General features: G+C 41.5%; 7 protein-coding genes, 1 long non-coding RNA gene and 1 pseudogene across 9 annotated transcripts in view; 5 read left to right on the top strand and 4 right to left on the bottom strand.

The window, feature by feature from the left end:
• The window catches only part of LOC119910998 (homeobox protein six1b), a 2,399-nt gene extending 1,337 nt beyond the window's left edge, over positions 1-1,062 (bottom strand). The window contains exon 1 of the mRNA XM_038729880.1: positions 198-1,062. Coding sequence (XP_038585808.1) covers positions 198-757 — 560 coding nt within the window. The 5' untranslated portion in view covers positions 758-1,062. The remainder of the gene's footprint in view (positions 1-197) is intronic.
• Positions 1,063-7,070: 6,008 nt separating this feature from the next.
• six4a (SIX homeobox 4a) lies at positions 7,071-13,785 on the bottom strand. Its single transcript, XM_038729686.1, has 3 exons — positions 12,908-13,785; positions 10,548-11,251; positions 7,071-9,385 (listed from the first exon to the last, which is right to left on the bottom strand). The coding sequence occupies exons 1-3, from the start codon at positions 13,645-13,647 to the stop codon at positions 8,778-8,780; spliced, it is 2,052 nt and encodes a 683-aa protein (XP_038585614.1). The 5' UTR covers positions 13,648-13,785; the 3' UTR covers positions 7,071-8,777.
• A 1,575-nt stretch (positions 13,786-15,360) lies between these two features.
• On the top strand, positions 15,361-47,631 carry mnat1 (MNAT1 component of CDK activating kinase). The gene is made up of 8 exons (XM_038728479.1): positions 15,361-15,544; positions 21,820-21,972; positions 22,360-22,433; positions 23,660-23,763; positions 24,437-24,577; positions 25,657-25,788; positions 35,605-35,726; positions 47,378-47,631. The coding sequence occupies exons 1-8, from the start codon at positions 15,456-15,458 to the stop codon at positions 47,496-47,498; spliced, it is 936 nt and encodes a 311-aa protein (XP_038584407.1). The 5' UTR covers positions 15,361-15,455; the 3' UTR covers positions 47,499-47,631.
• Positions 47,632-47,633: 2 nt separating this feature from the next.
• trmt5 (tRNA methyltransferase 5) lies at positions 47,634-51,208 on the bottom strand. 2 transcript variants are annotated; one of them, XM_038728476.1, is made up of 5 exons: positions 51,133-51,207; positions 50,386-50,972; positions 49,392-49,516; positions 48,626-49,265; positions 47,634-47,921 (listed from the first exon to the last, which is right to left on the bottom strand). In XM_038728476.1, the coding sequence occupies exons 1-5, from the start codon at positions 51,171-51,173 to the stop codon at positions 47,860-47,862; spliced, it is 1,455 nt and encodes a 484-aa protein (XP_038584404.1). In that variant the 5' UTR covers positions 51,174-51,207; the 3' UTR covers positions 47,634-47,859. The 2 variants fall into 2 exon arrangements, with proteins under 2 accessions (XP_038584404.1, XP_038584405.1); XM_038728477.1 differs by lacking the exon at positions 47,634-47,921 and adding an exon at positions 48,013-48,526 and having other exon boundaries at positions 51,133-51,208.
• Positions 51,209-51,289: 81 nt separating this feature from the next.
• On the top strand, positions 51,290-62,982 carry slc38a6 (solute carrier family 38 member 6). Its single transcript, XM_038728478.1, has 16 exons — positions 51,290-51,557; positions 53,351-53,481; positions 53,591-53,664; positions 54,305-54,357; positions 54,475-54,514; positions 56,512-56,590; positions 58,572-58,657; positions 58,741-58,799; positions 58,879-58,950; positions 59,400-59,456; positions 60,579-60,658; positions 60,803-60,903; positions 61,000-61,124; positions 61,462-61,606; positions 61,926-62,020; positions 62,111-62,982. The coding sequence occupies exons 1-16, from the start codon at positions 51,465-51,467 to the stop codon at positions 62,192-62,194; spliced, it is 1,374 nt and encodes a 457-aa protein (XP_038584406.1). The 5' UTR covers positions 51,290-51,464; the 3' UTR covers positions 62,195-62,982.
• A 9,204-nt stretch (positions 62,983-72,186) lies between these two features.
• On the top strand, positions 72,187-95,458 carry prkcha (protein kinase C, eta, a). Its single transcript, XM_038729573.1, has 14 exons — positions 72,187-72,824; positions 76,903-76,966; positions 80,847-81,000; positions 81,097-81,131; positions 81,224-81,306; positions 81,911-82,040; positions 82,142-82,275; positions 82,382-82,510; positions 82,806-82,979; positions 86,686-86,840; positions 90,365-90,503; positions 91,078-91,266; positions 94,393-94,539; positions 94,669-95,458. The coding sequence occupies exons 1-14, from the start codon at positions 72,474-72,476 to the stop codon at positions 94,816-94,818; spliced, it is 2,034 nt and encodes a 677-aa protein (XP_038585501.1). The 5' UTR covers positions 72,187-72,473; the 3' UTR covers positions 94,819-95,458.
• Positions 95,459-101,186: 5,728 nt separating this feature from the next.
• hif1aa (hypoxia inducible factor 1 subunit alpha a) lies at positions 101,187-119,153 on the top strand. Its single transcript, XM_038729572.1, has 15 exons — positions 101,187-101,495; positions 111,639-111,829; positions 112,247-112,398; positions 112,659-112,743; positions 113,505-113,614; positions 114,645-114,847; positions 115,088-115,194; positions 115,938-116,085; positions 116,254-116,561; positions 116,669-116,874; positions 116,980-117,102; positions 117,221-117,477; positions 117,559-117,652; positions 117,744-117,834; positions 117,932-119,153. The coding sequence occupies exons 1-15, from the start codon at positions 101,464-101,466 to the stop codon at positions 118,093-118,095; spliced, it is 2,271 nt and encodes a 756-aa protein (XP_038585500.1). The 5' UTR covers positions 101,187-101,463; the 3' UTR covers positions 118,096-119,153.
• A 104-nt stretch (positions 119,154-119,257) lies between these two features.
• On the bottom strand, positions 119,258-123,684 carry LOC119910763 (annotated as a pseudogene).
• Positions 123,685-135,312: 11,628 nt separating this feature from the next.
• LOC119909898 lies at positions 135,313-139,545 on the top strand. The gene is made up of 3 exons (XR_005445567.1): positions 135,313-135,426; positions 135,806-135,857; positions 139,514-139,545. It is a non-coding gene; the product is annotated as an uncharacterized LOC119909898 (long non-coding RNA).
• Positions 139,546-143,513: the final 3,968 nt, after the last annotated feature.

Genomic DNA, 143,513 nt, shown 5'->3' with positions numbered 1-143,513 from the left:
CATGTCAGTGGTACTCGTTGGAGCTCTGTGCCTCCTGTGTTTCTGGACTTTAGTTGCTTGTATCCACATTTTTGACTTAGGCTAGGCCTTTTATGTCAAACCTTTATTTGCTCTGGAAACGTGCAAAAAATTATAATAATAATGTAAATGTCTTTAAAAATATCAAGCAGCACCGTGGCTGCGTGAATGAAACGTACCTCTCTTTAGCCTCTGCGGCTCTGTCTCTCTGCCGTCTGTTTTTGAACCAGTTGCTGACCTGCGTGGTGGTCAGTCCTGTGGCCTCGGCCAGCTCTCTCTTTTCCCGCGGGGACGGGTAAGGGTTGTGTGTGTACCACTCTCTCAGGACGCCCCTGGATTTCTCCTTAAAGCAGTAGCTGGTCTCCTCGCCGTCCCATATCGTGCGGGGCAGCGGGAATTTCCTCCGCACCCGGTACTTCCCTACAGCTCCGAGCGGCCGGCCGCGCAGCTTCTCCGCCTCCACGTAGTGCGCCTTCAGCCAGAGCTGCTGCAGCTTCGGGTGGTTGTGCGGAGAAAACTGGTGGCTTTCCAGAATCTTGTAGAGCTCCCTGAAATTCCCCCGATGAAAGGCCACCACCGCTTTAGCTTTGAGGACGCTTTCGTTCTTGTGGAGGTGGTCACAGGCGGGTAGAGACCACAGGAAGCGGCCGAGCCTCTCTAGGTTCCCTCCCTGCTGCAACACCTCGCAAACGCACGCCACTTGCTCCTGCGTAAACCCGAAGGACGGTAAAATAGACATGATGTCCGAGCTCGCTCCTCCGTCCGTCAGAACGTTGGTATCCAACACGATAGCTGTCGTTAAATTGTTTTTGTGTTTCTTTTAGTTTATTGTCGCGATGCAATCCAGCGCAATCCGTCCGCGCGGCACAGGCCTATAGGCTATCCACTCTACTCCAGCCCCTGATGCGCGCAGCAGATTGGGTTGTTGATTGTTGGGACAATTTGTTCCTGTTGGAGATATGTCAGGCTTAAAGGGAGCCTGTGCGTTTCGGTGATTGGCTCTCCCTCTGCCCTGCACCGTGTACAGCAGAGCAGGACTGAGTTTGCAGCTCCGTTTCCTCCCCAGAGGCAGTGCGTCAGGGGCTGAAATAGGAGCGCTCCCACCTCCCGCCCCCACAGTCCCTCTCCAGATTCAGCTGAGGGAGCAGAGCAGCACCTAAACACTAATCAATTATTACAGACCTCTTAAAAAGCCGTATTAACATGTTCTGAATATACATCTTCTGTAATGGTGGTGACTATATGGGCTTCAAGAGTTCCCATGTGGGCCAAAACCACACACTGCATCCCCCCCATACGATATCAGTAATCACAGTCAGTGGAGGGTAAACCCACAAAAACACAAAGCGTTTCATTTGTGAAGGAACGTTTAGCCTATCTGCTTTTAAAGGCTGAAACATCTTTGGGACATGTTTAAAATAGGCCACGTGATAAACTGACTGCAGTGGGCAACAGAGCATTTTGACAATTAAAAAACGACTGCATAAAATTTTAAATCTTAATTCATTTTTGTTTTGTTTGTTTGTTTTTTGTGTGCTTATTCGCCAGCTGGATGTGTATGTATCATCACAGCTAATCACGTTTGACGCCCGCCACCTTAATTACATGCAGATTGAACATTTTGTTGTGCTCCCATCTTTCATAGTCTATTAATTACTGAAGAATTTTACAAGGTGATGTAATTTAAGAAGTTCCTATGATAGTTGGGTCCATGCGCGCTCTTACGCACGCCTTTTATATGAGAAACCTCTTCTACCTGCCGCAGGTGTTATGGGACATAGACCACCAGTAGGAACACCGCCAGTTAAGAGAGAGAGAGAGTGAGAGTGTGTGTGTGTGTGTGTGTGTGTGTGTGTGTGTGTGTGAGACAGTGAGTGAGTGAGTGAGAGAGAGAGAGAGGGGCTGATATGAAATACCACATGGCCTAAGCTTACTGGACAATCTGACAAACATCTTCAGGATTGGAAATAACAGACAGACACATCGTACAATTTCAGCAGCCTTCACACTTTCACACTTAGTATAACTTGGCAAAATTAATGGCTAAAATAACGCATGCACAGAAAGGCCTCTGTGCTTTCCCATCACGTGTTTTTGAAGAGGTCCTTCCAGCCTCCATCCAACATTTATATTTCAAGGATTAGACGGGCACCGCACTGGCTCCAGTGTTTTCTGAGGGGTGAAACACTAAACCAATCCATTAGTAAATGAGTTCTCTGCGACACTGGTTCTTGGTGGTGCAGTTGTTGGTTTGAGCCATATAGATCAAATTTCTTTATCTGCACCAGAGTCTGAAACTAAACTCCCGCTTCAATATGTTAAGGAACAAGAGTTGACCTGGAAAATAATATCTAACTTAAACAAATTCACACAAAACGTTTTGAGAAGATGATCCCTCTCCAAAAGGATTTTTTTTTTACCATAAAGATAAAATGCTTTCAATGTTTGTTTTTGTGGCGACAGACAGCTGAAAAAACAGATCTGTTCTGAACAGCTCCACTCTATGTGAAATTTACATTTAACATGCAAGATGTTGTGGACAGGGTTTAGATGTTTTAAAAAAGTTAAAATACAAAAAAGAAATGCATCTTATATATACAATATTGGGAATATGGGTAGGCGATTTGTTTAGACGATAAAAAAAATTAAAGATGCAATTCAAGCAGAATAGGAGGTTAATGACGTCCGGTCTGACCATGGGATTATTATTTTAGGTTGAAAATGCTTGTTATGTACAGTGTAAAATTAAAAAAAACTGCAGTGAAAGCTGTATCATATGTTCAATTTTTGGTCTGATTTTGTTGTACTATTTATTCGAGCTAAAGAGCCCATTTCCTCACGAATTGTATCTCTGTGGTTAACTCATGTATTAATGTGCTGAAATTAAAGTGTGACTACAGGAAATATGACATAATTGGCTGAAACACACCTGGAGCCACAGTTATCTGACAATACCTGAGAGGTCTCTGAGTTAATTTCAACAGTTTTATTAACATTTTTAGCCTGCAGGAACACCAGACACAGATCATTTTATAATAATGAATAAAAAAGTAAATTCTTGGACCTTTGCAACGATATGTTACAATTATGTTATAAATGTATAGTTGATTATTAAAAACAGCTGGATTTTCTTGTTTATTCAGGCAGCACTGGCTCAACAAGGTATGCCACATTGCTGGAGATTAAAACGGCACATCTTCTAATGTGAACGTTGAACTGCATTATCTCCAGTGGACACAGAGGCTCTCAGGCCACTTTAGCTCGGGGTCTATAGGGCTGCACTCGGGCTGTGTGTAAAACCTCAGTGCTTCAGTAAATGAGCTGTCTGATGAGCGGCTCTCGGGTTTCTCTAATATCTCTACCACATTGCGCCGCGCCTCCTCCTTTAACCCGAGCAGCCCGGGGGGCGAGATTATTTCAAGATGTGGACTCTCCGCCTCCGCCTCTGCCGCGGCCAGCGCTGGGCTCCTCATACCCCGACAAGTAATGCAATACTTTGGTAGGCTATCACTCGTTACTCCTTTCTAAGTGGGACTTACAGGCAGCAGGGATTCCTTACTCTCGTTACAACCCTTTTCTCTGTGTGTTGCCTGCATGAACCACAACAACTCAGCCAGGGCTCTCCTGGAAGCTCAGGGCTGCTAAATATAGTGGATGTTCCAAGTTTTAGTCATTGCTTTACCGGAAAAACTCAAATGAGTCAGACTGTTTTCACCCCGAGAAAAACAACCTTTTCTTGACATTTCTCATTAATCTGGTTTAATGAGAGCTATAAGTGAAATCGGGAGGTGTGTGGGCCCTTGCTCATGATCCCACCTCGTGATTGCAATTTGGAGGTGAAAACGACAAATTAATTAGAGCAATAGTTGCATCCCAACTTGCGTTGCAACAACCGTGCATTATGGGAAAAGAAATGAAACGTAAAGGCTGCCCTCCAGTCCCGTGGGAGAAAACGCAAGAAATAAAAAGGTCTCAACTCGAAGCACTTCATAAAAATGTCATCATCAAAAAAACCCCAAAAACGTGTTTTCTATTGGAGGCTTTATTTTTTAGAAAATACGGAGGAAAACTGAAACGATCATTGGCTCACTGAACAGATGGTTTTTACTCCATCTAAATCCAAAGTGCTATTTCAGCTGTATCGACTGGGAACAAAGCCGATACTGTTTAAATTAAGTGAAAAATTTCAGATTTAGTAGCCTACCCAGGGTTTTTGGTAACATCCAACGGTGCCGTCTTAGTGAAAAAACAAACAAACAAAAAATATTTTATTTATTTATTAAGGACATCAACAATAACAAAAACAACGGATCGTCTCAACCTCTTAAAGTCAAGCCTGTTTTTCAAAAACACCCGAGGAAAGTCATTTTATTGTGTTTTTTTATTTTCTTACAGACTTAATACAACACAAATATAACAAAAATATTGCAATTGGCTATTCACATTTGACTAAATTCACATTTATGGGCAACTTAATTAATCTAATCAGTAGCTTTTCATTGGCTTTCGAGTTTCCGGTTAATTTCAGATGTCCTAAATGTGTCTTTAATTAACAGTTAAAGCCGTTTATTCCATGAGGTGGGAAAAAAAGCAGTGAACAAAAAAAGGCAGCTCCTTCCCTCAAAACAAAACACAACTGTTGACATGAGTGAGTTAAATGAAATTGGAGCTGCAATTATCAGCTTAACAGAGTTTCCTGTCATGTTGGAAAATTAGACCTGGTACAAGTGCGCTGGGGTTAGCCCCCATCAAAATCATTACGCATTTCCTCAGAGGACCACCTCCACAAATATGCAATTACTGCCAGGCTTTTACAGTGCTCTGCTCTGTAAACACGCCCCGGGCTTATAGATGAAGACATTTGTTTTAGGGAAATTCTTTTTTTTGTGCTGCAGTAAGTTAACAAACACAATGCGAGCAGACAAACACATAAACAAACAAAGGGAGCGAGTTTTGTAATCGTGGATGTGCTGCTACCATGTGTGCCTGCTGGCAGGGAGGGGGCGCCATGACAATGCTCTCATGCAAGTCACAGTGTGGCTCCTTAGAGGATGAGTCGGTGCGTGTGTTTTGGCAAATGATGAAGTTTGAGAAGGCAGACAGTTGAGCAGCAGCAGGTGTGTGTGTGTGTGTGTTCAGTGATCTTCGCTCTGCCCCTGTTGCTGGTTTCTCTATTTGGGAAATACCGTTATGGCCACTGTGGTATGGACATGATGCTGCCTCCCAGCTGCCTGTGTGTGTGTGTGAGAGGGGCACACACACAGGCAGCTGGGAGGCAGCACACACGTACACTTCAAACCATCCTTATGACTTTCTGTCTTTGTAGTCCTGAACAAACCAGTGAATCATGCTGGTTGCATCTTCCCTTTCCCACACTGGATGATGAAGTGGACATGTGCACATACCATCTACCCTGCCAAGCAACAACTCAATTATTTTAAGTGGTAAGAGAAAAATCTACAAGGGGGTTGAAGATGTTTATTTCCCTTCTAGTTCATAAACACCACCTACTTTCCACAAGCATGGGAGAGCCAGTAGTAGATTTAGTTTCTGCCAGGAGGCAGAACTCCTTGGCCAGTAGTGGTGGGTCTGTGTGAGCAGACTGGTACCCGCTGACCCCTGCCCTCTCATTAGTGGGACGTGGAGCTGTGGAGTACCGTGCTCCCCAGGTCATGTTACATATGGCTTGCAGTCTGCTGCGCCGCATTAAATGTCAGCTTTGAAACCATCTGAAAGATCAGAGGTCAGTGTTTTTAATAAGGCCACAGTTCTCGGGGAGTTCCCTCGTTTTTACTGCACACCCAAGTATGTTTTACGTTGCAAGTTTGAAATCGTGGACAAAAATGATCACCTACTATTTAGATATGGGGATGTCCGGATTTTCACACCTAAAGGAAGCAGTGAACTTTTAAAATCCAGCAACTACCCATCCCCATTCCCCATGAATACACATCTTCTCTGAGGGAACAATTGTGCTCCTTTCTTTTCTAATTTATAGGCACAATACAAAGGTGGAATTTGGAGTTTTCTGTGGCCCCCTCTCCGTGAGACCCACAGACCACGGGTCTCCTACTGCGAATGGGATATTGTTCTGGGCTCCAACAAAGCTGTTTTCACCCTCTTCAATATTACAGGAGGAGTTACCTGATACCTAACAATCAGCTAATCCACTGCCCATGGCGACGAGGTCACCTGTGCACAGGTAACTTTAGCCTGGTTGCCTGCCTCTCCCTCCCTTTCTCGCTAGTCCCTCACATTTTTTTCTTCTCTCTCTCTGTGCCTCAACAGTGAGCACAGACAAACAGCCTCTGTTTATTTAGGTCATCAGTTAGATCATATATAACTCCTCCAGCTAGGATCCACCTAGAGGACAACTCCTAAAATCCACCACGGACACGCTGTGAATAAAATAAAATCCCTGCTGTTCATACATTTGTCAAATTCTTAATTCAAATCTTATCTCTCCTTGCTGGTTTGGTCGGGTGCCCCCTGAGTGAACAAGTAATGGGTGGAAAGTCATAAATTTAAGGAAAATCCCCTCAAGCCAGGAGAGGAGTTCAGGCTCTTTGCTGGATAGAGACTCAGTGTCTGTGAGTGACAGCCCCTCAGATTCATTCTTCCACATGTTGAAGTTTGGGGGGGTTTGTTCGGCCTTCGCTCGGGGGAAAAGGCCGTTGGATTGGACTGAGCTGTGGGGAGCTGCAGACCCCCCACCCAAAAGGAGCTTTACCTCTGGAAATCTCATTGCTGTTTATTTGAATTACAGGGGCTGAGATGAGAAAAGGAGGGCTAATGAACTCCAGGTTGTCAGGCATGTGCAAACGATCACTGCAGGTTTGCACAGAGCAGCACCATGCTTGCCTCCCCCCCATCCTCACAGTTTGGCTGCTTGGGACTCTTAAATGTTGGGAAGACATATGCTTTTTGTCTGGCATAAACTTACATTCATAACAGACATGCTGTGTCCCTAAAAAGTTTAAAAACCTCAGAGATCATTCCTCAATTTTATCAGTCATCTTGAGGCTAAATTAGTTAGAAAAAGTTAAAAAATCTGTTTTATGTTTTTATAAATATAAACTTTTATTGCAGTATGGAGATTTAGAAAAATACATTCACATAATTTCAGATAACAAACATATAATTCAAACTAAGATTAAAAAAACCCAAAACAATTGACCATCTGTTTTACTATTTGCCCACGACTCATTTTTGGTATATGACATTAAAGCACTGACAAAACTTCTACTGAAATGTCCATTCAAATTAATGGGATTATGTCATAAATCCTGACAAAGAAAAGTACAACTAGTCCACTTGTATGAAGACGTGTGATGCACTGAATGATGTGCATGGTGTGAGTTGGCTGCAAGGCTGAAATGTGCTATTATGGTCATGTATGACAGCGAGGAATTAGGCTCCTGTTTTGAAAAGCACCCGGACACACTTGACAAATGGGCTCCACATTCCCTGGTCTTTCCCTCAACTGACACCCAGCAAATGTGCCAGTACAAGCGGCGGCGGTAATTCTCTGAAGCAGCAATGTCACTGCCTGCACACCAACGCAAGCGCTATCACTGCGCTTCAGTGTTATTAACAAAACAAAAGCAAAAGGCACTAGTGTCCAAAACATTATGACGCCATGCAAAGAGAAATTATTACAATCCCTTTATAGAAAAATATCATTCATGATTACTGACATTTGGAGAGACACGTCAAAATGAAACAGGATATAGTATAGCATCGTCACATCTAGTTAACATACTATGACTTGCAGTATTATAAACAACACATGATGAACAAACACGTGAACCCGACAGCGTGATCTTTTGAACATCATTCAGGTCTTGGACTCGTAGATCGATGATGAGGCTTGAAATATGAGTCATTGCTGAAATCGTGTGCATTTGTTCAGGTGTTGTCACACATGACAAACCCTGCAACATGAAGGCTGTTTGAAAAGTGTGCATTGTAATGTCATTATGGTAGTGCAAATGCCAAAACAGACCAATGCCAATTGTTTGTAAGTAGCAGAAAGGCACATTCGTCTTAACTCTAGTCCCTGTCCCCAACACTCCTAGTTTGTTTGGTATGTAATAAAGCACAAAAGCAGTGACTTGAGAGGCATTCAGAGGATTTAAGGTGATAACTGAAGGACACTTTTTCCTATATCAGCAGCTTTGTGTGTTTAATCGCCTATTCTTTGTTTGTATGCACAGTCCTTTTGTAAAGCTGTCGCTCTTTCACTGACCATTTTCACAGAGGCTCTCTCCCCTCTTCCCCCTTCTGAATGACCTTTTTGGTTTGACCCAGATGACGCATTTAGTTTGGAGGAACATCCCGGTCACATGACTCGAGGCATTCCAGCACCTGCTTCTGCGGATCAAATCCACTCAACAGGAAGTAGCAGGTGTTGTCTATAAAAATGCACATTTAAACACGGCTCAAGCGCATACAGCAACTTCTTCTGTGAGCATGTAACAGTCCTCCATGTTCCTTCTTACGAACGGGGCTTTTAAAACATGTCAGACTTTTTTTTTTACTTTCATGATAAACTTATCATGCCCACCCACAGGGCACCTCTCTGACTAGAGTGCATTGTAAAAGTCAAATGAACACAAATAATTTAACATTTAAAGGAAATTAATGGTAGAAAAACAAAAAAGAAAAACACACACACACGCGCACACAAAAGTAAAAAGATTCACCATATGACTGCTTGGGGTGGACATGAGTGCTTCTGCGAGGAGAGAGGTTTGAGGTTAAAGGTCAGCCATGTCCTCCTCCATCTGCACTGTCTGTAGTTTGGCTAGCTCCTTCCCCTCCACGGCCTCCATCTCCCCACACATCACCCGCACCATCTCGTTCACGCCTCTTGAGGCTGAGCCGTCCACTTTGTTCTCTGAAAGGTTCATGTAGTTGGTGTTCATACCGGAGCCCATCAGGTGTGAGGACCCCCGGACCTCGTGGCCCCCGAGATACTCTGTGGGCTGGAGGTGGTGGCTACTGGGGTCCGTTTGGGCCATCAGGGGCGTGCTGACAGTGAGGGTTGTGTAGACCTCTGGTTCGGGGCTGGACGAGCTGATGACGGGGACCTCGGTAGTGGAGGCGGGACCTTGGCTGGAAGGAACCTCTTCTGAGTTGGGGGTGGTGTAGCTGAGCTGGCCACTGGAGTCCAGGTGGAGCCCGTGGTGGAACGAGGAGTAGACGCCTCCCTCCAGAGGCTCCTTCTTGATGGATGGCTGGCTGGCATTGCTCATGTTGTAGAGGATTGTGCTGTGGTGCAGGGACGTCATGGTCAGCTTGTCCTGCTGCTGGAACGATTCGTCACTGGAGGAACTCACTGCTACATTGTTCAAAGGCATGGTACCTGTGGTAATATAACAATGCATCAATACAGTATCTCCACCTCTATCAATTTGACTACAGTAGATTCCATTCCCACTGCTGGATCCCCTTCTCATTCCCCACAGTTTCTCTTACAGCAGGCCTTGGCCCCAAAATTGCTGTTGCGTGTCTCACACACTCTGTGCTCTTTAAGCCCGACCCTGCAGTGCCCCAGAGGACCAGTGCAAAAGCCTACCAGGACTCAACAGCAAGCTGCAATTTTCTGTTTTTCGTTATTATTCACCCTGCTGGAGATTCTCTGCTTTATGTCTAAGTAAGTGCTGTAAAGGCTTACTCCCTGTTAGTGTGTTTCATGGCCTCGGATTGTCTGAAACATATTTCTCTTCCTCCCTGCTCTGCAGATAAAGAGTGCAGTGATGATGAGTGATGGTGACTTCAGAACTTGTTTTTATTCATCTCTGGGGTTTTCAAAGGACCACCTCTTCTGTGTGTGTGTGCGTGTGTGTGTGTGTGTGTGTGGCCCTTCCCTGTTTCTCCTGCTCTGTGTTATGTGTAGTATCAGCCCTTTGGGCTATGGCCCAAACACAGACAAGCCAAGAATAAAGCAGCTCCGATATAGTGGGTGGAAGTAGTAGAGAGACCTGTTGACAAACCACCACGGACGTGTAGAACATTTAAGGAGGGCAGAGAGCACCAGTGATTGGTTACCAGTATAGAAGATATAAGTAGCCTAAATAACATCTTTATTTTTTATATAAGAGTTGAGTAGATGATGCCTGGATTTTGATTATTCTAATACAGTGATGGACCTTACATTTGTCTGTTCCTGGTCTCTATGCTTCATTACATAACAGAATTATAGCAAAGTGATTAACTTTAATGAATTTACTTGACTGCTTAAAAAGGGTAGAATGAACAGTGAATGCCTCTAAATCCTTAACTATTATATCCCCATTACTAGCCAATATCCCCTAAGCCTAATTAAGGTGAAATTCTGTAAGTTCAATTAGTCATAATCAAATTGTCACATTATTAATAAATACTAAATATTAATATTTTGTCCTTGTTGCCCGTTTCTGCCTCAGTATCTAAATATAACTGCCAAGTATACATACATTACAAGGTTATTACAACCAAACAAGTACAAATTAAGTTTAAATAATTGTATAGTTTCCTAAACCCACCTTGTTGTGTGATTGTTGAGGAAGATGAGGCAGAAGAGAGCTGCAGTGGAGGAAGACCAACGTCGCTGTTGAGTAATGAGCTGCCATCGCTGTCAGAGACTCCGCTTGGTACCTGGATCAGACTGTAGCCACCCAGCTGCAGCGCACCTGATGAGGAGCTGAACGTGAGCACAGAGGAGCCTCCATTCTGGGCAGCCATGGTGTGAACCCCCTCCAGCTTCACCTCTGCTCCGTTCGCACAGCCTGAGTAGGAGGCGTACTGCAGGGTCGAGTCCTCAGTGGAACTGCCCAGTCCCTTCTCCTGGCCTGTCTGCATCTGCATGTCCACTCCAGAGCCCCCGAGCAGCACTCCTCCAGACGACCTCAGAGGGTTAAAGGCCAAGGGCTGGATTCCCAAATTGAGCCCGTTGAAGAGGATGTTCCCAGGTGTGTGGAGGTAAGACGAGCCACCATTGTGAAACACTGTGGAGGAGTGGTTACTGGCCACTAGACCTCCATTGTAGAGACCGCCAGTGCTGGATCCAGGGGGCAGTTTGATGTCCCCGATCTGTTGGATGACCACCCCACTGTCCAGAGGCCCTGTTTGAATGGGAAGGGTCCCATGGGTGATCACTCCATCTGAGGAGTTAGAGAGGGGACGGGGAGACAACTCCTCCTGGCCTTTGCTGGACTCATCCTCTGTGCTGTGGTTTCCATCAGATTCACTGTGGAAGAAAAGAAAATATGACAAATGTAAACAAAAAAAGGAATTATTTGTGGTAAGTTACTGTTATAAGCTGAATTTAAGCGACTTTTTGAATTCATAAAAATAAGATTGGAAAATGTGTATGATCCTGATACATATGAAGTATTTTTCTCCCATGTGTAGCCTACTACACAAATAGGACACACTCTAAAGCCCTATTACAATATCAATTAAATAATATACAATGTTATATATTGGCATTTATTTCCTTTCCACCCACATTTGCCTTCACTAAAGAAAGAGCAGGCAGAGTCACGTTTGTTGCTGTGTTATTACACAGCTTTCAAGCGCAGGCTGTGTCTGTGAATGTATAGCCCTCTCCTACCTCATGGAGAGCTGCAATGGCAACAACAAACCAAAGTCAACAACCATGCAACCATTTGGCGCAATAAATTCTGGTGTGACAAAATGCCAGTACTGGTGGTGTGACAAAACAAATGGCTGAGAGTATTTAAGCATTTCTCCCTTCCTTAAATAGTGTCACTTAAATTCCCAATTTTTCTGTTTCCACTATGTCTTAAAAAACAATATAGACGAAGTCAAAACAGCTTATTAATAAACTACTCTTTTTAAAGACTGATTCAAACAGCTGCACCTCCTCCAGCACACACACACACAGTAAAATGTCTCACCCCCACTTCCAGGAAAAGATAGAGACCAGTTGCTTCAAATAGGCCTATATTACGATTTGTTCAAAATATCCACATAAAACGTTGTTTCTGAATAATTTAGGTAGCAACTTAAAGGTAATATATATGCCTAATTGTGTTGTGTGTGTGTGTGTGTGTGTGTGTGTGTGTGTGTGTGTGTGTGAGAGAGAGAGAGAGAGAGTGGTCACCTCCACCAGGTGTGTGTCAGCTTTGTTCACAGAGACAGAAACATGAAAGAAGGTGTATTTCTGTCTGTTTGTGTGGGGGATTATGAAATGAAACGCGGTAGCTGTTGGAGGCTCTGAGATCCTTTTTGGTCTGAGAGGTCTGTGTGCGTGTGCGTGTGTGTGTGAGGGGGGGGGGGAGTTAACGAAAATGATGTATGTGCTGGGCTGGGAACACGTGCGCGCGCTAGTGTGTTTGCGCGTGTTCACCCCTGAGCTCGTGCGCACACAAACACGCACGCACACCACAAAGTGAGAGGAAGAAATTAAAAAAATAATAACTTTTCAAGTTACCTTGTTGATTGTTTCATCAAAGTGGAGCGTGCGTTACTATGTTGTTTTGTGGCTTATAGTTTCCATGCCCCTTAGCACCAACACACTTGAAACCGGATCTGAATGGCGACCGCTTCATATTTCAAAACATTAAAAGCGTGCTCCAAACCCTTTTACGCACAATTTCCCCCCTTAATTATCAACAGTTAATGGTTCACATTGTCAAATCTAATAAACGAGGCCGACGGTAGATTATGAAATACACTGAGCAGTGTCAGTCAGTGACTTGAGTGTTAATGGTGGCAAACTACAGGCGCCCTTCCTCGGAATAAGCTTTCAAATACTTTGTTAAAATTAGCCTGCGTCTATTTTGATGCGCCTTTTACGCACAGAACATTTAAGAAACATTTGAATAATTTGGCAGAAAGACTTATGTGATTATGTGGCTTGTTCCTTTTGTTGCCTCACCTTTTTGATTGTGCCTCGGACGGGTTTCTATCTCTCTGTCTCCTGTTTTTGAACCAGTTGCTGACCTGGGTCAAGGAGAGTCCTGTAATCTTGGCGAGATTTCGCTTCTCGGTAGGAGAGGGGTACCTATTCTGATTATACAGATCCTTCAGCGCGTTTCGGGACCTCTCCTTGAAACAATACACAGTCTCCTCGCCGTCCCAGATAGTCCTGGGGAGAGGGTACTTTCTCCGGATCCGGTACTTGTCCACGGCGCCTAGGGGTCTCCCCCGCGCCTTCTCCGCCTCGGTGTACCGGGCCTTGTACCAGAGCTCTTGCAGAAAGGTGTGGTTGGACGGGCTGAAGCTGTGGTTCTCCAGAATACTGTACAGCTCCTGATACCGAGCCTGGTGGAAAGCAACGAGAGCTTGGGCTTTCAGGATGCTTTCGTTGCCGCGTAGCAGGTCACTCTGTGGCAGGGACCACAGGAACCTGGCCAGCCGGTCCACATTGCCTCCCTGCTGCAAAGCCTCGCAGACACACGCCACTTGCTCCGGGGAGAAAGCCAGAGAGGAAGCGGCGCTCACCAACAGCTCCGTGCGCACCGCGTCCGTGTTGGGAGTCGTGCGCTCCATGGACAACTCCGCCGCGTCCAGCGCCACAAGCTTGATGCACTCCCGCGTATCCACCTCCTTCACATTTTCCCTCTTGATGTCGATGATGTTTGCTGTTGTGACTTCTCCGGCAGAAGAAGAAGACATTTTTTTGTTCAAGCCTTCCCTGGCAAAGTCACTCCTCCCAGTTCGATCAGGTTACCTCCTCGCCATGCGAATGCGATCGGATATCTGACAGCAGCTGTAAGTAGATATCTCTCTCCCCTTTTCCTCCCAACGTGACTTTTACTCTGTGGGGACTGGAGCTGGAAGGAGACACACTGGGGTCTATCGGCAGGAGAGCCACGCTATTGGCCGCCGAGGGCCCCATAAGGGAGGAGCAAGCGGGACTCGAGGCACGAATGTTTGGTTTCCAGCTGTCAGTCAAATAACTTGTAGGCTATATTCCCGCAGCTCACCTGTGCAAGGTGAGTGCTTTTGGGATCGTGGGAACGGGATATCCGTATTGTCAGGAGCTGACTTAGCTTTATGTGGAAACATAAAAGCATTTTTATTCCCAGAGGTTTGGACACATCCAAGGGGAAAACAGGCTACTCATGGGACTACTGGCTACTAATCATTGTTATAGAATGATACTGAGAATCTTTAATGAACTCACAAAACGCTGAATAACATGAGACCGGATTTGTCGGATATGCTCCACTCCAAAAGGCACGTTGCACTCCCCTCTTTAGTTTATATTATATTTTACAAATATTCCATTTTCAGTTTTCGTCGATATTTCACTGTCAAATCCCACATCTGTTAGATCCAACCCCTTAAAGCAATATTTGTACAAATTGGAATTTGTGCTAATTTGTCTGTCACAAGCCACATTGGATGAAGTCACAACACATAAAGATCACAATAAGCAATGTCAGCTCAAGTCCATACATATAAACATAGGCTATTACTTAATGACTGCATGAATGCGAATTCAAACCATTTACTCAATGCCAGTAAGTATGTATGCTGTGATATTTCTGTACAGTTCTGCACATAAGTCTGTAAAAGGATATATTTGTATTATTTGCATTATATTAATCCTGTCAAAACTTAACTTGAAAACTTAGCTAAGCTAACTTTACTAAGTTTGTATATTGTTTGAGTTATGCAAATTATAATTGTCTAATGTGGCAATGCAGTCTAACTTTGTGGACCACCTTTGTCTGCAATAGCTGACATATAGGCCTACATAGTCAATAAATATCATTAGCCTATATGAATAGATATATAATAAATCCATACAACATTGTGTGCTTTTCATAATTGTGATACATGTTTTCAGAGCTATAGCCCTTGAAAAGACTGGATTTAAATGTAAACCAACCTGTCCTGAAGGTAGTGCTACTGTTATAATACACATTTTTTTTCTTTTTTCATTACACATTGTTCATTTAAGATAATTGGCTAAATCACACGATATGCCCTTGGTGAACCATTTCCCCCAAACAGTTACACATTCATCTAGAAACTGTATGATATCAGAAGCCCTGCGAACAACATCTGGGGATATTTTTTGGTTTTAAGTTCAGGCTTACATTAGATCATGGAATATATGGGAGTAATCTGTAGGGTGCTGCACAGAGGAGACAGTGGAAACCTATAATCAAAACAGCCATTTTAAACATTCTATCTAAATGCAACTTTTGTGTGAGTGAGTGAAAATCAACCACTCAGCTTTTTTCACCTCAGACCCCCTGAGACTCCCCAGGGACCCCTGGATGTGCCAGCACCACAATGTGACCACCACTGCTGTAGAGGTGATCATTAAATAGGAACAGCTCTTATTAGTGGCGTTTCCCGTCGGACCGCACTCTGTGTAACACAGCAGTTTGCCGCTGGGAAAGTGACAGGAGAGCTGCTAGTTGTTGACGTTTTTCTCAAGCTTCTTACTTTGTGCCGCACAGACAGAAATGGACGACCAGGGGTGTCCGAGATGCAAAACAACCAAATACAGGAACCCGTCGCTGAAACTGATGGTGAACGTCTGCGGCCACACGCTGTGAGTATTTACATCTCACAGCTAAAAAAAAATGAGCAGAGTGAAGCTTATCAACACAAGAAACCCCTATCTTACTATTTTCAAACTATTTACAGCTGTGTTGAGCTTCATATCGTCTTTTAAACCTTAATTTTGTGACGTTAAAACTGACAACTGACGTTGGAAAGTATTTGAGCTTCACGAGCTTTTAGCTAACGGTTCGCTGTAACGTTACTCTCTGATGTTGTGATAACGGAATATGAAATAATTTGACTTCCTGTCGTTTTAAACTCCACACACTTATTGCTATAATATAATATTAATACTGTTAACTATGACCACCTCTTAGGAAGATTAAAAATAGCCCCAACAGGCGAGTTGACTCAGTTTATAGGTGGGTTTTTGCTGAATTACTGTCAATGCTGGACATTGTTAATAATAAACGTGGCGGGCAGTTATCTCCTAATGACACTTTTTGCACCTGACCTGCACTGACTATTTGTACTCCTCTTTAAGAAGGTCTTCAAAGAGATGCTAGCTCCTCAATCACGCAGAGCTTGTTACACTACACTGGTGAAGGAGCGTTAATCATTTTAAATACGACATTATATTGGAAGTACAAAAGGTTCAGGATGGCAGAGAGAAGAGTGATTGATGGTGAGGTGTATAAACATTGTGTGCAAGACGTTTGAACCATATAATAAGTACAAGGTGCAAGAAATGGCTGGTTTATAGGAACAAATACAGTCTTATCTACACTAGGGCTGCAGTGCGTAATAACAGTATGACTAATATATGTTTTAGTGCTAAACAGATGACTCTTCTTTCTAAAACTGTTTTTTATGTTTTCTACTATAGCTACAAGCAGAGACAGAAATCACTCACAGACTGGAAAATGCAACATAACCATTTCCACATTCATACATAAACATAATCATTCCTTCATATAAACTTCCCTTCATATACTGGTTTTTACTTACTTAACTACTTGCACTGTCATCTGCCTGGTTTGGTAGATCAGTTCCAGCAGGTCCTGGTGGGATTTTTAATTTTGCATAAAACAGAAAACATAAATGCCCATCACAAGTTACCAGAACCTAATGTATTATTATGTAATATAAAAAATAAAAAAATTGAATTTGAGGTAAATTTAATTTACAGTAACATAAATGTAAGCAAGTCTTTGCTTTTGTCAAACTGTAACTGTATTTCTAGTAAACAATCACTTATCTGAAGTGGAATCAGTTTGTTTTGAATGACTTGACTGATTAATAAACTAATTGTCCTTGCACTAGTCTACGCTATTTATAATTCCACTAGGGTTTTGATTTTGCGTTACCCTTATATCAGTAAACCTGTTTGCTGTGCATTTTCCAATATTTAACCTTGTCATCTGCTTAAAAATGCTGGGCATTTAAATGAAGGGGACATGTTCTCCTTCGTTCAACATCAAGCAGTGATGGTGGTAGTCTGATGAGAGCGTCTTTTTCCGACCCTGTCTGTTTATTGACCGTACCATCAGGAAGTGGCCGTGCTTTGTCATCAGGTCAGCAAGCTCATAACTCACCGCCACTGTCTAGATGCAGGGCTACACACAGAAAATTAAAATGATTCTGCAATGAAGCAATTTGGAGGGATGTCCTAGCCCAGGTCACCTTGGAGTTGTTCCTCAGAGCCGGTGCGACGGTGAATTAATGCACCACTGTACTCTCAAACTGTATTAGTATTTTCATCACTGATGTCATTCGGCTTTTTGTTTACAGCTAGGCTTCCTCGAGAGCTGATAGGAGGTCTGTACTGTAGCGTGAACAGTGTTTCAATTTCACAGTTACTGATTTTGCATTTGGCATAATCAACAACTCAATGCAGTAAAAGTGAATAAAAAAACAAAGGGAATTGTGAAAAGTATGAAAAAAGGCAAATGTGTGCATTGTAGTATGTCTGTGTTTTCTTAAATCCACCAACTAACACAGAAACAATTATAAAGATGCATGATAAACCAAGTGCAGTTGTTGGTTTCTGCCTAACTCTGCAGAGTGAAATATTCATGGAGGCAGAAAAGTCGCAGACTAGAATCTCTCCCTTTAGTGCCGTAGAATATGTTATTACCATTTCTTAAGTAAAATCTGACATAATGACTTTTACCATCTGGGAGGTCAATGCTAGCCATCCTATCAATTTACAGTATTTGTGTTTGGGGCTTGTTTAATTGATGTTGAACTTGAGCTGAAGCAATTAGTTGAATAAAAAAAAAATGAATCGACAAAATTTTTGATAATCAAGCAAAGATGCAAAACATTCCTTGGATTCAGCCCAAATGTGAGAGTTTGCTACTTTTCCTGGTTTTAAAATAACCAAAAAATACATAGATTTGAGGGTTTATTTTTGGCTAGGTTGGACAAAACAAGCAATTTGAAGAGGTTACCTCAGGCTCTGGAAAACTGCTTTGGGTATTTCTTCCCTATTTTGTGAATATGGGCTAAATGACTGCTACACATCATCCTTGAAAACCAAAGCCATGTTGCTCTACACTACACGTCATTCATTTAAATAACTTTTAGCCTCTCTCGACTGTGGCCCTGAGTGGACATTCCAGACTGCAATACAATGCAGTATTGAGCTTCTCCACCTCCTAGCATACATCTAAATTTAAACCCCGCCACAGCACATTTTGTATCCCTGTCACTGGGGGCATTTGATGTGTGTTATTTATTACCTTTGCACAATGACACCGGGGCTATGTCCTTTGGCATTTGGCGCTGGGCACAGGCGAGCACAAACGACAGGAGCTTAGGCATACAGTGGGGATTAGAGGGCTCCACCCTCTAAAGTAAGGTTGACAGGATAGACACACCTCATTAAGTAGAGCCTGATTTCTGATTTGTGTGGCATCCAGTGTTGCAGAAGTAAAAGCTTTGTTCAGTTTCTCCAAAGATGCAAGGAAAAGTATGAAATACACATGTTAGTTTAGCATAAAGACCGAAAGCTGAAGGAAGCAGCTTGGTTGAAATGTTTAAAAAGGTTATAAAAATCTCCCTACCAGCACCTCTAACCTGCTTTGGAACCACAACTTGTATAATTTTTTTAAGAACATCAATTAATGAGCTTTAGAGGAGCTAGTAGGCAGATTTTTGTAACCTTTTGACAGGGTCAGGCTAGCTGTTTTCCCTTGTCTTCAGTCTTCATGCCAAGCTAAGCTAAACACCCTCTGGCTGTAGCTTTATAGTTAACTGACAGTCTTCAGTGATATCGATCTTCTCTTCTAGTCTTGGCACGAATGCTTATATTTACCAAAATGTCGAACTATTTATTCAAGCGAAAAGTCAACTCCGGGTTTCATGGGACATTGCTGTTAAAGAAAGCCAATTAGCAAGCTTAAAATGTTGTTGCCTTTCCTGCTAAAAGCGAACCTAACATCAGCATCAGGGTTAGCTTTAGCTCCACTTGCTTTTGGTTCTCACTGTACGGCATTTCTACATAATATAGTTGGATTTTCTCCTGTTTTTATTTTTAGGAATATTGAAATGATTATTTTAAAAACTTTGAAATTATAATTTTACTGTGGGAAAAATACTTTTGGAACCTCTGTCTCTGCCCTTTGTGCTTCTCTACAAAGTACACTAAATCCAAGATTTATTTTATTAAGATCACACACGCCCAAGCTAGCTTCCTGTGTAAGCAATCATGCTCCTGGGCCTCAGCAGTTTTTGCCCATGCTGCTGCAGGTATTGTAGGGCACAGGGCAGGACAGAGCGTCATAGCAGGTTTAAGTTAGGCACAAAGCCCGCTCTGCTCTGTCTGGACTCAGCCATTGCTCTTTGAAGATCATGAGCTTTGTGGAAAAAACAAATGAATTCAGCTGCGGTCTCTTTATTGTGTTGTTTTGTTTTTGCTCTTTCTTGCATAAGGAGGAAGCAAAGATGCAGGCAGTGTCACCATGGGGCGGTGGGGGGGTGGTGGTAGTGGTAAGGAGGCGTCTTTGCTGAGCCAGGACCCTGTTTACCCTCCTCTTACCACCCACTTGCTGACAGCTGCAGATGGGAAAGATAGGAGCCTGGAGCTCTGAGCAGGACAGGTGAGAGTGGGAGGAGTCAGGAGCACTCAGTCAGTGAACAGCCCTGGGACACAGAGATGGCAAGCTGCTAGAGATCTGTCGGCTCACTTAAACGTCTGTTCAGTGTGTCAAGCGGTATAGCGTAGCCTTGACAAGGGATTTCTAAGTCCCCCCTTTACAAATTGCAACAGGCACAATGTCTGAAAGCTGTCACTTAGAAGAGGGCACATTTAAGAAGAAATATGTTCAAATTGACTCTAAAAGTCTCCTCCCTCCCTTTTAGAAGTTCATCTCTTTTCTCTAGAGTTACACAGGATTTCCCCTTTGGAGAGCTCTGTTGTGTGGTCCATTTATGGAGCAGGGGGCAAGCTACACCCCACTCCTCGCCCCGTGTTGATGAATGGGCTCTTTGTGGGCCTGTGGAAACAAGCTGAGTCCCTTCCATCTACCTCCATATGGCCAGGCCTATACATCTCCTGTAGCCTGGGGCCACAGTGAACATCTGCCTCTTCCAGGGTGCACTTGAGCAGGGGCTCCTCATGCTCTGAAGCACCAACTGGACAACGCAGATGTTTCTGTCTGTCGTTCAGCTTTCATTTTTATTTTACTGGCTTCATCTAAGCCAAGCTGAACTGATATGCTCCATCAAAGTTATATCTGTTTGCTGTTTGGCTGTGAAAGCTTGATGGTATACTTGGCAGGTTGAGCTTGTTTGACCCATATCTGAGACGCTATGCATAAACAGCCAAACTCCATGGCTCTGCAGTTTCTCCTTTAACTGCTTTTTTTGTTGTGAGGCCTGCTGATGAGGCGAAATGTCTTGCATGATGACTCCGTCGTGATTGTTCTAATAGGCTCCATCCCCGGGGAGCTTTTGACAAGGCACCAGAATCTCAAGCCCTGTACTTGACTTTGGAAAGAAATGACTCAACCATCCATCAATGCCGTATGGTGAAGAAAGTGGATTTTTCCCATCAACTTTGCTAAATTTTATTATAAGAACGGTCAGTGCTCAAAATCGGATACTGTCATTTGGAAAGCAGATGTTGTACATTTTTGTTAAGGTGGTCACAAGCAGGAAGGTGAGTTCCTGTGGAAATAAAGATCTGCAGAAACTTAATTAAGAGAGTGGATTGGGCAAACGTTTGTCCATGCCCTCCACCCATCAGGGGGGATTTAGGAACGTTCCCATTGTCTTCAGTGTCCACTCCTCACTTGAGTGTGACTGATGGGTAAACGACTACCTGCATAAAGGTGTGATTGATGGTTAAACTCAGGGTTGCCATGGAGTCATGTCATGATGGTGCATAAAGTAAACTTCCCGTTGGAACCTGGCCTTTGCCTCAAATTCCCCGACATTGTCTGGAGAGTGTTTCTGCCTTTGAAGAGGCGTGCTCTTCACTAAAGAGACCTGTGATTCATAGGCACTTGTATGAGGAACTAAAGGCTGCCTGAAAAACTCATCATGACTCTACTGTACTGCTACATATTTTGTCTTGTAAAGTAATCATATCCATTAAACAGATTTGCAGTAGATGCTTTGATCAATAACTGCCTAGATTTCCACAGTCTTTTAAAATGTGGGTTAAGCTTCTCCATAATACAGCTTCCTTTCATTTTTACATGTTAATTTATTAATGTATTTTTTTGAATGTTAAAGTTAAATTTTCACATAAATGAAAGCCTTAAAGCACGAATGAATTAATCGTAAAATACTTACTTTAATACACAAAACACTGCAATTGCTCATCTATATTTCTTTTCTTTTCCCAAATTACATAAGACAAAGTCCATTCCTATAATTATATTCTACACTGTGAATTACTGAGCTGGATTTTTTTCGTATTATGCAATGTGGCAGAGTAACTGAGGTCTGTTGAAATAACAATAAAGCAAATGTTTTTCCAGTGCAGACAGACACTCTGCTGATGGGGTGTCAGACTAATTTCCTCTTGTCTGAGAGTCGAAGGCAGCCTAATCGACATTCCAATCATAATTCCAGCCATCTTTGAGCACTTAGAGGAAATATCCAAATACCCCATTATCACCCACTGCGTCTCATGATAACTTACAGACAGAAAAAAACACAAATTTGCTTTACTGTGAGGAAAATTGTATTTCCGCAGCCTCATATGCCCACACACTTGCTCACAGCTGACTCTCAGGCCTGCCTGGGAGGGTCACCTCTGGAAACATTCAACTCAGCTTGATGGTATTTTCTGTTTTGTCGCCCCCCCAACAGATGCGAGAACTGTGTGGAGATGCTGTTTGTGCGTGGCTCTGGTAACTGCGTGCAGTGCGACACGCCCCTCAGGAAGAGCAACTTCCGCGTGCAGCTCTTCGAAGACCCGACCATAGATAAGGAGGTGGAGATTCGCAAGAAAGTGCTGAAGATGTAAGTGTGGGGAACTGGGAAGGTGAGGGGTGCAGCTCTGCGTGTTTATGTGTCATCTCATGCCTCCGCCCACTTCTTAAGCCACCTTTGTCTTTCTCATTACACTGTTTGTTTTGTAGACAATGAATCTCCCCAGGGGGAAGGGGTGCTCAAAGGCTCTTTCCCTGCCAGGTTTTTACTTCTCAGCCCCTCCCTGCCTTCTCTCTCTCTCTCCCTCTCATCTGTTCTTTAATAGCCCCCTAATTGACATCTAATGTGTGTCTGTTAGACAGTATGTAGACATGGTTTTATAAAATTGTTGATTTAATGGAGGCTATTAATGTCTGTGCATATTTGCTTTCATCAGGATTTACTATTTGTATCATCAGTTCTGTTCTTCCTCGGCAGATACAACAAGAGAGATGTTGACTTCTCCAGCCTGAGAGAATATAACGACTACCTGGAGCAAGTGGAGGACATAGGTAGGAGCACTGACTTGAGGGCTTCATGCTGAAACGGAGGGCAAAAGGGATCCTTACTAGTGGGATGATTTCTCCTTGACTAGCTCTGCCAGTGTTAACATGTCTTGACTGGCAACCCACCATGCACTTTTTGCATGGACGTATTAATAGAGCTGGATTTGGTGTGGCCAATCAGCTTCACAGCTACTTTGTCCCAGAAGCCAACTGTGTTGCTGCAACAAAAAGCATTTTCCCCATAGACCACCATTAGAAACATTGACAGGACACTTCGTCAGTTATTACTCTTTATATTATATATATTTTTAAACGTGAGTGACGTCATCCCAGTGTAAAGTCTGACAGGGCAAGCGGCATAGGGAGGGCGGGGCCAGGAAGAGACACATTAATATTAATGTCAAGTATCCAGTTTCTATAATACACTGATGGCTTTTAGCCCTTAACAGAAGACAAAACAGCTCCTGTTGTCTAGGTCAGATTTGGCTGTTGGAATTACCAGTGATAAAATGTGTACACTTTAAGTTGTTTACCTCCTCTGTTTTTAAACCTATATTTTGCTTTAAGCAGCCTTGAAGTTAGACCTTTTTTCCCCCGCAGTTTGACTACAGCATATAAGTATAGATTCTGTATGCCAGTGTGTCAGTGAAAATCTACAGTATCTACTTAAGTTGAGAGGAATATTGAATCACCAGATGCTATTTTTTTAGGGCCGCACCATTCCACCAAATGGAAAATTCTACATGACTTGAACATAATTTTATACACTTTTTCCGTATATTTCAGCCGACATATTTGTTATCTCTGGAACTCTTTGGATCTTGACTATAATTGAAAATAGTTTTGTGGATTTTAACAGTTCTTGTCTTCACAGCATGACGTTTTGATGATGGACCCACAAAAGTGTCTCTTGAATTGAAGAGCTCAAGGGTCAGGGTACACAGGGTGAGAAGTAGGTTGTACAATGTTTTATACAATAGTAAAGGATGAAAAAGTTCAAACCCTGGCTCCATTCTCACCTCCGCACAGCTAGCCAGTCACAGTGTGAAGCCGGTGTGAATGTTGAATAGTTTATTACAGAAACTTACAGAAATGGTCAGACACAGCCCCACCTAATCCAAAGTCGGAAAAATGTGGGGAGAGAAGGTTTCTGAAGCTATTCAACAACCTGACGAGCACCTCTGATGGAGTATACTGGCCCCTTAATGCTGGTTTGTGTCTCCTCCCTGTAGTGTATAACCTGACAAACAACATTGATGTGGAGAACACCAAGTTGAAGATGGAGCAGTACCAGAGGGAGAACAGAGATATCATCCAGAAGAATAAGGCTAAACTTGTACGTACCAAGTGTATTTACCTAGACATGCATAACGCCTTTATTACTAACTATTTTCTTGATCCCCTTCTTGGAGACGTACAATATGGCATCGCTGGGGCTGGTGGGGTTTCAGCCTTGTGGTTAAAGATCAGAATCCAAATCAGAATCAGTTTTGTTGACCAAGTATGTGTACACATACAAGGAATTTGATTCTCAGTGTACTCGCACAGAAATAGATATACAGCTAAAAGCAAGGACAACAAAGATTCTAAAAAAAACAACAGAACTATTACAAGTAGGTGAAATAAATAGATGATACATATTAATATGTATAAAAAGCAAGAATGATATGAATATCTTACAATGTCAATTCACAAGTCACACTTTCCGTAAATTTTATATAGCATAAATAGTGCAAAGGTGCAGAGTGCTGCACTGAATTATTAATGTAATAGGTTACTTTAATATACATGAAGTAGGTGGATATGTACAGTATATGCATGTACTTTATATGTGTCTATATACATCATGCTTAGATTTATATTTCACAATGCTGATGATATGTACATGTTTTAAAAAAAACTATTTAAATTTACAAAAAATATAATCTATAATTTCTAGGTACAGGATGGATGTTTTCGTGTGTATATTTGATGAGTTTTTGAAACATCCCCTTTCCTGCGCTCCTCAGACGCGAGAGCAAGAGGAGCTGGAGGAGCTGCTGTTGCTGGAGCAGCAGGGCAATGAGCAGCGGAGACTGGAGGTGCTGCAGGAGGAGCAGAGGCAGCTTCATGCCAAGAGGAAGAACAAGCAGGCTCTGCTGGATGAACTGGTGAGATGTACTTATGTCCACAGTCTAGTAAAGCAAAAAGCAGTCACATTATGACCGATGCTCCACGTCTGACACACACACACACGCACTTAAACGCACACTCAAACACACACACCCTCAGCCTGAGTGTGAGATCATTAAGAGCTTAATACCAGTCATTGTGCTGTGGCCTGCATTGTTCTTATTCTGTTATTCCAAAGCCTCTTGGCTCCATTGTGTTGATCTGCGGGCTTTGGAAGTGATTGTTCCTGTGGAGCGGGCTGGTAGAGGACCATCACAGATAGCAGGCTAAGCTGTGTGTTTGTTTGTTTAAGGCACAGGGCCTGTTGACTGTAGGCAGATGAGATCAGCTCCCACCCCCCTAAGGGAGCTTTGACATCTGTACGTACCTGTGGCCAGAAAGCTCACTGTTTTCTTTTTTTCTTGAATTTATGAACTTTTTTTCTCAAGACCTTTGTGAAACAAGAAGCATGTTAATCATGTAATGTCATCACGATAAAGCCCACAAGTAGCTATGCAAAAAAAGCATATCTCGCATAAGTGAAGTGAATTTGGGTAGTCAGACCAGGACTTATTAGTGTTGGAAGCCATTAAATCGCTTTTAGTTTATTGTTAAATGCTAAGAAATCTCTAGTCTGTTCTACCATTGCGCTCCACACCATCAAAAATGTCCTACCTCTTCAGTACAAACGTGTCCAAGCTTGTGTTCTTAGACCTCTGTGCTTGGCAACACTCCACTGTAGAAATTGAAATGTCCGACCTTGCATTTAATGGAGGTGAAGGCGGCGCAGTGCACTTGAAGCAGCGTCCCCTGCAGAGCCACAGTTTTGTTAATATGGCTTGCATCAGTAATGTGGCAGCTAGCCTGAAAGCACCCTATGCGGATGGTTGTCTAGTTAGACAAGAGATGTCTTGGGGGTGGGTGACTGCTTGTGTTCTCATCTCTTTTCAACATAAAACAGTTAAAAAAGCGGAAGTCCTCAACATGTGCAAGTGTGAGCTGTTTTTGATGAAGCGCTTTGGTGCTTGTATCGCACACCTTGATTCTCATGAAATCCCAAATCCGTGTGTTTCTCCAGGAGCAGTCTCAACTTCCTGCCACCATCTTGCTTGCTCAACACAAGGTCCGTGCTGCCCAGCTGGAGACCCAGATAGAGCAGCAGAAACAGGCGGTCAAACCTACCAATCTATTTTCAACTGGAATACATATGGTGAGTGCAACACTTATTAGCTCTTTAACCCCACTGTTCAAAGTGACTCTCTTGCCTCTGACGAGCCTGAATCTTGTGGGTGTGTTTAGCGCCAAGCCGTTAATTTTCATACTCAGTTCAAATTGGACCCTTATTTTTTAACTACACATCAAGTAGTGCATTTCCTAAGCGATGTGCTTCCATGCACCATGTTTGCCATTTTCCCAAGTCCCAGTGGCTTCTGAAAGATTTATCATAGAGAACTTGGAAGTTGTTGACCGAGTCGATTAACTTTTCCTCCATATTTTTTCAAGTACAGTACTTTAGTAATTGAGTGACAACTGTTTACTGTTTTCTGGGGGAATCAAAATGACCCTGATTGGTTGTCGCCAGGTTGTCAATCCTGTACATCAGAGCACTTTTGAATGAGTTCAACGTTTTTCAACATCCCAAGGTTTGCACCACTGGGCAACAAGTCTTGAGTAGTTGTGGATGGTGCTAGCATGTTATTTTTTTCCAGAGGTTTACAATGTCATTCACAGTGAATGACATCCTGTCACGTTAAGTATTTGAGTCTGTATGTGTGACCTAGGACTGCTTCCTGTTTTCCTGTGTCTGTTCATACTGAAAACAACCCTGTATTTAAAAAAACAAAACAAGGGGCAGCTTTGGTGGGTGTCTAGTGGACGTCAGTAGTGGCTTGCCGTTTCAGGTACTGGTGAGACAATGAATTATCATCCAGGAAGTCAAGTTGGAGTAAAGGATCCACAAGTTTGAAGTCTTATCAGATGCCACACTGCACAGAGGTTTATAATAATAAGCCAAGTTCAAACCAAAGATTCACAATGAGATGAAACCGTTTTAGAACATGGCAGGGGAAAGTTCGCCTCATTTATTTGTTTGAGGAACTTCCTTGACTGTATGACACAAATTCACTCAAATAAGATCAACAGGCAAACTACCCTTTGTCCCATTACAAAACAACAATGTATTTGGGCCTTTTTTAGGCTATGCTTTTGCCGTTTAATCGATACTAGAAATGCAACTGCAGCAAGTAACTCTGTGCTTAACTCTTGCTTTTGAGATGAGACATTGTCTCATCTAGTTGCATTGTTGTAAAGTGGCAGGTTTCAGAACTTTGCAGCCCCGCGCATTGCCAGAACTTGCAAGTTTCAACTCCTCTCGTCGTAAATTTTAAGTCTGAACTGGGCTTTATGGGGAAAGATTATACAACTCACAAAAGTTATCGCGGCTCAGCAGCAATAATTTTAGTTATACATTCATGTTGTGCAGGATTCAACTTTTTTGCAAGATGACCCTATGATTATTTTGCCGGATCCCTCCGCATTGCTAGAGCTGCCTCCGTAGCATGAATTTGTCAGACTGGGCTTTGCTGTTTCGGGGGAAAGCAGGGTAAGTACAGTGTAACGAGAGCTTGAAGAAGCTATATGTACCATAAATAACATATGGCTACTATATTTACAATGAGCCCATTCAAGATAACGTCACATGGTTGTATACCTCTATCCACCGGTGGGTCTGAACAGTTAAGGTCTTGGTGTGATTTTAGTTCAGAGCTAATTTAAACTTTATGTGGAATGCTTATTGACAACAGAGCGGTTATAACAGTCCAGACCATCAAAGGGAGGATATTCCTCAGTTTCTGGCGATTCTTCAGTGTGGGAAAAGACCTTCAGCGCTTCAGTCATGTCATCACATTCTTCTGAGCGAACAGTGGGACACACAGAGAGAGCATGTGGGCTCAGGGTCCTGGCCGCTCTGAGCTCGCAGCTTTTTGTGCACACCGTGTCAGGAGAGACCTTCCTTTTGGCTGTCGTTCAGGTTTTCAGTAGTTTATTTTCATTTTACTGTGATGAGATAGGCTGCGTCATCACCCCCACCCCTCCTCAGCAACCCTCATGAGACATGGTTGTCTTCCCACAGTTCAGTGGTGTGTGGGAGAGATTTGTGCTTAGTACTCACCTAGGCTCAAGGTGGAGCTAGGTTTTGACATACTCTCGTATTTGCCTATCCTGTCTATTTAAATGTGTTTTCCATTGGCTGAGCTCTTTTAAAAGTCTTGGTTAAACTGTCAGATACAGTGACAATCAGAGTATTTACAAAAACATTGATTTACTCATTAAACCCCAAAGAGACAACTGGCTCATCCACCCACAAGTGGAAAAGCATTGATTTGATCCAAATGGAGGATGTGGTACTCTGACTCTCACCCCCTTGATATACAGCATGAAGTTAAACTTGCTGATGGAGAAAGAAACAGCATGATTGTGTTGCTCTTGGCTTCTCATGTGGCTGTTTTTCCTCGTTTCTTTCTTCCCATTTCTCTTCATCCTCCCGTCCCTGAGCTCCTGTTGGTGGAGCAGAGCTCTCACCATGCATCTGCTGTGTTGGACTTGAGAGACTTGGGTCAGGGGAACGTGTGGGTTTGGATTTCCCTCCTTCTCGGAGTCCATAAGAATGACTTCTGTTTGACTTGGTTGGGTTTCAGCACTGAGCGGTGGATTCCTGCAGATTGCTGGAATTCATTTATCTGCTAGGTTGTGGTCCCTTGTTCCAAGCAGGGTTTCAGTTTTTCTTCAGCAGAAGTTAGCGGAGGCAAATGTAAAAACACGTTTCCAAAGCTGGGCCATATTTCTACGATACACGCTTATTCACATTAAAGCTGCTTTGTGCTCCTCTCTTCAGTGACAGGAATATCAATTAGTGCTGAAGTGTTTAGTTATTAACTGATTAGACATTTGACAGAAAATTAATAGACCATTGTTTTTATCATCACTCATTTAAGTAATTTATCAAACACACATGCCAAACATTCACTTGTTTCAGCGTCTCCGATGTGAGGCTTTGGTCTTTTTCAGTTTTTTTATGTACAGCTTATTATTAGATTTTTGTCCAGCCAAAACAAGCAATTTGACAATGTTGCTTTGGGAAATTCTGATGGACAGTTTTGATTTATGAATTTATAGTTATATCTAAAAAAAATCAAAACATTAATGGACAGTCAAAATAACTATTAGCAGATGCCCCAGTATCAATATGTTTTCGTGAAGAACGTATACAAAGGACAAAAGAAACGGATAGATTGTGACAGTGATGAATGGACAAGGGGCTGGTTCATGACCCCTTGTTGTTTCATCTGGATGTTGTTGATGTGCAAGTTCACAAGTCACCAAATCAGAAATTCATAGGCCCCCCCCCCTCCACAACCCCCACCACCACCTCAGCCAGCTACTTCCCCCCCGGGCCAAGGTAAGCCATCACTGGCGGAATGACATATCTGCCTGTCTTTGAGCCGTCCGATCCATGGAACACGAGGATGCCAATTCTTCCTCAGCTTCCCAATGACTCTAGACTTTATTTAAAGAGTGATCTAATTTTGCATCTAGTTGTGTCATGTTGTTCACTGGGAACATGCAAGGGGACGTCTCTGCTATTCTGGTACATCTCTTTGCCTTGGTGATTTTCCAGGTGTTGCTAAAAGGGGACTCCAATCCTTATCCTGAATATTCTGGTTTGCATGTTAACGTGTTGTCGAATGGATGCCTGAGGAAGTTAGCCGATCCTAAGGGAAAGTAGTCTCGGTCCATGTGTGATGTGTGGTGGGATGGGCCTGGTCTTGCCTCAGGAATGGTCTGAAATCACTCACTAATTCCTCACTTTGTAGATATTCTATTGAACCAAAGCACACATACCCGTGTGCGGGCGCACACACACGCACACACACACACACACACACACACACACACACACACACAAAAACAAAAACGCACACTCCCCTTACCCAGTCTGAGCAAACATCCTTTGAAGAATAAAGTGTCTTTTTGAAATAGACGTCTGCTGATATCAAAAGAGACTCTGTGTGTGTGTGTGTGTGTGGGAGGGAGACAACTTTTCCCTGTTTAAACAGGTTGCTTGTTGTTATCTGACACATAAGACCAGCCCCAGTGCCAAGCGGGTCTTGATGACAAGAGTCATCAGGCTTGGCACCTGCTCGGTGCAAAATATGGACATGAGTTGAAGGTTATTAGCATATAAATTACATTTGATTTAAGCATCACTTGAGTAATTGTATCATATTAGTGTTTGATAGTATGAAAGCAGGTTGGCTTTGTTTGTTTGTGTAAAGTTATTATTATGTGTGAGGTCGGGGATTGTCCTGAGCTGCTACAGTGTCCCATTCCGGAAAGTGTTTGACCGATGGGGAATCTCTCCACCTTAGAGCAGCTTTCAGCGCCATCTTAAATGAAAGGTCCAAGGTTCCAGCACTGCTGCGGCGCAATCCACTCCTCACAGGCGGCAGAGCAGCTGACATACCTGATGAGGTCAGCATGGGCACCTAATGAAAGCAGGAGGCACACACACATAAACAAAGTGCAACTCACACACAGAAATGTGGGTGGAAAGTTTATCCCTAAACATAGATGTGTAGCTGGCTGAAATAACCTCGGGTTCTCTCTGGCTTTATTCCATTCTACACTTAGGCAGCGGAATTTGACTACCACAGAAAACACAAACACAAGTACACACACTCACACACACTCTCACGCTCATGCTGTGTGCTTGTTTGTTCAGGGCTGATTTACTTGGTTAAGTTGTCCTCTACAGTGACCTCTGCTCTGTAGACTTTACTCTGGCATACTGGTCTAACCTGTTTTACCTGGAAGGTTGTTGCTACGTACTCCCCAAACCCCCACTCACTCTTTCTTTCACTATCTTCAGTGTTATTTTTATTTCCCTTATTCACACTCTTGAGACAAATTGCAAAAGACACCAATATTTGTGTTGCTTTTTATATAAATGTGTTATTGTTTATACAGTTTGATCTACAAAGCATTCACAAACCAGTGATGGTGGGTTTTATGTGGGAGAGGGCATAACCTCCTGCCCTTTGGCCTTGTCCTTTTTATTGGATTGGTGGCATATAGGTTGATAGCTCTATGGGCTATGGGGAGAGGGGGTCAGCTCAGGGGGTAAAGAGAACCGTCAGCCCTGATTGGCACCAGCACATGTGGGCATTCACACGTCTGCCCCTGCCCCTAGCTTGGCCCTGTTTAGGTTGGTCTCAGCAACCCACCTTGCAGGCCAGCCTAGCCCAGCCCAGCGGAAAAGGGAGTTGTCAGCTTTAGGGGCTTTGCACTGGGGCAGCTGCCACTGGTCAGGCAGTTATATTTAAACTTGTAAGGCAAGGGGAGGCACGGTGTGGGCATCAGCTTTTACACTTGCTACTTGCTGCTCAATGGGCCAGTGGGCAGCCCAAAGCTCTTTATCCATACAGAAGCGCTGGCAGTGCCAGAGCAGAAGGTGGAAGTGAGGGCTGAGGATGGGATGGCACTACGCTGGGCCCTAACTAGGTTCATTCATTCTATCCCTAATACAATGCTGGCCACTGTTTCCCTTTTCACTTTCTCATTATCACTTTGTGCATTAGTGACAAGGGCTCACCGCCTCTGGAGCTAGCTGTGGCTCCCCAAACCCTTGGGAATCAAGCGAGTGGATGTGGTTTGTGTGTGTATGTCTGTGGATGTGGTGTAGAGGTGCTGATGGAGAGGTTAGTCTCTAAGCGACCTTGATGTGTGTGCTGAGCTGCAAAGTCAGTAGAGATGGGGGCCTGGAGAGAGTGTGTGTGTGTGTGTGTGTGTGTGTGTGTGTGTGTGTGTGTGTCACATGTTTCTGGTGGCATTCTCAGTGGTGACCCATGAATTGAGCTGTTGACCAATGAGCTTGTGAACATCGGATAAGACCTCCTCCTCCTTGACTGAGTTGAACTTTCTATATTTAACTAAATTTAAAAGTACAAAAGTACATTAAAGAAGAACTTATAGTAGTAATGGTAGTAATAATAAACTTTATTTGTTACTTTTCTAAACAAAGTGTTGTAGGTGCTTTAGACATAAGACACATTAAAGTAATGATTTAAAGCAATAACAATGACGGTAAAAGTTTTAAGAAGTGATAAAAAAAAATCAGGCTTTCAGGTACACCGTTTAAAAAATCTAGGAGCACCTCTGACAAAGGCCCCGTGCATCTCTTGTTTTTAAAGTAGACTTTGGGACAGTCTATGCCTTGAGGGCAGACTTGTCAAACTTTAAATGTAATGCGACTTTTATGAGACCCCTGTCCCGTAAAAGTCACACAAATATCTGCCATATCACTCTCTCTGATGGGCCAACCCTGTTGCTTTCCCAGATGGTACTGTTGAGATGGACAGCAACATTAAAGAAGAGTAACGTGACGGCGCATCACGAGCCGAATTCACCCCCCCTCCAGATGCATAGAGTGCTTAACAGTTTTCCAACCCAGCACACCTGTTACCTCCACCACATGAGGACTGTCACCAGTAATGGCCTTATTTGACCTTTTAAAATAGTTTCACTCCTAAGAACTGAGGCCAATATGGAGGATCACAAGACCAGGAGAAGGAGGACTACTCCCTCCGGCGCGATGGTGATTTCCCCAAATCATCCTCCCCTGCGGTTTTATTAAGATTGATGGCCCTCAGAGTTTCATTTTAGTGCCACAGGGGTATTTTACGAGGCTTTAATACCAGTTATACACAAACTTAAAAGCATCACGAGGGCACACATAATGTTGTGTAGGTAGTAAGATGGGCCTCCGTGATGTTAAAAGCAGATGTTTGTGTTGGCTCTTTCGGTGGTGTTGTTCCGGTGGCTCCTAGTCCCTTAGCCATTTCTGCTCTGTTGGGCCTGCAGCTGGGCGTCCTCCCTCTCTCCCGTACTATTACTTTCTTTCGCCGGAGCATTTGGAAAGCAACATTCATATGGCGTAATTCACACGAGCTTTTAATAGGACGTGATGAGTCCATGACTGAATGTTTCAGCAGTATTATTAGGTGGAGTGGAGGACAGAGCAAGTCTGAGAGGGCACGGCTCTGCGCTAGATGGACAGTCAGACAGCTTGTCTTGTATCAAGACACACTTTCTTTAAATACATTCAGAAGAACAAAGGCTGTTATTGTGTATGCATGTCTGATGTCGTGTTTGTTCGTGATGATGTGTCTGCCAGTTTTCAAGGTGCCCTTGCAAAGGAATGCAACAGAAATGTCTCTAGAACGGGGGTTGGCTGGGTTCCGTCTGTCATTTAAAAATCAGATTTACTGCCCTTTAGGTCTCTGCAACTTCCAATTTGCCAGCCTCTTTCTCTACCACTCAACCACTGTAGACTTTTCTGCTTCTCCCTCCTTTGTCCCAGTGCGTCTCTTTGATTGGCGCAGTAGGGGAGTTAAAAAGTGCTGAAAGTCTGAAAGAAGATGGATGGAGAGTGTGAAGGAGTGTGAAAGTGAGGGAGAGTGAGTGGGTTTGGGTTGGTTGATCTGGGTTTCATTAGCCTGTGGTGGGGCTCCACTGTGTTAGATGAATGGATGGGACAGGATAGGGGATCACTGGCACCTTGGGGTTAAAGGTTGAGTGAAAACCATAGAGAAGCGGGTGTGTAGTGTTCGAACAATCTATATCCATAACTTGAAAAAGTGTTTTAAATTAAATAAAATAAATTGGTTATGCAGATTTGGGCAATGGCCTAAAATACCATCTGTTCGTGTGTCCTTTATTAATTGAGTGTTGTTGTTGTTGTGCCTTATTATTATTATTATTATTATTATATTATTATTATTATTTTGGATACAGTAAGTGACCAAATATAAATGTCCAGCTTTGGTATCCCTAACAGTCAAGAGTTTGATGTGGCTGATGTGATTTGATTTATTATAAAAGGAAATCAATCAATCATTGAAAAGAAATAATGCTTATTATTTCAGCAACAGTAGTTTCACAAGCATGAGGTAAGGCTGCCAAAAGACATGTTGTGTTTTGATTAGACGTTCAGCTCTTCCTATTTATTCGCTGGAAAAACCCACGTTCTTTATATACTGCCACTGTCGCTATCCCTACTGCTTCCCCCCACCTGCCTGTATAAACCACCGCTGAATGCAACAGGTTCAGACTTGTTCTGTTAAGGTCATTGAAAGTCATTCTGGGAAATAGGATTGGATGATATGGATAAAATCTTGTATCATAGAAATGTAATTTTAGATTGCGATAGTTATATTTACTGTGATATAGTACATTTTTTGAAAAATGAAGTGAAGAACTGTTTATGGATCAAACATGCAGGGCTGTCTTTTTTCTTTTTTTTTTTAGCTAATAAGGTGAATAAAATACTTGACATATCAATGCACTTTGGTACATTTATGCTAAGATCCTAAAAAAATCCACTACTGCCATAAGTCCTGCTCATTGACTTGCAACATTACCTACAATGGGCTGATATAACCAGAGATATTAAATGGTAGGTAATTCTGTAGAAAAAAGTAAATCACAAAATAAATCATAGAATGCATTAAACACTACATATTGATGATATATAACATGATAAGAGTATAGTGCAGGTTTTCTTTGTATGTGTGGTTGTTTTGTCTGTCCAACTGTCCTGCACCCTGGCCTGGTTTGGACAATTACCACCATGTTGTGTTTGGCAAAGAGTCTCTGCATCCATTGCTGTTTCAGTGTGCATCATTTGGTGCTTTTGTAACTTCCAGCTCAGCTTTGGTTGCTTTATTTCCCCGTGGGTGCGCTTGCATGGGCCAAAGCATGTGTGAGGGCGGGCGATCTGAGCCCGCGGGGCACATGTTACTCGTTTAGTTTGGTTTTCATCAGCTCCCCTCTGTGTTCTGTTGTTTATACTCCCCCCACCACTCTTTTTTTTTGCTTTCACTCTTATCTTTTTTTATCTATCCTTTGTCTCGAGTTCCTTTGCTACTCTCTAAAATAGTGTTTGTTTAGACTTCTTTTTAATTCCAGGTTTGTTTCATGACTCTGACTCATTTTCTCATTACTTTAATGCAGGAGAAAACAGAGTGGTGGTCTAACACGGTGTGGAAATTCCCCTTTGATGGCAGAGCCCCAAATCGAACAATTCTACAGTGTCCTTGAGAAGTATCATGTTTCTCACTCGATCACCATGGTCAGGAGCATTAGAAACAGGAGTAGCCCGACTGAAATCTCAACTTTGAGTAATTATGGATAAAAGAGACAGACAGGTTTCAGTGCTTTGCACCGCAGGACTTATGACTGTAAGAGACACAGCAGTGCTCCACTTTGTAAGTGGAACAATCCTGAGTCTTGCCTAATTTCAGTGACTTTAAGATTGACCCAGGATGGATCGTCATTGTTTAAGGTGAATACGTGGAAAGACGATGCAAATAGAAATGAATAAACACAGCTAAACCCACAAATAAAGAACTTTCTTCACACTTACATTAAACCATATACAAGATCAATTAATCATTTACTTTTTCTTTTGCATGTAAACATTATCAGTTGATTTGTCTTTTTGTGGTTTTATTAAAATAGTAGATAGCCATTTTAGATCCACTGTACACTTGCTCTGTGTTATCAGGAATTACATTTCCTCATCAACCCCACCACCGTTCTGTTGTATTATGTTATTTTCATTTCATTAGAAATAGTTATTGAGTTGCCAACAGTGTGTTAACCACTAAAACATGCTCAGTCATTGTTCCAGTTTGGTTTCTCCAGCAAAGTGTCAGCGTCTGGGTAAACTGAAAATGTTGTCAGACAAAACTCATATTTCCAAACCAGTCCCTCAAGAACTGGTGGTTGTTAATGCTGCAGTTTGATTGACATTGACCCTTTTCCAAATTGCTTTTTCCGTTTGTATCATGCTGATTGTGCCATAGCCATAGTTTCCAGTGTTGCACTGTATACTATACTGACACAATGAAGGTTATTGTCCTGTATTCAATGTTGTCTCTATTGTGTTTTTTGTTTTGTTTTTCAGCGTCAGACGGTATCTCTCCAGCCTGTGCCCAAGATAGAGGAAGTTCTGTACCACTACAAGCCCCTTAAAGTTGAAACCTATGGACCCCCAGTGCCTGAACTGGAGCAGCTGGGCAGACTTGGGTACAAACTTATATGCACACATATTCTGGGACGGTGGGCATTTTCAGTTCCTTCAAGCCATACTTAACATACTTAACTATGAGTTTAATTTCACCTTGAGATGAGCACAGTTGTCAAATTGAATGATAGAAGAATAACCAGCAGTGGGCACATAATGTCCTTATAAGTTCTCTGGAAGTTTCCTGAAGGAACTAGTAATTTGGTGCAATGTAGGCTGCAGGGAAATAGAGACAAAGCTCTGAGACTGCACAGTTGTGTCAAATTTATAAGCAGCTCTTGATTCTAGTTAAATCTTGAAGGAACTGCTTCATTTAAACCCAAATATTAAGTAAAGGTTCATCTGGCCTGCTGACCTATAATAGCAGTTGATTTGAATTCATCATGTAAAACTATACCAACTGAATACTGTCTCAGTTTTCCTTATAATTGGTACCAAATTAAAAAGTTCTTTCCAGGGACTTTACTATCAATTTACAGTTCTTTTCCAGAAAATTATAGGAAACTATGTGATAGGTAAAATAGAGTGTTAGTGATTCAATTTTATGTAATTCTCCACATTAGTGTATTATAAAGGTTTTGGTATAGTGTAGGATAGCTGCTAGAAAGTTGCTGTGCTTGGGAAGCCTGGCTTGTCTCACTTGACTCTCCTCTGATTAACTGGGAGAGTGAGAGCAAATGAGGAGGAGGGAAAGAGGGAGGGAGTAACAGCCATCACCCTGCCACAAGTCGCCACAGTGCCTCTGCAGGAGCGTCCATTAACACACACAGGAAGTGCTTTCCCCTACAACCCCTTTGGGCCAATCAATCCAAGACGCCATTGGTCCAGTCCTCACCGAATGTAAGCGATCCATCAGACAGCCCAGCGCCCAGCCATCAGCACTGCAACTGGCTGGCACTAAAGCCTGCCCACACACTGAGTGCGGCCTCGTTTTATTGGGTGACAAGAGCAAAACGGGGTCATACTCTTTTTGGGCGAGCTCATTGACTCTCTGCACTTCTCACTGACAGTAACCTTCATTTGGTTGAGATGTGCGGATTTGAACATAATGTCAGCATGTTTATGATAAAGGTTTTCTATTTTTTTTCTTCAAGTATTCTTCAGATGAAAGTTGCTATTGGCTTTTGTTGCACAATCACGTTTACCTAATTACCTGGAAAATCACCTACTTAAGGTTAAATATTTTCCTTAAAGGATTGTGGGAGAGTTAAAGCAGAATAACTGGTACTTATTTACATTATGTATTCAGTGAAGTGCTGAGGTCCTACTTCTTTTAGCCAGGCTGATCAATATGCAGATGAAACACATCTCACAATTTTTGCCGCATGCTTGAGCTCAGAGGGAGGAAGAGGAGGAGGAGGGGGGCAGTGTCAGCAGTTCAGGGGTCCAGGAGGACCGATGCTGGAGAGGGAAGGCTCTGCCACAGAGATAAATGAGGTTCAGTTCAGTGAGGAACACCAGTCCCACTAGTATAGGCCGCAGGCAGCGACACAGACGGATCCGTTCAGAGAAACCACAACTCCCAAGATGCAATGTGCTGTTAAGTACAAGCAAGGAATAGTGCTGACACCTCTGCACAGTTGGCAGTTTGTGATTCAGCTAAGTTTGAGGTTATACATAGAGGATCAAGCATGCACATATACACATGGACACATACGTTGTCCCTTGAACCTGCTATACGTTTTGTGTCAAACACACTCACACTCACCCCCGTTATTGCAGTCCCAGCATTTTGGCCACAGTTGAACTTGTGTGATGTGGTCAATATTCACAAGTGTGTGTGTGTGCAGAGGAGAGAGAAGGCAGACAGCGTCAAGAGGGTAAAAAGTGAGTCCCCTGTGTAGAGCGTTGGACTACAGCTCCTGTCCTATGACCTGTGAAGGGAGTATACTTGAACGTGTGAGGATATGGATGTGCCTGAGTGAGGATGAGGTGAAAGGGGCTGCGAGGGGGTAGGAACTTATTTTAAAACACGGCTGTTTGTCTTGGTCAAGGCCCACTTCGACAGCAGCACCACTGGTGATTTGTCTTGGACACAGCACTCAAGTGAGACTGGAGAGTCGAGCTCACACACCCCCCTCTCCCTGGTGGCCCTGGGGCCTCCGGGGCCGGACTCTTGCACAGGATGTCCAGTCAACACAGGACTGACTGGAGCCGTGCTTTTTATTTCAACTGACTCTTTTATTCAGTGCTGCTCTCCTTCTCCCTCTGCCTTAGTGTCTGTGTCTTTTTCGCCTTGTCCCTTTGCCCCCCAAAAAACCGCATGAGTGCTGCACGGCTGCCAGGAAAAAGAACGGCCACGCCTCTTTCACTGTCTCTCCCTCTCTGTCAGCTGTACCTGAATAAATATGGGCTGAGCTGAGCTCTTATATTAAAGACAGCTGCCTCAATACTGGAGCAGAGTAAAGGCTGCATGTTCAGGCAGCAGGGGCCTCCAAAAGTGCCCATTCAGCTTCCACCTCAACATCTACCCCTTTTCACACACACATACATAACCAAATACCCCCCACCCCCCACCCCCCAATGTGCAGAGGTGTGTATGATGTGCCACAGAGGATAGGACCCCGGCTGTGTGAGGTTTCTATAACGGCAGTATAGTGCGGTCTCATCTCATCTCATTGACTGGCACATACCCAGAACCATGCGTGAGCCGTAAGAATTATGAGTAGACTATGAATGCTACATTACAGCTTGCACTGCAAATGTCCTGCCATGGCTCCTTGCTTTTATGTTGAACAGTAAAAGCCTTTAATAAACAAAATCAAAGTAGAAGTAAATACTGCTTTGGAGACACAAACAGAAACATATGATGTTTACGTTGGCTGTGATATGAATCCCAGCACACAGCGACCAAAGCGGTAGCCGTTTTAACTCTCGCCTCCTCACGCCGATCCTGCGCCTGCTGATGGACATAACCCTAATGGAGACACTTGCATACATCAAAATACATGGCACCACTGAAATCATGCTTGCATTATAGTTAAAACAGGTCTGCGTTTAGGTACATGAGCTCATGTAGACACATGCTGGCGACCTGAAAGAAAAATGTACGTTCTATTTTTGTTTGTCTGTGTAGATCATAAGCATCTGGGTCTGAGTTTGTTCACTACCAGAATACTTTTTAAGCTCTGCCTGCGTAGGCGATGAAAGACTGACTGGGATCTTGGACAAGGAAAAATCATATGGGGGGAAAAATAGGGGAAAGAGAAATTGGCTGCGGAGCATTGAAAAATTCGACACAAACCTCAAGTGCTGACAATGAAAGCTAGCCAGAACAGTTGTTTGTGTTGGCACAGGTCGCCCTGAAATTAGCCCATCTCTCTCTGACAGAGGTTGCTCAAATACGCTTCGCCAAATGCCAGTGTGTGTAGAATATTATGAAGTTTTGCCTCCTCCCCCACTCCGCATTGCTTTCTATAATTGGTGGAAAAAGTGAGGTTTTCTGTTGGGAGCGCTTGTCAAGCATCCGTCTCTTGTTGGTGGGGTAAAGGGGAGCAGCTGAATGAGCAGAGTGTTTAGTCTGGAGCTCCTCTCCTGGGGATGCTCTTCTCTGCACAAGGAAGTAGTCCTCAGAACACTTTCTCTCACCAAAACAGACAGCTAGAGACTAGCTGAAGGGTTAAATTACAATAGTTGTTCTCTGTGACCTTCATTCCAAAACACATAGGACCACCACATCGTTTTCATCCCCTGGAAACTTTGCCCTAGTCTTTTTCTGAACATACGTACAGACACATAGATACAGAGAAGTAACATAACATAAATCACTAGCTATGTTTAATGTAGACCTTAAAGACGCCTGCTCACTGTTCTGGTTGGGAGCCAGGGGTTAATGGGTCTCTGATTGATGCTCTCCTCCTGCCTGTGTTCTTAAGCTTTCCAAGCATCCTTTGGCATCTGCGTGTTTATGTGAATGCTGTGTGTATCTGTTAGTTAGTTTGTTTTTGTGTTGGCTTATACTGCATGTTAAGTGCTTTGGTGGGAGGGAGATATCAGAATGGTCAGTGGTGCCATCACAGCCCTCCGTTCCTGGCAGACGGCTTTGCTAGCCTCTCCCTGCCTGGCTGGCTTGACTCCAGGTCTGAGCTCTCCATCTTTGCAGCTCTGGCCTAGCTGGACAAGAGCACTACCAGTGACCCTGGATTTGGCTCTGGGATTTAGCAGGACCACTAAACATGGTCCATAGAGTACTCTTGAATGCATTTCTGCCATCACTAAATTAGAGTATATGAGGTTTAAATTGCATACAATTCATTCTTTCCTTTCCCTGCTTTCCCCTCTCACTCTGTGATGAAAGTGCAAGTCAGCCATGATATTCTTCTTTTTCACTCAATATGTATAGAATAGCTGCTTCAGAGGAATCCTAGAAACGGCCATGAATAGCTTTTCCATGTATCCCAGGTTCTCTGATCCCTGCAGGGCACATATCCATCTGATGGGCCTGACGGACCCAGAGGGGAGGGATCAGAGGTCGCTGACCACGGGGGACCTGAGGTGCAGCACCGGGACGTCAGAGTGCTGAGAATGACGGGAGCAGAGTGATGGCACCTTGGAGAGACGGGTCTCTCTGCTTGGCCTCAAATTGTCATGCACTCGCGCACTTTCTCTCACACGAACACCGCTTTGAAGCTTAAGTTATGAGCCGGAGACTGAGGCGCCGGTTAGCATGACCTTAGATGAACTCCCTCAAGAGCACTGGTCTTTGATCTAATTTTACTACTATTAGATAATGTCCCAAGGTACGTATTTTGCTCTCATTCAGCCAATTAATATATCCTGTGATGTTGCCAAATAGTTCCATTGACAGGAAAATTGTTTATTTGCCTCTTACATAACAGTAGGACTTTCCCTCAAATACCTTGGGGTTGCCACCATAACAATAATAATCAGATATCTTCCATTCTTTCACACTCATTGCACGTGCCAGTGTCTTGTATTGCTAGATCCAGCATAGCCAGTAGCTATTGATTCAGTGCAGTGCTTCTCTGACCATTTAAGTGTTTCCACAGCTTGCGTCTAAAAGCTTCAGCCGTGGGGCTCACAGATTCAAATTTGCATAGCCAAAAGAGAGTGCAGGCACTACAAAAGTATGGAGGATCAAGTCTAGATATTTGACTTGCAAACATATGTGTCAACAGAATGCCCCATCTTCATTCGCAGCATACAGCCACCACCTTGCTTTGAGACTCAGCGTCTTGTGCTGTACGTGCTTACTCTCTTCGTTACTAACTAGATCAGAGTTAGAGTGGAGAGTGGCCGCCGTCCGATTCTGCACCAGCCCCCACCCAGGCCATTATCCCGTCTGTCTCAGTAAACAGACCATTAACAGACAGGCTTGGTGGAGGCTAGATCACTATTGTATTCCCTCCCATAGATCTGTGCAAATATTGATCTTCTCTTGAAGTATGAGTCAAAATAAGCACGCGCTGTAGTTGACTGGAGGCTTTTTACTTGTGTGTGTGTGTGTCATTTCTGACCCAAAGAGCGGGCAGAAACAGAGGGAGCTTTACAGAATGACAGAGCGAGAGAAACATTTGTCTTGTGTGTATTCTGGTCATGTGAAAGAGGTCTGCTTTTAGTGTTATTGTTTTCCCTCTGTGGGCTGTGAGCCACAGCCAGGCCACCAGTCTCCTCCCCGAGATGAACCCAGGCCAGGCTAAACCAGGCCATTGCCAGTGAAGGAGACACCAGTGGGCAGGGAACTCCGAGGGTAACGGTGTCCCTTGCCCCCAGGTTTATGCCTCACAGCCTAGAGGCGACAGGGTCAACACCCAGCGGAGGGTGAGGTGATGTCTCCTGACTATTTTAACACACACACTGATCTGATGCAGGGATTTGCAAAGCAACCGTAAGCTGCATGCTTTGATTCTGAGTCTGATGTGTGGTGCTCAAAACTATGTATGCACACTCAGTTTGTGTGTGTGCTTTTCACACACAAACACCAACAGACCTGAACTTTGTGCCCCTCTCCTGCTCCTCACCCCTGGGGCAAAGGGCCCGCAATGTACATGGGGATTAGCTGGCTCATTTTCCCCACTTAAGAGCTGGAGAAAGAAAACAAACTCCCATCATGTGGGGCTTTGCTCTGGGGACTTGCCATGCACACCTCATGGTAGTAGGTAGGTACACTACAATGTATGAATTATCACCCTCCCCCTGCTGTACTTTTCTCTGCCTTTTTGTTTTCCTTAACCCCCCCCCCCACCTTTGCTCTTTTCCCATCTTTCTCCCTAATTGAAATCCTCTTTGCCTCTCCCCAGTGCTTGAGGTGCTTCAGTAAACTGATACCTGTGGAGACAAACCCTTCTCCCCCCTGGGAAAACTCTATTCTTCCTCTCTGTATCGGTGCTGTATGTTACATCTACCTGTCAAGGCTCCCTTGCTGTGTGTATGTATGGGTGTGCCTCGTGCTGGCAGCCGTTCACTGAACAGCGTATGTCCTTCCATTGTTTACGGCCCCATTTGGTTAACGATGACACCGATGTCATGTCATTATCCTCCCTCTCCAGTCTGGTTTGCCCCCCCCCACCCCTTCCTGTAAGCTCTCCAGGGGGCAGAGTTATCAAGTGGCAGCTCAGGAGACGAAAGAAAGATGCTCTCTGTATCAAGTGGCTAGCAGGGTGTGTGATGCCTCTCCAAGATCCTATGGCTGCTGCGGTTAGGTGTGAAGTCAGTGGCCCAGCCAGCCAGCCAGCCGGCCAGCCAGCCTCTACTGCCCCCATCAGGTTAGACAGAGGAGTCGCAGGGCCAAGACGGAAGAGATCCCTGGATGAGTAGTGACAGGTGACGCTTGGACCAGGAAGTGAAGTTTGGGTACAAGTTGCATAAAAGTCTTTCATAGACACTAAACTGTACCTCTTACTTATTATCACTGATACTAACAAGCTGCTTTCTTGAGAACAGCTTACAGATTGTCAGACACTCAACATGAGAATGTATTTCTATAAGCGTTAATGTCAAGTGTCACTCAAAGCTTCTGTTAACACTCTAAACATGTTCTCCCCTTTGCTAAGTGTTAGTGATACCCACCTCCCTTCTCTTCCTTTCTTTTGGGATGCAGACTCGGCCTGTCAGTGGGGATGATAAGACACAAGATAATGGATAAGGGGTCTGTATGCTTGTGAGGATATGATGTAACCGCACTGAGCAGGGGGGCTCAGTCAGTGTCTGCACTCAGAGTGCAGACACACTCACAGAGTACAACTTGAGATAATATGGTGGACAGTGGGTAGGCTAATGGCTGAGGATCTGTCTCACACACTCGCATGTCCCTGAGGAAGCTGTATTGAATGGAAAAGAGTGTGACCTGTGACCCTTGGTGATGAAAGACCGCTGTTGACAGATATAGTATACCTGTGAGAGCCCTCTGTGTTTGGCTTGTCTGCGGGGGTTTGGGTTCTGGACTGCAGCCTGGACCAATTCACACGTTCTCCACTGGTAAAATTCTCAGTCGGTTCGCAGTCGGTATCGATACAAACAGCTCTGCCCTTAGATAAACATGTATTCACGAACATGAATTGTGTAGACACACAAATGGGGGCATAAGCACACATCGCCCATCCACACAATGCACTCAGTGTGCTGTGTCTCTCACAGGGGTACATTTTCTTTCAGCGTAGAGTGTAGGAAGGAGGGGCAGATGGGGTAGCAGTGCTGTGAGTGAAACCGGAGCTGGCTGAGGAATGCAGGGGGTGTTTTTGGAGGACTGGAGTGGAGTTTGGGGGGTGAAGGGGGGTTGACTTAAGGGGTAGGATGGGTGATTAGGGGGTGACAGCTGAGTGCTGACCCCTCTATAATGACAAATCATCTGGCAGGTGTGTGGCTCTGCACCCCTCCTCTTCCAACCCCCATCATTTCCAGGCCAGGAATCCTCAACCGCTGGAGTAGAGCGCTAAAGGAAGACTTCCGGACATTCACACTCCTGTCCAGCAGCCTCATGACTGGCCTCTCAGAAGTATGGGGCAGCCTCTGCCCAGATATTGCCTGCCCTGTGCTTGTCAGCTGCCCTCTTTGTGCACTTGACGCACCAGTCTAAGCTCTTTCGCTTTAATAAACATAGCTAATGAGTCTTCAGTCCTTGGGGCTGACTCAGGTAGGGTAGGTTTTATTGATTTATCTTTGTAGATGTCATTTTCCCTTCCAGCGTGCTTTCAGGCAGGCTGCTTGGGTCATGAATCATGCTGATGACGGGCTGAATCCAAAAAGTCTCTCATCCTTGAAATAAAAACAAATGCTGACCCTGGATCAGTCAGGATGCTGTGAAAGTGGATCGGTGCCAAGCTGTGGCCCAGTATCAGGTCAGAGCAGCCGGTCTCTCTCAGAAAATCCTATTCATTCCGATATTAGCTCATGATTTCTGTTCCATTAAAGGAGCCAGTTCAGCTTCTTTGAACTTGCTGCATGATATACAGAAATGTTAAGTCTTGATGTGTAAAAAGAAGAAAAACCACATACCGTAATTAAAAAACTACAGTGAGTGTTGTTTAAGACTGATTCAGATTGTCCTGTGCGTCCGCTCTGTGGTTTGTTTGTTGATTAAGTGGCACTTGCTGAAATAGTCGTTGTAGCATTACAGGCCTCGTTGTAGCATTACAGGCCTCTTTTCTTTTCTATCAAGCCCAGGCTTCCACAGCTCTTCTTAATCCAATTCCAGCCAACACATGGAGTCTAGACAAGAAGCCCAACGCAGCCTGCAGCTCTGTCTGATATCTGCAGTTTTCCCTCCAGAGTCCCAACCTCGCAGCTATTTCCCTGAAGAACCCAAAAAGCCCGCCGTACCAGCAACAGCATCGCAGATCCAAACACAAATAGGAGCCACACATTCTCAGCTGGAAATCGTGTAGAACCCGCCGGAACATTTCGGCACTTATCTTTTCACTTTGAATTAGAGATTGGGCTGTGCGGTGTTTTCCAGGCAGGCGGAGTGGGGAATACTTTCGGGGTCCTGACAGGAAAATCTCTGACCGTTATTAGCATTAGTGGGAGACATTGCCCAGGTATTTAGAGTTCCAGACCCAAGTGGAAAAATGCTGTTAGCTCTGAACAGTTTTGATCCAACTCCACGTGGCTTTTTTGAAAGAAAGGGGTAATAACAGATGGTATGAGTGGAGGCTGAAAAATAATGCAAGCACTTTATCTATTATGTTGTTGATAATCCAAAAAATGATTGGATTGATTTCACATGAATATTACAGTAATTCATGCCCATTGTTGTGGTGAAGGAAGAGAAAAAAATCTGGAAGAACATAAGACTCTTTTGAGTGTGTATACTAATGGAAAACCCCTGTCATATTCCCTTGTGGCAATTGCAGTGTCATACAGTGTCATTCAGTTGTCTTCATCACCTGCACTCGTCTTTTCCCCACTCCCCCCAAGCGACAAAATGGGCCAGTCCAAAGTGACCCATATTTACCCAATAATACGAGGCTTTGAAAAGACCCATATCGAGTTGCAGCTAATGCTCCAGTGGGGCCCGGAGAGTGAAAGATGTTACCGGCCGAAACGGCTTGGGTTTCAGGGCCCTGCGAACAAAAGGCAGTCCAGTCCTCAGAGAGAAAGAGTGGAGGGGGGGGAGGCTTGGAGAGTGTGAGTGCACACGGTAGCGTGAGAGGGGCTCCAAGCGTCTGTTTCAAAGGGGTATAATGTGTGTGTTGTATCTTGTGGTAGGATAGAAGGGGGTGTTAAAGAAGCCTGCCTGTTTTCGTAAGCAAGGGTGCTTCACATTTTTTAATGCATTTCATGTTGTTGCACGTCTTCTGCATTTTCAGGCCACTCTTAATATTTCAGCATTGTCGAGTATGGTCATGTGAAAAGAATCCAGTTCATCTTTCAGCTTCACAAACATCCATTTGCCGGTCATGTGTACGTACATGTATGCGGCTGGCCTTTACAAGGAGATCGGATACAGCAGTTGAGTTAATGGAGCAGAACTGAACTAACCTCTGGTGTTAGGGGTGAGCAAAGGGCAGACAGGGTTGGTTTAAGAGAAGAGGGTTTGTGATGATGATACCCAAAGGTGATTTCACCTCATATCCTCCCTCCTCTTCCTACTTCCCACCCACCCCCACCCCCATCCACATATTCCACTCGCCCTCTTCCTTCATGTTCTCCTTTTGCTCTCTCTCTTTCTCTCTCTCCTCAGGGGCAGGCAGGTATAAAGTTACACAGAGCTCTCAGCTTTCTTGGAAGGAATGACCACATGAGTAGCTTGGGGATTAGATTAGCAGGAAGAGCAGACTTAGCTGGGCTGTAAATAGCCCACTTTTTTCACCATTAAAAAGGCTCAGTACAATATAATCAATAGATAGCACTCATCTGATGCAGGAAGCCATATGAGAAGACCTCCCTCAAGTGCTCTGAAGGACAGGCTACAGCAACTTGGGTCTAATGAAGTTATTATTAATCACTGGGCCCCCTGTTTTGAACTTGTGTGTTGTTTCTCTAGTGGGTGATGAGTGGTCTTTGTGTGCAAGACCTGATTGACATCTCTTGCTGCTCTTCTTCTCACTTTTACTATTTGTTGTAAAGACAAGCCAAGGTCATCTCACACGATATTCATGAATGTTTGACTTTATGCGTTTATGTGACATGTCATGCTAGCGAATATGTTTCAACTTTTATTTTCTGCGAAGGTTTTATTGCATTACGAACAAAGCATCTCGTAGAATCCTCAAACACCGAAGCAAAATACGATCTATTCAGCGTGTAGTCTCACCAACACCTTTTTTCTCCCTGTCCATCTCTCATTCGCGCACACACATACACCTCAACCCTGTCAGTCTCTCTGAGCCTCCCCACAGGTGTTAGGTTACTCAGTAAAGCAGCTTGAATGGGTACAGAAATCACAGAAAGCCGTCTGTGCTCTTGATTCCCGTTTCACTTTGAAGTTTCCCTCAGCTCACAGGAACAGGGGCCACAAAGCCAGACTCGTGTGAGGGCTTTAGCCCTCTCTGCCAGGACTATGGTTTCTGCAGGGTTGGGGGGTGCAGGGGGGAGACGGTATTGACAGGCAAGGCTACGCGTTGTCTCAGTTGCTGGAGGACTTTGCTTTTTTAGCTTTGTAGTCAGATGTTACAAGAAAGCAGTCCAGAACATGTGTGCAGGTTTCTCCACCAATTACCACTTTTTGACAGCACAAAACAGTGAAGGAAGGATTAGAGTAGGTAGGGACACAGGTAAACCCCGCCCAATATACACAACAACAATAAGAAGGGGGGCATCTTTCACTGTGGGGACAAGATGTGGAGAGTAAATTAACAGCTCGACTGTTTTTCTGTCTGTGCACGAATGTGAAAATAAACAGTGCCTTTTGGCTTTGCTTCAGAACCTGAAAAGGGGCTTTGGCAGGATACATCTGTAAGCACTTAAAAAATAAAAGACACCCATAATACTTTAATAGAGCCATGTTAGAGAGGCTTTTAGGCACAAGGTGTTCCAGTGTTAGTGTATGGGTACGTCTGTCTTCGCTGATCTCATCAAAGGGCCGTGGAGAGCCAGAAAAAATAACTTCAAGTGTGGATTTAATGAAGAATAAACTTACACTCAAGTTACACTCACAGGCACTACTTTTGTAACCAGCTCGGGCTGCCAGTCAGTCGCATTATTTACAAAATACCTCACTGCTGTTACTGACCATGTCTCTCTGTGTTCTCAGGTATCTCAACCACGTGCGGGCTCCCTTGCCTCAGGACACAGCTGGAGGATACTCCTCAGCTTTGGCGTGTCACCGAGCCATTCAGGATGCTCTCAGTGGGCTGTTCCCCCCGAAAGACTAAACAGCCACTGGTTAGAAATGTGAGCGAAAGGACTATAAAACTTACACTGCTGCCACCATGGTCATGATGTTTTTTGTCTTTATATTTCGTGTAAATTTATTTTTTAAATAAATCACAAAGAACATTGAGAATCTGTCCATTGTTTTCTCGATTTATTTAAAAGTGAAACATAGGATGTATGATGCCAAGCTCTGAATAATATTAGTTCAAATACATTCTGATTTCTTATAACAAGATGCAACAACATCTGTAATAATAAAAAAAAAATCATCAGTAAAACTCTGTTGTTAAAAAAAAAAAAAAAAAAAAATTCTCAATTGAAGATTCCTTCATTCCTTATGGTGCCGGGTCAACATGATGATTATGTCGAATCTGTAGCTTCTTCACACTTCTGTCGCTTTGGCGCTGGTTCTGCTGAAGGCTCTGTGAATGAACAGTATCTGTTTAGAATTTAATAGTGTACAACTTTATTGTCCACCAAAATGGAAAATAGTCTTTGGCCCATCTGGCAGTAAATTAAAACACTGACTGTGTGAATACTCTAAGTTAGGGCTGCGACAAAAGATCATTTTCATTATCTAATGAGACTAATCTGCTGATAATCGTAAATCATTACAGTAAAATGTCAAAACAGCATTCCCAGAGCTGAAGGTAAAATATTCAAATTACTTGTTTTCAATGACTAATGCAAGGATCTTCAATTTACCTTCATACAAGATGAAAAAAGCAGAAATTGCTCAAATTTGAGAGACAGAATTTTACTTGACAAATGACTAACAATAAATGCCTTTTTTGTGAAATTCTCTACTCTTTTACTCTAGTAAAATATAATACGCAAACATTAGCGGGGCAAGAAAAAAAGAAAGAACTGAACAATGCATTTACCTGTAGGATTAACTTCATAAATGTTTATTGTTGCCAAAGGCAATGGTCAACTTTCTCAGTCCTCTAATGCATAGAGAACAGGGATATGAAGATTTCTCTTTAATTCTGTTTCCAGAGCTTCCAACTGGCTCTGTGGCCTTTTACTAGAATTGACATTCATGTTAACATTTGTTTGTTTCTCCCCCCAAAGTCATTATGAATTTATTACAAAAATCCTCACTGTTTTATGAATTAATTCTCACCTGTCTGTTCGTGATCACTGCTGAAGAGGACCTCTTTAGGGATTGTGAATCTCACACACATCATATCTTTGTTGGGTGCTACATTACGCACAAACTGCACTGAACAGCGGCTCTTAAGAGGGAATCCAAGGCTGCGGGAAACCCTCTTCACCACATCCATGTCAGGGTTGTCATCTTTAGAGAAACTATAGCAGTGCACTGTGGGTAGGTTCTCATCACAGCAAGGCTCGTGGTGCAACAGGCCTCTGAATGCATCCAGGAACTCCAGTGCCAAGGCTGGCAGGTTCATCACTACATGAACGCTGGCCTTCCCACTCAGCAGCGCAGGCAGCTCCTGCTTCACAGGCCCCTGGATGAACGCTCTGCCGTCCAGGTTGAAGGTTCGGACTTTGCTCTCCACCTTGTTGAGTTTGCAGTTGTGCTGCAGCCATCGGTAGGACTCGGGGTTGAGATCGTTGGCCAACACGTTGGCACCGGAGCGGGCAGCTGGTACGGCGAAGGGTCCGACGCCAGCGAACACATCAAACACCGTGTCACCACGTTTGATGAGCTGCACCACACGCTGATGCTCTGTGCTCAGCCGGGGATTCCAGTACACACGAGAAAAATCAAACTCGTATGTCACTCCGTTTTCTTTCACCTGCAGCACAGACGAAGAACAATCAAAGGTCTGACTTTACTTGAGTTACAAATATATAGATATATGCTTTGTAAATGTGTCTATAATTAACATGAAATAAATGAATACATTTGTGATTTAACCTACTTTGGCAACCATGTTCTCCTCTCCAGCTATCACCTCCATTTTGAAGTTGCGGTAAGTGGAGTCGATCATGTTTGTCTTATTGACCACACAGGTAACACCAGGGTTTTTGTCAATGATGACTTGACCTGCAATGGAAGCAACCACAAAGTTAGCAGTGAATATGACTTCTTAACTCTCTGACAAAGAAATCTTTAAACTGGTGTCCTTTAAGTTAGGCACCAAACCTCATAATTTACATGTAATATGTGTTTATACAAAAATATAATTTATAATAAAACAAATTTGTAATACAGATGCAGCTCTCTATATGTCAGCTAGCTCATACAATTTATGTGCAATTGGACATCAAATGTTTTCTGAGAGAGCTGATAAAGTGTTTCAACCCAAAACCGAACTGGAGGCATCAGTAAAAAGTCAAAGTTTTGTCCTTTTAAGTCAGTTGATGTTATTTGCCTATGTAAGAAGGAAAAGAGCCTGCACACTGTAATACATTAATGCAACCAAGTCATTGTGCATTAAAGTTACAGAAGTGTGCAAACTCTCTTCAATGTTTCAGAAAAACTTTGAATGCAGTCACTTATTGCAGACACAGTCACAAACATAAGGCCCAAACTCATACAGACAGGTGAAAACGTAAAGGAAAAACGTAAATGAATTAGGAGAAACATGACAAATACAAATGCTACAAGGCGCGAGGTGCTCACTGAATGGCTTCATCAGTATGATGATGTGAATTATAAGCTTAGTTCTTCACGGTCACCACATCTCAACCTTATTCTGGAGCAACATGTTAGACGGCGCTCTCCATCATCAAAACATCAAATGAGGGACTATCTTTTTGAAAGCATGATGCTCATCCCTCCACTGAACTTCCAGAGACTTGTAGAATCTGACGATGAAAACTGAAGGCAACCTTGTGTTGGGGTTTCCTTTAATTTCCCATCAATCTATTACTTTATACTCAGATCCTTCTGTTGCAACGTCTGCCTCTCACCTATGAGGTGCTTGTATGGGAGCTGGTGGTCCCTCAGGTTCATGTGTGCGATGTGTCCCACCCGGCTGAACCCAGAGGTCACATCCTGACCCTGAGGGAGCACAGCCTCCAGCACTTCTTCGCTCTTCAGGTTGTGATAGGTGAGCCGCAGGTCGTAGTACTGCAGCTCCTCGGTGACACCAAATGACCTCAGAGCCTCGGCTTCAGCTTCACTGAAGGAGCTTGGCGAGGACACATTGTGGGGGTCCAACAGGACTAAACGAAAGTCACTACTCTCCTCTTTATCTTGTACCACTCTGGGCACCCCTGGGCGCTGGATGGTCGACTTTCTCAGGCTCTTCACTACTTTATTTAAGACCCCAGTAGGCACCCGTAGCGCTGGGACAGTGACGGTCTGTGTGAAAGCGTCTTTGTCCAGAGTGGTCATACCCCGGACCTCTGGTGGGGGTCGGTACAGTTTAGGCTCCATTGTGGGCTTCACAGCAAAGCCAGAGCACGCTGAGGCTGCAGAGCAGAGGCTCCGGTGCACAGCGGCAGCTTTTGGGCTTCTTTGAGTTTGCGTAGATACAAAGACTCTGGAGAGGAGCCTGAAATTACAAAATAAATCTGCTATTATAAAACAGAGGAGTAAAAAATGCACATCGTAACTGTGAACCGAGAGTTACATTTAACAAAACGGGGCGACTTAAGGCTAAATAATTAGTAATTATGTTGTTATTTTCAAAAAACTTATCCATCAGAGCTCACCTCAACATCCTCCGCTCACCGACATGCTTGAATCGCGTCATCGGCAGGCGACCACAGCCGACTGGTGATTGGTCAAACGAGCAGAAAGCCAATTCCTGATTTGGCAGCCTCCTTCTGACGTGTCAAATGCGACGGAAAAGAAAGTCATGTGACGTGAGTGATCAACAACAACAGTCAGCAGCAACAGCTGATATGTTGATAACAGGAGAGTTTAAAAGGATTACAGAGAGGATGGTATCATAGCTGCAGCTGTAACGTTACGTCGTCTGTGGGAAGTTTGGCACCGAGCAGAGTTAGTTTGTGTCCTGTCGTTTGTGTCCTGAGTTTAGAAAATGAGCATAAGTGATAATAGAAACACTCATTTATATAGTGAATGCGCCGCCGGGGACACTGAAAGCAACGAAACTACGCCTTTATTAACAAATGTAAGTACTAAAACTGCACCTTGTACTTCACAGCTACAGTGCTTTGGCCTAAATATACATGTGCACTTCAGGAATAAACAGCAGTAGCCTTTAAAGTAGGTATAGTATCGGTAAATGAGATTGATTGACTTGTCTCAGTGTTATGACAGACATCACGTGCATGTTCTGAAAAACTTGGCATTTTCAGTTTCCTTTTTGCCTCTGTCAGCACTTACAGGGAAAGTCCACCCTAAAACCGAAAATACACTTCAATCGAGTGGTTATTTTCCACTCAGGATATATCTGTATTTATATGTATTTCTTATGCATTCATACACTTACAGAGGAAGTCATCTGATTTTAGACATTCATTTGTTCTTCAAGATTACCACTCAGCCTATGAAAACAGTAATACAAGATGTTCTTTGGCTGTGGGAGGTTAAAGTTTACATACTAAATCCTTTCATTTTATCTGAATGTTTTACCTAAAAAAAACAATCACATTTAAAGATGCTGAGTCTAAAGACCACCAGAACTAGCCTTAAAGCACACTGTGACATTTTTTTCTTTACTTCTACAATGTAAACTCCTCCTCAGGTTGTTGAAATGTCTCAATTCTCCGCAGCAATACCGATGACATAACACTGGTGTCCCCAGTGGTACCTACAGACCTATCAAGACTTGGCACGTTGTCTGTCTGTCTGATATTGAACAAAGGAGTAAATGGTTCAGATTTACAAATTAGGCTGTTTTTAAGTATAGAAAAAATTCTATTTTTGTGTGGATTTCCTCTTGAATATCCTGAACATGAAGTTCTGATGCAGATAAATGCAGATCCATGTAGTGCTCATCACTAGTAACAATAGTAACTTGACAAAATGGATGCCATCCTCCCCAACTATTTTAGTTATATCAATCTGTGTCATTCATCTCCTGTTTTTATTTGGTCGGAAGCACAGGCTCAGAAGACGTGGTCACAGCAGAACCAGCCATGCCCTTAATTTAATCACACTTTGTCATGACAAGTTACTTAATTAAACAAATCATGGTAAAACATGTCCCAAATGACGTTACAGTGAACATGTTATCAAGATAAAACCACCAGTCTGAAAGCAAGCACAAGACATAAAATAGAAACCAGGTCAGATGAGCAGTGATTTGTCTGTATTTAATGGTAGGCTTGTTATTTCACTCAGCACCCTGCTGGACTGGCGTGCTGGGATATGCTTTGCCCTATTGTGACCCGGAACATGAATAAGCTGGTGATAAATTTTTATTTTGCCTGTGCATATTCATTTCAAAAGTTGCTTTAACAGGATTTTCAAATCAGTTTAATTGCTGCATTATAATTTTACACTGCAGCCAGTCTATGTTCCTGTCTGGTGTCCTAGTTTAGTTCTTGTCTTTCAGTACTGTAACTCGTGGTGATTCAGATTCAGCGGCCCGCAGGTCAATCCAAGCTTGTTGTGACACTGACACCAGAGTTGCCACTCGTTCTCTCCAGGATATCCCCTATTAGAGGGGTCAAGCAGTTTGGGCAGCTCCCCTTATCCTAAGCTCAGGCAGCTGTCCCACAGCCAGCAGCTCAAATCCCACCCCATCCATTCCCATTCCCTGATCCTACATGCCACTGCAGTGCTGTTTCATGACATCCATCATCAGGGCCAGCCAGTTGTTCTTAGTACTGTCAGGAGCAATTCTCTTAAAGCTCCTAGAAAAATAAACAGATTTCTACTGCTCCTTTTTTTGTTTTCACACCCATTGTTTACACCTTTTAATCTTTTTTCTAAATGTTATCTCTGCTGTGTGTACAGGGATTGGCTCAGACCAGAGCCAAAGGAGCCTCCATGGCCTCCTCTGTGTTTAACCTGATGAATGCAATCATGGGCAGCGGTATTCTGGGTCTAGCTTATGCTATGGCTAGCACTGGAATAGTTGGTTTTTGGTAAGACTGCTCTACCACAGTGGTGTTTAAACATCTGACAGCTTTTAAAAGTAAATCAAACAGAAATATGTGTGCACACATTTCTGCTGTATGTACCTTTCCTCTTCAGTATCCTGTTGGTAGTAGTGTCCAGCCTGGCAGCGTACTCTATACATCTCCTTCTGAAGCTATGTGACCAAACAGGTGAGAGACTAACAATGGATACACAGTCTAACTTTAGATAAGCACATTCCCGTGCATTTATCCAGGTTCTCTTTACTCTTTAAGCTAGGTGATTTGCTGTCTACAACAGTGCTATTGTGTCTTTTGTCTTATTTACTTAATAGTTGTTTGAATCAGGTGATGATGAGGTTTTAATCATCTTTTAAAGGGTCAATCTAGCAAAGAGATGAGATAAAAAGAGATAACAGTGGGTTCTCCGTTATAAATTACCACCCAAATACTTCAGATAAGTACTGTTTTGTGGGGGTAGGGGCACCCCATTCTGATTTTTGATCATCTTTGAAAGGGTACTCCACAGATTTTACGCATTAAAAGTGTGTCTTCAGGTCTTGGGGAGAACCACTGCGTATGTGTATAATGCTTTTTGTGGCTCCAGAGAGAACTGCACTAAGTCTGATGAAGTTAGTGTGGCATTGTGGGAAATGTAGGCACCAAAAGTTAATCTCTTCTCTCGTTCTTCTGCATCAAATTTTGATCCTTTTTTGTTTTAAACTGCTCATTGTGAGTCCCACAATGTTATAAGAGCACAATGCTAAATCAGTGGAGCACTCTTCGTAAGTAGTTGAATGTGTCTGATTGTTCTTTGATTTGACTCTCACAGGCATCAATTCGTATGAAGAGCTTGGAGAGAGAGCCTTGCAAAAACCAGGAAAGGTAAGTGTTGTCTTTTGGATTAGTGTGAGGTTGTCAAAAAAGGAATTCACTCACTTATGTTTTCAACACGACAAGGAGACATATTGACACTAACCGTCTTGTCAAAATTCTTTTTAGGTTCTGGTTGGAATTGCTATTATTATCCAAAACATTGGCGGTAAGTCAGCTCCCGTGTCAATGTACAGTTACATAATTATTTTCGACACATAAAAGGTTTTTGTAGTTTTTTTAGAAGCAGAATGTTGAAGAGGGTGCAGAATGCTGCAGGGTCAGACTATGGCCAGTTTCATTTTGGAGGCAGACAGTGCCTCCTACTGGTGGTCAGACACCTCTGTGCTCAGGTTTACTCCCTCCTTCCTGTAAAGGCTATTATCCTGATTCCCTGATAACCTTTGACCCTGTAGCTGCTGTCCTCTTGGCCCCCTCCCCTGAGCCTGAAACCTGACTTCTCGTCTAATTGATCACTGATGGTAAACCCACCCAGTGTTGAGTAACCTAATGGGACCCCTCCCTTTATTTCCCCCCCACTTCTCTCTCTCTCCTACCATCTCCATCCGTCCCTCACCCACAAACTGAGCTCCGCAGACAGTGGAGAGCTGAGGTGATAGCTCTTCTACAGTCATTAGTGGCACGCCTGAGTGGATTATTGCCGTGCCCTCTGGTATGTTTGTGGTTTTCCCAGCATGGGGCAGTATGTGTGAGAGTGTGAGAGCCAGCACTCCAGCATGCATCTGTCTACACCCCGGGCCCCTTTTATAAGAGTGCAATTAGCCTCACTCTGGGTAAACATTCATCTGCACTGCCAAAGCCTGATGGGCCAATTGACCTTAATTACTGACCAGCCCAGGGCTCTCACAGCCTGCCTCTCCCCTTGGTCTTAATGAAATGAAAGTGGCTCTGTCTTATGTTGAACACACTCTCCCACTGTTTGCTGACCACACACAGAAGGTTTACATCAAATTTCCAATGAATTTTTATGTGCATGCTTATTATTAGAATATGTTTTCCTACCACTTGGCCAATAACAATCCTTTTTCTTCACTCAAGGACCTTTTTTTGTTTAGAGATGTAAGTATTATCCCACTAGGAATTTCCCATTAAAGTGTTGTTGTGCTTACAGTAACCCAACTGCATGAAACTAAACCATTGCATCAAGCCTGCTGTGTGATCCCTGTCAGTGTGTCAGTGTGGGGTTTGTGTGGTTTTAAAGATTTTTTGTTTTATGGTTTGTTTTACATTTTTGGATAAACTTTTGTAGGGAAATGTTTTTTGGCTAAAACACTAAAGCAACTGCTGCCTCAGAATAACCTCTTATTGACAGACTTTAGTGCTTATAGATGGTAGTAGTTATTCACAGACTGAGTGTCTGTGTGGGCTGGAGGGTTATTGGAGGATTTCTCTTTTATAAACAAAGACAGGATCTGAGGGATTATGGTCTAGGCTTATTTAACGGCGAGTGCAAGACCTGCCCTGGGGCAGTAAGGTCCCAGCTAACTCTGGCTCTGCCCAGCTTCACAAATTTAAATCACTTAACATTCTCTCCCTTCATGACTGACCACACACTGCATCTGATTCAACTAGAAAACGTCCTCTGCACCTGGTGCAAACTCTCTCTCCTCTCTCCCATATTCCTCCTGGTGTTTTTGGGGCTGGTATGACCCTCGGGAAGTGACCCCAATCCCCCTCTCTGATTGGCTGTCCGTGGAAGGATGTTGGAATCTGTTGGAGGCTGATAATATCCTGTTTCCTAGTGAGGTGGAGCAGGGGGAGAAATACCTGGATTAGCATCAGAGATCATTATTGTTAGTATTCCTCCCCTTCTTCATCCCGGCTGCTGCCCCCGGTTTCCATCAGTTGGAGGATCTGCATAATGTCTGCTCCTCTGCACCGAGGGCTTTGCTGGTGATCCCCTTGAGCCGCCTGCCCCACCCACCCGCATTACCTCAGAGCCGTGGTACCCTCCTCCACTCTGCCTTCCATTTCCTTGCACTGGAAAACACACACCACGCTCACACAGTAATTTAGGATTGCTTGTGGCAACATACTGTGTGCTTTATGATTTAGTAGTTTTGTATGATTGTGTGCTTGTTTTTTGCTTATTTTATTTAGAAAACAGACATTTTCTAAACCTTTCTTTCCCCATCTTCTCCTCAGCCATGTCATCCTATTTGTTCATCTTGAAGTCGGAGCTTCCTGCAGCCATCAACAGCCTCTTGAGTTCAGCCAGCACAGGGTGGGTAGAAACAGCACTGTGAGCTCCCCCCTTTGCCAGTAAGGAAATTTTGGGTCAAAATCTGTCACAGCTGCGGGTATAACCGAGCCATTCTTTTAGATTAGCTGCACTAAGATAACGAATGAGTCATTCCTGTTCCCATGATGTTGTTGATTATACCTTTGGCCTTCAAATAAGTAAAATTTGACACTTCTGCACCACAAAGCTACACAAACTGGAATTAGGCAGGCAATGAGAAACATATGAATAATGCAGAGGAAGAACATCTCTCACCAAACCACAGTACACTAATACTTCGTCTATGAGCGATTGGAGGGGAACTTGTGCTCTGTGCTGTATAGCCTGAAGCATGCCCAGAGGAAATGTATTTACGACAGAGAGCCATCCATCACCAATCATCAGCAGCCTATGTCTTTCATTGGCCTACGTGGACGAGCCTGCAGCTCCTCGACCTCGCAGAGAAGTCCCAGGCCAAAAAATGTAACTTCTATCACTTTATTATTGGCCACACTGGTTAAAGCAAGAGTTGTAGCTGCTCCCAACCCAATCCGTCAACATCTGAATCTTCCACACACAGCTGCTTTGGATTAGTGCTCTCCTTTCACCCCCAAATCTCTCGCACATGTTCCCCGGAATCAGACTGATACAAGGGGATATCAGTTTTGCCATTCTAATTACAGATCGCTGCTGAGGGAAACAAAACATTTCTGTTAATGAGTGGCTTTGGGATGTTAACAGACACATACTCAAGTCCATCAAAGCCTAAAGAAACGAGTTGCTTGATATTAAAGCGGTTTTCTTTTTTTCTGGCTCATTTATCATAACACGGCGGAGCAAAAAAGAGTGCAGTTGTGCTAAATCTTTTTGTCTGTGTCTGTGCTGATGGAGTGTATGTCCTGTTTAAGTTCCTCTCGTCGTGTCTCTGCTCAGTAACAAGGCCAAAGACATGGACAGCTGTGGATATGGGTTTGTGCTGCATTGGCCAGATTTACGCTGATCTCCAACACTATGTGGAAATTGATTCGTTGGCAGTCAAACTCCAACCTTTACTGAGAGCTATCCTGCATCTTGTTATAGCATGAAATGTTCCACATTTCATGGTTCATCTAGGTATCCTGTGCCTTTACAGTAACCCTCCAGGCGGATTCTAGTGGTGGTGGAGATTTTTTTTTTTACTTCCCCACGTCTGTAAAAGCAGAGGAGAGGGGTTTAGCTAAGCTGCGGTCGGGTGCTTCAGCTAAACTTAGGTTAGAGTAGAAGTGATTGGGCAAGAGAGAGTCGGGGTCAGAGCAGCGGCCTCCTCGACATCCATTTAAAGGGCAGAAACGGTGTAGACGCAGAGACAAATCCATCAGCGCCTACAGTAACGCCGCAGCTGTGAAACTGCCAAACAGGGGTCAGTGGGTGTTGATGTGGTCAGAGCAGGTGCTGCTGACTGTGGGAGCCCCATAAAGAGTGGTGGAGCCAGTCCCTCATGACCCCACGCTGCGGTCCAACATACAGCAGCGCCAGGCAGCACCCTTCCCACCCGACCCCGACCCCAGCGGAGCCAGCATGCCTTCCACATGTGTCACCTTGAGCACCCCACCCCCACCCCCACCGCTTCCCCTCTAGCTCCTCAATCCAGAATAAACCGCCAAGGCTATCCCTCAGCAAAGGAAAATATTATTCCCGCTCTCCAAAAGCCCAGCAAGTGAAATACAGTCTCAAATGACGGAGCGACACAACGTTTGCATGTGAATTACATAATTGTTATGGTTTGCAAGAGCTAAAGCCCTTAATTCGTACCACATGATGAATCTGTCACTCTGTATTTGAGGAAGAAATGGAGACAAATTTCCAGAGATGGTCCATTTTAAGGCACTGAGGAGAATTAATCTCGGCTATCCATGACATCCATTGCAGGACCTGGGAGGTGATGGTGGGGAAATGTGGCTTAATTCAGCTTTGGCCTTTAATAATTCATCTGCTTGTCTTCCAGAAATACCTGGTATGAAGATGGCCGTCTGCTACTGGTCCTAGTCACACTTTGTGTTATTCTACCTCTGTCAATATTGCCTAAAATTGGTAAGTGTATATAACATTTGGATTTGCTGCCCTAACTGGTTTGCTTTGTAGTTTCTCACCAGATTGGTCTCTAACTGTTACAGGCTTCCTGGGATACACAAGTAGTCTTGCGTTTTTCTTCATGCTGTACTTTGCAGTTGTGGTGAGTTTTAAAATACCCCCTTCAAAATATGTTTGTTCAACATTTCTATTGTTGACATGTTGCATTGTTCCTCCTCCAGGTTATGGTCAAGAAATGGTCCATCCCCTGCCCGCTGCCTCACAATGTGACTACACTTTCAGGTGCCTTCCAGGTAATGAAAATTTTCCTCCTACGCTTGTCCGAGTGCAAAGACACATACATAAGATCCTGTGAGTCTAGTGTAGGTAGTCTGGACCAGACAGTCACTGCTGCAGGATTATGATAAAAACTCAGGAGACTGAGTTTACATTGATTGTGCACTCTGGATGATGAGGACCTCAGAAGGCTATAGAGAGCTTTATATGGAGAATGGTGCCAGTCCTGAGGGGAAGGAAGTTCCGGTGACCTTGCAACAGCCTGGAAATAACCTCTGGCCTTTTGGGATTATACAGACCATAGCATCACTTCAGACCTGGCATGCTTTACTGGCATGGTTGTTGTCCTTTGAGCTCAAGCAAAAAGATGGAATCCAGCTTTATGTTTCTCCCATTTGCAGCAGCACTGCAGACGTCATCCCCTCTCAGAAATAACACGCTCCCTCTTCTTTCCCTGTTTCTCCAGATTTCAAATTCCTCTGACTCAGAATGTACGCCCAAACTCTTTATCATCTCCTGTAAGGTAGGTGCATGAAACCAGCCTTTTTTCTCTATGCTGCACATGCAGGACCTGTGAGGTGGCAATTATGAAGTTGCTTTATGTAGGCCTGCTGCAGTTTTGTTTTGTTTTTTGTTTTTTTTAATATCCAAAAACTTTTAGATATTTAAATTTTCACTTGGGCGCCAACCAGGGTTAACCTGACAAGTCGTTGCGTCACAGATACCCGCCCACAAAGGATATATGTAATATGGCAGTATACCCTCAAAAGTAAATATGACACGTTTTAGGGAAAATCTCAATAAAATCCCACACACAGAAATTTTTGGTTTCTGTTAAGAAAATATATTCTAAGGAACATTTCAACAAAAGCAGGGCATTGTTTAACAAACAATAAATCAAACAGTCAACAAAACAATCAAAAATAAACAAAATACTCTGTCCCCTGAGGATAGTTATACTTTGTTAGTTCAGCTCTTTTCACAATCCAGGAGGGGGAAAAAAACATCCAGCAAGATCTCACTCCAGCATCAAAAGTTAATCAAAGTAATGCAGTTCAAACCAAAATTGTTCTACTTGTCCACCTCTAAATGTTTACAAGAAATAGTATCTATGGTGCGGGTAACACGTGAACAAAGCGTCAGTCAGGGCAGCTCCCGACCAGAAACGGGTCCGTGGTGTGTTATCCTCCTTGGTGATCTCCACATCTTTGGCCCGTTTGTACCAACGCTTTAGTGATAAGTCACACTCTTTATCGATGAAGATTAGGTTGTATATTTGCAAGGAACTCGGCTGCTTTGCGCAGCTGCCGCTCACATTTATGCTGTGCGGTGTAATGTGTGTGTGGCATGCAGAATTAAAAAAGGTATATGTTTGGTTGTTTAAACCATCATGACCATGTTTTGCAGAAGATCCCAAAAAGTCACACTTAAACAGTATTTAATAATACTTTATATGTATTTCCCTACGGACTTAACTTACTAAGGAAAGTTCACACCTGAAAATTGCTTCATCACACTCTGCAGCCCAGATGGTAATTGCTACTACTACACAAACCATACCTTGACCCACCTGCCCCCTCACTGCTGTGTAACAAAGCTTATAATTTGTTAATGACGGCTGCACTCTGACTGATGTGTGTTGCAGAGTGCCTATGCCATCCCCACCATGGCCTTCTCTTTTCTGTGCCACACGGTTGTCCTGCCAGTCTACGCTGAACTTGACCGGTGAGCACTGCAGCCGCTCAGCCTTACCTTTTGCCAAAACTGTTTGATTTTCTGTTTTAAAGTAATTCAATCCATTGTTCTCAATCCATTGTTCTCAAGCTATGTAAACATGACGCTTAGCTAATGTGTCCTTTTGTCTTCCAGACCTACTAAGAGCAAGATGCAGATCGTTACAAATGTCAGTATCAGCCTCAGCTTCCTGGTTTACCTCATTGTTGCGGTGTTTGGCTACCTCACCTTCTACGGTAAGCTTGCAATGACACACTGTTTACTGTAGCTACTTTTCCCTGTCCTATCTGTTGGCATTTTACCCTTACTGTATTCTTGTCTTCTGGTCATAGCACATGTGTCCTCTGAGCTGTTGCATGGCTACGATGTGTATATGCCTCGGGACGTCATGGTGATGACGGTTCGATTGATCATCCTGCTCTCTGTGTTGTTGACTGTACCTCTTGTTCACTTCCCTGTGAGTACATGGACTCCTGAATATCCATATAACAATAACTCATTTTTGATTCTTTACTCAGTTCTATGAAGTGACAAAAACAAGAGCTGGTTGAAGTTGTTGGACTCACACAACTGCATTTAATGATTATTTTAATAGAGTTCTTGTTTTGCGCTTAAAAACTAAATAAAATCGTGACTTCACCTTTCACTACTGCCAACACGTTCTTCCTTTCGGTCCAAACACTACTCCAGTTTCCTTCTTTCATTTTTCAGAGATTTGATCTGAATCATGAACACAGTACATTCTCTGTGAATGTGTTTAGGTAGAATGAGCTTTGTTTGTGTGTGTGCTCCAGGCCCGTAAGGCTGCGATCTTGCTGATGTGTGGAACACAGCCCTTCTCCTGGCTGATCCACACCACTACAACTCTAATCATCCTGGGTGTGGTGCTGCTGATGGCCATCTTTATTCCTGATATAAGTAACGTGTTTGGAATCGTGGGTATGTGATCTATTTAAAATTTGGAGAAATATGATATTATGGTCTTTATAAATGACATAATTATATATATTTTTGTTTCACGGACACCGTACGGTCACTTAACTGTGACCTTTTTAAATATTCTGTTTTCAACTAGAGCAGACATTAAAAGCAGCCAAGACGTCAGTATTCCACACTTATTGATTGTGGTGGCTAAAATCACAATATCTGCTTATACATAATTAATGGTGCAGTCCTGCTCAAACAGTTTACGAAGCTGCTGTTATCAGACCTACATTATGTCTGTGCATTTCAAGTGGCTTTCGTCTTTCTTTCCCAGGATCGACAACATCCAGCTGCCTGTTGTTTGTTTTTCCCGGCATTTTCTACCTCAAGATCAGCAGCCAACCTTTCCGATCTTTTGACTCCGTTGGGGTAACTACACACTGTCCAAAAAAAAAAATATATATATATATGACCTTATAGGTAATAATGCTGTGTTGTTTATGCTCTTTGTGTCTCTAGGCTACCCTTCTGATGGTCTTTGGATTGATTATGGGACTCCTCAGCTTCTCTATCATTGTCATCACATGGGCACAGAGCTCATAACCCCATCTGCCCCCCCTTTCCAGAATTAGGCACAAGAGCAAAGAAAGGGAAAAGCGTGCCAAAGAAACTGAATACGTGAGGAAACAGAGATGCCAATCTGCATCACCTCAGGCAGAGTATTTATGGTAAAGTTGTTCTCAACACTAGGTTAGTGGGTTGTTTTTTGTTTTTTGTTTTTTTGGTGCTTTCTAACGCACAAACATAGACCAAACTCAAACTGCACCCTGACTTTTAGACTATACCCAATTCAAGGCAATCATTATTCTTTTAATCTGCCTGGAACAAAAGATTGGCGAGGTTTACTTCGTCAGATTAATTTTATAATTTTTTTTTTCATTTTTCTGACAGCATTTGTATCGTTCTTTTTGGATGATCTTGAACCTAATGTAAACCAATCTTTTGGTATTTGAAAATGCTGTTGACCACATCTGAACTTAAAAAGTGTCAGGTTTACCACTTTCTCAAAAAAAAATTATGTATCATTTAATCCATGATTTGCCACATACAATCTACATAATGTATATACAGTATTACCACATACAGTCCAAACTTCAGCGTTACTGCTGCTGCTTGTTTTCTTTCGCTGTAATGAATGTGACAAAAACTGAGCTGTTGTCACAGTTTTTTGAACTGATCAGTTTTTGTTTGGGCCAATTAATTACAATGTTACTCCATGTCTTTATAATGTAAACATAATACAATGTTATTCTTTAAATGACTGCCATTAAGTAAAAGGGAAATTGTATTGTACTGACATGTCACTTTGCTCATTAAACCACTAAAATGTCTTTATCGGTGTTGTGGAAAGCTCAGATCAGTCTGACGTCACATTCATGGCTGTGTGTTTTGATTATCAGGCACAGTATTGACATTGAGACCTGCTCCTCAGTGTTGTGCTGTAGGTTCAGTTTGTAGCTAATGAAAGCCACATGCTTGGTATGTTTCTAATTATGATGCTGTTTAGATTGTCTTCATGCTGCCTCTGGAACCTACAGCCACCCGACTGCTGCTTTTAATCTAAGGAATTATGCAGACTGGCCCAATTGTCCCTACAGAAAATAGTGGCTGCCCGCTCTTCACGCCCCCTCAAGTGAGGTTCCTCAGTGCAGGAAATATCCCTGACCTCCATCCTCCACTCTGAAGGGCACTCCCTATATTTGGTAGTCAGTGGTGGAGGAAATACTCTAATCCTTTACTTAAGTAAAAGTACAGATACAACAATGCAATAAATACTTAATTACAAGTCCTGCATTCAAACTCCTACTTAATCAAATGTACACAAGTATTATCAGCAAAATATCAAAAGTAAAAGTACTCGTTCTGCAGAAGGATGGCCCTGTGAATGCTGTATTTATGATATATAATAGTATTAGATCATAAATACTAATCCATCAGTGTCTAAGTAGCAGACTAGTGGTTTATTCTAACAACTTTATACAGCCTACAATTAGGTAGTGGTTCCCAACCTGGGGGTTGGGCCTCCTCTATAGGGCAAGCATATAAATCTGAAGGGTCATGAGATGATTAATGGGGTAGTAACAGACATCTGAAACAAGACAAACGAAAAACACTTCCTCCCAAGACAAACGAAAAACACTCCCTGGTTTAATTTTTAAGCTTATCATACAGTATATGTTGTAATGTAAAATTGACATATTCCCTTTTGAAGTGTAGTGCAGTAGAAGTATTAAATAGGGTAAAAGGAAATATTAAATAAACTACTTGTGAGGGGGATAAGTGTGACGTGTAGTTTTTTAGCACTTCCATAGACCCTTATCAGTTTCTGTCACCCTATCTGTCAAAAAGCACATTTTCAGGCATTGAACAACTCTGACTCCTATACATGGTTTCTTATGGGAACCCATTTGCAACACAAGATTACCACCTAGTGTCAGACTGTGTTCACAGCAGTCCAGTCCTCATTTCACTGACATTCCTCTCTTGGTTTATGGAAGCTTAACTGGTAAGAGATAAACAGATCCTCCAATTTTCTCCCACTTTTATCATGTGTTGGAAACATGTATGTTAAGGCACACCAGAGCTGTTTTTATGGAGGTCTGACTGGGGCATGTGTCCTCAGCCCAGGATGGGAGTGTTTTTGTTTAGTTAAACTCACTCACACTCTGGGCCCAAGTCCAGTAGTATGACACCATCTCCCAGGGTTAGGATGGAATAAGGCGGAGGATGGTGGGCTTAAATGAATCCTCTGAGCAGCCTCTGCTCTTGTATTGTTTTAAGAGGTGTCGGCTGTGTTCTTTGAAAATTATTTGGCAACGGCTGGATCTGATCCCAATTTAGCAACTCTGACCTTTGATCAGTGATTCCCAAATGAGTACTTAAACTCGATTACTTATGCACTGGTAATAAATAAACTAGCCTTTAATCAATTTACAACAACCAGCTGCCCATCAACCCGAGTCAGTCATCACATGTTGCAATCGAGTGTGTGAAAACCAGTTAGCAAGCAAACAGAAGTTGAAATCGTTCAATAAAGGATAAACGGGTTTAAAATTTGGTAAAACGACTGTAAATAGTTTGAAAATCCCCAGATCTTACAAAGATAAAATAAGACTAAAACAGAATAATAGAAGCATCTATCATCCTGATCATGCATGAAAGCGCTTTAAAACAATATAATACATTGGGTCCTCTGTTCAAGCAGCAGATCTATATGAGAACAATATTGGAAAGCAATACAGAATGCCTGAGAGCCTTACAGCTATTTTTTACATTATATTTTTATACTTTAAATTGTCACCTGCCACCTGAATTTTGTGTTTCCCTTTACTTAGACATTTCCACCATAAGCTGGTGCAGAAAATTTCACCAGAATGCAGATAATGAATTGTTTAATGCTCAGATTTTTCTGGAGGGGGACCCCCATACTGCACTCTTAATATTATTGTATATATTATGATATTATTATAAGTAGTAGTAGTAATTACAATAGTGATAATACATTCATTTATATAGCCAATCATATTTAATAAATAAAATGTAGAATGGGGTGCAATTATCAGTTCAAAATGTGAAGATTTCTGGGCTGGGCTAAGACCCCAATGTTTCAAGATAGATCCTAAAAATGCCCCTGACTTCAAGTACAAATATATTTATAGAAATAAATGCTAAAACACTGACAATTCAACTTCAAAAAAATGTTGTGACAATAATAAATAGTGTAAAATCCAGTTAATCTATTACAAAGAAATATTTACACTGGACAGGGGTGTTTTGATGGGGTACTTGAGCTCATCTGACAGGGCTATACATGAAAAGGTTGGGGACCACAGCATTAGATGATCTGCAGAAAGCTCCCAGGAGTCTAAATAACCCTCTACAAATTAGTACTGGCAGAAAGGAGAGTAAATTCAGTATTCCACTTCCTCTTCCTGTTTGTGTTTCAACAGCATCTGACATTCCTTCACAGGTAGTGGACATCAAACTGCAGCAGAGCTGAGCACATGCACATCTGCTTTCTGTTTACCCACATAATCTTGTTCAACAGGCATTCCTGTCTGAAAGGTGCTTCAAGGGTCTTTGCACATAAGCCTTGTAATGCTGGCTGGCATGATGAGTGGTTTTCCTTTTTAGTCATGGTGGTGGACTGCAACTCCGCAAATGCCATTGATATGCAAGTGTCATCGCTGATGAAGTGCTCTCATCTACATTTTTTTCTATCCTTCCAGTCTCTCCGTTCCCTACCATAGTCTACCATCACTCCATGCTGCTTTTCTGCTTTTAATCAATTTCCATGCTCTATCAGCAAACGTGCTCTTTGTGTCACAGTAATAGCATTCCTTGTAGATGCTCTGGCCATAGTGGAATTTCCTTTTTTTACATTTACATTTCTTCATACTTTTTGTGAATTCTTATTGATAAAATGCGCCCAGATAAGGAAAGTATAGAGAGAAAGACTTCCTATCAGATAACAACAGGCTGTGCTTATCTTCAGTGGACTTTATGCATAACATCATCATCAGTCTTGACATTGTCATCTGCTTTTTTTAGCCAATGTGTCTCAGACATTCCATGCTGCATGTGTGTAGGCAAGTGATGTCCTTCATTTTACTTACACAGACTGCACTAAGCTCTCTTTTGACAGAAACACTGAAAACTCTAGTGCTTAACCATTGTATCTAGCAAACATGTTGTTGTCTTGAATAGACACTCTTGAAACAGCGTTTAGGGGAAGAATTGCCTGACACACTCATCACCTGTCAGTCCCCAATCAGAGCCATACAATAGCAGCAACACAATGACTTGACTCCAAGATCGCTGTCACCATAGTCACCAAGCCTTGGAGAGAGACAGACAGAAATTTTATATTGTCAGTGCAGAAATCAAGGTCAAGAGTGAAATAACTCTTTGGTAAATAAACAAAGAGGGTTTTACAATGTTTTTAGAAGTATTGCAGTGCTTGGCAGATGATGAGCAGAGGTTGAGAGGTAGGAAGGGTACTCAAGGAGGCCCAGTGGTCAGCAGCACAGTATGGGGTTCAAGACTGTATTTTAGGGGTGGTGAGTAGGGGTGAGCTTGTCTCTCTGCAATCCCATCAGCCCTGGGCTGAGCTCTTAATGCGGTCCTGACGCCTCGCTGGCGCAGGGGCCACGCTGCCTCACATCTGGAGACAATTACCCAGGAGTGGCTGTGACAGAGCCCCCCCCACTACACTCTACACTCTGCACCGCTGTTCAATGCAGCTCCAACCACTTTCACAGTTGCATTCCTACACTTTTCACAACACCACACTTTATTTTTGACAGTCCCTCTTTCCACTGCTTTTCTCCCGTGCCAAACCACATCCTCTTCGTTGATCAGGGTTTTCTTATTCGTTCTAATCAGCTGTTAAAAGAAGAGTATCAGGGCTTTACAATGTCCTCTGTTGTTGCGGGTCCATCCCTCTCTTTCCAATAATTTTTTTATAATTTTAAAAAATGTCCAAAAACATACAAGATCAGCTCAAGATGACACAAAGTCATTTGGCCTTCACTACATCGTGGTATAATTTCTGCAGAATAGTGTCATCGTAAGTCATGTTTTCCTGTGGTATAGCACTGGCAGTAAACACCACTTGTGAATAAAGCACATTTAGTACCAAATCAGCTTTTACAGGTGTGATTTATGGAGTGCCTCTGCTTCCACAAAGGAGAGCCCCAGGGATGTGTGTGTGTGTGTTTGCATGTGTGGCTCGGTTCAGCATGTAGGTTTCTATACAGCCATACCTGAAGAGAGGTTGAGGTCTTATGACTGTAGGATGGGGGTTTGTTCTGCTGCAATTCAGTGAATGATGGATGTAATTGAGTTTGTGGTTGTGCAGGAGGCACGGTGGGGGTGTATACTGACCCTGCAGGATTTCTCTCACCGGGGTAAAAAGATTTAGGAATGGGCTTCGCCATATCTGGGCCATACTCTCCTTTCCCCCCTGCCATGTTTAGCACCAATGCTATGGTTCATTAGCTGCAGCTATACAGTGTATCTGGGCAGGGAGCCAGAGGATTGAGCTGTCCTGGGTTACACAGACAAAAATTGGAGCGTAGACTGTGAAGTGAATGTGGAAACTCTACAGGTGGCTGAAATTAAGTCATATAAAGAGAATAAATCTGCTCTGAAATATGGGAGGCTTTTGGTAGATGCCCTTGTGCTTGTGTGCAATAACATTTTGGCATGTTGAGGAGATACACCAGAAGTACTGTAGGCATGCCTGTGTGTCTAAGGCATGCACGTGTGTACATGTACACATGTAGCCCACAAGCGTGTGTTCTCAGTAAAGTGTCTAGATTCATGTGAAGTTGCAGACTTCTCCAATGGGTGCATAATTCAAGATTTGGCCATGACGACCACTTACAGAGAGTGGGTTAGCCTGGAATGAGGAGGAAGGGATGCAGGGCAAAGAGCCACAGAGTTGACAGACGGAGAGAGGTAGACTGAAGGTAGAACAAAGAAACAAAACAAATCATCCTGGGCTGTAAAAGTGCCGTCTCTGGCTCTGGGGTGAAACAAGAGATAGAGGGAGGAAAACATACAGAAAGTTCCTTCATTATAAGAGAGAGGCAAGCAGAGAGGAAGAGGAGAGTGGAATGGGAGGAGAAAAACATGAGTCTAGCAGTCTTATTCTGCCCTCTGCTGGACACTTTGAAACTTAAGCTGATGATAAACAGAGCAACTTTAAGAACAATCGTGCAGGGCAAAATTGCCGTCAATCTCCTTCCCCCACCACTCTGCCACCCGCCCTGCACCGCCGCTATCCGTTCAAAACATTGGACTTGCCACTAGCAAGATTGCCCAGCAATATTGCTCATAAAGTTGCCCCGTGTATCATCAGCTTCAGGCTACTAAAATAGCTTCATACTCAAATTGAGCTTCAGTGAGCAGTGGTGCACTCAACACTTACAACTTATGACCTCTCCCATAGTGTCTAGGCAGATAAATACCATTAAAACACCTCTGAAGTGTTGAGTGAACATATACTCTTGTTGATCAAGGTGATCTGCAGTCTACATTTCAGCTGCAACAATTTAACCCACCAGGTCTGACGGAAAAAAATAAACTGCTGAGAGCTGTGAGTGTATTCACACTCCTGCACCAAGGCGATACGCTATCTGCCTGCTTCATCATTACGACCCTCTCTGCTCAGTAAGGTCACGTCTGAGACGTTGTTTACAAGACAGTCTGTATCCCAGGGATGTGTAAGATCTGGGACCCAGGCTCTTTATTTATAACAGCTGGAGCGGAGAGATGTGGAGCGCTGACATTTGGCAGAGTGGGGTGAGAGGTCAAGTCTAACACCAATAAAGTGGAGACTTTGATCAAGGCATTTATGGATAGAGCAGGCACAGCACCCTGAGAGAGAGAGAGAGAGAGAGAGAGAGCGAGAGAGAGAGAGCATTTAGGCATTTAAAGGGGGGGGGGGGGGGGGGGAGTGATAGTATGTGTTTCTTTGGCTATTTGCTTTTTTTTCAATTAATCAACAAATCTTTTAGTCTGGAAAATGTTAGAAAAACAAGAAAAATGTGCATCACAATTTTTCAGAACCAAACAAGATGCTTGTTTTGTCCAAACAAAAGTTCCAAACCCCCTAAATATTCAGTTTCTAATGAGAAATGCATCCACTCCTCACATCTCAGAAGCTGAAACAAATTTTTTTTTCTTGATTAAACTACTTTCTGAGATTGTCTAAATGATTGATTTGACTTATCATTCATCAAGCCTTTTTAATTTGTGCGGACATGATTTGTGGCTGGCCACTCTGTCTCACAGCATTCCACTTGGACTTCCCTGATATGAATCCTGGGCAGGGTCATACCTGTAACCAGGATTTCGGAAATACTGACGTCATGAACCTATGTCCTCCCACTGGCACACACTGCTGCTCCATTTAAAACCATTCGTTTTTGCATCTGTCTGTTTTGAATCCCCCAACATTATGCAATTACAATACTTAACTGCTGGTGTACCCCTTTAAGTTTAATTTTCCCTTTAATTTCCAACGTGGATGAAAAGTCACATCTGCTTCCTCAGTACAGCTACTAAACTGACCTTGAGGAGAAATTGTTTTGTCAAATGTTGATTAATACTGTTTCAAAGCCTTCTCCGCACCGCGTAGTGGTAGTGAGTACATTTACTAAAGTACAAATTCAAGGCACTTGTACTTCTGTATTCCCATTCCATGCAACTTTATAATTCTACTCTACAACATCTCAAGGACGAACATATACTTTCCACTCCCCTTAGTCAACTTTAGTTACCAGTTTCAGATTACAATTCTTCATACCCTTCCTGTCCAGGGGAAAGGGGGGTCAGGGAGTAGGCATTACATCAATAAATTACATTTTATTTTTCTAAAGACAATCAGCCTAAAAATAAACAGCCCTCAAAACCCACCCTAAGAAATTTGCATGGAATTAATTTACTAATTTCAGTTCTTACTTTTATTTATTAACTTTTGAATGCATTTAACAATTGAACAATGTTTTTTCAAGTTTAGAAAAAAAGAAAAAGATAGCCGCAATGATTGGAATCCAAGCAAGTCGCGAAAAATGCAACATTTAACATTTTCAGAGGAGAAGAACAGATAGAGATGACTTAAGAGATTAAAGTGATGAAAGAATTTGGACATTGAGATAATTGGGGAAACTCAAACATTTTTACAGCATCGCCTTGAGATTGGAGAGTGTCATTAAATGTCCCTGTCCCTAGTATGTTCAACCCACCGGTGACATTTTGTGTTTCCAAGGTTTAAAGTTTAAGCTGCAAAAACACTTTTAAGCAGAGAAAAATAAGAAGAAAGTGCTAGGGATCCAAATAAAATAGAGAACTTAGACTCGCTATGATCTGAACAACCCTGTTGTGAGCAAGTCTGACTCGGTCACCTGGGGATTTGAACCCTGGGACTCAAGACCTGCAGAGTAGCTGACTTACTGACTGAGCTACTGGTGAAAGGCTGTTCCTTACACCTTCTTACAAGTTGAGGTAGTGACGTCACGTGTGCCAGACCTGGATAATTTTGTCAGTTTAAACTTAAAACGCCTACAACATCCAAAATGTTGGTGAGAAAATTCTGAAAAAATCACACATCGTTCTGCTGGTATTGGGTGTACAGTCAATTATTTTGATGGCATTTAATCTGAAACTGAGCAAAACAGAAAATGTTGTGCATACTGTACAAGTTGTAGCAAGATACTGAATATCACTGCAGACTCACCGTTTGACCGATCTAAAAACCCTTTAAAACACATATCAACAGCCATCTAGAGAATGTCTGTGTTGATTTTGGTAGCGTTTGAAGAAAGACTTGTGGAGATATAGATGTTAATTGAATTAGCATATTCCAGAAAATATAGAGTGACTGACTTCTGAATTGACCATAAGTTACAGCGAGGCAAACGTTTGTAACATATCAGTGGATGTGCTGAAAAGATTTCAGCTCTCTAGGATGTACGGGTTATTTTCTTAGATTTTTTTGAATTTTGGAATGAGAAATGTCTAGAAATTTATGTTTGTTGTAATAAGCCACGCCCATTTTGAGCAATCTGCCAAATTTTATGCATCAACTGAGTAGTGACTCTAGATCGTAGAAAGCGAATTTTGTACGAATCCATGCAGCGAATTGCAAGGTATAAACTTTTTGCAAGTATAGTGCCCTCTAGTGGAAGAATATCTGCTCAGTGAAGAACTGACCCACCTGAACAGACCAAGTTTGGTGACAATAGCCGATTTTGATGGCATTTATGTAAAATTGTATGTAACACAAAAGTAAAAATTTATGGAAAAAAAACAGATTGACGTATTAAAATTATTTTGATAACTTTTGATCAGCCACATCCGTATGTGATCCTGCCAAAGTTTCAGGTTGATTAGCGAAACCGTCTGGGACGAGTTTGCAAAAACAGGTTTTAGAGAAAAGTGATAAAAAGTTGCATAATTTGACATTTTTGTTATGAATAATGAAATAAGTTTTGACCAAGCCGTTTTCGAGATAATTGCGAAAACGTTATACCGGAAACATGAGGTCTATGAGTGCCATTTTTTTTGCCTGAGTAGTGGGTGGAATTTGTAATCTACCTGACAATTTTGGAAGAGTTTTCGTGCAGCAGTTTTTGCTGCCCAAAGACTTTTATCAGAGAAAAAGAAAGAAGAAGAATGAGAACAAAAACAATAGGGCTACAGCTGCTTCGCTGCTTGGATCCCTAAAAACCCATCTTTTTTATATGGACAACCACTAGCAGGCGGTAACTCCACACTCGGCGCAGGACAGGTGAGCCATCAACAACACCTTCAGCGAGCAGAGTGATGCATCATGGTCAGTATAGTGGCAGACGCCTCTTTCTTAACAAGAACTACAAATTAACCATGTGACACACCAAACCAACAGTGACAGGTTGAGAGGTCGCGTGCTGTGTGTGTGCGCGCTCTCCCTGACAAGTAGTATGCGGAAGTTGTGCTTGTACCTCCCCCTCTCTGCTCCTCCTCCACGGCATGTCAGTGTTTTGGCTTCCTACTTACTGAATGCTAGTAAAGCAGGTTCACACCGTGACAGTGCGGCGTTTCTATGCGGGCTGACAGTAAATGTTTGCGCTGCGTGGCGGGAAGTCAAGTTAAGTCAGGATGAATGCAGCAGAGCGCAAGAGTTGACAGCGAATTAGATTTTAACTATGAATGTGTAACAGCGCTGTTGTTGTTGCTGAAGTGGGCGTGAATGCTTTTTAAAATCTGTTTTATTTTGTTTCGCTTCTCGAGTGATTTTTATTTTCGAGGTTAAACTAGACAAGTTCGATAAAAAATGAAGTTTAACGGTTATCTGAAGCTCCGGATCGGCGAGGCTCTTGACTTGAAACCGACCACTTTTTCCATCCGCCACTCTGGCATCTTCAACAAATCCCCTCCAGGCCTGGACCCCTACATAGTGGTGAAGGTGGACGACTACAAAATTGGACAAACTCACACCAAGCAGAAAACCAACATGCCGACGTACAACGAGGAGTTCTGCCTCAACGTGAACGACGGGAAACAGATTGAGCTGGCGGTTTTCCACGACACTCCAATCGGATATGATGACTTTGTGGCCAACTGCATCATCCAGTTTGAGGATCTCATCAAAACCTCCAACACGGGGGAGACTTTCGAGGGATGGGTGAGTTAAAAAGTAAACACATCATGAAAACAAGGCAACAGTTATGTTTTCCAGTCAGGATTAACCTATTAGGATGCTGATACTTTGTGTTACGAAAATCAGTTAATATATAATCATGTAGGGGAGAGCAGTGTGTCATCATTTACATTTAGATTTACTCATTTGGGAGACGTTTATATCCAAAGCGACTTACATTTGAGGAAAAACATACAAACATCAACAAAGCATCATTACAGCAAGAGATCTACAAAGTGACAAGACATTTAAGAGCTGAATGTGTCTCATCACATGCATTAAAACACAAGACCTTAAACTACACTTGCAAGCATGCACACTAGGGGTACAAGAACCCTGACACAGCTCTGAACCAAAGGGCACTGACCAGAGGGAACCAGGAGCCTCTCTGACTAAAGCTTAAACAGGTTGTTTAACACATGTTTGTTCATATGCACTGTAAATAAACCTATAACAACTATTCATTTAGTTTCCTCTTTGAACTAACAAGGAGATCGCAGCTGGCATTAGGGTTGAACAAGATGCAAAAAAAACAAAATCATATTGCGATATGAGGGAATGGTAATTTTTGCATTTCATTTCGATGATGATGATGTGGTCTCTGAGGACTTGAGCAGGTTCAGGAAACAACACATGCTGTTAAGCCCGGGGCACTGTTCACTACACATGTCACTGCCACTCTGAGGAACTTTGCCTGTTTTTCTGCCTGAAAACATCAACACTGCCTTGTCTGCGCCCTCCTACTCTCTTGACAAGAGATCTGCACGAGCACCCGAAAGCACAGGCTTACTAAAGAGCGACACCATCACACATTCACACTTTCATGTCCTTAGTGTGGGCAGTGCGCAGTGGACGTGGAGCTTTTTCAGATCTTGCTCTTATCAGCTTAGGAGCCTTTTCTGTGATCATCAGTGAGTATGGTATTGAAACCACAGATACCGCTGCTGTGATGAGGTGTGAAGTTTGCTGGCAGGGTACTTACAAACTCACATTGCCTTGGCCTGCTAAGCGTTTGACCTGCCTTTACAAACAAATGCATGGTGATAAGATCCCCACAATTCTCCTTCCAGAAGGTAACCATACTTTACATAGGTGTAAAGGAACAGACAGTCTTTTTAAACTTCAATACATCTAATGCAAAGTTGACAAGTCAGGGGGAAAATGGACCTCATCAAAGCTCAGATTACATGTAAAACATCACAGTAGTTTCACTCACATTAAGACACAAACAAAAAAACTTCCTTCAAACTGGAGTTTCCGTACTTCCTTTCAGCCCCCTAGGACTATAAGCCGCTGCAGGTGTTCGTGAATGTAACCTGAACAGGTCCAGGCCTGGGGCAGACTGAGGCAGCATTGCCCACCTGCAACACACTCATCACATGATATATTCTCCTTCAGCCTGTGCAGTTTCAGTCAATTATGCAAATTTTTCTGGGGGAAAAAAGTCAATAATTGTATCTAAAAGTTAATTAAATCACCCAGTGGATTTATACTATGCAGCAAAACCCTTCATTTCACCAGTGAAAGAACTTCACACGCTCAGAGTTTTTGAGAAATTCAGTCAAAGGGTACACTACACAGACTTTACAGTAACCATCAAACCAAAAGCTTGATCAACATTTTACATTGAAGAGTAATGCCTCAGTACCACACACATGTGTACATGGCATGGTGTTTGAGAAGTGAAACTTAACGCTTTGGTCAGTCCATCTTAAAGGAACTAGAAGTGATCACAGAGGCATACTCAAAGCATCACCCACTCCATTAAAGATAATTTATGTTTAGGACATATATTTAAGCAGGTGGTAAATCACTCAAGAATTAAAAAAAAAAAAAACACGAGACAGCCTTGCACACGCTATCACCGAGACCCCAATCATGGAGGGGAAGTGGTATGAAAATGGAGCCCTGTCGGCAGTTTTGAAAGAAGTAATTTGTTAGTGCGTTAAGCTTTCTCACTTCAAGACACAAGCTTGAGGTTGTTATCGTCATAGATCTGAACTGTGAAGCGTTTTTTTTTGTGCTTTGTTACACAGAAAGAAGTGCTGGGCTGGTTTGTTTCACACATGAGGCAGCAGAGGCTGAGGCACAAGCCTCCACACGCCCACACTGCCGTTGATCACTGCGTTCCCACCATCTGATCAAGGCTTAAGGGCTCACTGTCAAAATACTTACTCTCTTTTGGCTCTTATCCAGATGTTCTACTTTCACCCTCGCCTCCTTTCAGCGCGTTCACCCCCTTCTGAGCACACAAGCTCCTTTCTGCTGTTAAGTGGAACATAAGAGGTTCTGATAAAGTTGAGCTTGTTTCTTGTAGTGAAGTTATTGTCGGGACTGACATCATCTGTTTGAGACATTCAGTATATGACATTTAGACACGTGAGGCCAGTTTCCTTTGCCTCCCAACTACTGAGACTACATGCCACTATATTGTGACATATTTGACTTGTGACTCCAGATAAATGAGCTCTTTAATTTCCCAATACATTGGCTATAATCAGGACTGACGTATCTGTGGCATTGGAGTTGTGTCTCAGGCATAAAGTGATCAAGTCCTTCTGAGGAACACTGAAACTGAAAGTGGGTTAAATATGGCCCCTCAGCATTTTCAAGCAAAGTGTACTGCTAGCTCGAGTGAAACGGGCCCCATCCCCTGTGTCTAAAAAGAAAAAGAAAAAGAAAGAACAAAACAAAAAGAAGAAGAAGCTTCCACCTCTGTGATTCAGCATTAAATGTTCTGCTTTTAAATAACACCATCATGCTGCTATCACCATCTGTTTTAGATCAGATCTGCTCTACCTTAATGGAGATGTTCAGATTCAAGTCTGTCTTAAAACAAGGCCTGTATGTACACTGAAAGAGTTATGCCGTTGTACTTGTTCGTCCTGTTGACCTCTATGGTCATGTAAGTGATGGGAGAACAAAATCCACAGTTCTGTGTTAAGATACACTATAAAGTCAAGCCAAAGTCAAGCTGGACTTTTCACGGACTGTCTTTGTGTACTTATGTACATGTGGAATATTGTCTCAGACTCCTTTTGCAGAGCTGAGCGTCTTTCATTGGAGGAGACGGATGTTCACAGTGCAGCTTTTTAATTATTTCCTAAAGCTTGGCCAGTGTAAGCAGCAAGGGTGAAAATACCCAAGGTAACATTTGAGGAAGACAGTGGACCAGTCAAACATGCCGTCTAGACTGTAGATTGAAACACAGGATATGAACAGGTAACTGAAAACAAAAGCGGAGCCTTTTGAGAAGAAGTGAAATGTTCTCTTCCTTGAAATGAAAGTTTTACACTTCATGTACCAACTGAGTCGCCACTGTTGACCCCGTAATGTGTCACTGTTTTGTGGGCAGACAATATTTTCCAGGCGTGGTGTATGAGTAACATAAATAGATCCTCATTTAAGCGCAAAGTGACCTAAGTTTCCATTCAGCGGTTGCTGTGGGAAGTATATTGTTCTGTCAACTCCGTTTCTGTCCGCCTCCAAAAAGACCCTCTTTTGTATTTACAGCTTTTAGTTTTGTACTCAAACATTTGTAAGTCATCAACTCTCAGCTGAGCCTCAAGTCGACACAACCAGCCCAACCTGCTAGACCTGCCATGTCCAAATTTCTGACATTACACACACACACTAAAGAATGCAAAAATATGCAGTCACATACCTGCATCTTGTCTATAGTGACAGCTGAAGGACTGATGGTCAGATGTCAGATACCATCTTGCATGCTTTAACAGGAAAGCACATTCAGACACAGACTTTTTTTTACATATATCACAAATAAAATAAACAATTTTCAATCATAAGTTGAAATACACTATAAAATACAAAATAAAATACAATGCAATACAAATATAATTTCAAAGGCATCAAATTGGCCATATTTCTGAATTCCTTTTTGTCTACTATAGTTAGTTTGGGCTATGTGTTATGTATGTTAGGTTACAGATTATTCTTTCTAATGAATTGGTATAATTGTGGTGGATCTTAATACCTGTCTGTACTGTTTCTGTTGAGCTTCTTGAGTATACAGATGTCTAATAGTGTTTTTGTGTGTCTGCAGATGGACTTGGAGCCAGAGGGCAAGGTTTACATTCATATTACACTCTCTGGATCCTTCACTGATGGTAAGGCTGCTGCTGTAGATTAAATTGCAGCCCAGTTTTTCTCCCCATGCATTAATACCGCTTTTGTTTGCTACATTTATGGCAACTCAGTTAGTCACTGTCTTATCCTTTCTTGTCTGTGAAACCCTGCCTACTATTGTGAATAATTATTATCTGTGTGCCATTTCACACATACAAGTGCATGTGTTATAAAAGAGGCTCTCGGTATAGGTGTGTGCACATGTTTCTATGTGACTCGAGTAGTTTGGTATGTGCCAGCCAGGAATGCTTGTTTGCTTTCTTCTGACATTAGAGGACATCAACAATGAGGGCATCTGTAGTTTAAATGTGTACATGATCTTTTAACCAACGAGATGTAGCCATGTAAATAAAACAAGCGAGAAGTGGCTGGTCTTTTGAGGCAGTAGTCTGGTTAGCTGGTGACTAGTTTCCCTCTGTTAAGTTCCCCTTTTTTTTTTATCTTCCGCCATCATGCCTCACTGCCTGCCAGACCTCATGACATACATACATTTAATTTACCTTTGAAATACTTGACAAATGCATTGCATATTGAAGTTGTTTAATTTTCTTTCCTACTGCTGGAAACTAGTGGAACATCTTCACACATTCTCCGAAATGTACCAATTTTTTTGTGACAGATATATATGTCTAGACCTACCAAAAAGCCTCTTTGAGCAATTCCCTTTTTTTGCGATTTACACGTTACGTACTTTAGCGAACTCCTCCTTCAGAATGAATCCAATCAACTTCAAAATTTTGCTGTGCAGTCTAAAGGAATTGACGATGACAAATTGTGCTCTCTGTGAGTTTTTGTCAAAGGGAGTGTCTGTAGCGTCACATTGAAAATCAATGAAGTTGTTGTAACGTCACTGTACATGCTCGAATCTGTTCCAAACTTTACATTCGTCTTAAGGGTCCCGCTCTGAACACATCTACATGCCATTATTCAGTTATAGTCATAATGCCACCTACTGGCAACAGGAAGTAAGCGCTGTTTTATAATCATCATATCATTTACATGAAATGTTCATAGTGTGGTCCACACAACATGATCTGGGACAAAAAGTGCATTGCTCTCTAGCACCACATAAGTGACAGAGGAAGTGAAATTTAACTCCTTTGTATGGCATCAAAAGCACATGATAATTCTGAGCCGCGTTGATTACCTCTGGAAACTGCACAGCGGCTGCAACAAGCCCCACGTGCATCGTGGTGCAAGGGCCCATCCAATGATGCTTGCAGCTTTAATTGGTAATTAATTTTATGTTTTTTATGTTATTTTTGTTTAATGTGATTTAATTTACAGCTCAAATGTTATCTCAGTGTGTTCCCCTGCTCTGTTATCGTCACCAACATTTTCACACTTCCAGGGGATTTTGCTAAAATTCCCTGGCACACTGCTGTGAAATGGCATCTTTTTGTTTTACACCTTTTGCTGGGATGTATGTTTCCCAGCAAAGCACCACACTGTCATAAAACTATCGGCAAACATCACAATTTACTCACCTAACTTTTTTGTGTACATAGTGTATAAGTCACATTATTGGAAAGGTTACTATTTCTGAAAAACAGACAAGTTCTGACATGTTCACTCTATCTGTGTGCTGGTCTACCTCGAGGGGGATGCATCAGCCAACAAATATAAAAGAAAATACAAGCTTGTGTATGACTACCAGTGAATGCACCATTCTGGCAATTTTTTTAACACAATATTGATAAGAATATTTTCTGATACTGATGTTTGCCATCATATGTCAAAGTCCTGCCAAATCACACAAACTAATCAAATGATTGTTTAATGCAATAACTTGCTCCACTACTATGTGTTACATCAGACAAAACCTTTTGTTCACGTAAAACACAAATGACTTACATTAAATTGTCCTTCTGACTTGGCAAAACGATAACACAGTATGTTCACATCATCACGACAAGATAAGATTGATAAGTAACATATATAATAATTTCCTGCTTTAGTCAATATGCACTTCTAACTGTCATGTAAACTTTTGAAGACAATGAAATACATAGACAAAAATCTTCTGGTCAGGGGAATCTTTTTGGTCTGATGCAACAAATAAATGTTTATCCGATAGATTATTAGATTATTACTAGACCTTTTAACAGGGAAAAACTTTTTATACAGTGAATGTGACTGTAAAGGGCCCTTTTCACACTTCTACCACAAATATATGTCATTTGCAGGGGGGGTGGCAGGGGCTTAACAGAAAGGTTTCCAAAATGCATTTGTGGTTTTCACCTCACAAATAACTCTTCAGTTCTGCTATGTGTAACTACAGATACACAGAGCTTAAACACAAATGCAAATGTGCACAAAGGCAAACAGATATGGGCCCAAGTCTCATTCATTTAAAAAACTAAAATCTATTTGTGGCATAAAAAATTATGTTTTGAAACTTTTGTCATGCTACAGTTGGGGATGGAGTCATATGATACAGAAATTGATTGATCATATTCTTATTGATATCAATATGGAAAATAATTTGTTAAACAATGTGTAGTTGGTAGCTTCATGTCAAACAGGACATTGGACTGGACATTGGTAAAAATTTGAAAAATCATTTTGGGGAACATTGGCCTTGTACTGAAACACATCTGTTTCCCTTATTGATTTTTTAAAGTTATTTGTCAAGCAAAAATGCCAAACATGAGCTTGTTCTAGCTTCTTAATTTGAAGATTATCTGCGCTTCATTGTTTTGTTATTCTAAATTGAGCATCTTTAAGCCTTGTGCCCTTTCACATAAATCTGATGGCAATTTAACATGTTAGTCTTGTGTCTGAATAGAAGTCCAAGTCACTTTTCCATAAAGTCACAACGGAGCAAAGCAAGCAATTTGAAGACGTCGAGTTGGGTGAAATTGTGATGGCCATTTTTCACTAATTACTGACATTTATTTTACATTTACTCATTTGGCAGACGCTTTTATCAAAAGTGACTTACATTTGAGGAACAACATCCAAATCATCAACAAAGCATCAAATACAGCACGACATCTACAACTGACAATACATACTAGTAAGAGCAGCAATAAATACCAGTAAGAGCTAATAGCACATATTGCATCAATGGGGTAAATACACAGGGAAAGAAGAGTTGACAAAAAAGTGCAATCAGTACAAGATAATTGTAAGGTGATAGAAAAAGAAGACAACAGGAAGTGCATATTAGAGGTTAGGAGTTAGAGGTGTTATAAGAGAAAGTGCTCTTGGAAGTTTGTTTACCAAACAATTAATTAAAAAAAAATTTATATTGTTTTCTGGATTTAAATGTAACACTGATATCATCTTTTAAGTTGACTTGCCAAAATTGGCCAACATTTGCCTATTTACACTTCCAGCAAATATTAAACAAATGGCTCTCTACACCAATTCCTGAGGGAAATATCTGGCTTTTTAACTGCTAAATAACTCCACAGTTTTCACCAGCTAGTCATTAACTTTTCTGTCTGCTGTTCGGTGCTGAGCAGGTAGTGTACAGTGGGTGTTTAGTGAGAGCTTTGCCTGCTGCAGCCGAAAATATAAAAGCAATGAGAGTGAACTAAAACGGTGAAATTGGTGGGTCACAAAGTGAATACGATGAGACGAAAGATGTTAAAGAGCTCTATAGAGTCAGGCGATGATTGTTTGTGGGTTTGTCGCTACAAGTTGCCCCTTTCACATGCAAGGGATGTAATCCATTGCTAATACGGAAATATTGATAGCTGCTTTAAAGAAATTACACAGTATGATAACAGTGATCCATTCCAAACTAATGTATTTTCCACTCTTTACTTTTAGTGGTATTGGGTCTAGGAATTAGTGTATGGATTTCTGACTTAATGACACCAACACTTAACATTTGCTCTCATTTTCTGTCAGACGACGCCATAGTGAAAGAGAAGACCTACAAGCAGTTCACACGGCAGCGTCAGGGGGCTGTGAGACGGAGGATCCACCAGGTCAACGGACACAAGTTCATGTCCACTTTCCTCCGTCAACCCACCTTCTGTTTTCACTGCAAAGAGTTCATCTGGTGAGAAAGTCAAGAAAGGACGAATCACTGCTTACCGCACTGCTTCCATCTGTGTGGACTGTAAACTGGATCTGATTGTGTCTCTGTCTGTTATAGGGGTGTTTTTGGAAAGCAGGGTTATCAGTGCCAAGGTGAGCAGACCCTTATTTTCTCTTTCTGCCTTTTGACATGGTTGCTTAAACATACAGACACGAGTTTGACATTTGAGTGGTTGTCTTCTCAGTGTGTACTTGTGTGGTTCACAAGCGTTGCCACCAGCAGGTCGTCACTGTGTGTCCACGCATGAAGAAGCCAACAAAGGAAGAGGTAAGACACTTGAATCAGCCCAACAACGCTCTTTCTGTGCAACATCAGTATCAGTGTGCTACAATAAGAAGGATTCCTTGTCTCAACAGACCAATCAGATCATAACCGTGGAATCAGGGTGTCAGAAGGTTTCAGGCACTCAAGCATGCTGCTGCTGTTATTTTTTACCTCTCAAGCAGTTTTTTTTTTTTTACACAGGATGTGCAAAAGATAGCAGACCTCTAAGACAGCCCCCTCCTACACACTCACACACACCTGCAGACTGTACGGGTTCCTGTTTCTGCGTTGGGCTGGTCACTGAGCCAGAACACTATACTACACCATGTGTTTTTATAAATACATCGGTGCTTGTTTCAGCATTTGAACATGTAATCTTCGCTCTGTTTTACTGTATTTTGCTGAACATTACAAGTTTCTCTTCCTAAGAAGAAATTCAGAGAAATGCTAATGCAGCAATAAACAGAAACAAGGTCCCAGTATGACAAAAATCAGAACTGAACATTTTTGACAATCCACTGTGGCAGTTTAAGGTAATTTAGAATATTTGTAGCTGCCATTGAGCAACACTTACTTGGTTAGTTTACAGTATGTCTTTTCTCCGCAGCCCATAAACCAAGGCTTCAGCATCAACATCCCTCACAAGTTCAACATCCACAACTACAAGTCGCCCACCTTCTGTGACCACTGTGGCTCACTGCTGTGGGGAATAGTCAGGCAGGGGCTGCACTGTAAAAGTAAGGCTTGTGTCAACGTTTGTCTCTCAAAATCAGGATCTCAAATGTCCTAATTTGCCTTTGGAATTGAGTGTTCCTCTCTGTGTGATTTCTCTTTTCAGTCTGCAAAATGAACGTCCACATCCGCTGCAAAGGCAACGTTGCCCCCAACTGTGGGGTCAACAGTGTGGAACTGGCCAATACGCTCGCACAGATGGGTCTGCAGGCTGAAGGACTGTCTAAACGCAACTCTGTGGTACAAAGGCAGAGTTTTCCAGAATGAGTCAAATTAGTTAATTGTACTTAAATGTGGTTTTAATCAGGCTGATATGTGTTTGTTTTTTGTTTTTATTTGTTGATAGACCAAAGGTGCAGGTCAGAGGGAGCCCTCTGTACGGAGGGAGAGTATGGTCAGTCAGCAGGAGACACCTCGGCTGGGAATCTCAGACTTCACGTTCCTTCAAGTCCTTGGCAAGGGCAGCTTTGGCAAGGTGTGAATGATGAGAGGAAAATGAAAAAATGCTGTTTGTGATGAAATGATGACCAAGGCGAAGAACGAGGAACCCGGCAGAATATGGGAATATGTAGAGTATACTAGAGGAAAATGTGCCTAGTCTGGTTAAATCAGAACTATTTTATAGATATTTTCAAAAGATTTGTTATGTGATGCATTAGCATTTCAACTATTAGAACATATGTAGGTAAATAAATAAACCTCATCTGTTCTGACTCTGGAAAAACCTGTAAATCCTTATCTTTGGTGCTCTGTGTACGTTGGGTCTGCAGGTGATGCTGGCGAGACTAAACAACAAAGATCGGGTTTTCGCGGTCAAGGTGTTGAAGAAGGATATCATTTTGCAGGATGATGATGTGGAGTGTACCATGACAGAAAAGAGGGTGCTGTCACTGGCCCGCTGTCACCCCTACCTCACACAGTTGTTCTGCTGCTTCCAGACATCGGTCAGTGCACATACGCACACCTGCACGTGTGTGACAGTTAACACAAGCACCTTGCAAAGATTATTTTAAAAAATAACACTTTTAACCAGAGAAAAATAAGAAGAAAGTGTCATGGAATCATGGGATAACATAGAGACCTTAGAGTCACTATGATCTGAACACTCCCATTGTGAGCAAGTCTGACTCGGTCACCTGGGGAGTCGGGGACCCTGAAACTTCAGATCTCCAGAGTACGTGACTTACTGACTGAGCTACTGGTGAAAGGTTTCTGCACACCTTCTCACAAGTTGAGGTAGTGACGTCACATGTGCCAGACCTGGTTAGTTTTGTCAGTTTAAACTTAAAACGCCTACAACAGTCAAGAAAAAAAAATCAATTATTTTGATGGCATTTGATTCATAACTGAGCAAAAAAGAAAATGTTGTGCATAATGTAAAAGTTACAGCAAGATACTGAATATCACTGCAGACTCACCGTTTGACCGATCTAAAAACCCTTTAAAACACTTGATTTCGGCCATCTAGAGAATGTCTGTGTTGATTATGGGTAGTGATTGAAGATATACTTGTGGAAATATAGATGTGTTGAATTAGCATATTCTGAATAATATAGAGTGACTAACTTCTGAATTGTTTGTCACATATCAGTGGATGTGCTGAAAAGCTTTCAGCTATCTAGGATGTATGGGTGATTTTCTTAGATTTTTTAAGTTTGAGAAATTTATGTTTGTTGTAATAAGCCACGCCCACTTTGAGCAGTCATTGACAAATTTTATGCATCAACTGAGAAGTGACCCTAGATCATACAAAGCGGATTTTGTAAGAATCCATACAGTGAATTATAACGTATAAACTTTTTGCAAGTGTAGTGCACCCTAGTGGAAGAATATCCCAGGACTCCTCAGTGAAGCTCAGACCGAGCACCTGAACAGATGCGTCAAGTTTGGTGACAATAGCTTAAGCCAATTTTGATTTAGGGGGATTTATGTAAAATTGTACATAAAGACACAAAAGTAAAAATTATGGGAAAAAAAACAGATTTATGTATCAAAATAATTTTGATAAGTTTTGATCAGCGTTGTCCATAGATCATCCTGCCAAAGTTTCAGGTCGATTGGCGAAAATAGGTTTTAGAGAAAAGTGATAAAGAGTCACCCAGTTTGACATTTTTAGAGCAGAAGACCATTGGAGCAAAGATGCAGATGAATGATGAAATGATTAAAATGATGAAAGAAGCCTTGACCAAGCCGTTTTCAAGATAATTGCAAAAACGTAAAGTTGGTTGTTACAGCGCCACCATGAGGTCTATGTGTGCCATTTTTTTGCCTGAGTAGTGGGTGCAACCGGTTTTGGTAACCAAACACTTTTAGCAGAGAAAAAGAAAGACAGAAGAAGAATGAGAACAAAAACAATAGCTAAAGTTGTTACCCTGTTTAAATACCTTGTATGCCAGTTTAAATGTTTTTTTTATACCACTAAAAACACTGTATGGTAATAACGCTTTGTTCCCTTTTACAATTTTACATAGACGCCTAAAAATCATCTTTAAATATTTTGAAGCACTACAGTACTTAGGTGGTCTTAATGTGGCAGAGTTTCCATTCTTACAGCATTGCTTGCCAATAAATTCACATACAGATACAATAAATGTATATTGTACATGCTAGTAAATGGCATGGCCTTCGCTTGAGTGAAATATCAAGTATTGCTCCATACAGTGTATCCATTCCAGTTTTTAGCTGTGTCCAAATTCCATACTCTCTCTACACAGTGTGTTCACTCTTTCTAATAAATCTGAGTGAAAAAATGCTGAGGGTGTACATTAATGTTTCACAATACAACGCACAAAGGGAATGGATGGAGCGTATATGAAGTTTAATCAGTATTGGTATTACAAATATATGTCTGGCAAGGCACATATTGCTTTAGTTGACTAAGGGCATTGATTGTTTTTTGTACATTAACCACACAAACAGTACAGTTAGACATATTGTAGTTAGCGGCATGTAGTGTGGCAATGGGGCACAGCATTGTAATGTTTAAATTGGTCATTAGGTGGCAGCAGTTTGCCAGTCTTGTGCCCGAGAGAGTGCGTGTGTGTGCGTGTGTGCGCTTGTGTGTGCGCGTGTGTGTGCGCGTGAGGCTCGGCTGAGCTGTTATTCCTGGCACAGACGAGACACTCCTAATCTGTTGTTTGAGCCGCCACTGACGTACTTCACCTTGGGTCAAAATAGAGCAGCACGAAGTAAACAATTGACTCAGTGACACTGCTCCCCCGACCCATCCAAACCCATACACATCCACAAAATAGTTACTGTTCCAACACTGTACCTCACCTTCACTTCTTCAGAGCATGTAGTTACTAAAATGATTTAGAATTTTATCTTGAAAGTGCCTGGGATAATTTGCAATTTTTTACATTTTATTACAAGGTTGCTATTGTTACATTGATTGTATTTTGACTATCTAAAGAGTAATTATACATATACAAAAATATACAAAATATTACATAACACTGGTCCTTAAATCACTTCTTATTTGTCAAAGGTTAGACTTTAAAATCCTATTACTTGTCTATAAAGCACTAAATAGTTTCAGGCCTACATATGTATCTGACTTACAGGTTCGTTACAAAACATCCAGACCCTTCAGATAATCTGGAACAGGTTTACTCAGTGTTCCCAGGAAAAAAAACAAGCAAGACGAAGCAGCTTTCATTTTCTACCCCCCCCCCAACCCGAGGTCTGTTAAAACTGTCAGGTCATTTACTGCAGCATTCCAACAATTTAGACATAACTTCTTTTTAATCAACCACTTCTTATTTATTAATTTGCTTCCTTTTTTTTTTTTTTTAGCTCTTATTTTAATGTATTCCTATTCTTACTATATCTCTGTAAAGCACTCTGAATTGCCTTGTGTCTGAATGGTGCTGTTTAAATAAACTTGCCTTGACTTGCCTTGGAGAAAGTCAGAAAAGTCTTTTTGGGATAACTAAACTTTGGAAATTCCAGAGGCCACCATTCATTGGATGTGAATTTATAATGACCATCCCAGGAAATGGCATCTGTGGTTACTTTAATGAAAACAAATTCTCATTGTTGTATTCATTTGAAACAGTGAGCCTGGTTTTTGTGATAAAATGGTAATTGCACCCGGAGCTCAACAACTATCATTTAAAATGGTACATCTCAATAAGACAAAATAGAAATATCCAATCAAGAAACTGTTCTAGTGTGGATTTAAAGATTCCCACAGTTTTACAGCTGGACCACACACCGAGTGCTGCCTGCTTTGCTTGTGCAACACATTATTATTGAACATTAAACATATAATCTCAGGGTAAATACGAGCCCACTCTAAACCACAGAGCAGTTTAACAGACTCAGCTGTGGCTGAATATCCTGATCACTTCAGGAAGCTCTATGGGTGGATCTGTACGTCACGCTCTCCTGCAGTTTTTTTTCTCCATCGCATATCAACCATAGCCTGCAATAAGAAGATTTATGGGTTTGATCAGTATTTTATTTGACCCGCTGACTTTGAAGTGTGGTAATCCATTAAACAGACACGTGAAATTGATGAGAAGCAGACATGTCATCCTTGAAGCAATCCGGGCATATCCGTGGTCATGGGTTCTTGGACTGTTTAATAACGTGTGTGGTTTGTGTGCACATGTGTAAATGTCATCTCCTTGTATCCTTTTGCAGGACCGCCTCTTCTTTGTGATGGAGTTTGTGAATGGTGGCGATCTTATGTTCCACATCCAGAAGTCCAGGAAGTTTGAAGAGCCTAGAGCGTGTTTCTACACGGCAGAGATCACCTCCGCTCTCATGTTCCTGCACAGCAAAGGCATCATCTACAGGTCTGAATAAGGGAACACAAATAATGATGAAATTTTCTAATGAACTAGAACACAAAGGTCTCCAAAGGTTAAAATAAAGGTCTACTGCAGTAAGTCTCCATTTTAACTAGATAGTGTCTTTTAATAAGTCCTAAAATATTATTTTAAAGAATATAATAAAATCATAATGAATGGCTTGTTAAAGGAGAACCCTGCCCATTTTTTTCACATTAGTCTCAGTTTAGTAGTTGTGGGGAAAACTACACTGCCTGTAAAAAAAAAAAAAAAAAAAACAAACAAAAAAAAACAGTTGTATAATGTCTTGCTTTGTCAAGTCTGAGAAGATAACCCCTTATAACATAGCCAGGTTTATATATCAATTTAATTTTGGAGACAGAAAACCTGTGTTACAAACTTGTGTCATTTATCAAAGGATCTAGCATTTTCGGATCTTGACCGTTAGTAGGGACTGAAATTCAGGATGCTGTGTCTTGGCCTCTGTTGCATCAAATTTAACCTTTTTTTGAACTATCTTGCGATTCGTCCGGCTTTATGGGAGTGAAAGACCAAATCTCTGGGGTACTCATTTTTAAGAGGATTGTGTTAACATCTGAATGTGTATTTAGCCATCATTTCTTCACTTCCCATTTCAGCTGAAACATCAGTGTAGTTTTTGGGCCCACCAAAAAAACCCAAAACACTGAATTTGCCCCTGTGGTTTCATCTTGGCCTCCTCTCAAACTATTGAAGTTATCCCTAATGATTATTTTCCATTTAAATTCTCCAAGCAGTTCATTCAGCGCGTGTGTGTTGCAGCCAAACACTTGCGTTGGGGTATTCATGATATTGCTTTTATTCCAGCATCAGATATTTGAGGATATTCTTTGAGACCTTTTTTAAGATGCCATTGTCTACAAGCAGGGTTCAGAGTGGCAGCGGGTTCCCTGCCAGTACATGATGATAACGAAGGGCCCATCATGTGAGCTAAATACTGAGTTATATTTAGTGTAGTATATGTGTTCTGTGTCAGTGTGTTGCACTACATAGCATGACTTTTAGCTTAAGAGGCCACACACTGTTTGCATGCTACTAAAATAACATGCCATATTGGAGCTTGCACATCAGGCCAGTGTTAAGAAGAGCAGAATTTTTGCTGCCTTGTTAAAACAAAACTGTATCCCCAGTCAGTGTGTTGTGTAATATTCATGTCTTCTCGACGTGACTCGACTTGTTATCTCTCTGTGGCTCTTTTAGCTTCAGGTAAAGTTTTGAAGCTTTTCAGTTACCACAGTGTGGCCATGTTTCCTGTCAAAAAGAAGTTTTAAAGATGATGTTCTAAAAATGCTGTGTTTTTTTTTTTCATGAACCCCCCACAAACATTTAGTTGTAGCCTTAGTTTTGTTTTTAGGCTATTTGACATTTGAAGCATTTATTTCAGAGCCTAGACTGGCTGACTTTAACAGTTGTTTAGAGAGTTGAGCCAATTAAACATAAGTCTACCGGGGGGATACCCAGCAGCTTGAACAGCTGATCTATGTCATGCAATCCAGTACAAAAGCTCTACAATAAACACTGCTTTTGTGAAGCTTATACAATTTTTATGGGAGTTTGCCAGAGAGGTGTTTTGTTGTCTGGTGTGTGTTGTTTTTTTTGGGCCACTGTGTTAGAGAACACACCATGGTAATTTGTCCAGATGTACTCTTACCCTCTACTACACTTTTCACAGTCAGAAAAAAAACTTCAAGCCTGTGCGTCAGAATGTTAGTCAGCATTTCCTTTTCTCTTCTTTGGAAATTTTCACATTAGTGCAACCCTGTCTAATCCGGTTAGTCGTTCTTGTGGTGTGATACAGTTTAGTATATCAATGTTCCAGATGTTAACTGTTGGCTAATGTAATTGTGGATACCACACTGTTTGACTGACCTACTTACTGTTGAGAGAGAGGTTGAAAGTCAGACTTCAGAGTCAGACTTGTCATTCCAATTTGATGAGGTAGATGGGTGAAGGAGTTGCAGTGGGTTATTTGCATAGTGATGTGTGGTCCTCTGTAACTCAGTGAGAGCACGGTACTGAAGTGGCCAGTGTTTGGGATTAATTTCCAACTGGACATATTCACGGACAGATAGATAGACAGACCTTTATTGTAATTGCATGTATTATACAACGAAACTCTGTTGGAGCAATCCAGTTGGACCATTTGTACTGGAAAGTGTTTTGGAGCACACATACGTTGGTGAAATAGCAGAGCTGGCCACATAGCTGGAGTAGAAATCACTCTCTTAAACACAAACACTTATTGGCCTCCATTTCATTTTTCACTATTTTGTTGTTAGAGTTGTATTAAGCCCTTACATGCCCTAAACTGTGTAGTGAATGGCTGAGTGGTCATGGTGTGTCAGTATTGGAGCTCAGTTTTGGTTTGTTAGACTGCGAGGGAAAGTCACCATTAGCATCATCACAGTTACACAATCAGTTTACGGCAGAGAAGAGCAAACCAGATTACTCCAAGCCAAACCAGTGTTGCTTGACCAGCAGTTTCAGATCTTGACCATTAGTAGGGACTGAAAATCAGGATGCAGTTCTTTTTTTTTTTTTTTAGGTTTACACATCTCCCACATGTAATTCATCTTCAGCATGTGCTATTACATAGTATCTTCTGCCCAGCTCCAGTCAATCTCTGTAAAATGTCCCTTGTCTAAAGGCCTGATCACAGATTAGAGCTGGCAGGTTTAATCTCTCTGTCAGATAACAAAGCACCAGCTGCCACAGCAGCACCAGCAGCACACACTGGGAAAGATGCATCCACTGATATTATAATACATTTTATTTTAATTTCAAGTGATATTAAGACATGATGTTATTGCTTTATGTGGGGTTTCTTTTAGTATTTTGTATGCCAACACATGTCATTTATCAATTTCATTGCCCAGAACACTATGACATTGTTTTCAATCTAATAACCTTAGTAATAAAAGAAAGGGTGTGACATGACAAAATAAAACAGGGTAGCTAAGAAGCTTGCTTTTCTGTAGGTCCTTTGGTGATATGTTGTTTAATTTGATAATTAAAACTAAATGATTAATTTCAGCAGTCAAAGGAAATCAGTTTGCTTTAGAAGGAAACAACCACATCTGATTTACTATGCTGTAAGAATCTGTTCCAGCAAAAAAAACAGTAACTCAATAACTTTTGCCTCTCCTGCAGAATAAGAAGAATAAATATTAACATCACGGCACTTTTTCCTTCTTGCCAGCTGAAGTGGTCATCCGAATGTGTCAGACTTTTCCTGGCTGCCATTTAATCGTCAGGGAGTCGTCTGTCAGTGTCTCCTGCTGCCACAGAAGCTTCACTGTTTTCAGAGGACTGGGTTTTTTTTTGTCTCAGAACACGTTTCTACCTCTATCAGATACAAGTAGAAACATCACCTACAGGGTTCGACTGGAGATTGAGCACAGACATTTTAGCAGGCCGCTGATTAGCTGGATAACAATGCCCCAAGACACATATCTCATTTCCTGTGACTTTCTGTGTTTCTCGCCTTTCAGGGATCTTAAATTGGACAATGTTCTTCTTGACAAAGATGGTCACTGTAAGCTGGCAGACTTTGGCATGTGCAAAGAGGGCATTTTTGAAGGCGCAGCCACAGGAACTTTCTGTGGGACCCCGGATTACATTGCCCCCGAGGTCAGTTTCTATACTTGTTCTGAACAAACATACAATTTAGGACCCATACGTACTAATAATGATAGACCTTTACCCACCACACCTGTGGTACAGGACATTTTGTTGCTGTTTTATATATTCAGTTTTTAATATTAACATATTCTAGCAAAGAATAAGTTCAAGCACATTTAGCTTCCTGCAGCCCAGGTCTTCTGAGTTCATATGATGCAGTTCCAAGTCCCTTCCCCTCTCCATCACACCACCTCACTAAAAACAAACACTGCGGTCACTGCCCGTCACTCCAAACTCCCTCCCTCCTGACTGGAAGGCAGAGTACCTGTGAGGTCAGCTAGTGAATGGCACTGTTGATTTGACAAGTCTCAATCCCCTCATCAGAATGTGTCTTCACAGACGTGCTTGGTTTTCATAATGAGAGATTAAGATCTGTGTCCTCATGTTTGAGACATTTTTCTCTGACCAAGGCAACACTTGCTCCTCAGTGAAGCCTCACTGGCAACGCACTAATCAAACACATCTAGCCTCTAATGCTGTCTGTGCTGTGATGGTTAACTTGTATGCTGTGACATTTCCACAGATCCTGCAGGAGATGCTTTATGGGCCCTCTGTTGATTGGTGGGCTCTCGGGGTGCTACTGTATGAGATGCTGTCAGGACACGCCCCCTTTGAGGCCGAAAATGAAGATGACCTCTTTGAGTCCATCCTCAATGAAGAGATTGTTTATGCATCTTGGCTCAGCAAAGAGGCAGTGAATATACTCAAAGCTGTGAGTCTTTTTTATTTTGTTTTCACAGTAAGTGGTTCACCAACTGTAAAAATTGCATGATGGATACAGTTGTGTTACTGTAGTCTTTGTCTTTTTGGCAGACATACACCTTCCTCAGATTGTCCCTGTCGGACTTTTCTCACATTTTACAATTGCAGGAAATGTCTGTCATTACTTCAGTTTAAAAAAAGCTTTATAGAGGAAATCTATTCTCACTGGAATTGTGACCAGCATTGTTGAGACAAACTAGTAAGTTGCGTGAGCATTTACAAAAAGACCAATTCCTGGCATTCCTGGACAGTGTAACACGAGCCTGTGGTGTGATATATTTAGATATCAAAGGTTGCTCAGCTTTGCTCTGCATTTCTGTGAATGAGGGTTTGCTATTTGTTGTCCTTCAGACTGACTGAGACGGCAGCTCGGACTGGCAGCCCTGTGGAGCTCTGCCAGCCAGCTGTTTGGCCTGGGTCTCTTACATAACTATATTAAGGCATGGTCTGCTGCCCAGCCACAGCACACCAGCTATAAATACAACGACACCTCCTGACTCCATTCCTCCCCTCTTTGCACCCTGTTCTCCTTCTCGAATCCTTGTTGTTATGCCAACACGCTTGAGGAAGCACTGGACCAATCACTCCTGGTGATTTGTGTCACTGATCCCGGTGTCACACGTTATGTAAAGATGCATGTTGGTGTGAGTGGACTTGAACTCTGCTGCACTATTTATACCAAAGGTTGATCTGTTGCAAGGTTCTCCTTGATCCTGTAAGTAAGTTCATTGAGAAGAGTTGTCAGGTTGTTCCAAGGATATCTATAGAACGTATGTGACACGTTTGTTGGTTTGTTTGATGAGAATAATTACTGTTTAAATAATAACTGAAGGTTATTTTAGTTATTTTTGTAAAGATTCTGTATAAACAGGTGGACACTGATAATCAGATGAAGAAATCAATTAGTGTTGAAACAAACATTTATTTTCATTTGTTTTCTTTAATTGATTAATCAATTAATGTTTAAAATATTAGAAAACAGCATAAAATATCTAAAATGACATCCTCAAATTGCTTCCTTTGTCCAACAAACACTCTACAACCCATTGACTTAGATGATTTATCGATTTAATCAAAATTGTTGATATGTTTTCTGTCAGTCAACAAATTAAATAATTGACTAAAAGTTCCTGCACTAGTGTTTCTTTCTGATTGCTTTGAATGTTTCTGCGGGTGTAGTGGAGAATGGCTTCCTCATGCAGTAACGCTGACACGGCAGGTCTGGTGCTGAGGATGGTACAGCTGACGTGTAGCCATGGAAAGATGGCATCAACTTCAGTGGAATATTAACTTTATTAAGTTTTGTGGTCTGGAAGCCCCTGAACTGATTGACCTCCTGCTGGTCTGTCTAACTCAGTTATTTCCACTTCAAGGACCATACTGGTGCACTGGTGTGGTTTCTAAATAGGTTTTAACACATTAACTGCAAATCACATCATTAAAAGCACCCTCAAAGCTACATATCCCTGCACGAAACTGGATAAGTGTTAAACTGTAATGTTTCTTTACCCTCTCATAAAAATATGTCTTCATGTTAACAGATGGTAGATCAATCTATTATGTGAGGCATGTGATTTTTTTTATTTTTGTTTGATCTCCACTTTAGTGCCGTTCTTCTTTGTCTGTGTTGCTTAATTGCTTTCCTTTTTGCTCTGTTAGTTTTGCTGGTGCATGTGGTGTTGTTTAGGCCTCTGGTAGTTAATAGTGTTTGGAGCTTATATGGCAAGACATTTTAATCTTCCCAATGACTTTGAGTTAATCTGGACACTGTCACCAAGGAGACGGAGGCTTCTTAGTTTGTTGTGGCCTAGTCTGAATGTCACCGCCAGCCCTAAGGTGTGCACAAACTCCACAGCCTAAAGAGGGCTGTCCAAAAACACATTTGTTTTTTTTTTCCAGTTTCCTCCCAGGTGGGGCTTGAAACAGAGTTTGTCAATTTTGAGTTTGGGCCTCTCCCTCTGGTATCTTCCGCCAACTACTACTTTGGTGGCAGACAAACGGTTTGAGTTCAACTATGATTCAATATTCTATTGTTTTACCGTGTACAACACCAGAAAGTTGAGACACCCTAGCTGCACTGCATTTAACCTAGTTGAACTCTGTCCAACTTAAGCATTGTGGGAGGCACCAGAGTTGGGAGGCGGGGATTGACTGGATGTCATCCTGGCTAAAGTCCATTTTTTTTGTTACTCCCAAGAAAATCTAGACTCATCTAGTTGAATAACATGTATCACCTTTCCTCACTTTGTACAGACTCTTAAGGCGAGACACCACAGTCATATAGGCATTTGTTTGCAAATTTTACTCGTATCACAATGAAACTTTGTGTTTTTTATTTTTTCATATGCAAAGTAGGTATTTCTTCATTAAATATGCACTGATTTGCATATCACACTAATCCATTTTCCAAGTGTCAGATGGATTTTTTGGGGTTTTTAACATACTAAATGGACAGACATTTATAGTTATAATGGTTTATCAAAAAAAAAAAATTCTTGGATTTATTCAAAATATACCACTCCTATGTGTGACAGACCCTTTTTTCCCCCCAGATATTTCCAGATAAAGTGTCTTGCTATAACACCTAAGAAATGATGTGTAAAATTATGATGCTCTAACTGCTTTGAAGGGCAAGGAAAATGACTTGCCGTACAGGAAACATGTAATTTTGAGAAAACAGCTGTTAAGGATTAGCTAACATAAAAGAAACACTTTAAAAATGGATTAAATGATTAAAAATGACTGTGTCACATGAACACTTCTCTTATAGATATAGGATATTTGAACTAGCTAAAACTGCTCTAGAGAACAAACTTTCAAATTATATATGATTCAATATGGAGAGTTTTAAAAAGACCAGTTGAACTTTTACATAGAAAGTGCTAACAAAGAAATTTACGGATTTGACGGACTTGGCATATAATAGACAAATAATAATGTGTGTGTGTGTGTGTGTGGGTGTGTGTGTGGGTGTATGTGTATGTATATTATCTCACAATAATTTTCTATATGTTTTACAGATTTGATGATGACTTCTAAAGTGTCTGTGAATTCATCCAACTTTTGGTTTTTATAGTTCTTGACCAAAAACCCGGCCCGGCGTCTGGGCTGCGTGGCCTCAGAGGGAGGAGAATACGCCGTGACCAGCCACGCCTTCTTCACTGGCATCGATTGGGAGAAGCTGAATAATAAAGAAATGGAGCCACCCTTCAAGCCCAGGATTGTAAGTGAATGACTTTACTGATTGCATGATAGTGTTTATAAATGACAGTGAAGACACTCAACTTTGTCTCTGACTGCTTTTAACTAAAATGTTTCTGCTGATGAATAATTCTTTATTATTCCCCTCCAGAAAACTCCAGAGGATGTCAACAACTTTGACCCAGATTTTACCCAGGAAGAGCCCACCCTCACGCCCATCGACGACCCTTTGATCCCTTCCGTCAACCAGGAGGAGTTTCGTAACTTCTCCTTCACTTCACCTGAACTGGTAGAGAGCTAAGAGACTTCTCATTTATCCACGAGACATCCTGCACTTGTCTCACTGTCTATGGCTTCGTTTAAGACAGTTCCCAGTGGTACATACAGTACGAGGTTGTCACATTCCCCAGAGACATGAGGGTGTAAAGTGCCGAGGAGTCATCCAAACACGTGCTCGACGAGAACCACGGCTGCACCTGATGAACTCTTAAGCACTCCTCTAATTCCTGAAAAAGTGGCTTGTGATCAGCTTTTGAAATGACATTTAAGGCTTGAGTGGGACCCTTTCATGCAAGTCTCTGTGTGGAAATGGTCTCTTTGACATGTGTTTCAAACTTATTTGACAAAGGTGTACAATGTTAGAATTTTATTATACATTTGCTTTGGCTTCCAGTTACTTCAAATGAAAAAGCACTTTTTGGACATAAGGACATGGTTTGTGTTTCATTTTTGCTTCAGCACTGTTCAGAGAAAGGAAGAAATCAAGAGACTGCCAGAGGTTCCCAGAAAAGTCAAGCTGCCAGATAATATCCTGGAAGGACTGAGTGAGCGAATAAAATAGTTTCTCAATGATGTGACTATGGAAAAAAACTAGACATACATACTTTTGGTAAATCAGAGTTGAATCCCTCCACTTTAAAAATAAAAGGTTAAAACTTTAATGAGGCTTGAGAAACAACAGTGTAACCTGCTCACCTTAAATGGATATTTCACCGCTGGAAAGACTGTCTTTTAATAAAACTGGACTGTCTATGCAGTAGCAGTTGGATAGACAGTCCAGTAAACTCTGATAGCACCACTGGGTAACAAACTTGGGCAGTGTGTGTGCTAAGCTAGTCTTGAACGTTGAAACATGTATTGTACAGTACTGTGCAAATGTTTCAGGTAGTTTGGGACAAATGCTGTAAAGTAACAATGCTTTCAAAAATGTTAATAGATTATATACATCAATTAACAAAATGCAAAATGAGTGAACAAAAGAAAAATCTAAATCAAATCAATATTTGGTGTGACGACCCTTTGCTTTTAAAGCAGTATGAATTCTTCTAGGTACACTTGCACAAAGCCAGGGATTTTGTAGGCATGTTGTCAGGTGTAGGATTAAACAATTATATCAAACAGCTGCTAAAGATCATCAATTCAAGGTTGAAACAAAAGGATTAACTGAAACAGAAACAGCTGTGAGTGAGGGACTGGGTGAGGAACATCCAAACAGGGGTTTCCAGAAGTGCTGTCTAAGCTTCTTTGAAGAAGCACAAAGAAATAGCCAACGCTGAGGACCATAGACGCAGAGGCCGGCCATGGAAATTTATTGCAGCAGGCGAAAGGCCCATCATTCTTACTTCCCTTGGCATTCGGAAGATGTCCAGCAGGGCCATCAGCTCAGAGCTGCAGAAAACAGTGGGACCCTGGTACATCCATCAACTGTTCGGAGAAGTCTGGTCAAAAGTGGCTATCGTGGAAGACATGCGGCCAAAAGGCCTCCGACATGGAAACAAGGCCAAGTGACTTCATTATGCACAGGAAATGGGGTGCAGAAAAATGGCAGCAGGTGCTCTGGACTGATGAGTCAAAATGTGAATATGAATATTTGGCTGTAGCAGAAGGCAGTTTGTTTGCCGAAGGGATGGAGAGCGGTACAAGTATGTGTCTGCAGGCAACAGTGAAGCATGGTGGAGGTTACTTGCAAGTTTGGGCCTGTATTTCTGCAAACAGAGTTGGGGATTGACTTAGAATGAATTATCTCCTCAATGCTGACAAGTACAGGCAGATACTTTGCAATATCGTCAGGGAAGCATCTGATTGGCCCAAATTTATTCTGTAGCATGGACTATGTTAAGTGTAAAGAAGCACCAGGAGTCCTGGGAGTGATGGTATGGCCTCCACAGAGCCCTGATCTCAACATCACCGAGTCTGTCTGGGATTACATGAAGAGAGAGAAGCAACTGACACTGCCTAAATCCACTGAAGAACTGTGGGTAGTTCTCCAAGATGTTTGGGCCAATGTACCCGCTGAGTTCCTTCAAAAACTTCTTACAGGTGAATCTAGACAACCTGATGTTGTTTTGAAGGCAAAGGGTGGTCACACCAAATACTGATTTGATTTAGATTTTGATGTGTCCACTCAATTTGCATTTTGATTGAAAAATATAATATATTAACATGTCTATTTTTGAAAGCATTTATTTTGAGGGCCATTCAAGACTAGCTTAGCGCATACACTGCCCCAGTTTGTTACCCAGTGGTGCTATCAGAGTTTGTACTGCTGCATAGACAGCATAGACTTGCCTCATGCACAGTACTCTATGTATATAAGTATGTCTCAAGTACCCCTCTGTCCATATATGTCCCAAAGCTTTGGTGTAACGCACAGCGATTCCACTTCTGTTTTTATTGGTGCACAATTAATGCAGCAGCACCGTAACTTGTCCCTGGCACAGGGCAGCTGCACTGCTATCCTCAACAGCTGGTGGTGCTTGACTCTCTGCCTCTTCCTCCTTCATATGCCACAGTTCCGCCGCACTGTATTCTGGCTCATGTAAGTCGCCCTGAATGTCTGACTCCAGTTTTACACTAATACAATTGTTTTCTTCCATATCTACAGGAACATCGACTTCTGTCTGGGGTTGTTCTAACCACATGATTTTGGACAGGATAGTTTGATTTTGAGGAGCCACTGCTCTCTCTATCATACTGTCAGCATACAAAAGCATACAAAAAAATGAGGAAGTACAATCTGTAGTTCAAACAACAACATATTAATGGGGAGCTCTGGGTGAAGGCAACATGGACGGAAGTTAACCATTGTTCATTTGCATATATTACCCACATTGTAATGATACAAGGTTAGTTGAAAATACAATGTTTTCCTTTTATATAAATTAGGTTAATTCATTACATAAAACATTTAAAAGGATAATTTGTCTAAGTTACGGGGGTCAGTTTCAGATAATAGGTGATATGTATTAGTTATCAGTCACACCCTGTAAGAAAAAACTTGGCATCGGTCTCAGTGACTCCACGTAAATTTGATCAGCCAGGCATGTTGAAGATGATGCAATATTTCATCTGAGGTGAAAGTACTGTGGGGATTTGTGTTGATTGTGAAATCTCAAATGTTTGGAGATTTCCTCACATGGTTGTTCTGGTAAGAAAGTGCTAGTACGGTGTTAGAGAGTTGCCAGAATGAAATGTGTCTTGGTGGCTCTGAATGCTTCTCAACAGTAATAATAACTCTGCCTGCTGCTCTCTCCTTACACACGCTCTATCTTTCTCTCAACAAACAGAGCCTTTGAAAGCTCCCAGCTGTGTGGGCAGACTGCCTGAGTAATGGGAACTCACATGGGGGTATTTTAAAACATGCAAATCCAAGAAAGTTATTGAATAGTCTCCCTGCTGAACACTTAATCCCACTCTGCAAAAACATAGAAAGGAAACTAGTATGAGGTAGACAGAGAGAGAAACAGTAACATTAGCCAGTCATCTGGTGGGGCAGAATAAACAGGAAACCACACAACGTCACTACTGTCGCCTTTGATAGAAACAGGAAGACACAAGAAGAGAATTATGCTTTTGTGATACTTTGAGAAGCATGAACAGTATAACATTAACAGTAACATTGTGTGCTGCTGGTAATAGAAATTGAAAGTGTTAAAACAAAACAACAACAAAGGAAAACAGTTTACTTGCATCGAGAGGAAGCTGCACAGATATGAACAGCCCCGACCTCACAAAACAGAGATAGACTCTTCCTCTTGGTTGGGGGGGGGGGGGGGGGTGGTCTTCAGGATCCACATCACATCTGTTTATCTCCTCGGCCCCCTGGTTTGTGGTGAATCGTGCTGCTAAATACTGTAAATTGGTAGCTTCGTATACAAAAATGCCCATGTATAATCTGAAATTGAAAACAGTGCCACTACAGCACAAAACAAAGAGCTACTCTGCTAATGCAAAGTTATGTTTACTTACATAAACTACATTTGAGCTGTGGAGTCTAATACAGCAGCTAAGCTCTTCCTATCGTGCTTCCATCCCTCTTAAGTCTTAAACATCATTTTAACTCAACATTTAGAAGTGCATTGTTCTCAGAGATTTAAATGGACTGTACTTGTATAGTACCTTTCTAATCTTCCGACCTTTCAAAGCACTTACACTTCATGTCACTTTTAACAGCAGGCAATTATTCTACTTTAAGCTTTCCCTAACAAAGATGGTTGTGTGTGCTTTACAAATAGTGGGACATTGGATTAAACAAATTGACTTTTTGTTTACCCATTAATGTGGCCCTGTTTGCACCTTTCCTCAGGTTATGTCTGAATGAGGGGAAAAAGATTTAAGAGCCTTGTCTCAGCTTTCATTACTGAGACTTACTGATGGCTGCCAGCAGTGTCTCTGCACTGCTTGATTGAATCAGTGTTTGACCCTGCTGTCCTGCCTGTATGATTGATACCCCCAGAAGGAACAACGGATAATGAAAAAGACTCTCCACAAGGACATCACCTGAGTAATTCCCTGGAGAAATCTTTTGCCACTTGTTGGACTTCTCTGCATCAACACATTAAGCTCTGTGAGCTTATACAAACTCAGCACCCCAACATGCAGTTGTTGTAGGGGTTCTTACTCTGTCTAGGAATTGGCTACAAGGATTAATACATTGACTCAGATACCAAAGCAGAATCTAATCAAAGGGTGGCCATTATTACAATGCCATCATTCTCATTCTCATTCTCATACATTTAAATATTTCCCTATCAAAGCTGTGCCAATGGTGTTACCTCACAGCAGGGAGTGAACACACTAAGACAAAAGAAAAGGTGGTGTCACAAACAGAACCAGAAGGAGTTCATATTGTGGTATGTGTTACTCTAACATTAATCTCACATTGTTTGCTCTTACAGAGAGGACTGGTATGGCTTGCAATATACCGACATTTCAGGTGGCACCATGCGCTCACTTTCCTGAAGTGAACAATAGCACAGAAAAGGGTGTGGCTAGCACCATAGACAACTTCCAGACAATCATAAAGTTATTCCGTATGACTTAATAAACAAACATTTGCTACAACTGAGTAATCTTTACGCTACTTTAGCTACTAAGTGTAGCTATTAGCATAGCGTAAGAAGCAGATGAATCCAGACTTAGTCACACTCTGGTTTATGGGCCTTAACATTTTATTCACAAGGTATTGCAAAGCTACACCAGGTCTTTATTTGTCCTCAAGTCAAAGTCTGCAGCTCTACCACTTACCCAGGTGTTGGGCCACCCAGCCAACATTTCTGGGAAGGGATAACTAAAGCTTTGCTTAAATGTCTCAGCCAGATGTAACAACTAACATGTGCTAAGTAAGAGAATGAAGAATTGTATGGCAAAGGGGTTGGGGAATAATTTTCCTTCCTTTTTTGGCAACGCAAGAATGCCAGGCAACGTAAATAACTGCCAAACATGATGCACAGTGGTAAGGGAGGAGGAGTCTGACTGGACAGAAATGTCCTAAGCAGTTCAGGAAAATAACTAAAACCATTTCTGAACCAGTGAGTGTAAAGTGGGTTGTAGCTGAAATGTCTCATAAACACACATGTTGGTAACACTAATACTTGGTCGAGCTGAGCACTAGAAAAACATGTCTTACTGTCATACCCACTTTCTTACAGCAATTTGACCTACATTTAGATAACTGTATTGAATGTCAAGCTGAAAATACATGCTTTGCTCTAACATGTGGGCACGTGTAAAAAATGTGGGCAGTCTGGTAGAGTGATGTGAAGACATCAGAGTTCACATACAAGCAGCTGCTTAAACTCACAACAATATGCACATTAATACATCAATAATTATAATGATAATATAACGAACTGGGCCATTCTACATAATGATTACTTTTACTTTTGGTAAAAGAACATCTTATCTTTTCTTAAGTAAGATTTTAAATGGACTTTTACCTGTAACAAAGTATTTTTACGTATTAAGTATTGCAACTTTTACTTAGTTAAAAGATCAGAGTACTTCTTCCACTATTGGCTAGGTCACTTAACAAAACAAGGCCTTTATCAGCAAAACAACCACAAACTCCTACAAATCTAGGCATTTTAACATACAGTATGCCTGTACACAGAATAAAGTATACTGAACCAGATGAATCCAGAAAATCGTGAAAAGAGTATTATTATAAAATCAAAAGAGATATAAATAGGACTAATCTATATACTCATGTGATGTCTATTGTGGTGTCTACACCTACAGTTGCTCCAAACCCTATAACTTTGGTCAGAAATTAAAGTAAATGTGTGTGTTTTTACTCGGTGAGTCTCTCTGGTTTCCTGTGCGCGTCCTCGATGAATAAAAGCATGTGACTGCGCGTCCCCGCGGAGGCAGGGGGAGTAGTGCACGGTGATCCTCCACTGTGCAACATTGTCTCCGCGTCCGCGAGGAAGATCTCTCCAGCGTGGCACCGTCTTCAGACAAGACTAGTAGACGAATGGGCAGCCTTTAGCGGATGAAGGCTTGATTTTGAACGAATTATACACATAGAGACCTCGTATGCAACACGCTTGAGGATTTACGGATCCATATCAGAGAAAAAATAGTGGGATTTTGGTTCATTTGTCGAAGGGCCCGGATACAGCTTGATACAGATAGAGGGATTCAACTCAGGTCTTTTCGTCCTGACATGGACACAGGAATTGTACCAGAAAAGAAAAGGTAACGACAACGCTAACGCTATGTAGCTGGCTACTCTTATGTTATTATTGTTGCAGTTTAAGAGCTGATTTAACAACTTAAGTATTCGGTGGGATTCGATTACTGTGTGACATTATGGGGTTTAGTTGAAGGTTAACTGCTAGTTTATCGTGTTTGTTCGACAAAGTGCGTTTGCTAGCGATGCTATTATCGTTAGCATGTCGCTAATGTAGCAAGCCAGCGGGCATAGAACTAGAGCTATTGGCATTAAACTGTTTACCAACCAAGCTACTGAGGTAAACTTGTTGTTGCAGGAAACTTAACTTGGTGGCTGGTCAGATTAATTTGTGTCTGTTTACCTTGATTAAACCTTAATTTTACCTCATAGCTAACGTGGTTTTGTTGTGACCTCCTAGATGCAGCTTGAGCGTTATTTAACGTTAACTTTTGTTTTGACTGACACTAAACGCTTTTTTAATATTATATCCTATAAATAGTCTATTACTGGTGATGTTCTGTTTGTGTTTCATGTGCCAACACTGAGTGTTCAGTGACAAGGTGCCAGCGGTCATGTGAGCAGTGGTGCAACAGTTCCTGTTGAAATATTTAACGTTAGGGTTTCGTCAAGCTGGCCTTCATTTGAACAATCAGTTCAACCACTAGTTAACGTTACATTTAAAAGTTATTTCAGTTCACAAAACTTTTTTCACTATGAGAGATGTTCAACTTGAATCATCAGCCAAGTTCCCAAATATCTTGTTAGTGGCTGCTAAGTTTATCTGCACCAGAAGCCACTTGACAGTTAAGCACCTTGTGGGGGTCAATCTAGTGTTTTGGGAAGTAGTGATACATACAAGGTGCAGGACGACAATTCACCTGGCCAATTTGTTCACAAGTTCAATAGACAAGTCAAATAAGGGTTGCAGCTGAATTTTTTTTTTTTTATAATTAGTCTTTTGAGTACTCCTTAGTGTAAAAAAAACGAAAGAGATATGTCTATTAAATGTTACAATATACAGGGTTCAACATTAATGGGTTTTTTCTTCCAGGAAAAAAAACTATTTGCCCACAGTCAATTTTTACATGCCTTTATACCAACTAAGTTAATTGTCATTTAATTCAATTAAATTTATTGAAAGGCACACTTGTGCTTAAGCTCTTTAAACTTGCTGCCATCTTTTCATGAGCAGATATTAGAAAGTTTGTCCAGATGGTATCACAACCTTAGATTTGTGGAAGTTGCAGGGCCTTCTGCCAAAAAACAGAACTTTGACACGGTAGTTGCCTAAACCTAACAAAGTAGTTTTGTTGCCTAAACCTAACCAAGCTGCAAATACTAACTGGAAAAATATTAACTGAAAATAATTTAAAAGAAACCCTAAAAAAATCTAATGTCTAAAAATAAATAATAAATTCTGACTTTTGGCTGTCTTAGGTCAAAGACTTTATTTATATATTATATATATATATATATATATATATATTATATTTGACACCAGAACCTCCTATAACCTATGTGGCCTTTATCACTCTTTATACTAACAGTTTGTTGCTCTTTGAAACAGCAAAGTTAGTCTTGGTTTTACTTGTTGTATGACTGCAGATGCACTTCTAACTCTGAGACAAAAATGTTTTGAACCGGCTCCCGGTATATCAGCCATTGCAGAGTAGGGTTGGGCCGATATGTCCATCGACGATGACTGACAGACATCACAACAGTGAGCTGGCATTGTGATTGTAAAACCAAATTTTCACATTATACCAGCCTGTGAAAGCAGGTTTTAATGACCACGAACATTCTTATTGTGTTTAAGTATGCTTTGCACCTGCCTCGAAATTCTCTTCTTCCCCCACTCTGACACACTCACACACACCTACACCTCAGGTAAACACCCTGACTTGCCCCGCCTCCATCTCCCCTGCTGCTTTACCTGGTCGGTGTGTAAAATATCAACTTGGACTTGTAAGTTAATAGTGTAGGCTTAGTCTGACCTACAAGCAAAAACCCAGAATACTTAAATTATAATCATTTGAAACACAGACAACCAATAAATAGTTTTTTTTGTTTGATAAATAAGTTTAATGATTACAAATAAAAATGATTTAGTTTTTCTGTCCAGCCTAACTGATTGATTTGACCTGTATTGACTAATTGTCATAGAGTAAAACTATTAATCAAGCCTGGCAGAGTCTACATTGAGTGTAATTTGTAGGTGATCTTCATGGTGTTTCATGACATAAAAATTAGTGTTGGCTGTAGTATAGGATAATTTGCCCTGCCTTCCCAGATTCTGCATCCAGAAAATTACCGATCTGGGCCATTTTATCATTGACAGACATGCTAAATAGGTCCTGGTTCCAATTTGGGTGAAGGTAACAGCGGTTTCAAGACCTAAAAATCATTGGACAAAAAACATAATGTCATAAAAGTGATTTAACCTGGTCAGCAGAGTCAAACAAGTGGACAGGGTACTTTGGGATTCTTTTGCTGCCAGCTGGGGGTAAACTATTAACAATGAAATTCTTCCACAGGGGAGAACAATAGATTAATAAAGTTGTTAAGATTATATTAGAGCTGTTCGTGCCATGCACTTATGCCAAAATGGTTTAGTGGCATTAATTTACTTGTAAGCTGACTAGATAATGGTTAACATGTATTTCTCATCTTTTCATTTTCAAGTAATTATCCTCTTAAGGATGTGTTCTTGTTGTAGACTGCATCAATTATTCATACTCTGCCAATTAGAAGTTTGGCACCTTGGGTCAATATCCTGTTTAGTTTTAATAAATATGTGTTCAGTTTGACCGCAGAGAGAAAAAATATCAAGATTTGCGGTCTGGTTTGATGCAGTTTTGGCTGGTCTCTAGAGGTGCCATTGTCTTATTTCTGTCTCATCTCTTAATCACTAGGCTTGACGTCAAAAGGAGTGGCCAAACGTGTATAGCGATTCACTGCCTGGCAATTTGCAGGTTGCCCTGAGACATTCAAGTACAAGGGCTACTTCTGTGCAAGCTAGTTAGCACAGGTCATAGGTATGGATTGTTTGTGTGGATATATATATATATATATATATATATATATTAGTGACAGAAGACAAAAATAAAGAGAATATGTGCTGAAGGCTTAATTTTATCAGATTGCTAAATCCCTGCTTTCTGTAGATGTTCATTGTAGCTTATAGAGCAAGCATGTTCCTGTTTTTAAAAAATGCAAAGAGAGAGCAGCTTTTGCCAGCAAGGTATGTAAATAAAAACAAGCAGTTTAGAATTCCTTGTTGTGTTTTGTTGTTTAAAATCCCACATTTATCTGTGTAATTATGTATTTTTTCATTTGCACTTTCATAATGACTTTGAACTTGAAGTCTCATGAACAATGAGAGGAAGGAAGTATGATAACAGTACCTTCTACTTTACTACCACATTTGTCCAGAATTCTGGGTCTGTCGGATCCAAAAAACACCTTTTGAGGATTGCATCTTTCTTTCTTTCTTTGCATTCGACTCATTGCCCATACATGTACTCATGGATGATGCCAGTGCCTGTCAACAAATATTGAAAACTATTAAGGATTTTTCTGACTTTATGATGTCAAATTGCTACAAATTCTTAAAGTCATGCTGAAGAAAAAGTCTTAGCTTTAATATAATTGCACCTTATTTGAAGGACCAAAAGTCAGCTGCGTAGATGGTCAAAGTTGCAAAACTTTGTCTAAAAGTGTAAAATTTGAGCGTAAGGCAAAAATCAAGACAGTACAACTGTCCTTCCCCTTGTTATATGTCACATTTAAGTGGACAACAAGTGTGAACGTCTGTGGTCAGAGCAGCTCCAGTTGAATGACGTCACGTTCCAAGGAAAACGCTCCCTTGGTGGGCAAAAAGATTTTGAAGTTGTTTTCTGCTCCCTGCCAACCAGGAAACAAGTAATACACTGTTACTTTGAGTTTGTTACTTTGGCGTTGCCAAAATGCTGGATGGTTGCTGTGCTGTCGGATGCACTAATCGACGAGGAGACAAGCCTGGGATGTGTTAGGTGAGGGCCCTACAAGGTAATCGTAAACATTACCATAGTCGAGTGCTGGCAGGGACCTGGTGGTTTTTAACGGCGGAAATACGGCAGCGGGTGCTGTATAGGGATCGCAAGTGCCCAACAATAGCAGTTTGTGTCCATAGCTTTGTTTTTCTTGAGTTGAGAGGTGATCCAAATAAAATTTAACGCCTTTTACGGCATCTCTTACGAGGGAGTCCGGTGTGAGCCGCTATCTTGGTCTGTTGTTTTTGCCCTCCAGGTCACCGCGCATGTGACTGAAAACTATGACTTGAAAGTAGTGAATTATTTGTGTTAAAAGAAACTTAAGAAATGTTTTCAGGCTGCTACTGCTGGTGACCATCCAGTTTCAATGATGGGTATATTGTGTATGAGATAAACCAAAACCCAAGTTTGCTTCATATATTTAGATCAGTAATCCTTTGTAATATAATGTGTGTAACTCCCCACACTGTAGTGGTAGTACCTACGTACAACAGATAATTGTTATTACCACATATGCAAGTTTTTATACTCATGCCAGAAAGGAAAATTAGCACTAATTCAGGCATGACAAAACAATATCAACTCAAGATGCACTTAGCAGCTTTTTCAGAGTTTCAAACCTCCCCTCAAGGTCTTCATTAATGAATGGAGTCAGCTCAGGCGGGACTATTTACAAGTTACAACATTTCCAATTTGTATAATGAAAGCTAAGCAGAATCAAACAGAAAAGAAACAGTTGGTTTAAGGAAATTGAAATGCAAACATATAAATATTAGATGGATGGATAGATCAATTACTTATTGACTCGCCTCCACTGAAGCATCATACACAACTAAAGCTGTACATATTTTCAATCGATTAATCTAACTATTTTATTCGCTTAATCTAAGCAGTTTTTGAAATTATTTTGGAAGTCCATTGCTCACTAGCTCCGAATACTATACAGTCAAACCATGGCTCACAGGAGGGGTGGGATGTTGATCAGCCTGCAAACCCAGACAAGCAGCGGAGGGAGCGTTAGGCAGAATACTTGGATGCAGCGTGTGGGAGAAATAAGACAGCGATCCACGGGTAAACGGCAGGCACTCTATTGAGAGTAACCATGGCAATGGTTTCTGTGCGCTACACAGCTGTAGCCTATTTATATTAAATTAAAGTTATAGGCTACATAACTTTACCTGATATGCCTTCATCTTGCTTTGCGGGGATGCTCTGCCATGTGAATTCCCCCCTGTTGATGTCCTGATAACTATTTAGTAAACGATAATAGATTCTGTAAACTCACAAACAGCAAGGATCAGTCTCTCTTTCAATGATTTATGCTCAGCGGCACAAACAAAAAGTTCAAGACAATTCAGCTTTGGCAGTGGACGTGTGTGTGAGGCGAGCACAACCGTTTCACGGGAACGCACCCACTTGTCGCACGCCTTGTGCTCGACCGCTTCACCTCACTTTAACAAGGACAGCTGCTACTGAATATAGCCTGTTTATGCTGCTCCCTGATAAAAGAAAAATGTTTCTGCTGATACCTGTTCAGAACCCCCCCTCCCAAGAAAACTGGACTCTGGCTACTATTTTTAACAAGCTAGATAAAAGGTAATGCCCTGGTAGTGGCAAACAGCTTTGGTTTAATATTTGATTTGATCACATTAATGTTTAAGTTGAGATTTACAAGAAATATTTTATTGCTACTGTGTAAAGGGAGTACTGCTGGTAAAAAGCACCTTATTTGTTTAAAGAGTTTGCAAACCACATGTTATTGCACTTTTGTGTATATAGCAGTACATTTAAATTAAAAGTGCGCAATACACTACTTTAGAATTCATTATTTAATTTTGCCCATAACAATGCAATTAATTGCAAGAATATCATGCGATTAATCGCGATTAAAAATTTTACTCGTTGCCCAGCACTAATTTATTTCAATATTGAGTAATGCAGTATGATAATCAAATGTATTTCTGTATCAATGTGGGGTAAAGGAAACAACTGAAAGGATTCACAGACTGTACTGTTATTGTTGTCTGTACTGTTAGTTTCAGCTGTTTTCTTACTCATATGTGGTCCTTAAATAAACAGAAAATATGAAATGGCAGAATGTTGGAGGACACACGGTGTTACCATGACAGCAGCGGGGCAGAATTTACTTTTAACATGAAGGCGATGAAGAAATACTTAGAAAATACATTTTAACGTGTCGTCGTGATGATAATGTGCCGTGTGGAGACAGAAAGTAAACGATTTGCGGGGCTGCCGTCAGTGTTCTGGGATACTTTTGCTTCACGTATTCATGACAGCACTAAAGCTCACGGAGCGAGCACCAGGTTGTTGAGTGTATGTGTATGTCTAAAATACTCCCAACTTTAGACGGTCGAAGGCGCGACCTTGTAGCTGGAGCTTGTCCGGGGGAATCCCACTAACACCGGATGCAGCAACGCTTCGACTTACGTATTGCGAGTCGATGTATTTACGTAATCGAATACGTTGACGAATCGCCACAACTGTAGCTCCATTATTCCAGTTCCAAAAATACGGTGTAATATTGACTTTTATCATCCACCACAATTACATACACTTATTTTGAAAATACACAGATGGCATCATATTCAAGAATGTAGGGGAGACCCTACTGTGCTGCTTCCAAGAATGTTACTTCATGCAAGGTGTTTGTTTTCAGCCGTGCTTTGCTTTTCTCACCATATTGGGTAGAAGCTTTAGTTGTATTTCCCCAAACTGGATTATATAATAGATAAGACAGTGTTTACAGTCATACTAACACAGGTCTGACAGATTGGGGGAACATTTCTCTAGTTAAATAGTTCAGCCTCTAGTAACAAACTATACAAGCAACTCTGGTTGCAATGGAAAGGTTGATTTTCATTTTACACCGACCTTGCTATCCTATTCATTTCGAATCTACTTGTTCACATCTGTTACCAACGCCTAATAAGTTTTGTTTACATAATAGCACAAATTCCTATTGAGAAACAAAACAAGTCTAATTAAGGCTAGGAAAACTACAAATGTGATTGTGTGCGCCGTGAGGCATATCAGGCAGAAGACTGCTGGGTATGCATGACCATGTGCATTAATAATAGCCTTATGTAACAGTGGTGGCCTCTGCTATTTTCAAGGGATGTTAAAACAAAGGCGATTTGTTGTCATTGCAGTTTTCTTTTCCCTTTTTCTAAGTTTGAAAACGGTGGAATTGGGTCACTGAATAACAGCACTTTGACTTTTTATAATACAGGACTGAAGTGCAAAAACAAGTACATAAGTAATATTGTATTAGACAGTTATGTCCCAGGGAGGGCTGTATTCTTTAAAACTGGATACTGTGAAGAGAGGTTATGCTTTCAACACAACCTGTCCTTTATGATCTGTAGGTAAAGATAAGCTTACTACTTCTCCTCTGAATCTTTGGTGTCACAGGTGTTTATAAAGCTTTGTTATTGTAGTAATGCACAATGACCGCTGTACTGTTTGTCATGTTGAATGTAGGCTTAGGTAAATGACCTCTTTATTGTACCTCTGTGTTCAGTGGAGTTGTATCTTGTGGAATATTACAGTGGAACCTGATTTGAATAGGGTTTGCATAAAGGCATGTGACACAGTGGGGTGCAGCCACTAGAGAGGGAAACAATTTGGACACACGATTGTACAAATCAATTGCCTAGCATCCCAGTGTGACCAATGTATACAACAATGTGTGGAGGTTATCTGTCATTGGATCATCAGAAGCTTAGCCTGAACTCAGCTAGAGCGCATCCCGAGTGTGTTCACTGTGTACAAGGGCTTGTTAATCTAGGGCCCTATGAAGTCCGTTTTTAAGTTTTCCCAGATTCCATGTTTTCTGTTTATATTTTTCGGAATTCTGTGTTTTACCATTCAAGCACATTTTGTCATCCGAGTGTGTAATTATGTGGTGGAGGAATACAATTTCAACAATTCAGTAAGAAAATATTACAAATTGAATCAATATCTATAAACATGATGTATCATGCAAATATTCATTTTGAAAAAGTCAAATGCATGTGCAATATTTATGGGGAAAATTCACAATAACTGCATTGTAGCAATATACTGTGAATTGTCCTCTATTAAATAGGTTATAACTTCCCACAGATCCTGCTGCTCAACACGCTAATATGTGGATCTGATAGAGGTTTCTCTTATATATGGGCAGTGCTCCTCCTTGTTTACAAAGTTTGACCAGACTAGCCTAAAACATTTTTAACGGAATATCTGACTCCACCTGCCATGAAGTCTCCAACAAGCTTGCATTTGATGATGTAATTGCACTTTTGAGAGTTCAATGAAACACAGCAGAGAGAAGCAAGGTTCTTGTAAATCACACCAAAACACAGCAGTATAGTTTTTCTTTTTGTTTGGCTTAAGTGCTGTGGAAAACGCTTTAAATGCTTTTTAAAAATTGTATCCACATTTTGGCAGATTCCACAATATTGTGTGTTACAGTTGATTCCATTATAATTATGAAATTGTGTGGTCCTGTACGTGTTTTCTGCCATGTGTAAATAATAAGGCCCTATTAACATTTGTCACAATTATAACCTGTGTTGATAGATGTACATTGATGTAGGTTGGAGGGGATTATTGTGTTACAGTAGGAGCCAAACATCAGACTTGAAAGAAGGGAAATGTGCTGATCCAGTTCAGGACTGGTTTCTTCTTCTGTCTGCCTTCATGATGGCCAGCTGTGTCCTGTGGGGTTGATAGAAGATCACATGTCAATGGTATTGACATATGTGCAAATGGATCGGTGTATACGCTTGTGCCTTGTAGCTGTAATTATAATCTGGGTTGTGACCACTGCAACCTATTGCAGTATTTGTGCTGTGTGATGCTATGTAGTGAGGCACCTAAGCAAGAGTCTGCACAGACAATCCTCGCGTTAACAGGGTCACTCATGTTTTTCTCAGGCTTGCATTGATGCCGGTTTGGGGCTGCCCTAGAGACAAAGGCCACACTCATAAATTTGTAATTTTTATTTGGTCTAAAACCAAAAGCGCCCCCTAACCTACTCTACCCTGTAAAAAATCTGCCTGCACCCTGTCAAGTGATTTGATGCACAGTAGGCTAATTTTAGTAAACTGGTCCATTTTCTTGTTGCGAGCCTCAGATAACGATATGTCCTTGGTCAATGCTGGAAGTGCACAACAGATCAATTTCAATTAGGTGTACATTTTGAAGCCGAGAGCTTTTGAACTGCCATCCCTTTTGTTGTGATCCTGCTCCTGTGTCAGCTAAATGCACGTGACATTATGAGGTAATGGTTAGGGAGATAGATTGAGGTGTAAATTCAACAGCAAGTCAGGTTGACTTTTTCAATCATGTTGAAGATTTATCTATTTATCTCTGTCTATTTATGTCAGTGGTCATGTGAGCTTCACACATACATGCTCACCAATACAAATAAAACCTCAAATCAGTGCTAAGCTGCTTGTTTTCTCTATTTATAGTGACTTACAAAGCATTGTGTCCTTCAAAGTCTGCTGTACTTTGAGATTTTAAAATTCTGCCAGGTGTTAAGAACTTGTTTACAGTGTGGTAAGAGATCATTAGCCAGACTTTGGAAAACTGCCTGGATAGAATCTTGATCTAAAATGATCAAACAAGTTATGAGGGATGCTAATGGAAAATAATATTTGAAGATGTCACTCACCTCTGTGTTTGTGTGTGTGCTCTCTGTGTTGGTGCCAGTATTATCATTATCCTCTCTGTAGATCCAGTGAGCCAGATTCGTAAATGTCACAATGATTGGTGTTGCACTGTAGCTTGGCTGCGCACCAAGAGACAGGCAGGAGGATCTGTGCCTGGCCTCCCAGCCAATCAGACTGAGGAGGTGGACTCCAATTCTTTTGGTCAGCAGCCAATAAGACGGCGCAGATAGCCACGTATGTAAATTAGTCTGACAGGACTCCAGACAGCAGCTTGGCCATGAGCATGTTGCGGACTCCAGCTGCTGCAGCCTCCCTAGTGACAGGCCAGTGGCTTCCCAGACCCTGTAAACACACACTGTAGGGAAGGGGGGATGTCAGCTTTCGTAGTGTGCATAGTGGGATCAAAACGAGGTTGTGGCCAGACTGTGGCTGACCCACCCCCTGTCTCCCGCAGGGTGAGCTCGGAGCGTAGGAAGGAGAAGTCCAGGGATGCAGCGCGATGCCGGCGTGGGAAGGAGTCGGAGGTGTTCTACGAGCTGGCCCAGGAGCTGCCTCTGCCCCACAGCGTCAGCTCCAGTCTGGACAAGGCGTCAATAATGAGGCTCACCATCAGCTACCTGCGCATGAGAAAACTGCTCGGCACTGGTCAGTAACTGTCATACCTGTAGTTCTGGACTCCCAGTGACAATTAAATTGTCAATGTAATTTTTATTAGTTTCTTAGAGGCAACTTGATAATTGTTTAGACAAAGATACTAAATTTTATTGGTTAGCCACAATTTAAAAAATGTAAGGGGTCTTTTGGAGGAAGGAAAGAGTGAAAGAAAACGGGAGCACAGTTTGAGATGCGGAGGAAAATGAGCACTGAGTCAGCTGCTCTAAGAAATCGACATGCACAAATATAGATCCCTTTGCAGACATACCTGTGGGTACAATGTGTATTCTGTCCTGCAAACATGGACAGTAGAGACTTCTGATGTTCTGTGCATAATTTCCTCTTGCTTCTTTTCTTTCCCTTCCTTTATTTATCTCTCTCTCCTCCCCTCCTTAATATCTCATCCAGATAAGCCAATGGCAGAGGAAGAAACAGAGCTGGATGTCCTACTCAACAGCTCCTACCTAAAGGCCCTGGAAGGCTTCCTTATGGTGCTGTCTGAAGATGGAGATATGATCTATCTCTCCGAGAATGTCAACAAGTGCCTCGGGCTGGCACAGGTAAGTCTGATTTTTACCTGCCGCGTGTCAGCATTAAAGCGAAAAGCAGGAGATTTTAAGCCAAGGAAATGACTGTGTTTCTGATGTTTTTAAATATGGCTATTAAGTTTTAACAGATACTGTGTCAATAAATAGACACATACACACTAGGCCACTTAAAAGAAGGTTAGAAATCACCACACAATTTCTACCATGAGCAACTATAAACCGCTGCATGTACACTGTTAAAGGACATTCTGTTCTCACTCTTTCCGCTGCAGTTTGACCTGACTGGACACAGCGTGTTTGACTACATACATCCCTGTGACCAGGAGGAGCTGAGGGAGATGCTGGTCCACAAAACTGGTGAGGGACAACAACAGTGAGCAGTGTCACATTATAAGACCTCACACACAAGTACTCTGTCGCGTCTGCCGGTGCTCCAATCAGCAAGGAGTTCAGTTCACTCTGAGCTTGCAGATTCAGACAAGGAAGCTGTCAGAACGACTTATCATTCCCCCACTTCAGTCCTGAGGTCACAATGATTAGAGCTGGCTAGTGTTGGACTTCAGTGACCTTTCACTCAGCATTACTGGAACTATATGCAACATCATTTACTGTTCTGCTTGCTCAGCCGAATTTAGCCTTGCTTTGTGTAAGTGAATAAAATTTGTTTACTTTTTTGTATCGTTTCTAGTGGGTTAAATGAAGTTTTTCAATGGAATTGTGAAAATCATTAAAAACTTTCCAGTGCTTCCCTCTGAAATGTGCTTCATGAAATAATTTGCATTGAAACTCAAATGATCATGCAACACTGCATGATCGTTTGAGGCCACCTGCTCTGCTAGGCATTGCACTTTGGTACACGTTGATATTATCTCAGCTGTAACGGCTGGTAACAGCACTTTATTTATTTAAGATGCTGTAGCTGACCACAGTGCAAACCCATTACAGCTTAATGTCTCCACTTAATGCAAATGTGAACTGTTGGCAAAACTTAATAATAAAACAAAACTTAAATAAAAAGAGGCAGTTGTAAGTGCAAATGGTCAAAATCGAAATGACTACACAAGAAGCTGGTTTCCTCTTTTAAACTGTTACTCTCTTCCTGCTTATGTGATTTTCAGGCTCCAAAAAGACCAAGGAACCAAACACAGAGCGCAGCTTCTTCCTCCGAATGAAATGCACTCTCACAAGCAGGGGCCGCACCGTCAATGTCAAATCAGCTACATGGAAGGTAGGCCATATTGAAATCAGTGAGGAAATGTATTAAAAACAGTACAGTAATACAGTTAATCATGTGTTAAGTAACAATGTCATCATTAGTGCCATCATTTTATTTGTACGTACGGTAATCAACACTAGATATGTTAGTGAGGTCAGTTAAATTTTAGGAAACAACATTTTAATAAGCTACCATGCAACATTGCTCATGCAACTGGTCATCAGTTGAAAGCAACTTAACACACACACTCAAACACTTAACGCAGCCATCGGGAGCAGTTTTGGGGAAAGTATCTTGCTCAAGGACACCTCGACATGCAGACTGGAGGATCTGGGGATCGAACCTCTGATTCTCTAAGCCACAGCCGTACCAACTAGGCACATGTAACCATTTTAGTATAAAAGCATTATTATATTTCAATAATCCTTAATCTTTCTGTAGGTGAATAGTTAGAAAACGTGGGAGTTTAAATGCACAAAATATAAAATCTGTATAACAGCAGAGGAAAGCATATAGACCATCATGTTAGTCTTGATACAAAGCATGATGGATAACTTTGAACTTGAATAATAAACAAACCAAAATATAATGCACTTGAAACATAATTTAATGAATTTTCAAGATGATAGATTTGAAAGTAAATTTATCTCAAATACCTTATTTCTTTAAACTCTATAAACATGTTTTACATTTCCTTTAGCACATTAAAGTATAGTTTAGAATAATTGGAAATCAACATCTGTAGGCTAAATTTCATACCGGAGGACATTTCACAGGCTCCTGTCACCTAATGGTCACGATTTCCTTTTATGTAATAGTAAAAACACAGAAGGAAGACAAATCTTTGTGTTTGGTCACTCAAGGTAATCTCATGTGACCACACAATTATTGCTGCCGCCCTACTAGCAGCTGTTGTCAAAATCTGAATACATGTATTTATTTACTTATGTCTGAGTGTCTGCTCATTAGGAAATGTTTTACTATCTTTGGGATCTGGAAGAATAATAAAAAGTGTTGTGACTCTCCTGTTGTCTCTCTCTAGGTGCTCCACTGCTCAGGTCATGTTCGTGTATATTACAGCCACACTGAGCAGACTCCCAACGGGCAAAAGGAGCCACCTATTCCATACCTGGTTTTGATCTGTGACCCCATCCAACACCCCTCCAACATTGAGGTCCCTCTGGACACCAAAACCTTCCTCAGCCGCCATACAATGGACATGAAGTTCACATATTGTGACGAGAGGTGAGTTTGTCCATCTTGAGTGAATATTATAGGCTTAAGAAGCTTACCATGGATCACACACACTTAGGTTTTTTTAAGACACATGTGTAGTAAGTAACCTTTCATTTGCTTACTGAAGCTCTCTCACAAGCACAGTCACACAGAACCACCTAGTGTTCAGTGTAGATACTACAGGAGCGTAGTCTCTAAATCCTCTTAGTGTGTGGGTGGAAGAGTTTAATTTTTTTTTTCCCTGTCCAGGATCACTGAGCTCATGGGTTATAATCCAGAGGACCTGTTGAATCGTTCTGTGTATGAGTACTATCATGCTCTGGACTCGGACCATCTTACCAAGACTCATCACAACTGTAAGCATGAACACCAAGAGTGCACTGAGCTTAAATTAAAACCTGTTCTTAAAAGGTAACACCATGTATTTTTCAACTTGGACCCTATTTTCTTATGTTGTTTGTAAGTGACTAAAGGGGACAACAGTTTTTAAAATTGCTGGAGTATGAAGACAAACCATAATCCTTCGAGGGCTGTCAAAGAGTACGTCCACTAAAGTGCATTTTTTTGCCACTGACAGGCGGCGTATGACAACTTTATGGCAAAGATCCTTACCATACAGACAAACTAACTGATCAAGGCAGCGGTGGACCAGTGATCCCCGTGTTCTGAGGATTTAAATGTTTATATCACTGGAGTCAGTTGGCTTTGAACAGAGCCATATAGCAGCTGTTTCTGGTTGAACAAAAAGGATCCTACTCTTAATAAAAAAGCTCTATTTCTGCAGGGATCATTTTCATAAGGTTGTCCAGACACTAACAATCAGATCCTGTCGGTGGCAAAAACCAGCACTTCAATGGACGTGCTTTGATGGTGCGCAATCGCCCCGGAGGATTATTTTGTGGTGCGCTCGCTCAATACTGGACCAATTTCAAAAATTGTCACTTAGACACAAAAACATGGGACATAATGGGACATAATGTCCAGGTTGAAAAATACTGAAGTTAACCTTTAATTTCACATCAGATTCCAGCAGTGTTATATTTGCCAAACTTTTAATCACATGTTTAAATCTTTTCTAATTTTCCCTCTTGGCTCCTAGTGTTTGCAAAGGGCCAGGTCAGCACAGGCCAGTACCGGATGTTGGCCAAGAGAGGAGGCTTTGTGTGGGTGGAAACCCAAGCCACTGTCATCTACAATAACAAGAACTCCCAGCCACAGTGCGTTGTCTGTGTCAACTTTGTGCTCAGGTACTATAAAGGCTTTTGGAAAAGTCTAATGTATTAACCTGTCAGTTTGCTTTTTTTCCTCTCAAGTTTAGTGAGATGAATAACTGCCATGTACAAAATAGATTGCATACAGTGCTCTTGTGATTATTTTCAAAATCCTAATCTTACTGCTGTGGAACTCTGTTACAGTGGCATCCAGGAGGAAAAACTGATCTTGTCTTTGGAGCAGACTGAGGACGTAAAGCCAGTGAAGGAGGAGGAGGAGCAGGAGGAAGAAAAGGATGTAGTCGAGAGCAGCCCGTCCGAAATGTCTCCAATCCTGCTGAAGGAGGAGGAGAAGGGCCCAAAGGTGAATGTGTTCAAACTGTTGACTGATATGGTAAAGACCCAGCCGCTGGCTAGCCTCTATGACCAGCTGAAGGAAGTGCCTGAGGCTCTCACCCTGCTGGCCCCAGCTGCTGGAGACACAATCATCTCCCTGGACTTCAGCTGCCCTGGTTCGTGGCCTCATATAAACACTCTTAAACTTCTCCACAGCATAAAATCAAAGTTCATAACCTGAGTGACTGAAACCATTCTAAACTGCTTCTGTCATCTGGTACAGATTCAGAGATCCAGCTGCTGAAGGATGTCCCTCTCTACAACGATGTAATGCTTCCCTCCACGAGTGACAAGCTGGCTCTGCCTCTTTCCCCTCTGCCGCCCAGCGAGCCTCTCCATGTCACCACCACCACCACCACAACCTCTGAGGATACAAAAGACGGGGACTATGCTCCAGCCCCATCCACTACACCAACCAGTTCCGCAGAGGTAAGACCAAGTGATTATGCTCATTTTGCTATATAGACAATAGACTTTTTTGTCCACCTGATATGCACTGAGAAGGGAATGACCTTTCACTGCTCTTCTCTTAAGGCTGAGAGTCCGCTGGAGTTTTGTTTCCCCATGGACTCCGAAATGAGCTCAGATTTCAAACTGGACTTGGTGGAGAAGCTGTTTGCCATTGATACAGAGCCCAAGACCCCCTTCACCACACAGGTAATAATACTAGGAGATACTCTAGATTTTACTGCATTTATATCAAGTTGATTGTTGAGCTAATACAGGAAAAAGATGTCTGTATTCTGATTCATTAGACCTTTTTTCTCCCCTTAAGGCGATGGACGACTTGGACCTGGAGATGTTGGCTCCCTACATCCCCATGGACGACGACTTCCAGCTGCGCTGTCTGACCCCAGAGGAGCCTCTGTCTTGTGGACCAGTCAAATCCCTTCAGAGTTCTCCAATCCACATCACACAGGACATCCACAGCTATCCCAGCTCCCCATTCATCTCACCAGGCAGTCGCACAGCTTCCCCAGCACCGCCTGAGCCAGTAAACGCCCTTCATCTTGCCACCATCTTTGCTAAGAGGTAAAGTCTCCCAAGTGCTCCATATTTATTGCTTCATCATATCGCCTTTTGGGTTAGCTAATCGCTCTTGCTGTGCTGCAGCACCCCGGACAACACAGTGTCGCTCAGGACCCAGGCAGCTCAGAGCACACAGCGCAAAAGAAAACTGGGTGACATAAAAGAGATGATTGGACAGGTAAGTCCTCAACATTCAAACACGGTTTGTAGGTCTTACTGTATATTTATAGGTGGAGAGTTTAATTGTCTGTATTTGATGATTTTCCCAGGAAACTCTGCCTCAGGAACAACTGAAGCAGGGCAAAAAGCTGAAGGCCTCCGAGTCGGGAACAACCAGGACCATACTTCTGTTGCCTTCAGGTGAACAAACTAGATCTGGGGTCAATACTTTAGACTGTTGCCTGATACAAAAAACATCAACAGAAAAATAACACCAAAGTGTCTTGTTTTCCCTTAGATATGGTGAGTCGTCTGCTGGGCACCACGTCGGAGAGCACCGGCACCCTCTTCACGCTGCCGCAGCTCACCCGCGACGACTGCGAGGTCAACGCCCCCTTACAGGGTCGTCAGTATCTGCTGCAGGGGGAGGAGCTGATGCGTGCTCTGGACCACATCAACTGAGTGAATGCTTAGCCTGCTCACTGCTGAACTAGACTGGACACTACAATTTCTCCCCTACATTGTCACTCCCTCTCCCCTTCCCCCACCCCAAACCCACCTAACCGTACCCCACTGCCCTTTATTTATGTATCTACGAATTTGACTAGTTTGGCTGCTGTTTGTGCACATCATGATATCTGCAGCATTCCACCGTGACAAACACCATAGCAGCATCTGAATTTTGGTGCAAGGGATTCAGGCATCATAAGATGTCCAATTGTTGTTTTTTTCCTTTTTCTCTCTCTCTTCCGGGGAGTCTCTCAGCACACAGCGCCTCGACAGATGACCCTTTTCCAGCAGGTCACCACAGAACCTGGCGCTACTGCCAGCAGTGTATTGTAAGCTTCAGTCGCACAATTTATATTTTCTTAAAACGAAAAATATTACCAGCAATATATATTAAGCCTTTTTAAAGTCATTTTAATGGGATTTGAACAATTTTATTTTTCCTCCCATACTTGTATGTTGTAGTACTTGTACCTAACAAGATGTCTTTAGTCCAGAAGTATGAACATGTTGTTTAAACCGTAGATGGTTTGAATGTTATCTCCATTTAATGGCTCAGTCTTTGAGGTAAATGCATTTAATTGTGTAGCAGTCCAGTACATGTCACTTTATTACTTTACTGTAAGTGTGTGTTACTGTACATATACCAGGGAAAATTTAACTTACTCAGTATGGCTTCACAGCTTTGACTCTTTACTCTCAAATGAAATCTGTGAGTAACTTTTGTTTGTGTCTCATCATGGAAGATTGGCATTTTTCTCAACATGTAGTGAATTCATGTTTTTGGTTTTTACTGCACGCAACATACCCATGAGTGGAATCTCACCAAATTCATATTTTACTTGTGATCATTATCATCATAGCAGCATCCGTGAGTTGTCAAACTTGTTTGCTCAATTAATGGTAGTCAGTTTAATAACATTAATCCATGCCATATTGTTGGGTCTCTTATGCTTCCTTGTTGCGTCTCTTATGCTTGTTGCTGTTTAACATTAAATAGCTTTAATAAAGTACATTGTTTCAGGTGTCATTAACTTGCAGTTTAGATGCTGTAGACACAATTCATTACATGAATAGTTTTGCTACATTGCAAAGTAAGATAAAACAAAGCATAGTGTAGAGGTAGAAAACATTGTTTATGGTACTGAGAAAAACAGGAAAAAACACTGTTTAAGTCTTTAGGTGCTGGTAGGCTCATGATGGTCCAAAGTATGAATTTGAGAATAGACCTTGAAATCATTGTGTAGATAACAGCCATCAACAGGAAAACACTGCTGTAGCGAAGTTTAAACAGAACTGATAAATATGGCTTTTGTAATAAACACGGTTTTTCAAACTGCAAACACATTTTCATTTAACCACGGTCACTATCAGGTTTCACAGTTTTCTTGTCTTGTGTACACAAACTAATTACATCTGTCCATCAGGCTAACGTGAGGTTAGTATCACTCTGTGAACTCTGGAGTCATTTGCAGATGAAGCACCTCGTTTCCTCTCTGCACCACCATGGTGATTTTGTCGCTGCTGCGGACGGCCTGGTAGATCTCCTCTGAGGTGTTGACCTTCACTCCATTAATCTCCACCACGATGTCTCCTGGTAGCATGCCAGCTCTGAAACACGTACGACAGGACTGCGGGTTAGCAGCGACAAATACTAGCCTTACTCCTTATCTACTATTTTAATGTCCATGCAACAAGTACATAAAAACATACTTACTGGAAAATTCCATAAATAATACATATGGACATTATATAATACAATGTGTGTGAATGTCTATCTCAAATCAGTACTATAACTGTTACCAGAAAATGTGCATTTGGGTCAGTGTACTACCTGGTTAACTTAACATTTAAAAAGCACTGTCAACACATTTTCATGATGACTCAAAATGATGTCCATTAAATTTATAGATTTCATTAATATGGGAATACCCTGCTGTATAAGTAGCATAGCCAAAAACATTTCAACCTTCAAAAAAACCTTCCTACATAAATTTCTTTACACCAGACATATCCTGCAATGTCTATTTGACACAGCAGCCTCATGTCAGTCTGTAGGAATACAACCACAAATACAGGCATTAGATATAAATATTAAGTGGCTGAATGGAAACAAAGCCTCCTACACTAAGAAGGATCACCATTCATCCACAGCTGCTTGGTCTCCTTACCGGTCGGCCGGGGAGCCCATGATCACTCTGTGAATCAGGATGCCGTGCGTCACGTCCGGGAAGGATGGGTCTCTCAGCTTCAACTCTGCAATGATGCTGAAGCAAAGGGACGAAACAGAACCACACATGGCTTTGGTGCCAGCACTTCACTCAGTTTATATAATACTGCAGGAATTTATCATTTACCTCTGTGTCAGCGTCAGCATCATTACACCAATGTACCGCCGCTTCATCTCTGACTCACCAAACCAAGAATCTTGAAAGAAGATGCACAAAAATGGGATATGTAAAAATAATTTAATTAATATGAGAACAATTGGATGCTTCAATGGAAGACGGGGGGGGTTGATTTTTGATTCTTAGCCTGTTCTTACTCTTCTTTTTTGCTGCTTGATGAAGAAAGAGCTTCAAGCGATCGGACGGAATAGCAAATGAGATCCCTGCAGTGACCTTCATGGTGTTTATTCCGATGACTTCACCATCCTAATTAGATGAGAGATAACACATTCGGATAACGTGTTGTGCACCAACATATTATTAGATGATTTTTCTAGTAGCTAGGAAGCAACATCTAAACACATAAAAACGTCGATACAAATCACACATCACCACCCACACTCAAAACTATCACTCTAAATATCCTGTAACAATAGACAAAAGGTTGCAACAATTTTGTTAAACTCACATTAGTCAGAACAGGTTTTGTGACATGTGAATATAATGATTAACATTTAAACAGGACCTGTGACTCACCAAGTTAATCAGGGGACCTCCAGAATTTCCAAACTGCAAAACATATCAGTCACACATGACGTCAGGAAGCATAAGACGAGACATTTCTGAGTCACAGTGAATTCTTTACACTGGCAATTTTTCCTAACCCGATCCAGTAAACACATTTGTTCCTAACATTAACAATATTATTTGTTGTTAAAACAGACAGAACACATCTACATTTTTAAAATTCCTCACATCAATGGTTGCATCAGTCTGGATATAGTCCATGTTGGAGTTGGACAGGCCCAGCTCCTTGCTGCCTCTCTGTACTGAGCTGACGATTCCTGACGTGATTGTATTCCGTAAAGAGAACGGGCTCCCCATGGCGACTACAAACTCTCCTTGCCGAACATCAGACGATTGACCGAGGGTGAGCGTGGGTAAAGGATTCTACGTGTCAGGGGAGAGGAACGGAGAGAAAGAGCAGTTCAACAGTACATCCTCACTGATCGCTGGTCATTCACACTATTGGAGAATAAAGCTTTCTATTTTATCTTATGATTTGATCATGCAAGTGTCCTGCTATTGTAAAGATGTGGGCTCAGCCTTTAGTTCTTCTATGACAGTACTGCTTTAAAAAAATATAAATGTTATTCTGATGAGGAAAACCAGCACGCCAAGACTCAGGCAACAGTCATTGACGTAAAGGAGGTTTAATTGAGGCTATAAGAAGTTAAACGGTCTGAAGTATGTGAGAATTATGACCTTGAGACTGCTTTTCTATACTGTACATTAAAGTAAGCTTGTTGCCCTCTAACAGATAAGCGATACATGGCTGCACAATATCTTAAAATGCATATTAATCAGCCACAAGAATGATGTTTAAGGTTGTCTCTTTAAAATGCCATAATAGTTGCTATTTTTGATCACTTTGTAGTCTCATTAGTGTATTTCCCTCCTTATTTGCTGAAATCCTATTATATATTATAAATAATGTTATTATAAATCATCACCTGTTGTCAACCACTAGACATTCCCCTGGTTTCACGTGTGTGAAGAAACCACTCGTGTCCTTCTCTTGTCTTTGAATTTTCTGATTTGGTCTGTTGCTGTGATGATCTGCTGATAAGTAGTCTTGGTGCTTTAACCACTAGCAATGGAGGCACAGTAAAATCAAATATAACCATACACTTCCTTTAACAGATTACTGTAGATTGCTGCTCACCCTCGCAGTGATTTTGATGGTGGCGATGTCTGCCACTGGGTCGACGTGTTGCACAGTGGCATTGTACATGTCTCCGTTGGTGAGCTTCACACGGACACCTCTCTTGTTGGCCACGACGTGAGCATTGGTGACAATGAGACCATCACTGCTGATAATGAAACCAGAGCCATTTGACACTGGGACTTCTCTTCCTGAAAATGGGTGTCTGTAAGACAGTAAAAGTAGTTGATCTTAATTCAGGCTGGAAGGAAAATGTCTTTTGGGTTAATCCACACGTACACAGAGAAAAAAACCTTCAGCTCCAACAACAGCAGGGAGGCAGGACCCACCTTACAGCCCTCATCATGCGATTTGATGATGTGCTTTAGTAGAGCACACTCCCATATTCACACACAAAGTTAATTACATTACCACAAACCAGTCTAAATGGTTTAGTGATAAGTGGAGAATTAGTTGATTAGATTATTTGACAGAAAATAACCTGCTTGACATAAAAACAAAAAAAACAAACAAACATCTGATGACAACTTTACACATAATGACAGTTAATTATTTTATGTTTCACATCATTAAAATTAAATGCTTTGGACTTTCAGTTGCTGGCATTATTTAAGAAATGTGTGCGCTCTGTTCTTTATGATGGACCTTTGTCATGTTACATGGTAAATGATTAATTTAAATTGATACCAAAAGTAATTGTTGCTATGAGCTTGCCGCTTGAACTATTCCGTATGGCACTTTTCCAGTCGACTCACCTGCCCACGATTTCAATGTACACGACAGCTGGAGAGGACTTTTCGACCACATCTGCAATAAAGTTGTATTTATACCGGGGGCTGTCAGGTTTAAAAGGAGCAGCACACTGAGCTGATGGCAGAACGAGCTCAAGAAAGCGCCCGGATATCGAGACTCTTCTGTCCTTTGCTTTCTCGTCTCTCTGACTGTCCAGAAACACCGCACCGCAGAGTCCCAGTCCCACAGAGACCGACTTGATCAGAGGAGAGCTGCTGCTTCTGTCCCGACCATCTTCTCTTTCCCACTCCACCGGGGTCCCTCGGCCAGCCTTGTGTTCCCCTCTGCTCCGCTGTGGTGACATATCACAGCAGATGACACCCGGCTGACTGTCCTCTCTGCTAAACATTTAAATTCACGATTCTGACAGCCGCTGTTTCTCCTTAGTGCTGAGAGAAAGGACCTTCTGACAGGAGTTGCTGCCATGTTGCATCACTTCGGCCACACAGTTCAGGAGTTTTTGGACAGCTTAACACCACTTTATATCCAAATATATTTACAGGATGAACGGTCCGCTCTGTAGTACTTGTAACAGTCACACTGTCCAATAAATAAAATACAGAACAAATGTCTCTTGAGTTTTACCGTCATCTACTCCGGACACAGACCCACCATCTTGCCATTGAGCAACACCGGAAGTTTTACTTAAATGCGAGCATGCGCAGTAGCTATATAGTGCGTTGTAGTTCTTCTTGTAAGTTTTACAGCTATTTAAACGTTACTTGTTGTATGGTCGTATTACTGCCCTCCACAGGAATAAAAACCACCACCTACTAATAAACCTGTATTGTGCATTAACCGAATATCTGACGTTGAAATACAATGATGTAGAAGTCCCCCCCCAGCATTCAGAATCGTATATATATCTATAAATCGTATCATAAATGCCAAGGTTGCGCCGCTGATGGCTGCCAAGGTGTTTTGGTGCGCATTGTTTTGTCTAATTTTATTTGTGAATTTAGCTCTTTCCCCTAACTTTGATGTAAGATTTCCCATTTCTTCACTTCACTTATACTGCGAGACTACTTCTGACACTACTTGTACTATGAACTACATTTACTCCAAACTAATTTACTAAACTAAATAAAAATCAATATTAAAATGCTTAATGGTAGGTAGGAGTATTGTCACAATATAACGTTAAAGAGTGAAATTGAGTGTAACTCCCTTCTGCTACATAGCAGACAAATTTATGTTGACATCCAGAAAAGAATAGACCTACACAAAATATGTATTTAGCCTGATAGCAGTTTTATTAAATCGAAATTAAAATCACAATTATAATATCAAGAACTGAGCAAGGCCATGATAAACCTGCAGTCCCAATATAAAGTCACAGTCATCGCTCCTGTAGAGCAGCACAACAGCAGACAGAAGGAAAGACAAAGTGCGGTAGCAGCATGACAGGCCAGGCCACAAATGAACAAAGATTGGAACAAAGTGCCCTGTTAATTTCTGATACTTAATTTCTGTAGGCTTATTTTTTCCCTCTCTTTCTGCTGTTGTGCTCCTCTGGAAAGACATTTTTTATCAGTAAGTAGCCATATCATTACATTATCTCATCCATAAAACTACTGAGGTGGCCTGGTGGTGCTAAAGGTTTCTGAGGGGAAACCATACAATAACAGCAAGAGCCAAAAAAGGACAAATACAAAATAAGAAATAAATGTACATATTGAAAAGTAAAAATAGCTAATGTAAAATAATGGTAGCACATGGTGACAACATGAAACAAATTCAGGAAGGAAATGAAAAAAAATAAAAGCATTAATCAAACCAAAGATAATGTGAGGGCAGTTTCAAAATAATCACTCGCAGCACTGAAACCACAAAAAGACACATCATTACTTTTAAACATCTTTAGATGTAGACACTGACCTGAGTGCGGTAGTATTTAAGTAAAAGCCGGAAGGAGATTTATTTAACTTTATTAGGTATATGGCTTAAGCTCTAATGTTTGTTTACTAAATGTTTCGACATAAATAAAATTTTAAAAAGGGAAACGGTTCAAGCCTGTGCGGAGGATTTGGCGTGGAGGTTTAGAGCTACGTGGAGAGAGTGAACTAACGGTGGTCGGGAAACATAGTAGGATCCAACTTTTGTTTGGCGGATCTGCATAAACTGTACTGTGAATGTAACATGTCAAATAGTTCAGATAGGGATGAGATGGAGTGGTTGGTGCATTAACGTTCCTGAACCCCACACATCTCACAAGTCCACATCAGGTAAGCGCATATCTAATGTTTAATTGTACCAAATGATGTTGATTTAATGAAATTAGCGTTGACAGCAGAATGTTGATTCAATATAGTTTCAATAATGTTTGCTATCTGGGAGGAGAGTTACCAGTTGATAAGGAGTTGGTTTCAAACCCGAAATAAAAGTTTCAGTTAATCAAACTTGTAATTGTCTCATCCTTGCTTTTACACATAAAAGCACTCCACTGACTGCTGGAAAACTAGGGAGAAACCGCCTGAAGCCCAGCACTGGAAAGTTATTTTAAATAAAAATGAATAAAATGTTGTCTGGATCATCTAAAGTTACAAACCAAGTAACACAAGCACATTTACATCCCTCTCCCTTGTTTCGACTTTCCCTTTTGACTCATTGTATCATAAAGACAGACACCATATTCAGTCATTTATGTACTGGCATCACAATCATTCATTAGTTTATTCAATTCAAAGCTTCACAAACCAAAGCAATGATGCCATTATAATCACTTTGCCTGTTTTACATTTATTGTACACTTGATGGCACACTAGAGCAAATGAAGCACCATGAAGCTTCGGCCCATGAGTGAACCAATTGGAAAGCTTCAATGCTTCATGAAGCTTCGTCTCGCCATCACTATGAATTATTATCGGTTAATGTTAGATTTTCTATTGATATTGCTCTACTCGCACCTGGTCATTTTACAATGGTGAGCTATCACCACCATGACTTAAACTCATGTCGCCACTCTGTTACTAGCCACCCTAACAATCAAATTCTTTGAAGTGCCAGTGCTAAAATAAATGTTTCAAAACACCAGATATGACCATCTTTATTTTGCAAATGTGGCATAATGGACCAGGAAGGGGGAATTGAATGAAATTCAAACTATGCCACCTAGGAAATTGCACCCCAGGAAATATTTAAATCTTGATCATTTGAAGGACAAAACAGAAAAAAGGCACACAGGAACATTACTGATGAGGTAGAGGCGCGTTTCAAAATATACCAATATGTTTTATTTTTAATAACAGGGATAGGAATTGCTGAAAATGAAACAGCAATAGGAACTATGATAAAAAACAGTAGGTAATAGAATTTCTATAAATATCCCGCTGTATATTATTTGACCAGAACAAAGTATTACTTATTTATGAAACAGGTAAGAAGTTCTTCTTCCATGTAGGCCTACATTTACTAATTTGGCAGACACTACTATGCGGAAAAAGTCACGTGAAACAGAACATTCTTTCTACTATTCGAACCCGGCCCTCCTGAATGTGGGACGGTAAAACTGCCGCAGTACTACCATGTAGCTGTATTCTGCAGAGAGTAATCCACTATTACTAAGCATCTCTTTCGATGTCAACTTCCGTTGTGGCCTTTTTAACACTGTTCGTGTTGTGGCTTTTGTATTAGGCCTGAAACCTACGGGCCACCATACAATAGGCCTAACATGAAGAGTATGGCTATAAACATGTAGCCTATGAAATAGACTTAGTGCAAAGTCGTCTTTCCCTGCTAGGCTACAGATGTGTTTTGTGGTCCCTTGAAAAGAGAGTGTTTTTATATCTGCAAAGAATAGTTTTACACCGCCATGTAGGCTATTGTTAATCAAGAAAACATTTTTTCCCCCATTCAGTAAAAATTTACTTTGAATTTTGGAATTGATTAGAATTGTTTCTCTCCAATAAATACTTTTGTTTGGACTTTTAAACTGTTGTATGTGCAGGGGAGAGCGGGGTAAGTTGTGTCGTGTATAAGTTGTCACACTGCTCATAACTCCAACACTAGAGGCTCTGTGTCAAAAATCAGATAGCCATTTTGTGTGACTTCTTTTTCTATGTTCAACTTCCTGTTGTGTCAAGGTCACTCTAATCTGAGGTGAGCACAATTTTATTATTTGTTTGCTTCAAAAGTAAAACATTTGCACTTTACATTTTATGTATTCCAACCTTATTATTAGGTATGAATGTTCAAAATGATAACTTTGCACAAAGTAGAGGAGACAATAACGTGTCTTGATATTTCAGCAGCAGCAGTAATTACCTCTGACACAAGTATTAAATGATACTGTAAACAGAATATTATGCACTGTAGTTTACAGCAGCAGCCATATGCCTGGACAAGACTGAATTCATGACAGTATATACGGTCTTATACCGTAGGCATGTAGTATTTTAGTAGACACACACACACACACACACACACACGTTATTAATTTAGTTAGGCAACAAAGGTAATAGAAAAATAAGCTTGTAATTGCAAGGAGGAGTGTGTTTTTGAAGGAAGGAAGAAAATTATCAACAGAAGACAGAATGCCAGGACACCACCTGACATAATGTTAAAGGCAGTCAGGCAGGTAAAGTTGAAGAACAAATCAATCAGAAATAAAGCTAAGGATTTTGACATAAGCTGCTGACATCTCTTTTGGCCTCATCTATGTGGAGCCATTTTCATGCAGTATTCTAAAGATGATGTGGTTTAAGTGTGTGAAATGCAACAAATGGGCCTGCGATGTTTGCACCTCCAGCCAGGCAATTTATGTGTGCCAGAACTGTGACTCTAAACACGTCTGATTAGTCAGATACAGATGTACATCATACAAAAATGCACAGTGTTGCATTAGTGTGTTTAAACACCACATCTGTTTTGTTAAGAAGTTATACATTTAAGCAAGTTATCTGCAGCATTACATTTAATTACCATAGATCTATTTGCACTCCAGAGAACATTTGATTTTAACATTCAAAGAAAGAAGTTGTCCCACTTAATGTGTGCTCTGCCAATATTTTTATTTTGAATTAAATTATTTTCCAAATTCTCTTGATTGTTGGTTAATTTTACTTTCAGTTCGGGTTACAATTTGAAATCAATATTCACAATTAAGTGTTCTAACTGTTTATAATCCGCTCTCCCTAAGTACTGGTCTGCATGCCCAATGAGTCTGTAAAAACAAGCAGAACAGGAGCCTGAGAACACCTTATTCTACATTATTGTTATAGTGTCATTTTTCAAGTTATGCTATTCAGCTGTGTTTAGAATATTGGGTAAGGTAAGTAATTGTTCGCATCTATATTTTGCCACCACGGGATGAAAACAAATACAGAAATTGTCATAGCAGGCTAATAACCTATGGTTATCAAAAAGACCAAAAGATTATTCGCCCTATCTTGCTACCGGCGCAAAGGGATTGACCTTTTTGCATTGACGAAAAAACCCCAGGTCTAAAGTCAATGGCACAGTATTTCACTGTTTGTTATTGTTGGGGCGCATTAGTGACACTGTGTGCATTTACGCACAAGGTACAGCAGCATAACTTCATTGATTATTAAAATCTCCTGACACGCTGGCAGGATTGGTCAGGATGTTAATTGATGTTGTGTGTTCTTCTACACATCCAAAAGGTCTCACACACAGTCTAGGTTCAGTGAAACCGTTTGGAGTAAAGCAGCTGTCCTCCTGATCCATCCTGAGCTCCATCAAAGCGTCTTAAATGATTTTTAGTAGATAAAAGTTGAATTCGGTTTCCTCTGTCCTTGTCATCTTTATAACTACAGTTTTTTTCCTGTTCTGCTGCTCAAATAGGCTACCCCGCGACATTTGTTGTGACTTTATTGGGTGCTTAACATGTAAAATGACTGACACCCACCTCTCTAATTATGAAAGTAAATCGTTAAAAAACACTCAAATCAATAAAACACAAAATAAAGATACCAGTGTAGGGGAGAGATGTGACCTTTAACCGGATCATCATTTTATATTAACGCAGCACCGTGAGGATCCAGATGTTAGGAGACAGCATTTGTATGTTAACAGACTGGAGTTCCCGACTCTTCACTGAAACTACAGAGTAACATAGGCTTCATGATCAGAGATGGTTTTTATATCACATCCACGCTTCTCTCCATATCTCCTCTCTGCTCCTTGTCTGCAATTCAGTCAATTGGTGTTTTTCATAATGTGGCATTCAATACGCTATTATAATAGCAACGCGCCAAAGTACAAGCGCACCTGGCTTTAAAAGGGATTGGCGTATTGCATCTTATGCCCTACACACCCATGACTAATTCACAGACTAAGGACGACCCTTTTGAACCATGCACCCGGTGCACAGACCATACGCTTACATTGTTAAAATGGGGGCCTGTGTATTGAGAGAAAAATATAAATGTATATCTTTCAGATGCATATAGATAGAGATATATGCACACACACACACACACACCTCAAAAAAAATTAAAGGGAACACTTAAACATCACAATGTAACTCCAAGTCAATCATACTGCTGTGAAATCTGTTTGGAAGAAACACTGATTGACGATCAATTTCACATGCTGTTGTGCAAATGGAACAAACAGGTGGAAATTAGGCATGTTTTAAGGACATTACATCAAAGTTGGATCGGCCTGTAATGTGGTTTTCCACTTTGATTTTGAGTGACTCCAAATCCAGACCTCCATGGTTTGATAAATTTGATTTCCATTGATAATTTGTGTGATTTTGTTGTCAGCACATTCAACTATGTAAAGAAAGGAGTATTTAATGAGATTATTTCTTTCATTCAGATCTAGGATGTGTTATTTTAGTGTTCCCTTTATTTTTTTGAGCAGTGTATATCTCAACATAGTAATCGTTTCCTTTGTCCAGCTTGTCTTTGCTTTTAGCTGTATGTCTGTTTCTTCCCAAGTACCTTACATGTGTTGACTTCTCAGAACATAAGTCAGTCTTTCATTTCGTGCAGCCTCTTCAACAAAGTCCAAACTTTAATAAAACTTAAGATATCGGTCCTCCTATTGCATTTTCCTTTGTCATGTTACCTTAATATAGCACTTTCAGCTCTACACCCTTATATCATCCAAGTACTTTTCAATTAGAGGATGTAGTTTTGGTGTTGAAGTACTGCATTAATCTGAGGTGTTTCCATTGATCCTCTGGATATTTGCACTCTCATTTTCTCTCCTTATCTACAATATACAGTGTAGAGATTCCTCTGCTCAAACCTTGATCAAAAGGCTGAAGATCACTCTACCAACAGTATCCTTGTATGAACTGTGTCACTGTTTCACAAGAGAAATGTGGTTTCATCCCACTCAAGAGTCATTTACAGACTCACAAGTCTACATTAACAAACCACAAGACCTGGTGTAGTGTTAAAAAAAAAAGAAAAAAGTTCATATTTACCCCCCCCCCCCCCCCCCCCCTTATAAGTCTTCTGCAGCATCAATATGGTGCCTAGAAGAAAAGAAATTGATTACTTTTAAAAACACTGAGCTCAAGTGAAGGCAATTCAAGTGGAACAGACACTTCACACTTGAAAGCTAGACAAGCTGTAGTACACCGACTTATTTTGCAAGTTTCATTTCTTTGCAATCAAAGCAGCAGGATAGAATACATTTAGTCAACAGGTTAACAGACTTAATGAACAAGTCACCACATTACTGTGTCAGGGCTCCTCTCAGTCTGCACAGGTTGTACACAGTATAGCTTTGACAATTTAGGCCCATAACGGCTTCCTGATTACTCACTTCTTCATCAAGGCATTTGTCTGTCTTTTGAACCATAAACTGGAAGGCTTCAACCATGAACAGGCTATGATGACGATTTTTGCAGTCAATGATTTTAAGGATGGACACATTTGCAGCATAAAGGTTGGGACACCTGGAGACAAATATGACTCATTGTTAGGCAGACAGAGGGCGAGGAGGGTGTGTGTTTTAAAACACATGGAGTTCAGTCAGAATCAGTAGAATTGTGCCCACAGAGTCAGAGTGTATTGTGTAACCCACTTACCAGAGTGGATCATGTGTTGTAATTACGCCATACTGGAGGGTCAGAGATTGGACGACAGTCTGCACTTCAGCCAGATAGATCGTCTCACCAACTTCCCGTCAAGAAAAGTCAACTTCTCAGCTATTGGCTTCAGGTTTCCCAGCAGATTACACAGCATGCATGTTATGCCTGAACCACACCCTCCAAGACTCCCAGCATGTTTAGAGTGAATGTGTTTTTAAAATCCCTTTTAAAAAAAAAAAACCCACAACATGTAGCAGATGCTAAATCACAAGTAATGACTGCTTGGATTGGTTTGCCACCACATTGAGAACATACAATAATCTGAAATCTAAATGCAACCCTATCAACCTGTGACATAACCGTGTGCTACAATGGCAGGTCAGGGTGAGAAACTCGAGGCAAACGTAGAGGGCTGCAGCATTAAACACGCTGCCTGTATTTGGGACAAGAATCTATCAGGGACAGGCCTTTTCTCACCTGTCAGAACAGGAAGTTCTTGCTGTAATTTAGGTTTTTTTTTTATTAGCCTGAGATTGTTAACATAACAAGGTCCAGTGAAAGTGTTGAATAGAATTTGTGTTTGAAATGGTAGTAAGCCATGAGTCAACATAATACCATCTCCTAGCAAGGATCTTGCTAATGTTCAGTCAATCTCAAATCGCATGTGGGCAATAAGTCGGAATTGAGCATTAAGGCCTGCAGTGTGAATATAGCTTAACTAGGACTATTTAAATTAAAAGTTTTACGGTAGTCAAGTTATGAAGAACTTGCTAAAAAGTAACAAAGCGGACAGTGCATTGGGAAAAAAAAAACCCCAAAGGGGACAACTTACATAAGCATGAACTCCACATTCTGTAACTTTGAACTTAATGATGGCAACTTTGTCATTGACAAGTTTACAGTTTGTACTCCCATCACTCCCAGTAAGAACAAGCTTGGTGGGTTCCACAGGGATGGATGCAGCGTTGGCACGAATGGCAAACAAAGTGTTGATCGACAGTACACTCTAGAGGGGAAAAAAAAAAAGTCACTTGAAATACAGACATTTCCTATTTGAACATTTTTTAAAACCATGTCTCCCTAATCAGAAGCCTCACCATCCATTGGGTAGTAGCAGGCAGATGTAGAAGAATCCACACAGCATCCCGTCATCAGTCTGAGGACGATATTCCTGACTGGCCACAAATCACCAGCTCTCCTGTGGGGATGCCACAACTTAATAGGACAATGACCAAAAAAATAAAAATTCTACATCAAAAATCAATCCTGAAAAGTGTTACCATTCAACATTTGTAGTCAGCACATTTGCTGAAATCAGTTTGTACGCACCACGTGTCGGTGGTGCTGGCATTTCAGGCCCTTGGGGGAATCCAGGCCGCTGCGGACATGCAGGTCGTTGCGGCAGCGCTGGGATTGGCTCAATAAGCTTTAATGTGGTATTGGATTGGCCACTGGAGCGAGGAAACACGCCTGGGTCAAACTTCAGACCTCTCAAGATGTGGAAGCAACTTGTCTGATCAAACTCGTTGACATACAAATGCTGGCTGTAGCAGTCATTCTAATTTTTCACAAGGAGCTTTTTCAGAAATGAACTCAATTCAAGACATGCAAAACTACACACCAATTTTAAATAGACTACAGAGCCAAGGCAATTACTTTACAGTACATTTACAGAAACCTAGCCATTTCACATAGCACCCGGTGAAGGGTACAGCCAAGGTGTTAGTCAAAGGGTTCACTTTATAACCTCAAGACTCTGGAGCATCCATGACAGCCAGCAGGGCCTTTGAGCCTGTTGAATGAAGTGAAAGCCTAGTCAGTTTACAACATGCATTCAGCAAAATAAAGACTTTAGTTTAAATAAGAAAAGTCAAGTACATACCCACAACTTTAACTTCACTTAATGAACCTGTCATTAGAGAATTTGGAAGCCAAAGTCACTGCAAACCACATCTAGCCCAGTCAGACACCAACTGGTACTGCCAGTCTGGCTCCTTGAAGGGATATAGACTATAATGTAGTGCGTCAATCTGGTCTCCATGGTTAGCAAAATCGTAGAAGTTCCCACAGGTGGTTGCACCTTCAACTTAAAGTAATGAATCCTCAAGAACTGCATCTTTACCACTGTCATCCTCCCTGCCGTCATCTGGAGGGGAGAGAGGTAATTGTTACCAATGTCACAGATTGCAGTCAAGAACTCAGCCATTTCCTGTCAAATGTTTGTAGACAGCCCAACCAGATAGTTTCTTCCAGTCTTTATGAATAAGCAGTTGCTAGAGTGGACTGAAACACAAACATCTCAGGTCATCTATGCTTGATATTATGGAAATACTTACTGCCCTACAAGAGGTAAATCGCAATAACTACATGTTTGTTCAAAATTGAGTTAAGACTTCAAATGGGCTTTATGATATCTGTTCTGTCTTGTGACAAAGTCTCCTACTTTAATCTAAAATGGTTTCAGAGAAGCAAGTGTCAAAATTGCAGTAACTACAAAATCCAAGCTAATACCAAGGCAAACCGCAGTAAGTGATGTTACTGCCTCCTGGCTGGCTTCGACACCGCAGATGTCGCTGGCAGTACGTTACAGCCTGCACACGCACAGAGAGACGGTCAGCGTCTAGTCAATGTAGCCTACTTGCAACACGAACGGTTAACAGTCCGCCACTAAGTAGAGAGATATCATGACACACCTGACCGCGACACACGTCGCTCTCTCAGCCGTCTGTCCCCCTCGCTCAGAGACACATTGCTCTGACTGTCTCTCTGCTCAAGGATGCTTAATTCCCCCTGAAGCGGCTGTGAGCTGCACTTTATCATAGGTGCTGAAGCGAACATGTGTGGGTGTGGTGATATTTCTGTCTGACCACAAGTGTTTTCAGTGTCGATTTTCTACCTCTGATGAAGAGCAGCGCGCTCATCTCATCCAGTACAGTCCCAGACGGGCACTCTGGGAGACGGTCTAAAAGTGGGCAGGGACGTGCACAGGAATTTTGAAGGGCAGTTGCTCTGACCTGAAAAAGGCACCCCCCCCCCCCCCAAAAAAAAACAAACAAAAAACATGGCTATATGAAGGACTGAGAAAAAAACATTTTTTTATTAAAAAATATACAAAAAGTAAAAACACTTAAATACAGCACTCAATAACCTAAACTACTATTAATAACAAACAGAAAAACATGACTCGAGTCATGAAAAAAGAGTTCCTTATATTATTGTTTATCATTTTTTTAAACATTATTATTTTTTTTTTTTTTCCTTTTTTTTTTTTATTTGAAAATAAATAATCTAGATTGAATTGACAGATGGGGAAAACTCGCTTCTAATAAAATATTAAATAAAAAAACGCTTAGATTTCGGAAAAAAATACAATCCTTTTTTAACCTTTTGGCTTCCCGTACATTCAGTTGCGCTTCTAGCTCGTATTCACTTCTGTTGGTACGTATCACGTATGGTAACTGGGCAAACTACGCATGATTTGTTGTAGTATGATTGCATAAAGGAAGTAAACAGGAATTCCGGTAGGGAACAGAATCGACTGACGTGCAGGCAGCGCTGCAGCAGTGCAGCCACTTAAACAGAGTTTGCTCTTCCCCTACTGACTTTCACTTTCGGTGCCCGAATGGAAGTGAATGAGGCTTTGCGATCGCGATTATTTTGTTATTTTTATTTTTTTCTCGGAAGGGCAACTTGAGTCAGGAAAGGCAAACGGGCAGTTGCCCGGGCAACCAGAGCAACCCCCCTGTGCACGTCCCTGAAAGTGGGTACAGCTGGTCTTTGAATTTACACAAAGAAAGTTTGTATATGCAACACAATTCATTTATATTCCCTTTTGAACACGATTGAATCAAGTAGACTTATAGTGTTTTATGTAGATTGTTGCTCTACTAGATTTTCTCGCTTTGATTGAAATCAGCCATTCTCTTTATACATCCATGATACAATTGAGTTTAATCACCATTTTTCATCAGAGGTAATTTAACATTGCCTTAAATGAACTTGTTTTACTGTTCTGTATAGACAATGTAGTGTAGTCTTTACTCTCCCGGCTGGTGTGCAATGTGTATTTATTGTGTGTAACGTTAAGTTATCATTTCAGTTTCCTGATCCACTCTTTTGTTGTTAAACTTAAACACACTGAAAAGCCGTCCATAAATCGTTAAGTTAACAGTTATTTAATTATTTTCAGCTTGCTATTGTTTCCAAAATTGCACTGTATTACAGAAAATACTTAAGTTAAAGTTATATCGGTTGCATCTTGCTCTGACTTTTGTTATATTTGTTTGTTTGTGTTCACCTCACTGATTATACATATTTTATAGGTCTTTCATTTTATTTGCAGAGAATGCATACTCAAAGGCTTTATAGTGGTAAGTGATGTCATTATATTATTTTGTGTGGCTGTTAAGCCCCAAATCTGGATTTTGTGACTTAGAAGTACATTTCCAAAAATAACTGTAGAGCTTCAGTTAAAGATGGAAAGTATCAATTATGTTTTGTCATTTGATTATTGTTAAAAATTTAAACTTCACTTTTTTGCATAATAATTCACTTTACGAACAAGCCTTGAACAATATAAAAACAGTAAAGTCCTTGTATTTAAAGGCCTATGAATCAATTTGTAAGTAATAGCACATTTTCATCGTGTGTTTTGAATTTTGGTAGTGCAGTGGACCTTTTTGATTTTATATGAATTTCAGATTGGAGCTTCAATGATGTGACTAATGACGATCTTGATGTATGTTACAGGGCTAGGTGGTGGGAATGTGGAGTTGTAAGGGTTGCACAGAAACGGTGTCAAGTAGGTCCAATCTTTTGCATCACTACAAGTTAAAGCATCCACATTTTGGACGTAGTTCTCGCTTACCATGTACATACCTGCACTGTCAATGCACATTTAAGACATGGAATGCCCTTATAGTCCACCTAAGAAAAATTCACTCCACAGGGGTCACTTGCAAAGAGGAAGCAATATTAAATTGCCAACTCTGTGCTTGTAGTGATTTAGCATCAGAGAGGGATTATTTTGCTCATATAAATGCACATCTCAAAAGAAATGAGACTGTCATTTGTATGTTTTTAGGTTGCGACTTTAAAACAAACATTTATTTCACATTTAAATCACACAAAAACCGAAAGCACTGCCATCACACTTTGGTTGATTTTAAACCTGGAGTAGTTATACGTACTAGGATATCATCTGTGAATGAATTGGAGGAAAATACTCAGGAGTTCGTCGAACAGTCAAATGTGGCCATTCCTTCAAACAGTCCCTCTCAAACTGAGGACTTGCAGAAGATCATAGAGCAAAGATTTGCAGCTGCTTTGCTGAAGCTGGAGCATTTGGACCATGTGCCCAGCACAGCTGTTGATGTGTTTTTAGGAGAACTCCATCATTTGACTTTTTCTGCACCTGTTCCATTATCTTGTGACATTGTGAGTTAGATCTTTCATCAGAGAAACCTCCCTGTCGATGAACATATAATCAGAGAAACTGTTAATGCAATTTGTTCTGGTAATCCTATTCAAAGGTCAATACAAAAAGGTGGCCCTCTCAGTACCGCATATCAGCGTAAGAAGTATTATAAGGAGAACTTCAGTGTTGTAGAGCCAGTGGAATATATTCTTGATGCTAAAAACAAATGCAGTTTCCAATATGTACCGATATTGAAGTCCTTACAACAGCTGTTATGTAGAAAGGATATCATTGATGCAGTTGTCGAGGGCCATCAAAAACAGGAGAGCACATGTTCTGGAGTGTCATATCAGTTCAAGTCAGCAACAGATGGTTCCCTATTTAGGGAAAATAGTTTCCTCACAGGAGAAAAGCCAAGGATCATCCTAAATTTTTATGTGGATGATTTTGAAACCTGTAACCCGCTTGGCACCTCGCGAAAGAAACACAAGCTTTGAGCTGTTTATTGGGTATTAGCTAACTTGCCTCCGGGATCTCATTCATCATTGTCATCTATCTATTTGTCAGTTTTGTGCAAAACCGATGATGTTAAAACCTATGGTTATGATCAAATCTTTGAACCTCTTCTAAAAGATCTGAAAACTCTGGAGGAGCTGGGTGTTTATGTCCCGTTGTTAGGTGAGTCAGTTAAAGGTACAGTTCTCAGTGTAGTGGCAGACAACCGGGAGCACACAGCGTTGCAGGATTTATGCAGAGTTTTTCGGTGGAATACTATTGCAGATTTTGCACAGGAAAGAGTACTGATATTCAGCTACATTCTGTTGCATCTGGTGTTTTCAGTCTGAGAACAAAGGAGCTTCATCAGGCCCATGTCAAACAAGCCCAAGATACAGGTACAGGTTTTTGTGGAGTGAAAAAGGAATGCGTCTTTACAAAAAATCTGTCTCATTTTAATGTCATCTTTGGCTACCCACCTGATCTTGCCCATGATGTTTTTGAGGGTATAATCCCAGTAGAGCTAGCTCATTGCTTAACAGTGCTTATATCAAGAAAGCTTTTCACGTTAGCAGACCTAAACAATGCCATTCTGAAGTTTCCCTACAAATGGGCTGACAAGACAAACAAACCTCATGTAGTGTCACAAAGTTTTTCCAGCTCAAAATTGGTGGGGGAAATGCTCACGAAACTGGAGCTTGCTCCGCTTCTTACCTTTTTGGTTGGATCCCTTGTACCTGAAGATGAGCCTGCGTGGCTTGTTCTCATGGATCTGAAGGACATTACAGAGCTTATTGTTGCCCCTGTGCATAGTGATGACTCGCTGGCTTTTTTGGAAAGTAAAATCACAGAGCACAGGCAGAGATACAAAGAATTGTTCCCTGACATCAAGCTGCTTCCAAAACACCATTTTTGGAGCACTACCCCCAGATGATTAGGCTGTTTGATCCAATTGTTGGGCAGTGGACAATGCGCTTTGAGGCTAAGCATAGCTTTTTTAAGCAGGTTATCAGACACACAAGCTGCTTAAAATGTGCCACTCTCATTAGCCTCAAAGCATCAGATGATGATTGCATACCATCTGAGCTCTCCGTTTCTGAGTCTGACCTTGAGGTCTCTGCTATATCCACTCTACCAGTAGACTTACTCAAAGAGGAGATAGCCCAAGTCATCAGGAAAAAGTTCTCTGACACACCTCAGGTTCACCTTGCACAGTGTGTGACAACCAAGGGTATAACATATAGGAAGGGAATGATACTGGCCCACAGAGCAGTGGGTGGAATGCCTGAATTCAGTGAAATTGACCAAATCTGCATTTTACATGAGAGTATATTCTGTATTGTCAAAGAGCTATGTGGTTGGTACAGAGAGCATTATAGAGCCTTTGAACTCAGCCAAGCACCCACAAGAACATTCACTCTCGTGGCACTCAGTGAACTCCTTGATACTTATCTGCTTGTTGACTACAAGATTGGAGCAACCCGCATGGTGACTTTGAAAAGGCATATTGAAATCAAAGGTGCGCTAGCAACTGGGGGGGGGCAATTTGCTTTGTCTACTTTATTAAATATGGTTAGAGGATGGTGCAGCACCATCTTCTTACCTTTTGCCTGCCTTTATCACATATTTGTAAAGTAACAAGGTGTGTGTGTGTGTGTGTGTGTGTGTGTGTATATTTATGTAACTGTTCTAACCTACCCTTTTTCATAATTCTATTCCAGGGTGTCTGCAGTTCCTTAGCCTTAAATGTCTGAAATTTTATTGTATAATGATTAAGTCATAAGTCTTTCAAAAGTCTAAAATTTAATTTATTAGGTCATTTCAACATTACCTTTTTCAATTTATTTTGTTCAATGTTACTTAATTTCTTCTGCATCAGAGGTAGCATTTCTAATATTAAGACTCTTAAGCTTACCACTGAAGCTAATCCTGCTTTTATACTGACATGCTGGGAAACTGAGCCAGCTCACATTAGTGACTCACAGAGGGAAAACCCATAAAATCTTTAGACATACCTGTCACCATTTCTTTGTGGAAAAGTCATGATTAGATTGTAGTAGCTGTCTAACCTAAAGGAAACTTTTAGAATTACAGTTCATACAATCATCTAGTTTAACAACCCACCATATTCCTACCTAACACTGACCTCTGATGTGGACCAGATTTACAGTAATAACCTTTATACTGAACTGCAGTGATGTTTTTTCGGGGGAAAAGTGATTCAAAAATCAGTCTTTTTAAAAAAGGTATTTAAATAAAATTTTATTTATATAGTGCCAAATCATAACAACAGTTATCTCATAGCACTCATAAAAGAGCAGGTCTAGACCATACTCTGCGATATAAACCTAAATTAGAGCTGTGACCCAGTATTATTTTGGTTATCTTCCTATTTGTTAATTTTCTCCTATTTGTTTATTTTTATTATAAACTTGCATACCAGCCACACTCAAGCAATTGGAAAAGTATGCTTTTAACACTGAATTTAAGATATAAAATGTATGAATGTCTGATGTCTAATTTGTGTGTCTTTGCAGAATAAACAGCTTTGAAGATGGGGACTCCTGTGATCCTTAAGACGTCTTGACTGATGGCAGCTCTCAGAGGTTGACTCTTTCCCATGGACTCCCTGCATCCATTGATGACCTTATGATTGAAGTCAAGAAACAGTGTGGACTTCAGGGCAATTTTCAACTTCAATTTATGGATTCCTTGTTTGGAAATGAGTTCCTCAACCTTACCTCAATTTCAGAAGTAGAAGACAAAGGTACTCTTAGAGTCATTGATATGTCAATGCCCCCAACTTTGCCGTATAATAATGAGATGGGTTCTCTAGTCCTAATACCCCAAGCATTCAGCCCTTTGTCTTCCTCTGTAAGTGACTCTTCGTCCCTCTCAGCTGAATCTGTGGATACAGATGTACTGTCGTCGAGTGAGTCAAAGAGCTTGCGGTCTTCTTGGCCAGCTGTTTTTCATGTGCCTAAGTTCTCCTATGATGCTGAATTAAAACTTCAGCAGGCAAGTTTAGCCTATATTCGAAACGGCACTGTACTGATTCCAGATCCCAAGTTGAAGTCAGCCATCCTTGATGGTTTAGTACAGGAAATTGTGAAGTATAAAGTTTATGTCATGATAAGGAGATGGAACAGGTAGCTCAGAGTCTTATCAAGAAACATCCATGTTTAACTGAGAAGGGGTCCTGCAGTGGATGTGGCGGATGGAAGACCAGTTTAAAATATAAACTATCTAACTACCGCACACACCTGAGAAAACTGGGTAGCCCAGAGGTAACAGTGAACTCTTTAAAAAACAAACCTGCAGGAAGATGCAGTGCAGCCTTTGGTGTCAAAAAGGCAAAGAGAGCAGAGGTGAATTTTTGCCCGACATACCCAACAGCAGAAACTGAGGAGAGTCTTGAGGCCATGCAGAAAGCTCTACTATTAGATGTAAAGAGGAACAACAGGGAGGTTGTGAAAGTCAAGATGGAAAAGACTTTTGCACACAGAAGACATGAAGTAGTTCGTGATGGACCAATGGTGGAGGATTTCATGGCGAGGTGGCCTGCCCTATTTGACGTCACTGAGGTAAGACTTATTTCATGCTGTGTTTTTCATTTTGCATTTGCTGTTGATAAAAGGACAGTCTTGGTACATTGCTAATATACCTGATTTGTATATTTTTTGTCTGTGCTTTATCTCCCTCCTAGACTGTCGTGGTCTGCTGAATGTGTGATAGTGGCTTTCTCCTGGATGTCTACCGTTTGAACCTGATTCCTTTGTGCTTATTACCCGTTTTCAGATCAACGCTGAATTCAAGAGAATCACCACCGTCCCACTTCAATCCAAGTTCCTGTCTCAGCTGGATCTCCACTCTGACAACCTGATGAGGCTGTTCCAAAACAGAGGAGGACAGCTAGGGAAAAGGCTACAAAGAATCATTGCACAAATGGCAGATGTAAGTGGTACAGGGTTCCCACAGTCATGGGAAAACTTAAAAACATTAGGAATTTGATTGCTTTTTGGAAAACATTAAGACATTTGGAAGAAAGGTAGAATGTTTTAGTTGCCACATAATTTATTGGCATTCAAATTGTACAGAAAGCCTAGTAAGCTGTAAGTGCATTTCTTTTTCATCTTTCTCCTTTGCTATTTGTGCATCTTGTTGTCTCAGTTTTAACCTTTCTTCTATTTACTTTAAGGGTTCTCCGATTGATCGTTCACCAATCGTTATCGGCCGATAATTGCTTTAACTAGTTTGATCAGTGGTCTCTAAAAAGGCAGATCAGAAAAGCCTATCAGATGATGCAGTACCCGCCAGACAAATTTTCAACGGCAGTCTAAGCAGTTTTCAAAGCTAGCTAGCACCAAAGTCCTTTTCAGACAGGAAGCGAGTGATGTGCTCCAGATAATCATTTACAATGAGAGTTGAGCAGCAATCAGACAAGCGGAGCAACAAGCAGGAGGATCATGTGAAACTGTCGCGGTCATGCTCATCTCACACACACATGCCTGCCCACTACCAGAGTTTAATTGTCTTGACCCACAGCGCATCAGAGAGAGTGACTGATCTTTCAGTGTGAGTTTCCTGATGCAAAGAGAGAGAGGGCCCTTTAGCAGCTCAGGCAAAAGGCTTGTACCATAATAGGGACCCTGGTGTTATGTTCTCAGAGAAATATGTACTCTTATGACAGTTTACAGCAGTAGTTGACTTTAAAATAAAGCAGAAGAGCTGCATGAAGACACTAATTAAGTAAGTTTCCTTTCAATGTGATGATGTAGATACTGGACGAGAGTGTATCATTAAGGGAGTCTGTATCTACATGGGTGAAGATCCAGAAAACCTTATGCGGGAACATGTGGAACATGTGTACATGAACTGGTGCTTACTTTTTCTCTTATCTTCTACTCTTCTATTGTCCTTCTCCTTGATCATTTGAGCTGGAATTATTAATTGATTGAGAGAATGTATTTATTATTTTGATGTATTACATTTTTAGTTTTATACCATTATAAAATCAATACAATGTTTCTTGGTTACTGGTCAATCTAACAAAATTGAGACATGACTAAGACTCTAATTGCTTTATTTAATTAAAGATCAAAAATGTCAAATAGCCTACATTTTAAAATTAATCAGGAAACTGTAGGCTACAACAAACAACATAATGAACACATTTAAATAGTTGTACAAGGCCTATTCATAGTTTTCAGTCACATGACATTTGCGGTACCTGGGGGCAAAACAACAAACCAACACAACGAATCACGCCGCAACTCCCCTGTAGAGACGCCGCAAAAGCATTTACATTTATTTGGATCACCTCTCAATTTAAGAAAAAGAAAGATATGAACACAAACTGCAAGTGTCGGGCACTTCCGATCCATGTTACAGCATCTGATCCGCATTTCTATCGTCAAAAAGCGCCAGGTCCCTGCCGCTGCTCGACTGCGGTAATGTTTACGTTTGCCTTGTGGGGAATCCCTCACCTAACACAGCTCAGGCTTTTCTCTTTCTCGATTAATGCATCAGAAAGTACAACTATCATCCAGCATTTTGTGTAAACAGTGTATCACTTGCTTTCCGGTTGGCAAGCAGCAAGAAATAACTTTTTTTGCCCTCCAAGGGAGCGGCTCAACCACTCGCCCTCTGGACTCTCACTCCGGTTCCCCCTGCTCTGCACAGCAGACTAATTTTGTGTATTCTAAAGAAAAAAAATGTTGCCTATAGGGCTGACCCCAAATAGTCAAAGATTTTATGCTTCGATGGGCGGAGCCTGATTCTCACAGTCGAATCTTGTAAAAGTAGGATCATGCCATTTTGGCAATATGGGGGAGCTCAACGTCTCATTTTACACAGAACTGCCGGTTTTCTCCCAATGAGTTAATGTATAGCCGATTATGATATTGAAATTTCAACATAATGCTGTAAATAAAAATGTGAAAAGAAGCTATATCTTTAAAGTGTCTGTGAAATAAATCCAACATTTTAACCCTAATCCAGTTTCATATTTATTTATCATTTTCTCAATTGCGCTTGTTAATGGGTCATATTACTTTTGTCTTTTTGGTACAGGGCATGGATAAGACGCCATCAATGAGGCTATTGAAGACACCATTGTTGGGATTTTTGTTCTTAAAGAACATGCTTCAAGTGATGAACCAGAGGACATTGGAATCGTCCTTGAAGGCATCAAGGTGTTGCAAGATCTGGATACGGTAGCATTAGCTGTTGCTATGCTGTTCGGACTGATTTATGCCTTAAACCTGAGTTACCCTGCTGACCTCCGGTACACCTTCGAGGTAGTCCAAAAGATTTTCATGGAACTGGATGGAAGTAAACTTTCTAACAAAGCACTGGCTCTAAAAAACCGGCTCTTTCAGTAAAAGGGTCAGGATACACTGCCAGCAACATTAGACCACAAGACATTTGAATTGTCGTCAAAGACAACTTTGGTATTGTTATACCATTTGGACTGCTTTTATATTTTCTCTTGATTACTGTTTAAAAATGGGTTGTTAACATTTTCATTTACTGGTCTGAGTCACC

The sequence above is a fragment of the Micropterus salmoides genome, unplaced genomic scaffold (assembly GCF_014851395.1).
Source record: "Micropterus salmoides isolate LMB-PRFRI ecotype aquatic unplaced genomic scaffold, ASM1485139v1 Ms_hic_scaffold_19, whole genome shotgun sequence".
In the NCBI taxonomy this organism is placed as follows: Eukaryota; Metazoa; Chordata; class Actinopteri; order Centrarchiformes; family Centrarchidae; genus Micropterus; species Micropterus salmoides.
Note: the sequence above shows the minus strand (reverse complement) of the source record. Positions and strands in the feature narration are given on the sequence as shown.

What these genes read in the sequence shown, in the direction of transcription:
- trmt5 (XM_038728476.1), bottom strand. Translation starts at nt 51,173, where the DNA reads ATGACGCGATTCAAGCATGTCGGTGAGCGGAGGATGTTGAG. An exon ending in GGTGAGCGGAGGATGTTGAG is followed by an intron (nt 50,973 to 51,132) that starts GTGAGCTCTGAT and finishes TTGTAATTTCAG; the next exon opens with GCTCCTCTCCAGAGTCTTTG. An exon ending in AGGAGAACATGGTTGCCAAA is followed by an intron (nt 49,266 to 49,391) that starts GTAGGTTAAATC and finishes TCTGTGCTGCAG; the next exon opens with GTGAAAGAAAACGGAGTGAC.
- slc38a6 (XM_038728478.1), top strand. Translation starts at nt 51,465, where the DNA reads ATGAGCATAAGTGATAATAGAAACACTCATTTATATAGTGAATGCGCC. An exon ending in TTGAGTTCAGCCAGCACAGG is followed by an intron (nt 56,591 to 58,571) that starts GTGGGTAGAAAC and finishes CTTGTCTTCCAG; the next exon opens with AAATACCTGGTATGAAGATG. An exon ending in GATCTTTTGACTCCGTTGGG is followed by an intron (nt 62,021 to 62,110) that starts GTAACTACACAC and finishes TTGTGTCTCTAG; the next exon opens with GCTACCCTTCTGATGGTCTT.
- six4a (XM_038729686.1), bottom strand. Translation starts at nt 13,647, where the DNA reads ATGTCTTCTTCTTCTGCCGGAGAAGTCACAACAGCAAACATCATCGAC. An exon ending in TCCGAGGCACAATCAAAAAG is followed by an intron (nt 11,252 to 12,907) that starts GTGAGGCAACAA and finishes TTTCTTCCACAG; the next exon opens with TGAATCTGATGGAAACCACA. An exon ending in CTCAACAATCACACAACAAG is followed by an intron (nt 9,386 to 10,547) that starts GTGGGTTTAGGA and finishes ATATTACCACAG; the next exon opens with GTACCATGCCTTTGAACAAT.
- prkcha (XM_038729573.1), top strand. Translation starts at nt 72,474, where the DNA reads ATGAAGTTTAACGGTTATCTGAAGCTCCGGATCGGCGAGGCTCTTGAC. An exon ending in CACTGCAAAGAGTTCATCTG is followed by an intron (nt 81,001 to 81,096) that starts GTGAGAAAGTCA and finishes TGTCTGTTATAG; the next exon opens with GGGTGTTTTTGGAAAGCAGG. An exon ending in GCAGGGGCTGCACTGTAAAA is followed by an intron (nt 82,041 to 82,141) that starts GTAAGGCTTGTG and finishes TTCTCTTTTCAG; the next exon opens with TCTGCAAAATGAACGTCCAC.
- mnat1 (XM_038728479.1), top strand. Translation starts at nt 15,456, where the DNA reads ATGGACGACCAGGGGTGTCCGAGATGCAAAACAACCAAATACAGGAAC. An exon ending in AACGTCTGCGGCCACACGCT is followed by an intron (nt 15,545 to 21,819) that starts GTGAGTATTTAC and finishes CCCCCCCAACAG; the next exon opens with ATGCGAGAACTGTGTGGAGA. An exon ending in AGAAGAATAAGGCTAAACTT is followed by an intron (nt 23,764 to 24,436) that starts GTACGTACCAAG and finishes TGCGCTCCTCAG; the next exon opens with ACGCGAGAGCAAGAGGAGCT.
- hif1aa (XM_038729572.1), top strand. Translation starts at nt 101,464, where the DNA reads ATGGACACAGGAATTGTACCAGAAAAGAAAAG. An exon ending in TACCAAGACTCATCACAACT is followed by an intron (nt 115,195 to 115,937) that starts GTAAGCATGAAC and finishes CTTGGCTCCTAG; the next exon opens with TGTTTGCAAAGGGCCAGGTC. An exon ending in AGACCCCCTTCACCACACAG is followed by an intron (nt 117,103 to 117,220) that starts GTAATAATACTA and finishes TCTCCCCTTAAG; the next exon opens with GCGATGGACGACTTGGACCT.